This window comes from Acomys minous (assembly GCF_964271855.1).
Source record: "Acomys minous genome assembly, chromosome: 2".
Lineage (NCBI taxonomy): Eukaryota > Metazoa > Chordata > Mammalia > Rodentia > Muridae > Acomys > Acomys minous.
In genome coordinates, this window is record NC_140484.1 from 85498212 (window position 1) to 85611160 (window position 112949).

At 52.8% G+C, this 112949-nt stretch overlaps 6 protein-coding genes and 2 long non-coding RNA genes across 16 annotated transcripts in view; 3 read left to right on the forward strand and 5 right to left on the reverse strand.

Annotated features, from left to right (window-relative positions):
• The window catches only part of LOC311584480 (uncharacterized protein), a 7318-nt gene extending 6613 nt beyond the window's left edge, over positions 1-705 (reverse strand). The window contains exon 1 of the mRNA XM_084758832.1: positions 1-705. This exon is cut by the window's left edge and continues 258 nt beyond it. Within this exon, the coding sequence (XP_084614958.1) occupies positions 1-622 (622 nt within the window). The 5' untranslated portion in view covers positions 623-705.
• A 12290-nt stretch (positions 706-12995) lies between these two features.
• Positions 12996-44192, reverse strand: TRPM4 (transient receptor potential cation channel subfamily M member 4). Of its 5 annotated transcripts, XM_084758775.1 has the most exons (25): positions 44036-44192; positions 43722-43792; positions 36582-36759; positions 36149-36329; positions 35851-36014; positions 35486-35669; positions 33579-33640; positions 33298-33489; positions 33113-33212; positions 30942-31054; positions 29773-30108; positions 29474-29608; positions 28482-28611; positions 27722-27867; positions 25941-26053; positions 25563-25640; positions 19773-20189; positions 18200-18332; positions 17667-17841; positions 17401-17578; positions 14808-15019; positions 14511-14643; positions 14358-14430; positions 14162-14267; positions 12996-13331 (listed from the first exon to the last, which is right to left on the reverse strand). In XM_084758775.1, the coding sequence occupies exons 1-25, from the start codon at positions 44057-44059 to the stop codon at positions 13327-13329; spliced, it is 3639 nt and encodes a 1212-aa protein (XP_084614901.1). In that variant the 5' UTR covers positions 44060-44192; the 3' UTR covers positions 12996-13326. The 5 variants fall into 5 exon arrangements, 3 of the variants coding, with proteins under 3 accessions (XP_084614901.1, XP_084614902.1, XP_084614903.1); XR_014774873.1 differs by lacking the exon at positions 12996-13331 and having other exon boundaries at positions 14214-14267; positions 14792-15019; XR_014774874.1 differs by lacking the exons at positions 12996-13331; positions 14162-14267 and having other exon boundaries at positions 14743-15019.
• LOC311584883 lies at positions 20217-21322 on the forward strand. Its single transcript, XR_014775027.1, has 2 exons — positions 20217-20422; positions 21160-21322. It is a non-coding gene; the product is annotated as an uncharacterized lncRNA (long non-coding RNA).
• Positions 44193-45131: 939 nt separating the features above from the next.
• HRC (histidine rich calcium binding protein) lies at positions 45132-49169 on the forward strand. Its single transcript, XM_084758827.1, has 6 exons — positions 45132-47641; positions 47721-47791; positions 48204-48272; positions 48410-48464; positions 48846-48882; positions 49077-49169. Exons 1-6 carry the CDS (start codon positions 45304-45306, stop codon positions 49111-49113), a joined length of 2607 nt encoding a protein of 868 aa, XP_084614953.1. The 5' UTR covers positions 45132-45303; the 3' UTR covers positions 49114-49169.
• An 877-nt stretch (positions 49170-50046) lies between these two features.
• Positions 50047-78984, reverse strand: PPFIA3 (PTPRF interacting protein alpha 3). Of its 4 annotated transcripts, none has more exons than XM_084758801.1 (30): positions 78698-78984; positions 73159-73413; positions 72157-72258; positions 71663-71827; positions 70897-70971; positions 70457-70531; positions 69486-69707; positions 67629-67775; positions 67405-67539; positions 67233-67316; positions 66441-66572; positions 66180-66242; positions 66008-66087; positions 64921-65065; positions 63234-63427; positions 61480-61702; positions 59953-60116; positions 59717-59844; positions 58072-58165; positions 57755-57836; positions 57042-57242; positions 53772-53834; positions 53585-53611; positions 52509-52684; positions 51863-51960; positions 51251-51426; positions 51100-51168; positions 50754-50925; positions 50373-50444; positions 50047-50200 (listed from the first exon to the last, which is right to left on the reverse strand). In XM_084758801.1, the coding sequence occupies exons 2-29, from the start codon at positions 73396-73398 to the stop codon at positions 50386-50388; spliced, it is 3591 nt and encodes a 1196-aa protein (XP_084614927.1). In that variant the 5' UTR covers positions 73399-73413; positions 78698-78984; the 3' UTR covers positions 50047-50200; positions 50373-50385. The 4 variants fall into 4 exon arrangements, with proteins under 4 accessions (XP_084614927.1, XP_084614926.1, XP_084614928.1 ...); XM_084758800.1 differs by having other exon boundaries at positions 70448-70531; XM_084758802.1 differs by having other exon boundaries at positions 63234-63421; positions 78698-78983.
• A 988-nt stretch (positions 78985-79972) lies between these two features.
• On the reverse strand, positions 79973-83254 carry LIN7B (lin-7 homolog B, crumbs cell polarity complex component). The gene is made up of 6 exons (XM_084759448.1): positions 82721-83254; positions 82341-82459; positions 82129-82200; positions 81347-81556; positions 80336-80499; positions 79973-80080 (listed from the first exon to the last, which is right to left on the reverse strand). The coding sequence occupies exons 1-6, from the start codon at positions 82755-82757 to the stop codon at positions 80059-80061; spliced, it is 624 nt and encodes a 207-aa protein (XP_084615574.1). The 5' UTR covers positions 82758-83254; the 3' UTR covers positions 79973-80058.
• A 3564-nt stretch (positions 83255-86818) lies between these two features.
• On the reverse strand, positions 86819-105653 carry SNRNP70 (small nuclear ribonucleoprotein U1 subunit 70). Of its 2 annotated transcripts, none has more exons than XM_084759156.1 (10): positions 105423-105653; positions 104550-104706; positions 100872-100934; positions 100246-100300; positions 97530-97594; positions 97359-97421; positions 93453-93534; positions 90385-90486; positions 87716-87803; positions 86819-87638 (listed from the first exon to the last, which is right to left on the reverse strand). In XM_084759156.1, the coding sequence occupies exons 2-10, from the start codon at positions 104694-104696 to the stop codon at positions 86966-86968; spliced, it is 1338 nt and encodes a 445-aa protein (XP_084615282.1). In that variant the 5' UTR covers positions 104697-104706; positions 105423-105653; the 3' UTR covers positions 86819-86965. The 2 variants fall into 2 exon arrangements, with proteins under 2 accessions (XP_084615282.1, XP_084615283.1); XM_084759157.1 differs by lacking the exon at positions 105423-105653 and adding an exon at positions 104980-105121.
• On the forward strand, positions 97607-99842 carry LOC311584885. The gene is made up of 2 exons (XR_014775028.1): positions 97607-99221; positions 99638-99842. It is a non-coding gene; the product is annotated as an uncharacterized lncRNA (long non-coding RNA).
• Positions 105654-112949: the final 7296 nt, after the last annotated feature.

The window sequence follows — 112949 nt, forward strand, 5'->3', positions numbered from 1 at the left end:
TTTTCCAATTATAAAGATCTGAGGCGGAAAACGGCCAATATTGCATCTGGCCACCCGTGCCAGCCCGAAGAGGGAAGGCCTGAGAGGTCTGAGGTGGAACTTCGCGCCGGCTACGGAGTCGGCCGGCCATCGGTGAGGCCTCGGGCGCTGCGGTGGGAGCAAAATCTTCAGGGCGGGGCGTGATATCCCCAGGTGTCCCCGGCGGGGGAGGAGCCGAGGGAGTCGGAGGTCCGGCCGATGAGGCTGGACCTGGAACCACTAGGGCCCGGTAGGGGGGTGGTTCTTCAGTCAGGAGATCCAGGAGGGGCCCCTCATCTGGTGGCAAGACCTTCTGGGCTGGACGGACAATGGCGGGATAGAGACCTGTCCCAGCGGGGGGCGGAGCGGAGTGAAGCCCGGTCCCAGCTGAATCTGCCATGGCAGGGGACACTGGCTGGGGCGGAGCGAGGGGAAGCCCGGTCCCAGCTGAACCCGCCAGAGCAGAAACTACAGGCAGGGGCATTGCGGGAGGGAGCCCGGTCCCAGCGGAACCCGCCAGAGCAGAAACTACAGGCAGGGGCATTGCGGGAGGGAGCCCGGTCCCAGCGGAACCCGCCAGAGCAGAAACTACAGGCAGGGGCATTGCGGGAGGGAGCCCGGTCCCAGCGGAACCCGCCAGAGCAGAAGGCGCCGGCTGGGGTGTTGCGGAGTGGGGCCCCGTCCCGGCGGAACCCGCCAGAGCAGAAGGCGCCGGCTGGGGTGTTGCGGGATGGAGCCCCGTCCCGGCGGGAGTCGCGGGAGCCTTCAAAGTGGGAGCCGGCGGTTGTTCTAAGGCGGGCGTAGTAAGAGAGGTGGGGATAGGAGACGGCTGAATGAGGAAAGGTCTGACCCATGGAGGAGGGTCACGAACGAGAGATTCCCAAGTCATTATGTAGGGGACCTGGTCCGGATGACCGTGTGGTCCAGGGTCTATAATTTTGGACTTGATCTGTAGAATGAGAGAAAGGTTAAAAGTGCCATCTTGTGGCCACCCGGTATAAAGCGTAGGCCATTCAGCGGAACAAAGAGTTTCCCATCTGCCCTTGCGAACTTCTACTGACAAATTGTGCGCTATGGCACGGACCTCTTTGAAATGCTGCAAAGTAAGGGTTAGCGGGGTGACAAGAGTCTGACCCATGGTACCAAAAATATAGAACGAAACACAACAGAGAAACACTAGACACAGAAGACCAGACACAGCCTGCGCGGGACGCTTGCGCCAAAGCGAAAATAAAGCGGCGGTTGCAGGCGGCGGCTCGGCCGCCGCAGGGGATCCGTACCCCCCGCCTTCCAGATGAGGCGAATAGCCTCTCAGATGGGCCGGAGCCCCAAATAACCCTGGAGGAGACAGGGTTCTAGTACAGAATTCCACTGGGACGTCTCCCAGGGCCGCAAGGGGGGAGTACAAGCCCGTCAGCTTCCCCCGCCCTTGCCAGATTCAGAGAGTCTGCGCAAACACCGAGACACGTAACGTAACAATTAACAAAGAGACGAAAGGACAATAACGACTAAGCCGGCCGTCACGAAGGCTTACCTCCCGAGTTTGGGTCGGTGGTCCCTGGGCGGGGGTCCCGATCTCGGTGGGACCTCCAAATGTAAGACCCCCGACACGGCGGTCTTAACGTGGAGACCCCCACCAAGAACCAACGAGACCAAGGCTTCGGCTGCAACAAGCAAGAGGCTTTATTATTAAGGGGACGGGTACCCGGGCGTTTCAGTCTCTGGAGAGGCTGGCGCGCCCAGCGAGTTTTTAGGGGGTCCTTTATAGGGAGTTTGGCGGGAAGCTCGGTTACAGAAGCGAAAAAGCATAGTTACAGGGCTCTGATTGGTAAATTTAAATGAGGCGAGGTTATAGTCCGGTCATTAGGTGGGCTCTGGGAACAGGGGAGTTTGCCCACTCCCTGGGCCAGATGGCCGACCATAAATATCTTGTTTGACAAGGACAAGCAGCTTTCATCTGAGCCCCAGGCCTTATCTTACCCCGGGAACCTATTATTCTAGTCTTGCCTTGCAAGATAGCGTTACTGCTGCTATGCTTGCTATGTCGGGTGCACAGGGGAGGGGGTCTTACACATGGTTGCTTCATTGATCTAGGCGGGGAGACATACGCTGTCTCCTTAACCTAGGCAACTCGGTTCCCTGTACGTTGCTTCCTCAACCCAGACCGAGCATTCGCGTACCAGATTCAGACTGAGTAATAGTGAAGGTAACAGAACAGAACCACACAGACACAAATAAGACAAGACAAGTACCTGATATTTCTTCCTTGGCCGGAGTCAGGGCCTCAACGGGCTTCAGATATTGGTGGGCCCTCCAAATGCTAGACTCCGATCGTCAGAGTCTATTCCTGAAAGCCCATTGAGAGTCAGAGTCCAGAGTCAATGCCAAAGCAAAGGAGTTTTATTAAACCGACCCGCTGGGGTCCGCCAAGCTCCGAGGGGATGGAAGACCTCATTCTGTAAACGCGGAGGGTTTAAATACCCTTTACAGAAGCAGAATTCAGTAACTGTGGTTAGTTAACAAGTGATAGGCTAACAATAGGTGACCTTTTAGGTGAATGGGGGGGGGGTGCTCTGAGGTAGTAAATTCCAAGGAGGGTGGGATGGGGCCAGTAAACTCTGAGGGCAGGGTGAAGATGGAGCCTAGGGGAACAACGCTATTGTTATGATAGCCAGCCAAGCTACCTGGAACCTCACAGATCCACAGGCAGCAGGAACGGAGTCTGGCCTGGCTTGAACATCTGAGACCTCAACGCCTACCTACCCTGTTGCCTCTGTTTCTTAACAATTAGACGTCATTGTACAGCTATGCTGTACAGGAAGGAAAAGAGGTTAAGGGAAACAAGAATAAACCTTCCTGGAATCAGTTCCACAGGACGGACCCCTAGGTGTCTCCAGGCCTGCACACTGATGCTCTCTCAGATGGAAGCAGTCCGCACCCTTGTGGTCCGAAGCTGCAGCCTCCTCTCTCGCCTCTCTGCCTGCTTCTCTCTCTAGGAGCACAATCCCTGGTCTCCCCCAGTTCCCTCCTCCCATCAATGTTCAATTAGAAACGCAATAGCCCCGCTGGAGTCCCCAGTCTTGTTTCCTGAATTCCGGACCCAGGGTGGCTGCTCCTCAGTCTACCACAATGTCAGTCTCAGTGGGGTATCCGTGGTGTTTCCAAGGGGCAAAGCCTGCCATCCTTCCACACTACCCCACCCCAGACACACTTCCTCCAACAAGGCCACACCTCCTAATAATGCAACTCCCTGTGGGCAGATGGAGGCCGTTTTCTTTCGAACCGCCACAGAGGGTATGAGGAAGCCCAAACCTGGCACAGTTTCCTCGAGAGAGATTTGAGTGCCTTCCAGGTCAGAGGCAGAAGTGACATGAATGTTGGAACTGAGTATCAAAGATGTTAGAGCTGTGCTGAACTTGCCACTGAGGGATGCCAGCTCCTTGACAGACTGACAGGGGTGTGTCAGGAGCTCCCATCCCCACCTCACAGAAAAGAACAAGAAACGCCCGAGACGCTGAGAACAACCAATACATCTGACAACCACCTAACTGGGACTACAGAAGCAGCCTCACCCTCAATGGAGGTGGTTCGGTTGGCAGTGTGCTTGGAAGCAATGAAGACCCAGCGTAGTAGAGTGACCTTGTAATCCCAGGGCTGGGGACGCAGGAGCAACTAGTTCCCTGAGGCTATTGACTAGCCAGCCTAGTGAGGCCAGCGGGGGAGACCCTGTCTCAACACACAAGGACCACTGAGCTGGAGAGATGGCTCAGAGGGTGAGAGCCTGTCAGACACCAGTGCCTCTGGCCTACTGAGAGCTGTGGCTTTGTTGGGGATGTATCCCTCGAAGTCTTAGAAGTTTAAGCCAGTTCACCTCATGCCTTCCAAGATGTAGCCTGCACGTGGCACGCTGTGCTTCTCGCCATGACAGTGAGGCACTAAATCTCTGAGACTCTGAGCCAGCACCCCTCCCCCCCCCCATCCCCCATGAAATGGTCTCCTTATAGGAGTTGCTCTTGTCATGACATCTCTTCATAGAAACAGCAACCCGAGCCGGGCGTGGTGACGCACGCCTTTAATCCCAGCAGCTGGGAGGCAGGGGCCATATGGAACTCTGTGAGTTTGAGGTCAGCCTGGTCTACAAAGTGAGTTACAGCACAGCCAAGGCTACACAGAGAGACCCTTCTAGAAGAAAGAAAGAAAGAAAGAAAGAAAGAAAGAAAGAAAGGAGGGAAGGAAGGAAAGAAATAGCAACTTTAACTAAGACAGAGGGTACAGCCAAAAATAATAGTTATAAGGACAATGACTAACTTGGCACGAGAACTCGGAGAGTTTAGGGTGGGGAAGGAGGTGAGATAAATTGTGTAACAGGCACGCGTGATGCTGAGGGAGCCTGGAGGCCAGCATGCACTCTGAAGTGTGTAACAGGCACGCGTGGCACTGAGGGGCCCTGGAGGCCAGCATGCACTCTGAAGTGTGTAACAGGCATGTGTGACGCTGAGGGGACCTGGAGGCCAGCACGCAGTTGGTGTGCCAAGAGGCGCCATGTCCCTTCTGCAGGAGGCGAGGACCCCTCATCACAAGTTCCTGAGGAATGCTGCTTTTATCTCACCTCTAGAAATCCTCCTAGGGTCCAGGCCTGAGCCCCAAGTTCCTGGCTATCTGCCTTTGGGGTTTGAAGGAGCTGGGGTTTCCTGTCAACTTAACAAGGAGGTTAACGCAGGAGAATCACCTGGGGCTTGAGGACGGCAGCCGGGGTTATAAAATAAATTCCAGGCACGGTGTGCACGCCTGCAATCCCAGCACTTGGGAGGCAGAGGCAGGCAGATCTCTGCGAGTTCGAGGCCAGCCTAGTCTACAGAGTGAGTCCAGGACAGACAATGTCACACCTTAAGCTTTGTTGTGCGCCTGGAAACTCTTTCCCAAATCATACTGTGTTCTAAGTATGCTGCCAAAAATTACCTGAAGTCTTTTTTTTTTAAGATTTATTTATTGATTATGTATACAGTGCTCTGCCTGTGTGAGCCCTTGTCTTCAGGCAGAGGAGCTGTTCCCTTCTAGTAAGCTTCCTGCTTGGACACAGGTGAGCAGATCCCCTGCTGATAACAACCCACCAGCCCCAAATGTGTTAAAAAGATAGATAGTTCCTTGCAGACCCTACCCTACACAAAAAGTGTGAAACGCTGGCTCTTTGAAGAAAAACATACCAAAGGTGCCCTGGAGACAAGCCCCAGGAGGTGTCCTGAGAGTGTCTCCTGCTAATAAAGTAAGCTTAGTTTAAAAACTAACTGGAAGGTTTGGGGGCGCACTCCCCATTTTCCCTCAGAGCTCTCTGACTTTCTCTTTTTTTTTTAATCATTAAGCTTAGTGAATTAAAATCTAGTTCTTTGACTCTTGACTGTCTTTATTTTAATCAAGTGCAGTCTGGCCTTTTACAAAACAGAGACTCCCTTCTCCCTCTGGGAGGGATGCAGATTTCTATGTCTCAGTCCAGGCTGAGCAGCTGCCCTGCACTCCCTCCCTGCCCGGAAGGCCTTCTTCATGACCAGTTCTCAGGACGGAGCCTTCTTCAGCTAGCCACCAGAAGGCTGAAGAAACTCTGTGACCAGATTCTTAGCCCAGCCTCCCGGAGAAAGGAACCAACAGTTGGCGCCCAATGTGGGGCCACACTGACATCTACTGCTAAAAATTAAAAATACCGGTAATGACATAGGAAGGTGAGTTTTCCCATACCTAAAAAGGCCTTTTCTTCCTATGTTTCTCTTTCTTGCGCGGATCCAGATAGGGTTTGTGGAAAAACTGACGCCTTTTGGTCAGGGCAACTCTCTGATACTGGCCAAAGACTTCCTAATCTGACCTCTGAACCGTGACTGCCCAACCAAGTGTGGGCGATGACCTTATAACCTCTCTGAACAAAAACTGGTTACACAGCAACCAAGTAAAAGCCATCTAGGGCGGTGGCCAGTTCTGAAACTGCAGCTAGGCTTGTGTTTGGTGAAGCGGTGAATCCCCCTAACAAGAAATTGTTTAGAGAGCGTTGACTGTCCTCAGCAGCACTTCGTATCTTTTTCTATCACCATGGGAAACAGTTCATCACGCAAGAAGGATCTTCAGGTTAGGGCCATACTCAACCTCTTAAAATACGGGACATAAAAATGGACAAAAACCAGATATCTTCATTTTGGGAGGAAGTGATCCAATAAGCACCCTTCAGGTCTACAGTGTCTATATATGATCCTCAAGCATGGGCCCAAGTTAGGTCTCTTAGTCAAGGATTATTAACCTCTCCTAAATTCCCGTTCACCTTAAATATAATCTATATGTGTTTACCAGACCCTATAAAAAATACTTTGCTCCTGCAAGCAGACTCCCCTTTCCCCTTCCTACCTCCCACCAACACAAAACAACAACAACAACAACAATCTTTGCTTCCCAGGCTTCTAAACAAAACCACCCCCCTCCAAAGCCAACAAAAAATAAAAACAAAAAAACAAGAGCCAAGTAACTTCATGGCCTCTGATCTCCCACCCTATACCACAGAACAGCCTTATAATCTCCTTGATTCTGTGACAACATCAAAAACCCAGGTTAAATTCCTGGCAGACTCTGACACTTCTGCTCATGACTCCTATCGGGGACCAAAATATCAAAAATTCCCAGAGTCCCCAGTCAGGAAAAATCAAGACTCAGATTACACTCCGTGGGGATTCCTTAAGCTTCTTAGCCAACAATTGTTCTTCATAGAGTTACAGGGGATATTTTATTGTTCAGATTGTCTCTGTAAAATCCAAAATAAAAATAAAACAATCCCTTCCCCTGACAACAACTATTTAAAACCTTGTCAACAAGTCAACCCTAGTGTAAACAAACCCACCTCACTCCCCAACCACAAAACTAAGCGGCTACTGACTTGTCCTCCCAGACGAAACCAGGCCAAGAAAGCTCCAATATCCCTTAGTTTCAGGGCTCCAAATGTGCCCCCGCTAAAGGCCTCTACAACCAAATTACTTGGGTAAGGAAAAATCCTGTTTGTCAGGAGTAAAATCCACAGGAGTCTTTGCCATTTTCAGTACAGATGCCACACTAAGACCCGACCCCGCCCACAACTTTTCCAATCTGGCTTCAGGCTACAAACGTTAAGCTCAGGGGTGTCAGGTCTAGTGAATTGCTACAGACTTTTCCTGGGGCTGTGCTCACCCAAACTAAGTCCTTCAGCTAAAATGTCTACCCTGGCCACGGCCCAACACTGGAAAAACTCCAGAGCCTGGAGGTGTCTGGTTCTCTCTCTGGCTTCCCTCCCTCTATTCCCGCCACTCAAGCACCCAAAACAAAAAAGACAGAGGTACAAAAGACAAACATAAAAATAAAATGGACAAGGGCCCGCATGGCTGCATGTACACCTGCAGGCCAGAAGAGGGCATAAGATTCCAGAAGAGATGGTTGTGAGCCACCATGTGGTTGCTGGGAATTGAACTCAGGACCTCTTGAAGAACGAATAAGTGCTCTTAACCGCTGAGCCACCCTTTCCAGCCCCCTACCTGAATTCTTGATCCAGCTTAATGAAGTCAATCTGCAACTGAGTTTTCATTCTCACCATTTTGAAATCCATCTCTCTGCCTGACACCTGCAAAGACCCCCACACCCACCCCCATGCCCACCCCGACCCCCACCCCCAGCCCCACCCTGCTGGCCTCGGCGCAGGGGAACATCTTAACCAAGGGCTTTCATACCCTGAGTGTTGGTGACATCATCTTACAGGCTGGTGTCCAGGACTGAGTGAAAAAGAAAGCAAGCTACTTTCTAGCCTTCTCTACTCTCTGCTCCCTGTGGACACAGAGGTGACCAGCTGCCTGCGCCTGACACCATGATTTCCCAAGCAAAATGAACTGTGTACCCAGAAAACTGTGAACATCCTGGCCGGGCGTGGTGGCACACACCTTTAATCCCAGCACTCGGGAGACAGAGGCAGGTGGATTGCTGTGAGTTTGAGGTCAGCCTGGTCTACAAAGCATGTCCAGGACAGTCAAGGCTACACAGAGAAACCCTGTCTCGAAAAACAAAGAAACAAAACAAAACAAAACAAACAACATATGTCTGTGTGCCATGTGCCTGAAGAGGCCAGTGAGGCCATCATATGCGAGGGAAATGGAGTCACAGACAATTGTGAAGTGCTTTGTGGGTGCTGGGAATCGAACCAGGGTCCTCTGAAAGAGCATCCAGGGCTTTTAACTTCTGAGTCATCTCTTCAGCCCCTGAAGAGCAGCATTTCATGAGTGCTGCTCTGGACAGGGATCCCGACAGCTGGGTGAGGCTGACCCAAGCGTTGAGCTCAACTGTGTCCCCAAAGGACCACGATTCAGACCAATGCAGTGACTCTGGAAGTGGTAGCTCTGGTCCAAGCGGCTCCATCACCTGTGACCTTTGTGCACACCTTTGATGTCCCTGCCCACTACACACACACACACACACACACACACACACACACACACACACCTGTCTGCATACACATACAACATAACCACTCCACTCTTGCTGTTGGAGGCTGGGACCCCACGTTTATCAGGCCGTGAGCACCCTCGGCAAGCAGTGTTGCCTAGGACAGGAGTTGCTATCTTTCCTCCTGAAAAAGGTCAGATAATATTTTGAGTTTTGCAGGACATATGGCCTCTACTGCATGCTCACATTAGGCATGTATAGGGCTCTTTTAAAAATATAAATACATTTTAGCTTGTGGGCCAGAGAAAACCAGGGCAGCGGCCAAATTTATCCCTGTCAGTCATTTGCTGATCTAGAGCCTTGGGAGTCTAAGGAAGACTCTGATTAGACCAGAGTTAAATCGAGTGTGTGCGTGTGTGTGCGTGTGTGTGTGTGTGTGTGTGTGTGTGTGTGTGTGTGTGGTTGAGCCACCCTTAGCCCTTCACTGAGGGGACTCTAGGCAGGATCTCCCCTGAGCCACACCCAGCCCCATTTGTTTTGTTGTTATTTTGAGACAGTTGCCCAGACCAGCCTTGCGAAGCCTCAGCCCCTGAGGCCTGAGACACCACAGTAGGCTGTTCGGCTGGGGGGGGGGGGTGGTGGTGGATGGGGAGGTGGGAGGAGTGGGGGGTGAGGTGGGGGGGGATGAGGATGGGGGTGGGGGTGGGGAAGCTAGGCAGCGGGACCTTAAGTTTTCCAAACAGTCTGTGTATTCCTCGTCTACTTTGGTCTCACTCAGTTCCCGTGCAGGACACAACTAAGGAGAAATGAAGTTTCCTGGGGGCAGCCGTACACACAGACCAAATTGCCTAGGCTTCGGGCGCCCCAGAGTCGCGAGGCAGGTGGGGCTGGTGGGCCTTGTCAGTTTTCACCAGTCTGTTGCTGGGGGTGTTCAGTCCAGAGAAACCTTTCATAGAGACTGTGGTGGCTGCTGCCACCTAGTGGACACATCAGCCCTTACACAGTCCCACCCAGCCTGTCATTCAAGGGGGTAAGGGGTGTGGGTTGAGGGACCAGCCACATTTACTTCTAGCAATGGGGGGGGGGGGGGGACACGGGGACGCTAAGGTTTTATTCAAAGCGGCAACGGGACAGTTGCTACTTTTTCCTGCAAAACCAGGATGGCCTAACTGTGGAAGCGGTGATGGTGTATGGCCATAATCTCAGCTCTTGGGAGGCAGAAGGACCTTGAGTTACAGCCTGGGCTACATGGCAAGACTTTGTCTCATAAATAAATGAAAACAAACAAACGCCCTGAAATAGTCTGAAGACCAGACAGGGTGAGTTCTTGAACAAAGAATTTACATTTAGCTGTTCCCTGCCTTTTACTAGTCAGTTTTCCACTGTGAGGCCGGAATCAGAGTCTCTGGGCTGCAGCCTGTCCTTGCACGGATCCCTTGAGAGGATTGGGGAGAAGCCCTTCTCCAATCGCATGTGCTTGCGACTGCGTCCGGCAGGTGGCGCGGTGGTAACGGACCGTGGCATCTGAGGCTCTCTGAAGGCAGTGCCACCGAAGCCGTCCCCTTCCTCCTTGTGGGGTTTCAGATTCTCCCCCCCACCCCCGCCCGTAGCCTAGGGCCTACGAGCAGCTCCTGATCAAAAGGATTCCCTGGCACCCAGGAAATAGACGCCTCTGCGACAGTTGCTCACGCCACGCTTCCACGGCAATGAAAAGGCCAGAGGTTCTGTCTGCCTGCGTTCCTTTGCCACTGTGAGCCTCAGCGGTTGGATTGGGGTGTTTTCCTTGCTTGGGAAATGCAGACCTATGGTCAGTAACTATAGCTACCAACCTGAAGCATGGGTGGGTACTGGCATGCCAGGACAGCGAAGAGCGTGCGGAACTTCTTTCTTTGGGCATCAGTCAGGATGCCAAGGGAGCTCGCCAGGACCCGCCAGCACTAAGGAGGAGGAGGATCTCTGCCCTCGGGTCCCGGGTCTTACCACAGGCCCCGCCCACCACAGGCCCCGCCCACCACAGGCCCCGCCCCTGTAACCAGCTTGGCGAGGGAGGTGCGGCGAGCACTCTAAGCCTGCCATTCTGTCCTGAGCGCCTCGCGTTTGGGTGTGAAATGTGTTCACGTGCTCGAACGCTTGTTGTCCAGAGGGTGGCGCTGTTTGGGGGAGATTTGAGGAACTTTTTGGTGAAGACCTGACTACAGGAAGTAGGTTGTTTGGAGATGAGACTTAGAGGCTAGCCCTGTCTCCAGTGTTTCTCTTCTTCCCAGGAAGGCATGATGCGCACAGGCTAACAACACCTCAGATGCGCTGTAACCGTGTCACTCCCACCATGGCGGGCTATACCCGCTGAAATCTTGAGCCTAAGTAAACCCCTCCTCTGTGGCTTCTGTGTACTTTTGTCTCCTGGTCACCTCCTCACCGGGCTTTCTGTTAGATCCTGGGCAGGCTCCGCCCATCCTTCCTATCCCAGAGCGCCACTCTTTACTAAACTTACATGCTCTTCACCCACACCGCCAGGTCTGGGGTTTGCTCACAAGTTGGTCCAGAGTCAGAGAGAGGGGGGCCTCTCTTAGTCGCAGCTCAGGAGGTGACACAACACTATTAACACTGGTTTCCTCGCACGCCAAAGTTCCAAGAGGTATAGATGAAACCGAGGCTCCATGGCGTACGGAAACAATGAAACTCCGGGGCTGAGCTTGGTTTAAAGGATTCCTGCAAAAGGAACTCCCTGACCGGGCTGTGGTGGCGCCTTTAATCCCAGCACTCGGGAGGCAGAGGCAGGCGGATCGCTGTGCGTTCGAGGCCAGCCTGGTCTACAAAGTGAGTCCAGGACAGTCAAGGCTACACAGAGACACCTGTCTCGAAAAACCAAAACAAAAAAAAACAAAACAAAAAAAAAAAACTCCCTGACAAATTTCACCATCTGGAGTGAAACTTCTGCTGGTGGGGCATGCTGGTTCCTAGATCAAAAAAGGCTCAAGGAAGCCGGGCATGATGGCGCACGCCTGTAGTCCTAGCACTCTGGGAGGCAAAGGCAGGCTGGTGGCTGTGAGTTCGGGGCCAACCTGGTCTACAAAGTGAGTCCAGGACAGCCAAGGCTACACAGAGAAACCCTGTCTCAAAAACAGAGACCAACCAACCAACCAAGGCTCAGGGAGCTCTGGAGAACATAGGTAGAGCAAGTTCCTAGAGTCCAGAGAGAGACGAGGGGAGCAGCTCAGTGGTTAGAGAGCTCCTGTGTAGAGTCCCCCAGTGAGGGAGTGAGGGACTGGGCGGGCATTCCTCAGTGCTGGAAGATGCTTGTGTAGCCTGAGTTTGCTCTCTGGGAGCACACGGTGGGAGGGAAAAACTACTCCCCCAAGTGCTTGCTCAATCTTCATCCCTGCATTGTGGCTTGCATGTGTGCCACATACACGGGGATACACACAACACACACACACACACACACACACACACAAACTAAAAAGTGGAATTTTAAAAAATCCTAAGTCCTAGCACCAAAGAAAAGTGGGCCTGCCCTCACTGGGGATCAGGAAGTGTTGGTATCCATGAACTGGGCACACAGGGCCAGGCGCACAGAAAGTGATGAGTGTTGCTAGTGCTGGCACCTGTGGTGGCGGCTTCTTCTTCTTCTTCTTCTTCTTCCTCCTCCTCCTCCTCCTCCTCCTCCAAATATTTTATTTAATTTTAATTTATGTGTATTGGTGTGAGGGTGTCAGATCTTAGAGTCACAGACATGTGAGCAACCATGTGGGTGCTGGGAATTGATCCCAGGTCCTTTGGAAGGGCAGGCAGTACTCTTAACCACTGAGCCATCTCTCCAGCCCCACCGGCCCCTTCTTACTGCTACCATCTACTGTTTGGTTGGTGGAATGGACCCAGCATTCCCCGGGAGAGTCTGGATGTCGCACGCTTGGCCGCGTTCCAACATGACTCTGCACCCAGAGAGGCAGATAGCTGGAGCCCCTCCAATTTGGAGGATGTTTTGGTTTTGATTTTTGGATGTGTCGGCTGTTGGTGGCTTTCTCCCTATTTAGCTAATAATTGCTGTCAGTTCAGCCTTGTCATTACCGGCTTAGTTTGTTATGGGTTATTTAGTTAAATTGCAATGTGTAATGATGTGGATTTGCCTCAGCCCCTGTGTAAGTGTGGCCTGCAATTTTCCACTAATTAGGCTTTTTAAAGACACATATGCATTTATCTACTCAAATCTGCATCATCTGTTTGCATGTTGCCAGAGCAGATGGAGTAGCGCCCACCCTCCCAGGACAGACTCTCTTATTAACACCCTGTTATGTTCCCACGGGAAAGGAGCGGAAGATCAGACGGTCCCTGTCCCCTGCCCTGCGTGAGAGCCACCTAAACAGGTCTGTACAGGAAGTGCTGGATCTAAGTTAGCAGGTGTAGGTTTGGAAGAGGGACAGACACCCCACACCCAAACAATTAAAACAGAGGGGAAAAAAGCATCAAGGACCCCAAGTCCCCAGCCTACCTCAGCCACTGACCCCAAAGTCTCGGCCCACCTGTTCCATACAAGGCATGGAACATCCTGTCACATGGCTTTATTTCCCCATTGTGGAGACATCTGTGAAGAGGGTTTGTGGTCCCTGCAGTCCCCGGGACCCTCCGGCCTCCTCTGCTTGTGGCTGGGCCCAGACAGGGCCAACGACGCCAGCTCAGAGCTTGAGTCACCCAAGGTAAGGCTGCTTCTGGGAGTGCCCAGGCCTGCTGGGATTCCTATGGTGACGCGCTCTAAGTTCCATGGGGCCCATGGCGAGCATAAGGCCGCCGCCGGTTGTGTAGGTTGAGGCAGGCCGGGTTGATTCTAAGGCAGGAGCCCTCTGTGGCTGCAAACACCGAGGAAGCCACCAGGGACGCTCAGTCTGGAAGAGACAGGGAGAACAGCAGGCAGTGAGTGGGGCGGGGTGGGGAGTGGGGAGTAGGGGTGTTAGAGCAGCAGCGCAGAGTCAGTGCGGGGACACGGTCGGTTGGCAAAGTGCCCGACAGCGCTGTCACGTGAGGCGGCCCAGAGTCACTTGAGAGGAAGAGCGGCAGCTGCTAAGATCAAATTGCCCTGTGGCGTGTCTGTGGGGGAGGGGAGGAAAGGAAGGGGGAGGGGCCTTGACAATTGGCGTGGGAAGACCCCGCCCACTGTGGACAACAGTTTCCTAGGGTGGGGAGTCCTGAACTCCAGCTAGGTGAAATCCTGTGAGATCCAGAGAGCGCGTTGCTCTGTGGTTTCAGAAGCATTTCTTTGGCTGTGAGCTCCCTGGCTTAGAGGTGAGGATGCAACCGTCAGAACCTTCGCGTTCTTGCCCTGTCTCCCTCAGTGATGGACGGTGACCCTGAAGTGCAAGCTTAGTAAATCCTTCCTCCCCTGAAGCAGGTGTGGAAGCACCCTATGAGCACGGCACCCATGACAAAAGCTAGGGGAGTCGGGCAGATAATAGATGGATTTCTCAGGGTTCACTGGCCTAGCCAACTGCACAACCCTGGGCCAAGGGACAGATCCTGTTTCAAAGAGTAAGGTAGAAGCCATCAGCCATCATCAGTCCAGGCCTCGGCAGGCGTGCGCACTCACACCGGCTACATACAACCACACACATCCACGCACAAGCACAGTCAACAGAGCCTTCAGAAGGCCAAGCGAGGAAGTCAGGGACAAGAGGAAGACACACAGGGAAGTCTTGCAGAACCCCAGGATCACACTGACCTTTGGCCCCAGGGGGGCTTGGAGGGGGTGTCCCCCCCGGAGGCAGCAAGGCGGAGCGGCTAAGGGACTCCGCTACCCAACTCAGGACGCGAGTACAGTGCTGGACCTGGGAAGACAGGGGTCAGGGGGTCAAACAGCGGCGTGTGTGTGGGGGGGAACAGGTGGTCCCATCCCTGCCAGCGCCCCCGGTCCTCACCTCTTTCTCCAGCCCCCTCAGTCTCCGCTCATACTCTCTGATCTGTCCCAGCTGCTTTAGGGCAGTGTCCACTCTAGAAAGAGAGAGCATCCTCCCAGCTGAAGCCACATCATCCCACCCGCGGATCCTGCCCGGTCCAGGCCCCCGCCTCACTTCTGAGACGTGCGTTTCAGACGCTCCGAGTCACTGTCTCGCTTGTCACGAGCTTGTTTCAACAGCAAGTTCTCTTTGTGCACAGACTCCCAGGTCAGCAGCTTCCGCTCTGCTTCCTTGGAGAGAAGGACAACTGCGGGGGGGGGGGGGGAAGTCCGCGCGAGTAAACGGCGGGGCCACTGGGGTCTCACCCCCGCCCCCAAAGCCACCAAGTTATTCAGACCCCGCCCACCTGTCTCTCCTCCCTTTCCCGGCACCCCCAGTGCTGCCCCCTTGCAGACCAAGCTCCATCCTCACGGAAGTGCTCGTAGTGCTCGAAGTCTGGGGAAGGTGGCAAGTCAGCCCGGCGACACCTGCACCTGCGCAGGCGCCTGATGAGGAGGCGCGCGTGGGAGATGACGATAAGGGGCGGGGCCAGCGCAGGCCGCGAGTGGAATTCCCGGATGAGGCTGTAGCGCTGGGCCTTCCAGTAGAGGTCGCTGTTGCCTTGCACTTTGCTGAAGGTGTAGCTGTGGAGGCCAGAGATCAAGGGTCATTGGAGGCCAATAAAGGACCTCCGATCACAGAGTTGGATTAGAAGTCAAGATGAAGTAGCCAGGGTTTGCAGATCAGAGCACTTGGTTCCTGCAGAGGAGCCTACGTTTCGTTCCCAGCACTCACATGGTCGCTCACAGTTGGCTCTAACTCCCATTCTAAAAGATCGCGCGCCCTCTCCTGGTCCCCGCCAGCACTACACTTATGTGGTGTACATGCCTACATGCTGGCAAACAATAAAAGATTTTTGTGCGCAAGTGCCCGTGAAGACCGGAAGAGGATGTAAGAGCCCTTGGAACTGGAGCTCCAGTCCCTTGTGAGTCGTGCTACGTGGGTGCTGGGGTCTCTGGTCCTCATAACAGTGCTCTTCACTGCTGAGCCATCTCTCCAGCACAAGTCTCCGTTTGTATAATGCACGTGTGTGAACATGTTTGTGTATGCACAGGTGCACATGTGTGTGTCCATGTGGAGCCAGAAGGATAGCCTTGGTGTCCTCCTCAGGAAGTTGTCCCTCTGTGAAGCAGGGTCCTTCACTGGCTGAAGCCCAGCGATTGGACTGTCTGGCCAGTAATCCTCAGAGAGCCTCCTGTCCCTGTCTTCCCGGTACTGGGACTACACTACTCTGGCAATGGTTGGAAACTTTGCGTAGATTCCAGGGATCGAACTCGGGTCCTTGTGCTTGCAAGCCAAGCGCTTTACTGACAGAGCTCTGCCCATGCCCAACCCACCTCCACCCGGACATCCTGGATCTATTGTTTTCAAAACTATACAATGGCTACTTGATAGATTTTGTTTTTCTTTGGGGCGGGGTTTCTCTATGTAGGCCTGACTGTCCTGGAACTTGTTCTGTAGACCAGGCTCTGGCCTCAAACTCAGAGATCTGACTGCCTCTGCCTCCTGAGTGCTGGGATAAAGGCGTGCGCCACCACTGCCCGGCTTTTTGTTGTTGTTGTTGTTGTTAACGTTTATTTACTTTTATGTGTTTAGGTGTTTTGCCAGCATGTATGTCTGTGCATGGTGCCCACAGAAGCCAGAAGAGGATGTCAAGTCCCCTGGAATTGGAATAAGAGGCAGTTGTGAGCTGCCATGCGAGCGCTGGTAATCAAACAAGAGCATCCAGCGATCTTACTTAACCACTGAGTCATCTTTGCATCTCTGCGGCTCTTGTTTGATGTTCGACATAGGATTTCTTTTTGTTTTGTTTTGTTTTTGTTTTTCGAGGCAGGGTTTCTCTGTGTAGCCTTGGCTGTCCTGGACTCACTTTGTAGACCAGGCTGGCCTCGAACTCACAGAGATCCGCCTGCCTCTGCCTCCCGAGTGCTGGGATTAAAGGCATGCGCCACCACGCCCGGCTCGACATAGGATTTCATGTAGCCCAGGCTCTCAGTCCTCCTTTCTCACTGTTCTAAGTGCTGGGACAACAAGCTCGATTCCCCACACCCCGCTGGGCTCCGCTGGTTTTTAATAAGGATCTGGGTTTGTTTGGTTTGGTTTGTTTTTTCAAGACAGGGTCTCTCTGTGTAGCCTTGGCTGTCCTGGACTCGCTTTGTAAACCAGGCTGGCCTTGAACTCATAGCGATCCACCTGCCTCTGCCTCCCAAGTGCTGGGCTTAAAGGCGTGCGCCACCACCACCACCCAGTTTAACAAGGATCTTAAGCCCAGTGATTTAATGAACTCTCCTGACTGGACAGAAAGACTGTGAAGTAGGGCCTGTCCTCACACTGAGAATAAAATTAACTCCAAATGGGCCAATGAGCTGCAAATAAGAGCTAAAACCCCAAACAGACTCTTAAAAGAAAGCGTGGAAGTAATGTACAGACTCCAGACTTTCAACAGACCCTCATATGGGACAGCAAGAGTATAGGGGAGAGACGGCTCGGCTAAGGGTAAGAACACTGGCTGTTCATGCAAAGGAGCCAGATTCGGTTCCCAACATCTACATGGTAACTCACAGTTGCCAGTAACAGCAGTTCCAGAGGTCAGCCTTCCTCTGACCTCTGCTGGCACTGCATACACGTGGTGCATACACATGGTGCACACACATGCATGCAGGCACATACATATAAATAAAATATACAAGCAACAAAAGTCAATAAAGTGGATTTCATCCAAAGTAAAAAGCATTTAGCGCCATGGTGGCCCATATGTATGTCACCTCAACACTCCGGAGGCAGAGGCGAGGTTACCCTGAATTCCAAGCTCAGCCTGGGCTATAGAGTGAGACCCTGCCTCGGCCATGCCCAAAACAGCAGCAGCAACGGTGTCAACGTGCACGAAAGGCATGGGGTCTGCTCAGCACTGGGTGAAAAAGAAAAAAAAAAGTGGCACATATTGAACAGGCTGAGGCTGGCGCACCTGAACATGGCGATCAGCAGATTGATCAGCAGGATGTTGGCCACCAGCAGGAAGACAACGAGGAGCACCACCACCAGCCAGTTTGCATACTGGGACACACAGGAGCCTGAGACGTTCCCCTCGGGGACTGCCCAGGAGCCCGGCTCTGCAGAGCAGTTCTGTGGATCCATGAGGGCCACTGCAGGGGGCACAGGAGTGTGAGGCAAGGGAGGCAAGGATGGGAAGGGAGAAGGAGACGGAGACGCAGCTGGACAGCCCTCTCCTACCGTCCATTTCCCCCTGGGGGATTTGTCCAAAGATCTGCAGATACGGCCGGTAAAAGACCCTACGCAGGATACTTGGCAGGTTGCTGTCCTTGGGCCTCAGGATCCCCTCGGTGGCCACCCCATAAGCCACTAGCCACACGCCGAGGAAGAAAAGGAAGAAGAACACATCCTTCATCTGGAAGCAGAGGAGGATGCAGCTGAGTGGGACCCTGTCCTTTCCTGCCTGGCTCCACCCTTCCCCAGGCCGACCCCCTACACCATCCCTGGCTACCCTCCTTGCCTCAGGCGCTCGACATCCTTAAAGCCCTGTCCCTTCCTGCCCTGCCCACCTGAGAAGCCCTACTCTATCCTCGGATCCCTGTCCAGCCATTTAAAGACAAAGCCCTCCCTTTCGCTGTCCATCCTCCCCCAGCCCCCACCTCCCCGTCAGTCAGTCCGCGCTCTAGGTTCTGAGCCCTTTAATTCCGGCTCCACCCCTTCACTCTGGGCCGGGTTCTCTCACGCCTCGCCCTGCCCCTCCTCCTCAGCCTCACCATCTTGCTCACGATGACAATCTTGGGCCCCAGCTGCTTGTTCACCGTGAAGATGTGCAACAGTCGCAGTGTGAAAATCATGAAGTCGAGGCAGAGGACTGTGCGTCCCAAATCATACAGCCCATGGGTCAGCCTAGGAAGTGCAGCATAGCTGGGGTCAGGGGTGTCTCCTCAGACATGAAAGCTGAGACCTCACAGGGCAGAAGCAGGGACCCTCTGACTGGCCCCCGCCCCCGCCTGGCTTTCTCTGGCTTCAACAGAACGATGAATGGCGTCCTAAGAATCCTGTTAGGTAAGAGTTGGCAGTGCCACTTGCCCGTCATCCCAGCACTGGGGAGGCTGAGGCCAGAAGGATCTCGGGAATTCCAGACAGACCTGCCTGGTCGGTTTAGGGAGTTCCACATCAGCCTGGGCTACGGAGTGAGACTCTGACTCATTAAAAAAATAAATGGGGGCGGGGGGGGGGGTAGGGCGGGGAGAGGGGGAACTAAAACACAGCTGTCAGAGGGGCATAAATGAAAACATTTGCGGGTTTAGGACTGACAAAGGTTGTAAACCTGATTTGATTGACAGCTTCAGGTTGCACAGTATCAAGTATTGCCTAGCATAGACGCAGGGGGGTGCGGGTGGGGGTGGGGCCCTCCAGGCTCCTGGTGGCAGGCTGGCAGGAAATGGGTCAACCTATCTGGACAGAAATCTATGCATGTAACGGATCCCTGTGTCCTTTGACCTATTCGCTTTATACCAGGGATATAACTTTTTTTTTTTTTGCAACAATTAAAATTACAAATAGAAATAACCTGGGTGTCTATCTTAGAGGGCACTGGCTTAAAGGATGATTCACCAATTAGACTAAAGGTGACAGTCTCCCTCCCAAGATACAATGACTTTTCAGCCCTGGGAAATGGGTGCTTGCCCAGCGGTGGTGGCACAGGCCTTTAATCCGAGCACTTGGGAGGCAGAGGCAGGGGGATCGCTGTGAGTTCGAGGCCAGCCTGGTCTACAAAGCGAGTCCAGGACAGCCACAACTACACAGAGAAACCTTGTTTTGAAAAAACAAAAAACAAAAAACAAACAAAAAAACAAAAAAAGAAATGGGTGCTTAATAAAATGTATCAGTTATACCCTGACTTTGGCCTTCCTGCACTCAGCTGGGCCTTGGCCCTGTGTTCTCAGATGATAACATTACACAGAATAAAGCCTGGAACAAACAGAAATATTAGTTTGCTAAACTCACTTATCTCCCTCTCTGTTTGAATGCATTATTCATGCCAGGTTACTGTTTCATTCTCACGTGGCCTGGAGAAAACCTACCTCTCGTTATGCCAGGCGAGGGACGGACGCTTCTGTAAAGGGGGAGGTGGCTGTGCATCGCCCAGGGGGATAAACCACGGACCTTGCAAATGTTAGGTAGGCACTCCACTACTGAGCTACGCCCCAGCCCCTCACTGGGGGATTCTAGGCAAGGGCTCTACCACTCAGCCATGCCTCCAGCCCCTCACTGGGGAATTCTAGGCAGGGGCTCTACCACGCCTGTCAGTCCCCTGCTCACCGGCAGGGGCTGCTCACTCACCTGCAGCCAACGCCTAGCAGGAAGCAGGTGAGGGCCAGCAGATCACATTGGTTCCAGGTGTCTGAGAGGTAGAGGTGAAGGCGGTGGCGCAAGGGAGCTTTGCCTGGCCCAGGTCCCCCGCTGGCCAAGCTACCCCAGCCGCCGCTCAGGCCCTGGCGCAGCTCCTCACACAGCAGCGTAAAGGCCCAGAAGTACAGCAGCAGCTCGAAGGCACCCGGTGCTGCCGGATGGAAATCCACCAGCAACACGTGCGCAAACAGCAGCAGGAATAGCAGGTAACTGACCACGTTGCCCAGGAAGGCGGTCACTGGGGCGCCCCAGAAGTGCGACCATCTCTCGGAGTAGCTGCCACAGCAGCGGGTACGTCCTGGCCGCCTTCGCCTCTCGAGGGCCACCTTTGCTGAGGGCTCCGCAGGCCTGCAAGAGAGGGAACCTCAGGGCCCACTGAGCCTGGACTTGCATTCTAACCTCCACATTGTACCATTTGGACTCTGGGGACCCGAGCAGTCGACCCCAGCACATGCGAGACTGAGGCAGGAGGATTGCCCAAGTGATGCTAACCTGAGCTTTGTGAAGGAGAAAAGCGAACATCAAAAAACAAAAACAGCATAAGCCGGGCATGGCATTGACGAATTTTGATCCCAGGGGAGGTAGGTGACTTTGAGTTTGAGGCTAGTGTTGTCTACCTAGGTCAGCCCCAAGCCATCCATGGCTATAAAGAGAAACGCTGTGTCAAAACCAAACAAAACAAAGCAAAAAATAAAAATAATAAAAATAAAAAAATAAAAACCTGAACACAACATCTTTCTTTTCTTCCCTTTTTCTTTTCTTTTTCTTTCCTTTTTGTTTTGTTTTTTGGGGGGAGGGAGTTGTTTTGTTTTTGTTTTTTTGAGACAGGGTTTCTCTGTATAGCCCTGACTATCCTGGAACTCACTCTGTAGATCAGGCTGGCCTCAAACTCAGAGATCCACATGCCTCTGCCTCTGGAGTGCTGGGATTAAAGGCGAGCGCCACATCCGTCTTTACAAACTGAGCAGAATGAGGACTAGAGAGATGGCTCCGTGGTTAAGAGCACTGACTGCTCTTCCAAAGGACCTGGGTTTAATTCCCAGCAACCACATGGCCCCTCACAACTGTCTGTAACTCCCTCACACAGACATACATTCAGGCAAAATATCAATGTACATAAAATAAAAATAAACAAATTTTTTTAAAAACTCAGGCATGGCACACCTTTAATCCCAGCACTCAGGAGGCAGAGGCAGGTGGATCCCTGTGAGTTCGAGGCCAGCCTAGTTTACAAAGCGAGTCCAGGACAGCCAAGGCTACACAGAGAAACCCTGTCTTGAAAAACAAAACAACAACAAATCATCTCTCTACACTGCAGGTGTCAACACAGTGATCCTTAAAGAGGATGCGGATGAAAACCCGACCAAGAGCTGGACCTGACCTCGGGGAGTCTGATGCCCAGCATTTGTCAGCACACTTAAAAGAACACAGTACAATTTGCGAAAGAGTTTCCAGGCGCACAATAAAGCTTGAATACATGTGACCATGAGGGAGGGCTCTGTAACTGAAAGGTCGTCTGGATTCTTGTGTGGTCTCTGACCAACAGCATGGAGGTCAGCAGGCCAGAAAGCACATGTGACATCTTCCCTAAGGAGAGGTGGGCTGTGGACTGGAGAGGGAGAGTCTGGCATAAGCAGACTGAGATGTGCGCCACAGACAGCAAAAAGCCCAGGTTGTCAACAAAAGCCACTCCCAGCCATCTCCTCTGGTGAGCGGAGGCCCCTGTGTGTTTAACATCCCCAGTTTCTCTAGTGATCTGTGGGCACAAGGACTCTTGTACCCCAACTACTCAATACATCACATATGAGCCCTCCTGGGAATTATCCAGGACCAACGAACAGACCCAGCCAATACAACGACGCTTCCATTGGTCCCCAAGGCGGAAGGCAGAGAGCCTGTGTCTGCAAGAGGTCCTATGGACCACATCCTTGCTGTGGCATGCAACCCCCTAAAAAATGCACGAATAACAAAATGAGATGTGATTTAGAAAAAACAATTAAGGAGCTGAAGAACTGGTTCAGCAGAGCGGGGCCCTGCTCTTCGGAAGGACTGCATTTGAAACTAGGTTTCCTGGAATGGAGCCGTATGCTGAGGCCAGTGGGCTGATAAGGACTTCACAGAGTATGCGGAAGCCTGGATGTTATCGGGTAGTCTAATTTCTTTCGGGTTATCTTTATCTTTATTTTTATTTTTACAAGACAGGATTTCTCTGCGTAGCCTTGGCTGTCCTAGACTAACTTTGTAGACCAGGCTGGCCTCGAACTCACAGCGATCCACCTGCCTCTGCCTCCAGAGCGCTGGGATTAAAGGCGTGTGCGCTACCACGCCCACCGGCTTCTTTTGGGCTGTCTTTAAGCCCTCGCCTGCCTCGGCATCAGATCTAACATCCTGATGAACAGAAGCCAATCCTGCAATGTATTAATTTCATAAAACCCTACCCTCTGACAACAGACAGCTAAGAATGCCATTAGACAGTGCCCCGACTGGAAGCTGCAACTCTCCTGCCCTCCCTGTCTGCTCACTTAATGTTCCTACCTGTGTGTTTCTAAACGGCCTCGATGCCTGACAGTCTTTGTTCTGTTTCTGTAAAAACCCCTTGAAACTGTTGCCATGTTGGAGCACAGAACTGACTTAGCTCCCTGTTCCCGGGCTTGGGGGCATAGGTCAATCACATGTATCTCTAGAAAAAGCTGTCTCTTCTTACTTCATTTGAGGGGACAGCTGTGAGAGTCAGTTTGGTGTGTGTGTGTGTGTGTGTGTGTGTGTGTGTGTGTGTGTGTGTGTTGACAATTCCAAATACCTACATGGCAGCTCAGAACCTTGAGCTAGGACTCAGACCCAGGACAAATAGCTGAGGTGCCCATTTAACATAGCAAAACAGAGATGGCCTCCCGGTTCTCCCAGCATCCCTCAGTCCCCTTCCTGAACTTTCCAGCCCAGGGGCTGGGCTTCCCCTCCGCCAGGGGCTCCTCATTATATAATCCAGATAGTCTTGACAGTGGCCTGGTCCTTGGGACTGGTGAACCTGCCTGAGAGTTGCTCCCAATACACCTGCCTTTCTCCTGTAATTTGGCTTGAATTGGCTCATTTTGTCAGCTGAGAAAACCTATCGCGTGGTGTATAACTCCAGCTCTGGCCTCAGAGGGCAACTGCCTGCACATACAAACCCCACACATATATACATAATTAAAAATAAAATATGTTAACATGTTTAAAGCAAGCGTTAATTCAGCACGGCCTGGTGGTCACTTGTCTTGGCGTCTTCCCCTGCCCCAGGGAGTCTGAGCCACTTGATGGAGTGAAATGATTGATTATCTCCTACAGGGTACAATATGATGCAACTCACTTTGGCTTCCTAGAAGCCCTCCCTGGAGGCAGCACCCTTAATCCTGCACATGCTACCTGCCAGATTTTCTGACTCAGAAGAACATAACTTTTCCTTTTCTATGTCTTTTGTTTGTTTGTTTTGGATACTGCCCAAAGCTGTCACGACCCCTCCAGTGGAGTCTGTGTGACAAATGATGCCGCACTACCCGAGGTGACAACCCCGGCCCAGGGAGAGCCTCCGGGAATGAGCCTGATGTTCCTGCCAGGAGGAACTGATTGCAGTCTTTCTTTCTTTCTTTCTTTCTTTTTTTTCCTCATTTGTTTTGGAATATTCTGCCTCTGTTTTTACTTTCTTATCAGAACTTTTCAAATGAAACCGTGTTGCTAGGAGACGCCCTAACTTGGGACTGCAGCCCAGGGCCTTTCAGGTTCCGCTCCACTTATTAAAACAAACACAGCTAAGAATTAATCACCAGTTAATAGTTTATATTATGACTTACAAATAAAGTGTTTAAGAAAGCTCCAGATAGTGACAAGCAGAGCTAAGAAAAAACTGTCTAGACTCACAGATATTTGGCATAATGAGAGAACATTGACCTTTGATAAAGAGGGCACATGCACACTGATACCAAGCTAGTGACTCAAGATTGATGACAACATTATTACTTTGCATCCTGTATTTTGAATTGTATATAAAAAAATGTAACCACACACAAAAAAAAACCACTCCCCATTCCAAAAAAAAAAATGTGTATAAGAACCTAGCTTGCTTGCCTACAAAATACACTCAGACTTAAACTCTCCCTTGGGTTAATCTGTCACTTCGTCTATCTTTGCCCACCGAGGCTTCGAGAACTCTCGGTCCCAAGGACCTATACCCAACTGAGACGGTCCGAGGCACAAAGCCTGGGCATGCTTTCCTTGGTGCTCTGGGCCTTCTCGCTCATTTTGTGACACGCCATCCCTGGCCTCTTCCCACAATGCCACTGAATGCCAACTTCCGTGGCAGAAGGGCGGCGGCTTCTTCTCTTCCTCTTCACAGGCAGCTTGCCGTCACCTGCTCAGTTGTCTCTCAACCTCTAATAAAATGGTTCCAAGCTTCTGAGTCCATTCTAAATTGTATTGACTAGACTAAAAACCATGGACAGGAGGAGACAGTTCAAGGGTCATTGTTTGGTATCTTGCTCAGTTGCTCTCCATCTTATTTGAACACAGGTCTTGCTGATTTCAGCTACACAGACTGGCTGGCAGGGCCCCGGGCATCCATTGTCTCTGCCTCTCCCTGCCATGCCCAGGTTTCATTTCAGGTGCTGGGAATCTGAGCTCAGTTCCTCACGCTTATGTGGCCGCCCTTTACTGGCTGTCTCCTCGTTGTATTGTTTTGTGGGGTTTTTTTTGTTTGTTTGGTTGGTTGGTTGTTGGTTGGTTGGTTGGGTTTTTTGTTTTGTTTTGTTTGGTTTGGTTTTTTGAGACAGGGTTTCTCTGTGTAGCCTTCACTGTCCTGGACTCGCTTTATAGACCAGGATGGCCTCGAACTCACATTGATCTGCCTGCCTCTGCCTCCCAAGTGCTGGGATTACAGGCGTGCGCCACCACCGCCTGGCTGTTTTGTTTTGTTTTGTGTTGTTTGTTTGGCCTGAAATGGGACCCAGAGCCTTGAGCAGAACAGGCTAGACAAGTCCTCAGGCACAAGACTGCACATACTGAGCCTGCTTCTTCATGGGGACTGCAATATAGTGACAGCAAGAAATGTCAGAAACAAATCCAGGTCTTCAGGAGGGGGGTGGGTCAAAGGAAAAGAAGAGGAGGAGGAGGAGGAGGAGACATTCCAGGCTGGGCACCACTGGTGGCCCACACCTATTAATCCCAACTAGCACTTGGGAGGCAGATGCAGGTGGATGGATCTCTGAGTTTGAGGCCAGCCTGGTCTACAGAGTTGATTTCCAGAACAGCCAGGGCTACACAGAGAAACTCTGTCTCAAAAAAAAACAAACAAGAAAAAAAAAAAGAAAAAAAAAAAGAAAGAAAAAAGAAAAAAAAAGGAAAAAGAAAAAAGAAAGAAGGAAAGAAAGAAAAATGAATGTTCCCTTAATGACCTAACAGTAGGAGATGCACGCAGACTGGTTTCTTATGATAACCACATCCTTGTAGGCAGAGACAACTTTTTACCGACAGAGCCATCTCACTGACCCTGAGGGTCAAATTTCAAGTCAGCCCTTTGAGTGTGACCTTCTAGAAACTACCTCAGTGCCCTCAGTGGCTCAGTAAAGTGTCAACTGCAAAAAGCCCAAGTCTCCATCCAGCCACGCACCAGTGCCTCATGGGAAGTGGGAGATGACACAATCCTGATCCAGCCCATGGTGACACCTCCCCCAGTGCTGGGGTGTCACTTACCCAGCAGGACCTGCACCATTGACGCTGCTGTCCAGGTCAAAGTCAGCCTCCTTCTGTATCGGCTCTTCCTCTGACTTCCTGCCATGGGGGGTGGGGGTGGGGGGTGGGGACACAGGGTGAGAAACACAGGAGGGTTCCTGAGAAAGACCCGAACTTATTTTACCACAGAGACAAATGAGTTGCCCAGTTCCACAGCCACGGCCTTAAAAGTGGAGAAGATGGGTAGAGAGACACCGCCAAGGCACTGCAACAACCCTCGCCTTCCAGAACATTCCCTCCAGAGAAGGGAAAGAACCCCCTTTCCAGGGAAGAGGCACAGTAAGAGGGCAGAGAGAGGACAGGGAAGGAGGGGCTGAGCCGGGACCCCAGGGCACTGACCTGAAGGCGATGAGGTTGGTATAGATGAGGGGAGGGCAGAAGAAAGCGAGGACCAGGGCCCAGATGGGCGTTGTGCTGTCCATCTCTCCCCACCACTTCTGGGTCAGCAGAGACTGTGGGATGTGGGAACATCAGAGCTTGACTCTCCCCAGGGCACCCAAAGAGAGCCTGACGCGGGCTGGGCCACATCACCAGGGCACAGAGAGCAAGCTCGCACGTGGGGGCTCAGCTGTTAGAGCGTGGGGTTCAGGAGTCGGAAGCAACCTCCTCAGCTTTAGCCGGCAGAACGCGACAGCCTACTTTCCCCTTTAATGTGTGTGGGTGCTTTGCCCGCGTGCATGTCTGTGGGGCGTAAATTTATGTTGTAACTTCAAGTTCCTGTGTGTAAGAGATCTGCAAAGCAGAAACGCTGCGAATTCAGGTCAGAATCCGTGGTAGTGGCCTTGTTCTTGCCCAGGGGATTAACACCATGGCATACGCGGTGTCCATATAGGCAAGAAGGTGGCACCATATCCCATAGACTTGGAGTTACAAATGGTTGTGAGTTCCCATATAGGTGGCAGGAATCAAACCGGGGTCCTCTGCAAGGGCAGCCTTAACCCAGTGCCCCATGTCTGCAGGCCCAGAACCCAAGCTTTACTGACACTATAGGGCAACGCTCTGCCAAGAACTTTGCGTGGACCAGATCACATAACCCCAGAGGGTTGAGTTCTAGGATTTTCTCCTTTTCACACATAAGATTGGCTAAAAACAAACAACAGAGACCTGCAAAGCTGGGATCTATGAGCCTCACCGCTGCGGAAAGCAGGGGACTCTGGGTAAATGGTTTGAAATGCCAGCTAAAATCATCTCAGTGGGCAAGGCAGCGGGACCTGCTGCAGTTGGAACAAACCAGACTTCCTGCTAGGGTAAACAGGACTTCCTGTTGTGTGGACTGAACGTCACTGAGGGTGGGAATTTCTGAGCTCCGGTCAGATTCCAGTTCATGATACCTGACCGTTCTCAAAATGTGTCAGGATCAGAGAGGCTGTGGGGAGTGAACAGGGCTCCCCTCAGGGGAGGATTTGTCTCTCTCTAAAACACTAGAGAGCGTCCCCAGACATCATCTCACTGTGGAGAAGCAGAGCTCTACAAACAGCTTAAAGAAGTGGGAAGAGCTTCCCGTTGAGGAAGTGGTACTTCCTTTAGGAGGAGTGGGATGGCCTGTGGGAATAAGAGGGACTTCCTGTGTGAGAAACGGTACTTCCTGTTAGCAACAACACTGCCTGGGGGCGAAAAATTATAGATGGTGTGTTCCTGCTGTGGCGGCAGGTGTAGGGCCTTCTTGTGGAAAAACAGAGCGAAGGGACAATTTCTGAGGCGGTGGTTCTCAACCTTCCTGATGCTGGGCCCCTTTAATGCAGATCCCCATGTTGTGGTGACCCCAGCCATAAAATTATTTTCATTGCTACTTTACAACTGTAAATTTGCTATTGTTAAGACTGATTGATTGATTGATTGATTTTTTTTTTTTTTAAACAAGGTTTCTCTATGTAGCCCTGGCTGTCCTGGAACTCACTCTGTATTTAGGCTGGCCTCGAACTCAGTGGTTCCCCTGCCTCTGCCTCCCAAGTACTGGGATTAAAGGCACGCCCAGTTTACTGTTATGAATCTTAATGCAAATACATGATATCCGACCCCTGTGAAAGGATTGTTCAAGTCCCCAAAGGTTGGGAACCATTGTTCTAGGAACAAGTGGACTCCAGGGGTGTGGTTCATGGTTGTCTGAGTCCTGCGCTCACCTGCACCCCATCCTGTGCAAAGAATGCGCGGGCATCGGCCTGCATGGCAAGTTGGAGGCAGGTAGCCTCTCCCCAGAGGGGACAGCGACGCAGAAGCAGGCGGGCTGCTCTTTCCTCACTGTTGTGGTAACACTCTCCAAAAAGGTCTGGGGACAAGGGTACGGGTGAGGACCGAGGGGGTAGGACGGTGTCTACTCACACCCACAACAGCCTGCCCCACTCACACCCACAACAGCCTGCCCCACGCACCCACAACAGCCTGCCCCACGCACCCACAACAGCCTGCCCCACACACACCCACAACAGCCTGCCCCACTCACACCCACAACAGCCTGCCCCGCACACCCACAACAACCTGCCCCGAGCACCCACAACAGCCTGCCCAGAGCACCCACAACAGCCTGCCCAGAGCACCCACAACAGCCTGCCCCACTCACACCCACAACAGCCTGCCCCACTCACACCCACAACAGCCTGCCCCACTCACACCCACAACAGCCTGCCCCACACACACCCACAACAGCCTGCCCCACTCACACCCACAACAGCCTGCCCCACTCACACCCACAACAGCCTGCCCCACACACACCCACAACAGCCTGCCCCACTCACACCCACAACAGCCTGCCCCACTCACACCCACAACAGCCTGCCCCACTCACACCCACAACAGCCTGCCCCACTCACACCCACAACAGCCTGCCCCGCACACCCACAACAGCCTGCCCCACTCACACCCACAACAGCCTGCCCCACGCACCCACACTCATGCTCTCAAACTTGGCCGCCAGGTCCTTCCGGCGCAAGGCCTCCTCGGCCTCCCACTCTTGGCGAGCCATCACTCGAAGCAGGAGACAGGCGCCAAGAGCAGAGGCCACTGAGTTGGAGCCCTGGGAAGAGAGAGAAAATGGACACCGTGAGGTCAGAGTTCGGGGTGGGAGATCAGAGGTTAGTAGGGTCATTGAGGTCAAGGGTTCACCCAAACAAATTGCCATTAGACAGACAGGGTCACTAGCATCACACTCAAAGACGTAGCAGTACTGGAGGGGGGGGCTATTTTTCATTTTTCTTTTTGGTTCTTCGAGACAGGGTTTCTCTGTGTAGCCTTGGCTGTCCTGGACTCCCTTTGTAGACCAGGCTGGCCTCGAACTCACAGAGATCCACCTGCCTCTGCCTCCCGAGTGCTAGGATTAAAGGTGTGCGCCACCACCTCCCAGCCGGGGGCTATTTTCATGGGTACTGAGTTCAGACTCGGAAGACAAGTTCTAGAAGGAAGAAATGGTTTATTCAATGTCATTAAAGTTCTTTTAAAATTTCAGAGAGAATGCATGTGGCGGGGTGGGGTGGGGTGTCATGTGCCACATTCATGAGGTTGGGGCAGGAGAGTCACAGGGTCTTGGCCAGCCTGAGTTACACAGGAAGACCATGCTTCCACAAAAAACAAAAAACAAAACAAAAAAAAAAAACCAAAAAACAAAAAAAGCAAAAACCTAGGGGTGGAGATGGCAGTACCCATTGGGCAGAGAGCTTGCCTAGCATGTACAGAGCCTTGGGCTTGATAGTGGCATATGTTCAAGGTCATCCTGGGCTAATATCAAGTTCAAGGGCAGCCTGGGCTACATGTGACCCTGCCTCAGAACAACAAAAGAGAAAAAAAAGAGTACAGGTTGGGTGAGGTCAGAGGTCAGAGCAGCCTCAGGGGGGCCCCCAAGGTGAGACCTACAGGGTCCCGGAATGAAGGCTGGCGTTTACCTTCTCCCAGAAATAAATGGCCATCTGTGCTCGGTTCAACAACAGAGCCCAAATAAGCAGGTCACTCCAGGGGGCTTGTTCAAAGCTGGGGTTCGTCGATGGCTGCGCAGTGGCCCAGTCCATAAGCAGAGAAGCCTGAGAGCAAAAATAGGCCTAACAAGACGGAGCCCCACCCCTGGCCTCCCCCTTCGCCTGTCTCAAACACAGCTCTCCCCCATTTTAGTGCACCCTCTTTCCAAAGCCCTGTCCCTGTCCCAGATGCAGCCCCGCCATGCACGCTCAGCCTCCACGGTCCTTACGTTCTCTCTGCAGTCCTGGACCAGCTGGGACTCTCGGGCACTGCCGGCAGGGTACCTCGGTGCACATGTCTCTCCCAACAGCGTCCTCAGAACTTGCCCCACGTTAGGAGGCTGCAGCTCTGCGGCTCCGGGTGGGGGTTTACCGCCGCCACCGTGGGATGCCTGGTCCAGAAGACTGCGGATGAGTGAGTTAGGGGACACCGCCCCGTAGAGCTGGGCCAGGCGCATCGGTGTCAGGAAGTGTCCCAGGCTAAGGCCATGGGAGATGAGCAAGCGCACGAACTCAGGCCTGTCGTTCAGCAGGGCGTCCATGAGAGAGGCCTCCAGGTGGAAGGACTGTGCGAGGGGAAGGGACGGGCCGGCGATGAGGTGATGCAGGCGTGACGGGTGGACTCAGAGAGAGCAAGAGGACAAGAGATGGAGGCACAGGGCCGCGGGGAAGCATGATGGGAGGGGAGTGAAGGGGCTGACGAATGGGTGGACAGATTGACAGACAGATGGATGGACACGTAGGTGAGCGTGCGGATGGGGTGGCGGATGGAGATACGGAGCAGGCTGGTGGGCGAGAGGACGGAGGGAGTGGGTGAGTAGATGAAGTTATTGCTGAGTGCATGGCAGAGAGATGGACGGTGGGGTAGATGGACAGACGGTTATGAGTGCATGATAGAGAGGGGAGTAGAGCTGGACACGGCGGCCCACTCGGGGAGGCAGAGGCAGGCGGAACTCTGTGAGTTCGAGGCCAGCCTGGTTTACATAGTGAGTCCAGGACAGCCAAGGCTACACAGAGAGACCCTGTCTTGAAAAACAAGAAAAAGAAAAAGAAAAAAAAAAAAGGATAGATGGGTAGAAAGGGAGAGAAGGAACAAGTCAGGGACAGAGGAACAACCAGAGATGAGTGGGCAGTTAAGAGAAGGAAAGTGGGGCTAGACAGATGGCGCAGAGGTTAAGAGCACTGGCTGCTCTTCCGAAGGTCCTGAGTTCAATTCCCAGCAACCACATGGTGGCTCACAACCATCTATAATGTGATCTGGTGCCCTCTACATGTAGGCAGAACGGTGTATACATAATAAATCTTGAGAGAGAGAGAGAGAGAGAGAGGGAGAGAGAGAGAGAGAGAGAGAGGACCCTGCTGCTGCAGGGTCTGCAGGCCCCACCTCCTGACTCCTCACCCGCCATTGGATGTCCCCTCGGAAAAGTTCACTTTGAGCAATGTCCACGCGGTTCCAAGCCACAGCCAAACGCAATTCATCCAGGTAAGCTGAGGCCTCAGAGCTCCCGCAGGCTGAAAGGATGAGAGGGAGAGGTGGAGGCTCAGGGGATGGGTGGGGACATCAAGCTGGTGTCCACTTCAGTCTTTCTTCATCTATAAAACTGGAGTGACAGTGACCTTCTTGACAGCAATGCTATCAATGGCAAGAAGTAGTCCATTTTTCCTTTTTTTCCTTTTTTTTTTTTGGTTTTCTAAGATCGCTTTGTAGACCAGGCTGGCCTTGAACTCACAGCGATCCACCTGCCTCTGCCTCTCGAGTGCTAGGATTAAATAAGTGTGTGCGCCACCATGCCCGGCTTGACAAGAAGTAGTTCTAAGTAGTGGCCATCTTGAGCTTGTCCAGAATTCCCTAAGTTTGACGGCTGGGCCAACAGAGGTCCAGAGAGGGGTAGTGGACATGCCCAGGACCACACAGTTTCCCATTTCATTCGAAAAACAACAATATACCGAGAGTGAGACGCATTACCACTCTGTACTTTCCTTGTACTTTTCCCAAAGCATCAAGAGAAAGAAAGCGAATGAGTTGATGAGATTTTGCTTATCCACGGACGGGTGGGTGAGGGGACAGAAAGATGGTGGCGGGTAGGTGGGGTGGATGAAGAGTTTGGTGGGTCAGTCCCCTCGAGGCTTCCGTGGGTCTTACCTTGGCATCATTTATCCCAAGAGCCTCCTGTGTTAACCTTCCTGCTCACTTGTCCCACATCCTCCTTCCCTGAGATCAACTTGCTCCGCAAGGCAAAACCCCCAGCATCCAGCCCCATGCCAGCCCCTGAGCCACTGTGCTGCTGTGCCTCCCATCCAGTCCCCGTGGCCATAGCACCCCTCAAGCGTCATAGCCACACTCCACGTCACCGTGTCTCCTCCTTTGCTCATGACCTCATCTCTGCTCCACGGGGTCCTCTCTAACATGGACCGGTCTTGGTACCCTCATCTCTGCTTCTCAGGGGAAAGTCCTGGCCTCTAACACCTCAGCTGGTAGGGCCTGCATCCCTTGATGCTCCTGACCCCAGCACCCTCTGCCACGTACAAGCTACCAGACAGACCTCTTTGGTCTCCTCAGAAAGACACCGCATCACACAGACGTAAGTCCTCAGCCACGGAAAGCCGCTAGCTAAGGAGGGGGGGGGGGACTCCTGCGAGTTACTTCCCTCCCTCTGAGCCTCAGGGGGCTTGCAGTGGTCATATCAGCCTCTTTGGGCAAGCTTACAATCCACACCCACCGGCCCATGGCACAGAGTGGTGAGATTTTTTTAGATCAGGCTGGCCTCGAACTCATAGCGATCCGCCTGTCTCTGCCTCCCGAGTGCTGGGATTAAAGGCGTGCGCCACCACCGCCCAGCACAGAGATTTAAGATGAATGGAAAGACAGATGAGCGGGGGAAGTGTTGATGTATGGTTAAAGAATTGGTGGGTGGGGCTGGGGAGATGGCTCAGAGGTTAAGAGCGACGCCTGCTCTTCCAAAGGTCCTGAGTTCAATTCCCAACAACCACATGGTGGCTCATAACCATCTATAATGAGATCTGATGACCTCTTCTAGTGTGCAGGTGTACATGGAGGCAGAACACTGTATAATCATAGTAAATAAATAAATCTTAAATAAAAAAAAAAGAATTGGTGGGTGGTGAATAATTAAAGGTGGATGCATGGGTAGGCGGTTGTATGGTTTAATATAATAGATAGACAAGTGGATGGACAGAGGGAAGGATGCACGGATGCCTGGCTGGGTAGGGGCTGGGTAGGAAGATGGATGGTTGGATAGGTGGGTGGGAAATGGGGGGGGGGCTGGCTGAAAAGATGCTGGGCAAAGGGGAACTGAGGGAAAGCTGAAGGACGAGTGGGATGGTGGCCAAATGAAGAACAGAAGAGACCTGTGGACATACGGATGCGTGCTTCCAACAGGGGAGTGATGGCTGAGCATCTAGGGGAAACTGCCCTACAGCATCAAGCAGAAACCTAGGAAACGGTTTCTAGGTTGGGGTGGCCTTGGGCGTGGGGATGGGGATGGAAGGTGGAGAGAGAGCCAGCCAATCATCTAAGGCTGAAGAGTGTGGAAAGCCCGCCCATCCTACCGTTCACAAGAGCCCTCAGAACGATAGTCTCAAACTCATCCGAACCATCTTCCGAGGAACAGACAGTCAGCAGCTCCTTCCGGGTCATGATCCTCTCTACCTGCAGACCGCAGAACTCTAGTCTCCCGCCCAGACCTGGGGTTCCACCTACCCTCCCACTCTGGTTCCACAAGTGCCGTCCTTACCTGAGCCTGCAGGACCTCAGGGTCTCCCTTAGGGAAATAACGCTTAATGCGATCCCGGGCTTCGCCTCGCCTGAGCCCCCCACTCCCTGGGGCCAGAGTATCTTCCAGGGTCTCCACCAGGCAGTCTGCAGCTCCGCCAGAGCCCGCCACCAAGAGGCAGGGAAGCTGAGCCTGGGTGGCGTCCTCTATCCGCTGCAGGCGCAAGGAGAGAGCAAGTCAGGGTTCAGCCCTCCCGCCCCGCGTCCCGTAGCTCTCCTCCCTCCTCAGACACAGGCACATACCTTCAACATCTTCTCGTCACCGTCGATGAGAAGAAGGAGCACGGGGATGTCGATTCCAGTCCCTGAGAGAAAGCGGGAAGGATGGATGGGGAAAGGGAAACTTGGTCGCATTTGTACCCACCTTTGCTGGAAATAGAAAAGAACTACATTTCCCAGGAGTCCGTGTGGGGGTGGGGGGCAGACATTGACCTTATCCCAACCTGTGGCCAAGACTCATGAGAACTGTCACTCTTCTTTTAAAATTTTGTTATTATATTTATTTATATAGTGTGGGTGCTCACAAATGTGTGGAGGTCAGAAGACAATTTGTGGGAGTCTGTTCTCTCTCCTTCGGCTTTGTTGGCTCTGCCCAGGGATGGAACACAGGTCATCAGGCCTTGGCAGCAAGTGCCTTTACTTGTTGAGCCACCTCGTGAGCCTGGGACACTGTCAGTCATTGTGAACTCTGGGACGGGGGAAGACTTCATGGGTTTCATCATCAATGCGTGCGTGCATGTGTGCGTGTGTGCGTGTGAGCCTGTGTGAGGTCATGTGTGGGAGTACAGCTGGCATGTGCCATATGTGGGTGTGGAGGTCAGAGGACAAGCTCAGGTGTGTTTTGAGGTGGAGTCTCTTATTATGCACCACTGCATACACCAAGCTAAGCTGTCTCTGTCCCCCATCTCACCGTAGGAGAGCCTAAGACTACAGACGTGAGGTGCTGCAGACAACTTGACATGAATTCTAAGGCCCTCACCCTCACGCAGCAAAGTCCCGTGCGTCCCAGTCTGGCCTCAAACTCATCAGGGAGCAGAGGGCGGCCCTGAACCTCTGAACCTTTTACAGACCATGCCGGAAGTCCAGGGTGGCCACCTAACTTCAGAAGGGAGCAGAGCTGGGACCTGTACTCTCGGCTCCTGAGTCAGCCGCATGACTGGCTAAGCACTCCAGTAAGGTGAGAGTTCAAGTGGAAAAGGAAGGCAATAAACCAGACGGGCAATCTTAGCACCATAAAAATACCAACAAAGTCCAAATAGTAAAATCATATAAGGGAATAATAAAATGTTGATTCTATCCCCCAGTGACATAAGGAAATAGACTGCCCAGGGCTGGCCGGCCAACCCTTCACTCCACCCGTCCTGGAGTTCTGGGCTGAAGAAATAACACTAGAGGAATTTGAATGTGTGTTTTTGTTGTTGCTACTGTTGCTGGTTTGGGTGTTAGGGGACAGGGCCTCACTCTATAGCCCAGCCTGCCTTGATCTGATGGTCCTTCCTGTTCCAGACCCCCAGGATGCTCTGCATCCAGGTAAAACTATTCTCTCTCTCTCTCTCTCTCTCTCGTTTTGTTTTGTTTCAAGACAGGGTGTAGCCTTGGCTGTCCTGGACTTGCTTTGTAGACCAGGCTGGCCTCGAACTCACAGAAATCAGCCTGCCTCTGCCTCCCGAGTGCTGGGATTATGGGTTTGTGCCACCACACCTGGCCCTGAGCCATCTCGTTGTTGTTGTTGTTGTTTTGTTTTTAGTAATTTATCCATTTATATTTTATGTGCATTATATGTCTGTGGGTGTCGGATTTTGGAGTTACAGACAGTTGTGAACTGCCATGTGGGTGCTGGGAATTGAACCCGGGTCCTTTGGAAGAGCAGGCAATGCTCTTAACCACTGAGCCATCTCTCCAGCCCTTGTTTTGTTTTTTGAGACAAGGTTTTTCTGTGTAGCCTTGGCTATGCTGGACTCACTTTGTAGACCAGGCTGGCCTCAAACTCACAGTGATCAGCTTGCCTCTGCCTCCCAGTGCTGGGATTAAAGATCTGTCCCAGCATGCCCAGCGTGGGCAAGACTCTAAGAAAGGAAAGCTGCCCAGTACTGACCACACCTGGCCGGTGGGGTCCTGTGTGCTGGCGTCTGAACACTCATCCCACTCACCTCCCACTCCAGCCTTCTGCTGAGCTACGTAGGACTCAAACCGAAGGCGGAAGCGGTTCTCACCACCCAGACGGCCATGTGTGCCGTCATCCACCAAGAAGAAAGCCGAGTAGTTATAGTCCAGGGGGAACTCAACTCCATCCTCGGGGTCACCTCGCCACCGGTACCTTGCAGGGAATGAGCCCTGGGGACAATGTCAAAGAAGTCTTTGAGAAGGGACAAGATGGTCCACCACAGACCCAAGGACCAGTGCCTGGTTCCTCCTCTTCCCCATCCCTCCTCCCTCAGACCCTGGAATTCTTCCCAGCCTCCTCCCTCAGACCAGCACTTCAGGCCAGGGCCTCATCTCTGAACCCCATTCCCACCTTGGGGTTGATCAGCATGTCTCTGTTCCGGACCACGCCCCAAGGAGCCACACCCATGGCTATCACTTTGCTGCCCCCAGTGCTGGCCGTCTGGTGGTCCCTCACAGCCACACCCACATGCCGGCCTATGCCTGTGTGCAGCCCCCCTGTGACGATCCAGGCCCCTGCGGAGGACAAAGGGAGGGACAGAGCGGGAAACACTGAACCAAAACACGGAAGGGAGAGCAATGCCCTCCAACCAGGGTAATGGGCAGGGGGACGAGGCCCAGGAGACACAGTGCCCAACCCCTGTGGTCACCTGTGCTTTGGGCGGCTCTCACCAGCCCACGACGCAGAAAGTCCTGCAGCCAGGTCTGGAGGACGGGGCCCCCCGAGCCCCCCAGCACTGACACCACCAAGTTTGGGGCACGAAAGCCCCAAGAGCGCGTGACGAGACTGTACACAGTGGCCGGATCCGTGCGGTCAGACAGTCGGAGGAACTGTGGACACAGGAGGAAAAGACACGTGGGGGACAGACGGACAGAGACAGCAGGGGACAGACCCAGAGAGAAGCGGACGGAGGCCTAGAGAGAGAGGACAGACAGACCGACCGGGAAGCGGGAAGCGGACCTAGAGAGAGAGAGGGACAGACACTTAGACAGAGGTACCCAAAGACAGAGTGGGCAGTGGGGAGATGCTTCAGCCTTATCCACGCCCCACCCAGCCTGGCAGCCCGGACATGCGGGCCTCACGTTGCTGTGTTTTCGGCCGGTGTACAGGAAGTCCAGGTCGCCATAGGCATCTGTGGGTTTCTCCGTGGTGTGTTCATCACTGTTCCACTCCGTAACCACGGCTGCCCCGAAGGCATCCTCCACAGCCACAGACGGGTGCGCATTCCGAGGTCGCCCACACTGGCACAAGTTGGTTCCTCTGGGGGGCATGAGGGTAGAGATGAACTCAGGGTGTCCCCACCGACTCCATCCTGTACCAAGGGCCATATCCTGCCCACATGGGCCCTGCGTCCCCAGAACTGGCTTTGAGTGCCTGGAGAAGAGACTGAGGTAGGGACCCCATAGCCAAGCACCATCCTAAATAAGCCAGGACGGGGAGACTGGCTTGCAGGGCCATTGGCAGGGCCTTTGCTGCCTGAAGCCCCACAAGATGGCATACATCATGAGAAAGAAAATTTAAAGAATGATTCAAGCGGAAAAAAGCTGGGTGTGGCGGCACACGCCTTTAATCCTGGTCTGAGGCTTTGAGGCCAGCCCCGTCTGGGGAGGGAGTTCCTGGGCTCCAGAAAAACCCTGTCTCAAACAGCAAAAATTAAAAAAAAAAAAAAAAAAGTCTGGGTACCGGAGGCTGAGGCCTGTGTGCAATCTGAGGCAAGCATCTTCTCTTCACGGAGACTAAATTTCCTCCAATACAAAAATAGTAACAGCTCCTCGGAACTCAGAGGAGCCGGGAAAATCCTGAAGTGAGGATAGCACCCGGCCCCAGCTGTGTGAACTCCAAACAGAACTGTAAATAACTGAGAAGTACAGAGTAGAAAAGTCCAGCCTTTTTCAGAGTTCCCTGACTGCGAGGAGGGTGCTCTGCCCAGGGCTGGCCTGTCCCCAGGCTTGCTACCAGTAAGGCAGGAAGGAGCGAGCAGCTGGGCCCAGGCGTGAGCCAGAAGGTAAAATCGCTTGCTTCTCTGTTCACTGTTTCCCATTGCAATCCCCTCTCTGCTCGCTACTTTCTCATTCTGAGAACTGGACAACAGTTGACGGTTTCCATTTCTGGTCTCCATAGATAGAATGTTTTCCTCTCGAAATAAGGACACAGTGGGCTGGAGAGAGGCCTCAGTAGTCAAGAGTGCATTCAGAGGGCCCGAGTGACTTCCCAGCACCCACTGGGTGGCTCACAACCATCTGTAACTCCAGTCCCAGGGACCTAATACTCTCTCCCGACCTTCTCAGGCACTACACACACACACACACACACACACACACACACACACACACACACACACACACGCAAAATGTCCATCAGAAAATAGCAAAAATTGTATGTTTTTAAAAAAATAATAAGTAAGCTGGGCGTGGTGGCGCACGCCTTTAATCCCAGCACTCAGGAGGCAGAGGCAGGTGGATCGCTGTGAGCTTGAGGCCAGCCTGGTCTACAAAGTGAATACAGGACAGCCAAGGCTATATAGAGAAACCCTGTCTCAAAAAAAAAACAAAACAAAACAAAACAAAAATCATAAGTATACAATTGTTCCTTTGCTTCTCAGGTGACTGTCACCTTAGTTTCCAAGAGTGAGGTGCAGGGACTTGGGGGGAACGTAGCTAATTCTCCCTGACTCTGACTCTAGAATAGCGGGGAGACTCACAGAAGCTAAGTGAACCACTGGTCTAGGAATGCAGGGGGTGCGGGGTGGGTAACAAAGGCTCTTAGTAGCCCAGGCTAGCCTCAAGCTTATTATAGCCAAAGCTAGTCACAGATTCTTTCTTTTTCTTTTTCTGCCTGACATCTCTGATCCTCCTGCCTCAGCCTCGAGAGCGGTGGGATTACGTGTGCACTGCCATTCCTGGCTTATTTTATCGCTGCGCTCGAGCCCAGGGTTGAGCACATAGCAGGCAAGTAGTCTAGTATCTCAGCCACGTTCTCCAGGCCCTCAGGGGTTTTTATCCCCCTTAAATATTTTAATATTTTATGTGTGATACTTGCCTTCGTGCGCATCATATACCACGTGCACACATGTCACCCATGGAGGCTGGAAGAGGGTTTGAATCCCTCAGAACTGGAGTTACAGACGGTTTTCAGGTGCTGGGAATTGAACTCAGGCCCTCTGCAAGAGCAGCCAGTGCTCCAAGCCCCTGAGCCATCACTGCAGCCCTCCACCCCCTGGGGTTTTGTTTTCAGAGCGCAAGCTGGTCTAAAACTAGCTTTGGCTGACCCTGAGCTCCAGCCCCGCCTCTGCCTCCTGAGTGCTAGGACAAGCTCGCACAAGGTACGAGGTACGTAAGGACCAGGTGATGTGATGGAGGCCCTGCTACCGCTTGTGCCCAGGATATGCACCAGGTCCACACCTACGGCCTGCTGTCTTCCCAGACACAACCACCTCCTTCTCTAACGTCAGCCTCAACCCTGCCTCAACCCCCCGCCCCTCGCCAATCCTCTTACCCATCTGAACCTCATTCGTGGACTCCCTGGGCTCCCTCTCTTCCTTTAGTCAAATGTTCTGCAGCACCAGGCCCCAGGGGCCTATTATCCACACACTATTTAATCCCAGCACTCGGGAGGCAGAGGCAGCCGAGTCTCTGTGAGTTCGAGGCCAGCCTGGTCTGCAAAGTGAGTCCAGGACAGCCAGGGCTCCACAGAGAAACCTTGTCTCAAAAAAAATGAACCTAAACTAAAAAAAACCCACACAGGAGAAAGAGCTTGCCTCGAGAGCACAAGGTCCGGAGTCCGTCCCTCGGACCCACAAACACGGCATAATGCAGCAAAGCTCTAGTCCCGGCGCTGGGGAGGAAGACACAGGAGTTTCTGTGGGGCTAGTCAGGCCACCCAGGCTAGTGCAAGGCATGACCCTGCCTTAAAGCCCAAGGTACACCGTGGACCTGTCCTCTGTCCTCTGACTGTGAGGCCTCTGTCCTCGGGCCTCTATATGCACAAATGCACACGTCTGCAGCTGCACTCGGGAGCACACACAAAACTAAATCGAGCCAGGCGATGGTGGCGCACGCCTTCAATCCCAGCACGTGGGAGGCAGAGGCAGGTGGATCATTGTGAGTTCGAGGCCAGCCTGGTCTACAAAGCGAGTCTAGGACAGCCAAGGCTACACAGAGAAACCCTGTCTCAAAAAACAAAAACAAAAATAACAACAACAACAAAAAAACCTAAATCGAAAGAAAATTCAATTTCTCGTCGCACAGTCCATATCTTGGGGTCCCATTACCCCTAGTAGCTCACCATCACCATACGCAGTCTGGTCAGTGAGCATCGCCTTCCCAGGAGAAAGCAAGCTCTGGTCACATGATGCTGGCAGTGGTCCCTGTGCCTGCCTACCTCCTGCTGTGTTTGTTCTATGGGGGATGGGGGGTGGCAGGGAGGGGGACGCTGATGGGACGAGACAATGGCTCCATTCAAGTGTCATCTCACCGTCAGAAGGTGCCTGGCCACTGTGGAATGCACTGATTCTGGAAACCCTGGCCTGGTCCTCCCTCTCCACCAAGCTGTAAGCCAACCCCCACGGTGGCTTTCTTTTCCCTTTGCTGCACTCTGAGAACCTCGCTAGCCTCCTGGCTGCCCTTCATGACACTCTAGCCTCAGGGCCCCCCTCTCCCCTCCCCCCCCACCTCCCCCCCCCCAGGCTGGGGCTGAGGGAGACAGTTAAGAAGCTTCTGGAGAAAGTAGACAGTATCAGCTAGCATTTGTCTGTCTTAAAGGCCTTCAGAGACGTGAGAGGCCTTTGTTGGGTTGGGGGTTTTGCTTTTTTATTTTGGGAGCATTTGCCTGCGTGTCTGTCTGTGTACCACGTATGCCCAGTGCCTGTAGAGGGCAGGAGAGGGCATCAGATCCCCTGGAATTGGAGTTACAGTGGTTATCTGTGGGTGCTGAGCATTTGCCCTCTGCAAAAGCAGCCCCTGCCCTTTTTTTTTTTTTTTAATGGTTTTTCCATACAGGGTTTCTCTGTGTATCCTTGGCTGTCCTAGACTCGCTTTTGTAGACCAGGTTGGCCTCAAACTCACAGTGATCCACATGCCTTTGCCTCCTGAGTGCTGGGATTAAAGGCGGTCGCCACCAAGCCTGCGTACAGCCAGCCAGTGTTCTTAACCACTGGGCCATTTCTCCAGCCCCTGGCTGCCTTCGGGTTTTTTTTGGGGGGGGTTGGTTTGGTTTGGTTTTGGGTTTTCCAGACAGGGTTTCTCTGTGTATCCTTGACTGTCCTGGACTCACTTTGCAGATCAGGCTGGCCTTGAACTCACAGAGACTCGGCTGCCTCTATCTCCCGAGTGCTGGGATTAAAGGGCATGGTGGCTCACACCTTTAATCCCAGCTCCCTGGCTGCTTTTGGTTGCTCTTATTTTGGACGAGATAAGGTGAGCTTCTGTAGCCCAGGCTGGTCTCAGAACTGCAGTGACTCCCCTGCCTCGGGCTTCTGAATGTTAGAACTGATGGCATGGGCGTACCTGTACCACCACACCTAGCAGGCTTGGGTTTGGGTTTTGGTCCTGGGAATGGAACAGCAACACATGTTAAGTACATGTGCTACCACTGAACTGCAGCCTAATCCCAGAGGTGTAATGGGGCGGGTGGGGGGAGGGGCAGGAAAGGGAGGGAGGTCTTTGCGTTTTCCTCATCTGCTTCCATTGGTTAGTCCCACCTGTCGCTGAGATCTCTCAGACCCCAGTGTGAGCCTCAACCCTCTGCTAAGTACCAGTGGGGTCCGAACCCTCCCCAGGTCCCTCCCCTAGACCTCTCATGTACACAGAAGGGCAGCACCATCTTGGTGATGCAGCCTTCTTATGCCCTAGTCTCCAGAAGGCATGCTAGGAGCCACCCTACCTAGGAGCCACCCTACCTTGGAGCCCTGGTCCCTGATCTCCTCTCAGCTTCCCGAACTCCTACTCACCCTAACTAACACAGCTCACACACACAGAGCCTACCTCACTAACACAGCTCACACACACAGCCTACCTCACTAACACAGCTCACACACACACAGCCTACCTCACTGACACAGCTCACACACACAGAGCCTACCTCACTAACACAGCTCACACACACAGAGCCTACCTCATTAACACAGCTCACACACACACAGCCTACCTCACTAACACAGCTCACACACACACAGCCTACCTCACTAACACAGCTCACACACACAGAGCCTACCTCACTAACACAGCTCACACACACACAGCCTACCTCACTAACACAGCTCACACACACAGAGCCTACCTCACTAACACAGCTCACACACACACAGCCTACCTCACTAACACAGCTCACACACACACAGCCTACCTCACTAACACAGCTCACACACACACAGCCTACCTCACTAACACAGCTCACACACACAGAGCCTACCTCACTAACACAGCTCACACACACACAGCCTACCTCACTAACACAGCTCACACACACAGAGCCTACCTCATTAACACAGCTCACACACACAGAGCCTATCTCACTAACACAGCTCACACACACACAGCCTACCTCACTAACACAGCTCACACACACACAGCCTACCTCACTAACACAGCTCACACACACACAGCCTACCTCACTAACACAGCTCACACACACAGAGCCTACCTCACTGACACAGCTCACACACACAGAGCCTACCTCACTGACACAGCTCACACACACACAGCCTACCTCACTAACACAGCTCACACACACAGAGCCTACCTCACTAACACAGCTCACACACACACAGCCTACCTCACTAACACAGCTCACACACACAGAGCCTACCTCACTAACAGAGCCTACCTCATTAACACAGCTCACACACACAGAGCCTATCTCACTAACACAGCTCACACACACAGAGCCTATCTCACTAACACAGCTCACACACACACAGCCTACCTCACTAACACAGCTCACACACACACAGCCTACCTCATTAACACAGCTCACACACACAGAGCCTATCTCACTAACACAGCTCACACACACAGAGCCTACCTCACTGACACAGCTCACACACACAGCCTACCTCACTGACACAGCTTACACACACAGAGCCTACCCAGCCCTGGAAAACCACACGCAGAGTGCCCTGGAGGTCTGGCACCAGGTTTCTCGCTCTTAACAATATTCTTTGCACCCTGAACTCTGCTCTGCTTTCGGGCCACTCCGGGCTGTCACTAGGAAGCACTTAGAACACGCAGCTCCAAGGCCCAAGCATGCACCTGCCACATCTTTCCAGGGACACCCGCATCCCGTTTCTCTCACGCACTTCAGCCACCCTGTCTGTGGCCCTCTGCCACAGTAAACCAGTATCTGTGTTTATTTACACAGTATTTTCCTGTGCCACAGCAGTGGGACAACAGGCTCCCGATAAAGACGCACTGAGGAAAGCAGATAACGCTGCCCTCCCCCTCCCTCTCCCCCCCGGCCAAAAGACCACCTTGAGAACTGATTTAAAGCTGAACCCAGCTAGGGAGACTAAGCACACAGCTTAGGTGTCCCCTGCCACCCACAGCACAGCACGAAGTGGTAATTGCCTCTTCTCACGGGAGCTGTAGACATTTCCGCGTGTTTATTAGGTGGTGGGCAGAGTTCCAGAAACGTCCCAAAGTGACCTTGTTTAGTTTGTACAGCAATCCTCAGAAGGGAGGAGCCGTTCTGTGCGCGGGTGGCAAAAGTGGCCCAAGAAGGGAATTACTATCCCAACTCTGCAGCGCTCTGTATGCCTGGCGGGGTTATGGGGCCTGCACTCCGTTGAGCCAGGAGACACAGACCACCCAAAGCCGACAGAGACAAAGTAACACAAAGAGACAGAGATACATAGATGAGACACAAAGACACAGGATGGATCCCTGAAGCGTTTACAAGCCTCCCCAAGCCCCGCTAGGGGGAAATGCAGAATCTGGGGTGTGCCCTCTGCAGGGTGGCCCAAAACAAGGGCAGGGGCACAGGTCTTTCTGAGGTAAGGGTTAGAATGTCCTTATGGGCGGGACCTGTGTTCTGGGCGGGGCCTTCTGTGGTGGGTGGGGTCTGTCTGTGCACCAGGGCCTTCTTGCGGTGGGCAGTGAAGGGTCTGTCTGTGGTGGACAGCCTTGTCCCTATTGAGTAGGGCGAGTCCAGTCTAAGGGGGCGGAGCATTCTGCAGTGGGCAGGGCCCACGAACCTACGCTGCCAGGTCAGCAGCCCGAAGTGCTCACCCCGCATCATTGCAGAGGTCCACTATGAACGTCGTGCACACCTTCTTCCTGAAGATCTTAGGGATCCAGCTCTGAGAACCGGAACAAGAAAGGCAGGGCGGGACCCGGGTCAGAACCACAGGATTCGAAGAGAGCCCGGCGCGCCCCCCCGGGACACCTTGGGAAGTCCAGTGTCCTCCCGCAGGCTCAGCCAGGACCCCAAGCCCCTCGGTCTGGGAACCCCTGGCCCAGCGCCCGCTACATCTGACCGGGATTGGCTGGGTTGGCGCCGCCTCTGGACCCCCGCTCAATCCCGATCCCGCCCTATGCTGTACCTGCTCCTTCTCCTGCCCCACCATGCTGCCGCCGCAGCGCCTCGGGCTCAGTGGATTCTCTTCAGCAGCCGACCCGCCCGACCAAACCGGATCCGCAACTTCGCAGCCCAGCCCGGGGCGGGGAGTCCCGGGGACACGTCACGGAAGGCGGGGAGAGGGCGGCTGCGGAGGAGGGACAGACTCTGCTACCGAGCCGGGGATGGGGTCGGGTCGAGGGACACGACCAACCGAGACTCGGAGGGCAGAATGGGCGGCGGGAAGGAAAGAGACAGAGTGGGACACACAAGGGACAAATCATTCAGAGACAGAGACTGAGAGAAAATCCAAAGAGAGACACAGAGAGGCGGACCAGGAGAGAGCAGGAAAGACACAGTAAGAGTTGGGAGTGGGCGATAGACTCCTGAGAAGGACAGGGTCCCGGAGCCAGTGACCATAATAGCAGGACAGGCTTCCCTCATAAAGGACAAAAACCCAAAGAACACAAGGGGTGTGGTGGCAAGTAGTGGTTGGGTGATACTGGCCAGGGTGACACCTGTCTCTTGCCAAGTCCCTCTGGTGGGGACAGCTGGGGCTAGTAACCTGAGCCCCCAGCACCCTCCCCCCTGCTGTATTTATAGACTTGGCCAGGTCTTCTGCCCCCAGATTTGAGTTCCAGGGACAGGAGGTCATGGCGTGTTGGGGACAGGACTCCTTCACTCTCTTCCTCAGACTCTGCATGGCACCTTCTCTCCCCAAATGTCCCATTCCAGCTGCACATTCGTCACAATGCTTGCATTGCTGGGGTCCCTTTGCTCCTGTACATGCGCCTCATCTCCCTGTGCCCCAAGGCATTTTCCAGCCCAGCACTCTAAAAGCCTAGCTGTTGCTTTAAAGATGCCAAACTTGAGCTTGTCAGGTCCCTGCCCCCCTCCTGGCCACGCAGACCCCTCCACCACCCAGTCCTGAGCCCAGGAGCAGGAGGGGAGGGCCAGGCAGGGAGTGAGACCAGAATAACCTAGGCTGAGGATAAATTTAGCCCGAAGGAGGGGAGGGGACAGACCCCATTGGCCTAGCAGTGGGAAGGGAGGTCCTGGAGCCAGGGTCACAGCTCCAAAGGGGACATCCTCAGAGGGGCACCCAAGACCTGAGGAAGATAGACAAGCAAAGAGTAGGAGCAACACTACAAAAGAGAGACAATCTAAGAGGCAAAGAAAAAAAAAAAAGACATAAGGACCCATCAGAGGCAGCCGAAGCCAGACCTGGTAGAAGCTCAGCGGCTAAACGTCCCCATGGGCTACCAGGGGCCATGGTTTCATACTTGTCTCTTTTGGGCCACAGTGACCAGCCTATTGGTCCCTCCAGTGGTGACCCAGGAGCTGAGAGAGGCCGGGCTGGGCCTCGGCAACTGGAACAACAGTGCAGGCCTCCCTGGGTCCTCAGAGGACATTTCAAGTGAGTTTGGCCACCACATCCACAGCCATGGGGGCCATCAAGGCCAGAAGGACAAAGATCCCAGAGAAGAGGATGAAGGTTTCTCCAGGGAGCATGACCACCAGCTCCAAGACCACAGGTACCCTGGCCACGAGGCTGGAGAGGAGAACGTTTCTGAAGAGGTCTTCAGAGAGCATGTTAGGCCGGTCCATGGGCACAGAGGCCGCGACAATGAAGATCTGGGAGACTCCGCAGCGCCTGGGAAACCCTTCCCCAGACAAAGGAGCAACATCCAAGAAGATGAGGAGGAGGAGGATGGCATTGTCTCCAGTGAGTACCACCGCCATGTCCACCACGTCCGCCACATCCATGAAGGGGAAGATGATGATGGAGAAGAGGAAGAGAAGATGGAAGTAAAGGAAGATGCAGATAGTAAGCACCAGGCCTGCCATCACCAGAGCCGCTCAAAGGAAGAAGATGAGGAGGAGTCAGACGAACTGCATCATGCCCACAGCCGCAGGCATGGAGGCCACGAAGATGAAACTGAAGAAGATGAAGATGGTGACTCCACTGAGTATGGACACCAAGCTCACAGACATCAGCACCAAGAGGAGGAAGATGATGGTGACTCAGATGAAGACAACCATGGCCCCGGCCACAGGCTTCAAGGCCAAGAGGATGAAGATGAAGATGGTGACTCCAGTGAGCATGGACACCAGGCCCAGGCCCACCAAGGCCATAAAGAAGAATATGATGATGATGATGATGATGATGATGATGACGACGACGACGATGATGACGATGACGAAGATGACTCCACTCAACCTGGGCACCAGGCCCAAGGCCACAGGAAGGAAGAAGATGAGGATGAGTCAGATGAAGATCATTATCATGTCTCCAGGCATGGACGCCGCGGCCATGAAGAAGAAGAAGAAGAAGAAGATGATGATGATGATGATGATGATGGTGACTCCACTGAGCATGGACATCAAGCCCACAGACACAGAGGCCATGAAGATGATGGTGATGATGAAGAAGAAGATGAAGATGAGGATGATGGTGACTCCTCTGAGCATGGGCACCAAGGCCACAGACACAGAGGCCATGAAGATGATGGTGATGAAGAAGAAGATGAAGATGAGGATGATGGTGACTCCTCTGAGCATGGGCACCAAGTCCACAGACACAGAGGCCATGAAGATGATGGTGATGAAGAAGATGAAGAAGAGGATGATGGTGACTCCACTGAGCATGGGCACCAAGTCCACAGACACAGAGGCCGTGAAGATGATGGTGAAGAAGAAGACGACAAAGATGATGGTGACTCCACTGAGCACGAGCACCAAGCCCACAGACACAGAGACCATCAGAAGGAAGAAGATGAGGATGACTCAGATGAGGACCACCATCATGTCCCCAGCCATGGCCACCAAAGCCACCAAGATGAGGAAGAGGAAGAGGATGCTGTATCCACTGAACATTGGCACCAGTCTCCCAGACGAGCTCACCATGGTCTTGGACGTGAGAATCAGGAAGAGGAGATAAGAGGCCAGTTCAGCCACCATGCTGTAAGCCACCAACCCCAAGGCCACAATTCTGACAAGGAGGAGTTCCTCGATGAATATATGACAGAAGTCCCTGGCCATCACCACCACAGAGTCTCCAGAGATGCAGATGAGGACATTTCTGCTGAGGTTGGCCACAAGGCCCCCAGGCACAGGTTACAAGGTAAAGATGAATGGACCAGGCAGAGTCACAGAGAATCTGTCCAAGGTGAGATTGTTCATCAGTCCTCGCAGCCCACGGGGGCTGGTTCTGGCGGATCAAGAAAGGAAGATGACCACAGCTCTCAGGAGGAAGATGAAGACTTAGAACAGAGAGAAGCACACGGTGAGGAGGAGGCGGAGGAGGAGGAGGGTCACGGCCTCTCTGTGAGCCAGGAAGATGAGGAAGAGGAAGAAAAAGATGAGAAAAAGAGCAAGAAATATAGGGCTGAGGTTTTGGCTTCGCTGAGGCGTCGCAAGAAGCAGCAGCAGAAGGAGGAGGAGGAGAAGGAGGAGGAGGAGGAGGAGGAGGAGGAGGAGGAGGAGATCCTGGAAGAAAACCTGCTACCTTTCACCATCATCCCAAACCCATTGGCTGGGAGGGAGGTGGCCAGAGAAGGTTCCAGTGAGGAGGAGAGCCATGAGGTCACAGGTAAGTGACCTGGCTCTGTGGGGGTGGGGAAGGCAGAGTTAGTCACCTGGAATCACTGTTGTCCTCCTGTCCCCCACAGGTCAGCAGGACGCCCAGGAGTACGAGAACTACCAGCCGGGGTCCTTGTGTGGCTACTGTTCTTTCTGCAATGTAGGTCCCCAGCCCAGGTGTGCCCAGCACGCCCTGGGGTGCCATGGGAGGCCCTAAACCTCGGAGTGGGAGGGGAAGGCAAAACAAACAAACAAAACAAAACAAAAAAACAACCAAATGCTTCTAGAACAAGCTGGAGACCGGAAGCTGTGGGTGGGGACACCGGGCCAGTGAGAAGTTAAGGTCTCCAGATGAGGGTCAGTCAGCCACCAGGGTCTGTGACAGGCAGGCAGGTATCTAAGTGAGCACTCACAGGTCCCGCCCTCCAGTGAGGTTGTCTAGGGACAGGAAACCAGGGACAGTGGTGTCCCCAGAGAAGAGGGGGACTCTGAGTCCAGACGTGGAAGAAATGATCGTTTCCTGAAGGATTTTGGGCTAGGGGTTGCTCTGACCACACTTTTCCTGTTCCCAGCGATGTACTGAATGTGAAAGCTGTCACTGTGACGAGGAGAACATGGGGGAACACTGTGACCAATGTCAGGTGAGACCCTCTCAGAGAAAAGATGGCTGGGACCCCTGGAGCACCCAAGCCAGGATCCGTGCCTCCATCCTGGGGTGGTCCTTCCTCATCCTTGTCCCTAACACCGCTCCCTGACCAGGCTCTCTCCCTGTCCCCAGCACTGCCAGTTCTGCTACCTCTGCCCGCTGGTCTGCGAAACCCTCTGCACGCCAGGTGAGCACAGAGGGGGAAGAGCAGACCCCCCACGGAGGGGGCAGGGGCCCAGCAAAGCTACCGCCAGTGGGGTTTGGAGCCAACCTGAGCTGTAAACCGAGGCTGTGGGGTGTGGTTAAAGGGGCGGGGCGGGGTGTGCGTGACCATGGCAAAGGTCAGGTGGGCTAATGTCGAAGGGCGGTCCTCGGAATGGGTGGGACCCAAGTAAACAGACACTGAGGGGAAAGGGAGGGCCGAAAGCAAGAAGAAAGGGGTGTGACTCAATTTGAGACAGGAATGAGAAGGGGGCTCAGCGCCACCTTTCGGCACCTGCCCTCAGTGTTCCCCCTACCGTGCCCTTCCTGGAGTCCCCTCAAGCCTGCTCTCTCTGCTCCCTCACAGGAAGCTACATCGACTATTTCTCCTCCTCCCTGTATCAGTAAGTGTGTGGGGCTGGGCTGGGCCATGAAGCCCGGGCAAGGGACCTGTTTAGAGGGGGGTTGGTCCACTGTGAGTTACAGAGCCGGCCTGGGGACTCCGTCCTCTGCGCTATGAAGTGGACAGTGGGCGGGGTTACGATGGCTAAGTGTCCTCTGGGCACTGGCTAGCTAACCTTTGTGCTCTCCTGTCCAGAGCCCTGGCTGACATGCTGGAGACTGCAGAGCCCTGACCTGGCCACCTGACAAGAGCTGACTCTATTTCTCTGAATAAATGAGCTCCTGGTAACAGCAGTGTCCAGCGTTGGGTGTGTCCTGGGAAGACAGAGGGTAGGGCGAGGCAGAGGTCCTGAGACTGGGCAGCCTCCGTGCATTGGTTCTAGAGTTGGTTGGTTTGGGTTCTTAACATCTTGAAAACAAAAGCTGGGAGTGGTGGCACACACCTTTAATCTCAGTGCAGAGGCAGAGGCAGGCGGATCTCTGTGAGTTCGAGGCCAGCCTAGTCTACATTGTGAGTTCCAGGCCAGCCAAGACTACAAAGTGAGACCCTGTCTCAAAAAAAGGCTGGTCAACACCAGAGCTTTTGAAACAGTAGGTTTTTACCCGTGATCACTGAGTAACGCCTGGAGCCGGGAGGCCGACCGAGGATGGGGTGGTGGCTCCCCGCTGTCCGTCCTCTCCCCAGGCCACATCGCCCAGCGGCATAGCTGACAGAGGGATTTTCCCATGCAAACCCCGGAGCCGGAGGGGAAATGGGGACGCTGTGTTGCGTCCCTGACCCTTGGGCACAGACACCGCCATAGCACGGGGGCGGGGAGGCCCCGGGGGACACGAGACACGGGAGGAGGGACAGGGGACCCCGCTTGCAGATGACCCCGAGGACTGGCGACAAGACGCAGCGGGGCAGGGCTGAGTGGCACAGGGGGGGCGAGGCTTGTAGCAGCGAGTCTCCCCTCCCCTCCTAGCGGACGACGAAGGAAGACTTGGGCCCCGCGACTGGGCAATAGAAAGGGGAGGGGTGGCCTCTCCCCGCATGCGGCCCCAGAGGGAAGCCCCGCCCCCTGTCCGCAGGTGCAGGGCGCCTGGCTCCCATTCGAAACGGATCAATAAATTACAAAGTAGAGAAAAGGGAGGCGGAAGTTTAGGGTGGGATTTCTTCCTGTCCTCTTCTTCCGCTGCCCCCTTCTCAGTCCATTTCCTGCGGTTTGGTCCAGGCCCAGTCCATGTGGGAGGCGGGAACACGCACACCCGGCTAGTGTGTCTAGACGGTGCAGTCCGCAGTGCGAGCTCCCTCCCGGCGGTCTCCGGCTAGACCACGCTCTGGAAAGGAGGGAAAACGGCCCAGCCTTCGGAAGGGTCTTCATCCGAGTCAGAGTGAGGTCAGCTTGCATTGAGGCCAGACAGGTCACCGAATGGGAACCATTTGGTACGCCGTCCCGCGTCCCCGCTGCACCACCCTGAACCCTAAAAATCACCTGGCAGAGTCCCTCACCTGGAGGTGCGCACTAGCAGGAGTAAGTCCGGACCGAGACACCATCTGCTCTTGAACTCCCAGAAGTCTGGCCTGGAGAGAGCAGCAGCGGTTCAACCTGGAAGCACCCTAGTTTTCCCCAGGGAATCCCCCGCTCCTCGGTACTGAAGCTTGAAGGGCCCCTACATTGCTAGTCAAATGCCCTCCCCCGAGCCACACCCCCAGCTCCTCACTGGGGCACTCTTTCGTATTCCTCCCGCAATGAGCTATGTCTTCAGCCCTCTTTTTACTTTTTGAGACAGTGTCACTACGCTGCCCTGGCTGTCTTGAACTCACTCTTCTGTAGCCCAGGATAGACCAGATAGAATAGAGTCTGGGCTGTCACATTCGAGAGACCTCTACCTTCCGGCTGCAGTTTGCGGAGTGGGAGCCCCGGTGAGCCTAGGGCTCCTGCGGCAGCTGAGCGAAAGTTGGGGGGTAACATCTCGGCCGAATCGGGGGTTACACCCCGGAGGTCCTTCTCCCGGAACATCTTCCTCCAGGAAGGGGAGCGGCTGAAAGACTTGGCACTGTCCTAATTGTACGATAGAAATCCAAGGTGAAGGAGGAGAACGCCAGCGCCGACCCTGAATTCACCACGCCCCTCATTTGGATCAGCCTCCAACTGCAATTGGTTGGCAACAACAAGCCCCACCCCTTCACCGATTTTTAAGTGCTACTGGGGACAAGACCTGCTGCCCACGCCCACCTCATCCAGCCGTCTGTCTGTGCCTAGAGAGATGAGGTTACTGAATTCTTTTTCCAGCAGTTGCCGGGCCTGTGGAGGAGGAAGGAGAGAGGTTAGTGAAGCGAGGTGGGAGCACGCGGGCGGGAGTGCTCCCTGAGCAGCCGAGGCTCACCTGTGCATTCTGGGTCGGTATCTGGAGAAGCAAGGCCAGGTCGGAGTAGTCGAAGGTCTCATCTAGAGCCAGCAGTGCCCCGTGCACCCCACTCTCGGTGAGATTCGTAGCAAATTCCTTCAGGCCAAGACCAGACACCCAACCCATGACCCGTTCGTTGGACCACACCATCACGTCTGGGGATGAAAGGGACTCTTAACTGTGCACCTCCCAGCCCTGCCCAAGTCGCCTAACCTCACCCTCATTTCCTTTCCTAGCCATCCCTGCGCTCCATCCCTCACATAAGGAACTGGCTCGCTAGGCCTGTGACTCCCACTTCCCTCCCTAGCCAAGCAGCCAGGGCTGGTTCCACCCATTATTTATGCGGACAGCGCCTCCTAGTGAGCAGGTTCTTATTCTCTCTTCGCAAAGCCCCCTATTCAGGCTCCGCCCCTTGCATGACAGCGCACCCGGGTGGCCAGGCCCAGCCAGTCTCGCACAGGATTCCACGCCCATTTTATTCTCTGGCCACGCCCCCATGGTGACTCCACCCTGTTTCCAGTCGTTCTTGGTTTCTCTGGCTCTCTCCTCCCCCGCCCTGCCTCTCCCCACCTGCCCCCCACAGGATCTCACCTCTGATCTGGGTCTGGCTCTCTTCCCTCCTCCGCTCCAGGTCTTTCCGGTCATAGTTGAGCCGTTTCAGGCACATGATGCCATAGTGCAGACTAACCCTGAGCGGTGGGGGGAAACTGAGTCACCTAGGAGCCTTCCCATGGCACTGTTATTGCTCTTACCAAATTCTCTCTCTCTCTCTCTCTCTCTCTCTCTCTCTCTCTCTCTCTCTCTCTCTCTCTCTCTCTCTCTCTCGTGTGTGTGTGTGTGTGTGTGTGCGTGCGTGTGTGTGTGTAAAGAGCACAAATCCCCATTGCACAAGTGGTTACTTGCATATTCTCTCTCTCTCTCTCTCTCTCTCTCTCTCTCTCTCTCTCTCTCTCTCTCTCTCTCTCTCTCTCTCCTTTCAGAACTTTGTTTTTACTTCTAAATTTCCTGGCCCGGCCTTGAACTCACTCTGTAATCCAGGCTAACCTCAATTTAGCAATCTTCTGGCACCCAAGTAGCAAGTCACCAGGACCACAAGAGATTTCAATTTTCCTACGGAGCACCTTCTTGGTTGCGGGAGCACCAAGTGAACATTTCACGGAACTTCCCACTGGCCAAAGCCTCTCTAGGGGCGTGGCTTCCTCCCCTGGGCTGTTCCCATTGGCCGGGCAGCCCCCACCTGTGGAAGCTGTCCACCATCTTGAGTTGGCCTCGCAGTTCCTTCTTGTTCAGATGGTCCAGCATCCGAGCGTCCACTAGCGACTCCATGAAGTAGCTTCGGTACTGGGGCAGCCCGAGGCTGGGCAGCCAGTCGTTCCCCACCCACTCGTGGTTCATGTCGCCATATGCCAGGATCTGGGACCATGGGCAGGTGAGGGAGGGGGTCAGGCCCTCTGTACCTTCCCGTATGTACAGGGGAAAGGACAAAACCCAGACCCCACCCCAAGTTAGTTCCCTCCCCACCACAGAACTGTATGCCTGGGGACAACGGCCCAGCTCAGGGTCTAGTGTAGCCCAGGCTAGCCCCAAACTTGCAGTGAAGCTGAGGACGACCTTGAACTGTACATCCGCCTGCCTCCGCCCTCTTGAGTGCTGGCGTTACAGGTGTGTACCCCCACACCAGGCTGGTGCTGGAACCTAACCCTCTATTCTAGGCAAGGGCTGCACCAACTGACCCCCAGCCCTGCCGATCTGCGTGCACTCAGCCTAAACAAGACTACACCTGAAAGGTCAGGAGCCACCCAGAGACCGTCACTCCTACAACACTGAGAAAATACTAGTCCAGGCAGTCCAGGTCTGGACAAGGCTATGAGACAGGCCCAAAGTCTTTTGCACGTTTAGGGCCAGGTAACAGCCCAACCTGGATTGCCTGGCGCACCTTGCTGCCACCACAACTAGCTCAGCTAACCCTGGAGTCACCAAACTGCGCAGCCAGCCCTATTCCCCAACCCTAATGGAAACCCTGGCACCTCGGCACTCCAGGCAGTTCCCTCCGGTTCCAGCAATCCCACAATCCCCAGCTCCCAAGCAATCCACAACCATGGAATGGCCCGTGCACCAGGCTGGAGACCAACACGGAAGGCTTCCACTTTGTCTCCCACCAAGCCACTATGAACCAGTCCACAGCTGATCTCCATGCTGCGGACTTCCCCTCCGGGGCAGGGTCGTGGGATGTTCTGACAAGGGGTGGGGCGCAGAGAAAGACCATGCAGCGTGCACAACCTGTTCATGCGTCCACCCGCCCTGCGCCCCTACCTGCTCCCAGCTGATCTCCTTGGTCTCCTGACCCGTTAGTGGGAAGAGGGGGAGAGAAGGGTGGGTTAAGGGGACAGGCAGAGGAGAGCAGAAGGGACAGACGATGCACGGACAGACAGACACCGCCCGGTCCCCGCACCCAGTAGGAAGAGCGCCACCCCCGGGGCCACCAGCAGGAAGCACTCACGGGTTTTGTAGCTGCTGTCAGAGACTCCATTTCCTCATGCGTCATCCACACGTTTCCTGTGGGCTGAGGGCGCCAGGAGTTATGGGTTGGGAGACGGCACAGAGTACAGATGGTTTCCTTTCACCCCACCTGACTCATTTGTTATGTTCATTCTGTTTGGGGTTTCTTTCTTTCTTTCTTTCTTTCTTTCTTTCTTTCTTTCTTTCTTTCTTTCTTTCTTTGGTTTTTCCAGATTGGGTTTCTCTGTGTAGCCTTCGCTGTCCTGGACTCGCTTTGTAGATCAGGCTGACCTCGAACTCACAGAGATCCACCTGCCTCTGCCTCCTGAGCTTGCGCCACCACCACCTGGCTTCTGTTTGGGGTTTCAAAGGCCAGATGACAACAAAGAGATGAACCTGTCTTGGGCATCTTCCTTTCTGAGGCATAAGAGCTGGCAAGCTCCAGTAAGAGGGCTCGGCAGGGAAAGGTGCTTGCCACCACACCTGATGACCCAAGCGCCATCCCACACGTGCTCTGTGCTGGTCATAAAATTTTAATTTACAAAATGTGGGAGCCGGGTGGTAGTGGCGCACGCCTTTAATCCCAGCACTCGGGAGGCAGAGGCAGGCGGGTCTCTATGAGTTCGAGGCCAGCCTGGTCTACAAAGAGAGTCCAGGACAGCCAAGGCTACACAGAGAAACCCTGTCTTGAAAAAACAAAAACAAAAGCTGTCTGTTGCACTAGGGCTACTCCCACTCGCCTTTAATCCCGGCATTTGGGAGGCAGAAGCAGGACAGCCTGGTGTACAGAGTGAGTTCCAGGGCTACACAGAGAAATCTCTTTCAGAAAAAAGGAAAAAAGAACATGTGCTCATGTGTTCTTGCAGAGGATTCTGGTTTGGTTGCTGCACACACATAGCAGCCCGTAGTCATCTGAAACTCCATTGCCAGGAGATCTGATGGCCTCTTCTGACCTCCAAGGGCACCAGGCATTCATACATATATTCATGCAGGTAAAATACTCATACGTGTAAAATACTCATACATGTAAAATACATTTAAAAAAAAGTTAGAGCTTCTGTATGAGCAAGTGCATGTGGCCTTGTGCCCTTGATGTCACCACTCTGGACACAGTGAGGTCCAAAAAGGGGATAACAGACAGCAAAGGGACGGGTGTTTGCCGTTCTGTGAGGCCACTGCTGCTAACACCTCTGCCCTACGAGCCATCAATGCCTATGTAGACTCAGAGCCCTCGGCTCCTGATGAGGACCATGACGGAGCACACGGTGAACATGTGTACCTCCGTGAGCCCAGCATGGTGGGACAGACCTGTGACCCCAGCACTCAGGGGGCAGGGGCAGGACTGCAAGAACAAGACAAGCCGAGCCACCCAGGGAGCCGCTGTCTTACAGGAGGATGGCTACAGATTTGTTCAGCACAGGGAGCCGCTGTCTTACAGGAGGATGGTTATGGATTTGCTCAGCACTGGAGCTGCAAGCCATTCTCCAGAGCTAGCTAGGGGTGGTATGCATTCGCAAGGCCTTGTGGAATCTCTAGGACACACACACACTCAAATAAAAATAATGGCAATGGCAATGTGCCCCCCCCCCCATTCTTGTGGTCTGCGGCCACAGCATCACAATGGGTGGTCCCAAGCCAGCCCGAGTGAGGCCCAAAGTGAGTCCTTATTTCAAAAACAACTTGAGGAGTTTGTTAAGGTTGTGAAGGCCCAAAGGAGGAAAAGATGTCTATTGATGGCAATTTTAGAGGATAACTTTTTTGTCTTGCCCTTAAACTATACCCAAGAGGGGCTGAAGAGATGGCTCAGAGGTTAAGAGCACAGGCTACTCTTGAAAAGGCCCTGAGTTCAAGTCCCGGCAACCACATGGTGGCTCAAAACCATCTATAATGAGATCTGGTGCCCTCTTCTAGCAGGAAGGCATACATGGCAGGCAAAACACTGTATACTTAATAAATAAATAAATCTTTAAAAAAAATTTTACACCCAAGAACCCAAGAGAAGCTGGGTATTGGTGGTGTACACCTTTCCCAATAGTTGGGAGGCAGAGGCCAGTGGTCAGCCTGGTCTACAGAGCAAGTTCCATTTACAGTGAAATTAGACACAGCTATGTGTAATTCTCTTTCCCTTTTCTTCAGTGCTCAAGTCACTACGGAACCTCCAACCCTGAGCTTGCTACGCAAGGCCAGCACTGAGCTCTTTTTCACTTAAAAAATGTTTAAAATGAGCCCAGCTTGGTGGTGCACACCCTTAATCTCAGCAGAGGCAGGTGGGTCTCGGTGAGTTTGAGGCCAGCCTGGTCTACAGATCGAGTTCTAAAACAGCCAGGGCTACATAGAGAAACTGTCTCAAAAAAGAAAAAAACTGGCTGGGCGTGGTGGCGCCCGCCTTTAATCCCAGCACTCAGGAGGCAGAGGCAGGTGGATCTCTGAGTTCAAGGCCAGCCTGGTCTACAAAGCGAGTCCAGGGCAGCAGAGACTACACAGAAAAACTCTGTCTCGAAAAAACAACAACAACAAAAAACAAAAAACAAAAAAAAAAACACCTTAAAAATAACGTCCAGTGTGTGTGTGTGTGTGTGTGTGTGTGTGTGTGATGAAGGTCAGAGGACAATTATTCAAGTTGCTCTTCTTCCCAGGTGGGCTCCAGGGATTGACCTCACGTGGTCAGGCTTGGTGTCCGCACCTTTACCCACTGAGCCGTTTCTTTTTACTATGAGGCAATGTCTCACCAAATAGCCCAGGCTGACCTTGAACTTATTCAGTAGCCCAGGCTGGCCTCAGATGCAGGTACTGATAATTGTCTGCCCATTTGAGACTTCTTAGGAAAAAGCTGTGTAGGCACTGTGGGGCCGGCTCAGGAGGTAAAGGAAGGTAGATCTCTGTAAGTTCGAGCCCAGCCTGGTCAACATAGTGAAGTCCAGGCCAGCTGGCCCTACCTAAGTGAGATCTTGTCTCAAAACAATAAAAAGAAAGAAAGAAAGAAAGAAAGAAAGAAAGAAAGAAAGAAAGGAAGGAAGAAAGAAAGAAAAAGAAAACTGTGGATCTGCACAGTCTCTTGGAAGTGGTGAAATCCCCAGGAAGAAAGTCTTGGGGGCTAACAGGCCACAGAGTCCCTGAAAGAGATGTCCTCTGTAACCACCCATGACACATGGAGGCAGGGCCCGTGGGAAATGCAGCCAGTGGGCCCAGGATTGGCGGTCGGCTGGCGCCGGTGGCACTGGGCAGGAGCGCGCATGCGTGTGTGCGTGCGCGTTGGTTGGCAGGCACTCACAGTGCGGGAGGAGGCAGGAGCCGAGGGCGACGTGAGGGACACCATCTCCTGAATGGCGAGGCGCAGCTTGAGCCTGTGCAGTGGATTGCTGATGCCGATTTCCCGCTGGATCTCGGTGTCTGACAGGTTAGCCATGATGGCGCCGCTCTTGACATTGGCCCGGCAGGCGGCCACGTACCACGCTGGCATGCCCACCCAGAGCTGAGGCCACGGGGAGGCGAGAATGTGGAGGAGTCAGGGGAGAGAGAGACACAGATGGGGAAAGTTCGCAGGCAAAGGAACAGACGCGGGAAGACAGAGACACGTGGGAGAAGACCGAGGAATGAATAGGGACGGGACAGATGGAAAGACAGATACAAATTGGCAGATACAGGGAGAGGCCAGAAGAGGCAGATAGAGTGAGCAGGGGTGGGAGGAAGAGGAAGTGGTTTCCCTTAGAGCCTCGGGTCCTGGCCTCCCACCCACCCCACTTCTGGGCTTGTGTTGGGTAGAGCCAACCAGCTCTGGATTGGAGCAGCTGTCAGAGCTGAGGGTAAAGGCCTGGCACGGTGGCTCAGGTTTGTAATCCCAGCATTCAAGAGGCTGAGGCAGGAGGATTGCTATGAGTTTGAGGTTAGCCTGAGCTACAGAGTGAGACAAAACTAAAGTGGAGGAGGGGCGTTCGGGGGTTGGATTAGTAACTCTACACTAAGGTCATTGCAATGTCAGAATACCTCCAGCCAGGAGACCACGGTGGGGCCATCCCAGGCAGCAAAAGGCAGGCCCTGGCGACAGGCTTCTTCCAGAAGCTCATGCCTACAAGAGAAGGTAGACGAGAGAGGCTGTGAACCCTTCCCGTGGACCTCTCACGCAGGTGCACACAATCAAAGCCCCTTCAAGAAGTGCAGTAAGGTATGATGCCCTGAAAACCCGCCTTCCCCACCCAGACAGCAAAGCCATAAAGAAAGGTGTTCCCAGATGCCCTGGAAAGGGAAGGGTCACAGGTCACGACCTCACCAGTATCTACCCCCATCCCAGACCCTTCACTCACTTCCTCTTGTTCCTCCGGTCCTTATCTCCTGGGCCAGTCAGTTTGGCTAGCCCCAGAGGGTCAGTGGCCAGTGTTTCATCAGAGGGTGTCCCAGCTAGAGGCAAGGAAGCATCAAAATTAGTGAAGTCTTGGGTCAGGGAATGTGGTGGCTCATGGGAGACATCCCCAAGCCCCGGAAAGGCAGCAAGAACACCACCAGCTCTGAGCACACCCCTTTAATTGCAGCACTCGGGAGGCAGAGGCAGGAGGATCTCTGTGAGTTCGAGGCCAGCCTGGTCTACAAAATGAGCCCAGGACAGTCAAGGCTACACAGAGAAACCCTGTCTCAAAACAAAACAAAACAAAACAAAACAAAACAAAACAAAGGGCTGGGGAGATGGCTCAGCAGTTAAAGAGCACTGTCTGCTCTTCCAGAGGTCCTGAGTTCAATTCCCAGAAACCACATGGTGGCTCACAGCCATCTAGAATGAGATCTGGTGCCCTCTTCTGGCGTGCAGGGGAACAGGCAGGTAAAAACACTGTATACATAATGAACAAATAAATCTTTTTTTTTAATTTTTATTATGTATACAATGCATATGTGCCTGCACGCCAGAAGAGGGCACCAGCTCTCATTATAGATGGTTGTGAGCCACCATGTGGTCGCTGGGACTTGAACTCAGGACCTTTGGAAGAGCAGGCAGTGTTCTTAACCTCTGAGCCACCTCTCCAGCCCGAACAAATAAATCTTAAAAAACAAAAAAGAATGCCTCGAGCTCAAGGCCCTTCTATGCTACAAAGCAAATACCAGGCTGGCCAGAGTTACATAGCAAAACGAGCAAACAAACAAAACAGGGCCCGGCACCCTGCTGCACACCTTTGATCTCCACTCCTGGGAGGCAGAGGGAGGAGGATCTCATTGGGCTCGGGGCTAGCCTGGTCTACAAAGATAATCCCAGAACAGCTGGGGCTACATAAGGAAAGTGGAAGGAGAGATCCAACTTCACAAAGTTGTCCTCTGACCTCAGTATACGTGCATCAAGAACACACAGAATTGGGGCTGGAGAGATGGCTCAGTGGTTAAGTGCGCCACCTGCCAGCAACCACATGGTGGCTCACAACCATCTATCCTGAGACCTGATGCCCTCTTCTGGCTTGCAAATGTTCATGCAGACAGAATACTATATACATAATAATAAATAAAATCTTAAAAAAAAAAAAAAAGAACACATAAAATTATAATGCAATTTTTTTTTGGAGACAGGGTTTCTCTGTATAATAGTCCTGGTTGTCTGGGACTCTTTGTACATCAAGCTGGCCTCAAAATCACAGCGATCCCCCTGCCTCTGCCTCCTGAGGCAGTGCTGGGATTAAAGGCGTGTGCCACCACCGCCCGACTCTATAATGCAAGTTTTTAACTAAAAGAAAAAAAAAAGCAGGGCCTGGAAATACAGCTTAGTGGTAGCGTGCTCACAGAGCATGCATTAGACCCTAGGTTCAATTCCCAGCACCGCAATAGAGAGAGAAAAAAAGTATTACCTAATGAAAGTAGAAATTAATTTCTAGCAAAGGGGAAGGTTGGGAGAGAGGGAGGGGGAAGGAGGGAAGGAGGAAGAAAGGGAGGGAGGGAGGGAGGCGGGGAGGGGGTTGGCGTTACCGAACTGACCCAGAGAAGAACTTTCCCGGCCTGGGGGTCCCATCCGGCCCTTTTCTTTCTTGCCGAAGAGCCGACCTATGGATGACTTGATGCTCTTCTTCTTAGGGGCTTTGTGGAGGGAATCTGGGGTGCCCTCACTAGAGAGACAGGGAAGAGCCTGGGATGGTCACTGTCCTCCCCTGCCCCCCCCCACAGACACACATGTCTTTGCCCCTTCCCCATTGTCAACCCACATCCCCACTAACCTTCCCCGGGGAGGTGCCCCATCTTCCAGGGACCCCGCCTGCAGTGCCAAAGCCTGGGTCATCCTTTCAAGACGGGCCGACCGAGGAGTGGGTGGCGGGGTGTCTCCTGGAATGGCTGGGCCCTCCCCTCGTGGCACACCAGCTTCCTCCTTGGGGACATGGTTCTGGGGATGGCGACAGATGCAGACTTAGCTTGAGGATCATAGTGGGGGTGTTAATTGTGGGGTGCGGGAGGCTGTCTGAGCTGTCCCTCGCTTGGGCACTAACTTGAAAGAAGGGTAGTCTAGATCAGATGGGGGCACAACAGCAGTGGCTGTGGTCCCCCGGAACTGGAGAAGCCGGTACAGGAAGTAGCTCTTCAAGAAATGACAGAAGTGTGGCCTCAAAGAATGCTAACAGTGGTCAGGAAGCACGACACACAGAAGTAAAACAATGAAACAGAATCGCACGTGATCTGCCTCCTTCAAGGTTAATTTTCTCCTCCCAGCTCTCTCTCTCCTCTTCCTCTTCTTTCTCCTCCACCTCCTCCTTTCAAAATAGGGTTTCACTGTGTGTCGAAGTTGGCCTCAGACTCACAGCAATCCCCTTGCCTGAGCCACACAAGCACTGGGGTGACAGGTGTTGAGTCACCATACTCAAGTTCTCAAAGGTCATTTAAAGATTATAGATCTCAGCCAGACGTGGTGGCGCACGCCTTTAATCTCAGCACTCAGGAGGCAGAGACAGGAGGATTGCTGTGAGTTTGAGGCCAGCCTGGTCTACAAAGCGAGTCCAGGACAGCCACGGCTACACAGAGAAACCCTGTCTCGAAAAACAAAAAACCAAAACCAAACCAAAGCAAAAACAAAAAAAAAAGAAAGAAAGAAAATAAGAAAGCACGGACACAGCCAGGCAGTGGTGGCGCACACCTTTAATCCCAGCACTTGCGAGGCAGAGCAGGCAGATCGCTGTGAGTTCGAGGCCAGCCTGATCTACAAGGAGAGTCCAGGACAGCCAAGGCTACACAGACAAACCCTGTCTTGAAAAACCAAAAAAAGAAAGAAAGAAAAAGAATAGAAAGAAAACACATCAAAGTAGGGTTGCTGGGATAAGCACAGTGGGTAAACAACTTGCTACAAGCTTGGTAACTTGAGTTCCTGTCACCACGTTCCACATGCTAGGAGAGAACCAAAGGCTAGAAATGCCCTCACACCTCCACAAGGAGTGCTATGGCATGCTCATGAATCACACACACACACACTCACACACACTCACATACACACACACACAGTCACTCACATACAGACACACATTCTCACACACACACACACACACACACACACACACACACACACACACAGTATAACAAGTCCAAGTAGACCACAGCCAACTACTTAAGTCTCCAGAAAGCAGCTTTCCCGTGGCCCTTGGAAGTTTTGAGAGGGCCAAGGATGCTTCTGGAAGCCACTGTGGCAGTTATTGGCAGTAAGCTCTGTTCCTGAGCTCTCCCACCTCCACTGGGCTGGGGTAACAGATTCTAATACTCACGGTCTTATCGGTGGCCTCCCGGGCAGGACTGGGGGGTGCCAGGCGAGGGGTGGAATGGCCAGAGCTGGGAGGTGAGGGGCTGGCGAGGGTGGAGGTGGTGAGCGAGGGTGGCAGTGAACAGCTGCTGCGGTACCGTCCCAGCGAGTCGAGGCCGGAACTGGACACCCGGCTCTCCAGCTCTTCTGCCCGCTGCTCTGTCGTCTCCTTCTCTTCTTGGATTAGCCTGGGAAGGGAGAAAGAAAACTAGAGGTGGAGGATGGAGGGGATGGGCAGCCACAGAAAGGCCAGGGAGGGGAGGAGGGCGTGGCTCAGGACAACGAAGGGACTTAAGAATGCTTCTGTGGACTCCTTGTCCATAGCCTCCGGGCTCAAAGGAGGCCAGAACCCCTGAGAGTCTCAAGAAATCACTGAAGGATTTGGGCTGAGTAGCTGTGGTTTCTATCAGAAGAGGTTAACAAAAGCCCTTTAATCCCAGCACTCGGGAGGCAGAGGCAGGCGGATCTCTGAGTTCAAGGCCAACCTGGTCTACAGAGGGAGTTCCAGGACAGCCAGAGCTACACAGAGAAACCCTGCCTCAAAAAACAAATACAAAAAACTGCAAGAACAAAATGCTACGATCAGGTGGTCTCAAAGTTGATCAAAGTAGGGTGTAGAAGGTCATGAATTTATCCAGTAAGGGAGAGTGGATGAATGTAGTTTGAGTTAGAATGTGGCTGTGTTAGCCTTACTTCCTGGGGGCCCATAAAGACTGACCACAGAATGGCCAAATCAGACCATTTCTGGAGACTCTGTGGGCTTCCTGAAAAACTATGCTACCAGCCAGGAACTCCTCGTGGGTACAGTTAAGGTTCAATTTTTCTTTCCTTTCTCCCTTCACTCGTGTGTGTGTGTGTGTGTGTGTGTGTGTGTGTGTGTGTGATGCCTGTGTGTACGCATGGTTTTGCGTGTGTGTGGGCAGCGTGTGGGTGTAAATGCCTGACGTTGACGTCCACAGCATCATCGGCCGTTCTTCTCCTAAGCCACTGAGCCGGCCGGCGTCTTCCAGCCAGGCACAGAACTTGCTGACATGGCTGGTCCTGGTAGGCAGCTTCCTGGAGCAGCCCATCCTGCCTTCAGAGGCTGTAGTGTCAGGTGAGCCACCCGGTCCACCTGCCATCCCTGTGGGCTCCGGACGCCAGTTCTCTAGTGAGCATGACATTTCTTTAAGCACTGCGCTATCTCTGAAACCCCTTCCTTCCCTGTTACTTTTTTCTTTCATTCTTTCACTTTATTTCCTAGCTTTCCCCCCTTTCTTCCTTCCCTTCCCTTCCTTCTTTTCTTTTCCATGCTACAGATGGAACCCAGGGCCTCACAGACTTAGCTAAGTAAATGCTCTACCAAGTAAATACATTCCCAGCCCAAGCTGAGGTTCTTGATTTCCTTGTGAGGGAAACATTTGTGCGTGGTTGTTGTGAGACTCTTGCAGGATCAGGAGGCTCTAGGATACGGTTACGTGGAGCCACGGTTTTCTTGAAGGTTCCTTCTGCAGAGTTGAGGCTTGGGACTGTGGACCCCACTCTTGGGAATGAGTGCCACCCCAGGGACGCTGATGCAGACAGCAGTGGTGGTCCGCGCTGTGGAGTGTTGTCTGGGAGGATTGCGTGGCCGCAATGGGAAAGTAGGCTTAGAGCCGTGGGGTGAGGACTGACTGTCCGGAAAGGAGCTTCCGGGGCTGCGGGGACAGCTCGGGCACGGCGCCGCAGGCTGGGGCTCACTTGATTTCCTTGTTGATTGCTTCCAGCTGCTCCTGCAGCATGATGGCCAGCGTCTGCACATCAGCTTGCCCGCTGGGGGACAGCAACTCAGCCCCGAACATCCCCTCGGCCTCCTCCTCATCCGAGCCATCCAGCTCTCCAGGGAACGGGGGCGGGATGGACCCAGCAGGGGCAGACCGATCCCAATCCTGTCCCTGTGGGTGAGGGCAGAGGTTGGTACATGGTTTTGCCCACACTCCCGACCCCACCCGCATCCCATGATGCTCTTCTGGTTTAGATCCTTCCTTTTCTTATTTTTCTATTTCTTTATTTTTATTTTTTATTTTTTTTTGCACTATGGTGATGGAGCCATGGTGTCACCTATGGCTAGCTTTGGGTGAGCTATATCGCTAGCTACGCTCTTAGCAGGCCTCCCCTTTGACCTAAGAGAGAACTGAATGTGTGAAATCCTTGTTGTACAAGCCTGGTGACCTCGTTAAATCCTCCAACACCTGCGGTGTTCTGTGCCGTGCGCATCCCGATACGTCCTGAAAGTCTCTTCTTTTCTTTTTACAACGTGTTTATTCATTTTATTATGTGTGTGTAAGCGGCTTGCTGCCTGCGTGTATGTGTGTGCACTGTGAGCGTTTCTGGTTCCCACGGAAGCCAGACATGGATGCTGGACACTGGACGCAGGGCATTCTTAACCACTGAGCCGTATCTCCCCCACATCTTTTTTTTTTAAAGGTGTGCCTACGTAGAAGCCGTAGCTCCGTGTCCTCACTCACTGTTCATATGATTCTTTTGTTTTTGTTTTTGTTTTGTTTTTCAAAACAGGGTTTCTCTGGATAATAACCCTGGCTGTCCTGAACTCACTTTGTAGACCAGGCTGGCTTCGAACTCACAAAGATTCACTCACTGCCTCTGTCTCCTGAGTTGTGCTGGGATTAAAGGTGTGCGCTAAGCTGCAAATGCCTTGACTCACAGACGCGGCTCGCTGGTCCTATTTTTATTTTAATTTTATTTTTTCCCTGTTGTTTGTTTGTTTGTTTCAAACAGGGTCTCACTGTGTTGACCTTGCTGGCCTGGAACTCACAGAGACCCAGCTAGCTGCCCAGGACTCCTGGGTGCTGTGATGAAGGCGTTTGCCAACAGGCCCAGCCCCCCTTATATTTTGAGACATCGTCTCTCACTGGACCCCGCGTTCTCTCTCCAAACTGGCCAACCGCAAGCTTCAGAGATCCTGCCGCCTGCCCCTCCCCAGAGCTGAGACAGGAAGCATCCAGCACGCATCTTACACGTGTGCTGGGAATCTGAAAACTCCTTTGCTGGCGCTTACCCAGCAGGCACTTTACTAAATGTGCTCCCTCCGCAGCACAGTCTCTTCCTTACTGGCTCCTAACTGTCCCTAAGCCATGCTCACACGCACCCACGACTCCTCCCTCCCCACCAGCTTCTCTCCACCTGGCCCCGCCCACTCGGGGAATCTCCACTCTTCCTCCTCTCCAACACTCACCATGTAAATCAGAGGAGGAAGATGAGACGCGCAGGCAGGAGGATGGTGGTGTTGGAGGCCGGGAGAGAAGCCAGTGAGTCAGAGAGATAGGACCTTCCATCCCAGAATCCTCCCTGAGCCACACAAACCCAGCTGCCCTCCCCACCACCGCCCTCCGTCTGCCCCCCTCCCCCCCAGGAGGCGGCTGCTGACCTTGGAAGACTCATCCTTGGCCCCCGACCAGCGGCCCCTCTTGCCTGCCCGGCCACTGCCAGGCCCATAAGGATCCAGAGGTGCACCCGAGGGTAAGGTTGGTGCCTGGGAGTAACGCAGCTCCAGGGCACTGCCGGGGAGCGACCTGTGAGCGGCACAGAGAGGATTGTCAAGGGCCCAGGGGCCAGGAAAAGAGAGATCAGAAGACAGGGGGGACAGGGCTGCCTGGGCTGGGGTGGCAAAAATAAATAAATAAATTGGGAATGAAATGTTTTGTGGGAGAGTTGGCACTGGATATGATCAAGATACATATATAAATCTGCCGAAGGACAAATTTGTAAAATTTTATTAGTTTTTGTTTGTTTGCTTTTGTTTTTGTTTTGTTTTGTTGAGACAGGATTTTTTCTATGTAAGCCCTGGCTGTCCTAGAACTCACTCTATAGACTAGGCTGGCCTCGAACTCAGAGACCCACCTGCCTCTGTCTCTAAAGTGCTGCAATTAAAGGTGTGCACACCACTGCCTGACTAAAATATTCTTAAATAAACAAAATGGATAAACCTGGACCTGGTGGTGTAAACGTATAGTCTCAGCTACTTGTGAGGCTATGGCAGAGGAATTACAGGTTCAAAGCTAGCCTGGGCAACTTAGTGAGATCCTGTATTGTAAAGAAAAGCCAAAGTGAGTCCAGGACAGCCCAGGATACACAGAGAAACCCTGTCTCAAAAAACAAACAAACAAACAAACAAACAAACAAACAAAAACCCAACAACAACAATGGGGAAAAAAAAGCACAAGAAAAGCAAAAAGGCGGGATATGTACAGAAGTAGAAATCAGAATTTCCCAGTGAGGAGGTGGGGGTGTAGCTCAGAGGTTGGGCTCCTGCCTAGAGTCACCCAATGAGAGGCTGGGAAGTGTGGCTTGGTGGGTGACAGCATGCTTGGAGCCCTGAGATTTGATCCCAAGTACTATAAAAATTAAAAAAAAAAGGGGGGGGACAAGCAGTTGAAGATGAGGAGTGGACATGAAGGGACGGGCTGACCGTTTGGGCTCCCTGGGCAGAGGAAGGACGGGAAGGCTTTTGTCACCTGGAGTAGGAGGAGGGTGGCCTCCCCCGGAGCTGGTCGATCTCCATCTGCATCCGGTCCATCTCAGCCAAGAGCTGCTCCTGTGGGGAGGAGGCAGAGGTATCAGGTGGGACGCTGCTGCTGTGAGGAGCAGGCCGCTCCGTGACTTCCCCTCCGAGGTCCAGGCCCTCACCTTGTTCAGCAGAAGCTCATCCTGAAGCTTCTTCATGTTAGCGATCTCCTCACTCAGGGAGTTCTGTGGGGACAGGGGTGGAGTGAAAGGGCCAGGCCAGGCTGAGAGGTGGTGGCCTAGGACAGGTCTGCTCTTGGGATGGTCAGCCACAGAACAGTTCCTGAGTAGGGAGGTCTCAGCTCTGAGGGAGACATATGGTCCCTAGGATGGCAGCTAGAGGCAACCCTAGTTGTCAAAGGCCTAGAGAGGGGGCGGGTGTACCTTCTCCTCCAGTGCCCCCATGCGTTCCTTGAGGTGAAGCTGTAACCGTTCGTTGGACTCGCTCAGCAACTTGTCCACTGTCTCTGACAGCCGTTTGTTGTGGTCATCGTTCATCTTCTCCCTCTGCCGGGCCTGAGCGAAGGGAAACAGGGCGCACACACTGCCAAGAGGGCCCTTCCCGCATCATTGCCCTGCACCTGGGCCCTACTTCGCCCATCTTGGTTCCCACCTACCCTACCCCTCATCTAAGCTCCGCCCCCTCGCTTTAGCCCCTCCCCAGAGGTATTCGCACCACGCCCCCCCATGTATATCCCACTGGCCCTGGTATTCCGCTAAGGCCCTGTCCTTATTCTCAGGCCCTCTCTCTCTCTCTCTTTCTAGGCCAGCTCCACCAGAGCTATCCCCTCAGCTTAGTCCCACCCAGTCCCACTCCTCATTTACGCCTCAGACATCCTACCCAGCCCTTTCAGGTAAGCTCCAGAAGCTACCTCACCCACTCCACTAAGCGTTGTCCCAGGCTGGCTCCTCATCTAAGCTCTATCACACACACACGCACACACACACACACACACACACACACACACACACACACACAAATATACACACACACAAAGACACGCACATACACATACACACACAAAGGCACGCACACACACGCACAGACACACACGCACACACTCACAAACTCGCGCGCTTCCAAGCCCTGCCCCTCATACTGGTATAAACCTTGCCCATCATCTAAGCTAAGCCCCGCCCACCTCGCAGTTCCTTTGGCTCCCTCGCCCCGCTCACCCGCTGCAGCTCCTGGTTCTTCTCCTCCAGCTGTGCTTCCAGCTGCCGAAGCCGCTCCTCAAAATTCCCGTGGCGTTCCTCAGCCTAGTGGACAGGACCCGTGGGGTATGACTTGACTCCACCAAGATCCCCGCCCCTGCACCTCTGGCCTCGCCCCTTGCCTGGCTGTCACCTTGTTCAGAGCAGCCACGCGCTGCGCCAGCTGAGCCTCTATCTCGGGCAAGGTCTCGGCCTTCTGCAGGGTCTGTTGCAGCTTCTGCTTGGCGTCGTCCAGCCACTCGGCCAGCTGACGGCTCTTCTCTTCACTCTGGGAAAGGAAGGAGCAGAAGAGCCGAGGGCCTCAGTCACGCAGCCACAGCATCCTCCCATTGGTCCCCTGGCCGGGTGGGCTCCCACCTGTCGGTACAGCGACTCTTTGCTGGCCAACTCGTTTTCCAGTTTGTCGTTGGCATCATGGAGAGACGTGGCCTCGCGCTGGGCACTCAGGTAGCGCTTCTCCAGGGTGGTGATGCGTTCTTCCATATCCTCCCGCTGAGCCAGGGCCTGCAGAGGTTATAATGGGATGTGAGGACTACAACTCCCACATAGCCTTGTGGCTACAGAGGCCGAAACACCAGGCAAGGCACTCTAGGGTTTATGGAAAATAAGCTCCTCGTCCCATTCTGTGTCATAGCTTTTAAAGCAGTTTTGCTTAGGTGGGGCCTCCCATAAAGATGATGGAAGGCTCAGGGTATGGTAGTGTCACGTTCCCATAATTCTAACAAGTAGGAGGCTAAAAGCAAGAGAACTTTGAGTTGGAGGGCAGCCAAGTTCAAGGCCCTCCGGGATACATAGGAAGACCCTACCTGATAAACAAGCGAAAGATCAAAGACTGCCTCTCATACCAACGCCTCCCCTGATACACCTTCCGTCTAAGCCACACCCGCAGCTAAGCCCCGCCTCCACTTCGCAGTTCCATTGACAGTTTCCACTCAAGCCACACTTCCGCCATAACACTGCCTTTGAACCAGAGTGCTGGCTCTGGTGTCTCTCTGGAAGGTTCACGCCCTTTCTCAAAGAGCCACCAGGCTAGCCCGTGCTTAGAAGCCCAGAAAAGATATGCCAGAGTCAGATGGGGAGATAGGTCTGCCTGGGGCTGTTGAATGAGGGGAAAAAAGGTGGTTTTTTTTTTCTTTTAAAGGTTTTTCAAGACAGGGTTTCTCTAAGTAACAGTCTTGGCTATCCTGGATTCACTTTTCTAGACCAGGCTGGCCTCAAACTCACAGCGATTCGCCTGCCTCTGCCTCCCGAGTGCTGGGATTAAAGGTGTGTGCCACCATGCCCACCAAAAGTTCATTTTCTTTTTTTTTTTTAAGATTTATTTATTTATTATTATGTATACAGTGCTCTGCTTGCATATACACCTGCAGGCCAGAAGAGGGCACCATATCACATTACAGATGGTTATGAGCCACCATGTGGTTGCTGGGAATTGAACTCAGGACCTTTGGAAGAGCAGGCGGCGCTCTTAACCACTGAGCCATCTCTCCAGCCCCAAAAGCTCATTTTCTTATGCACTGTCTTCAAGTATCCAGGTCAGCAGGACTTAGTACTCAAGAGGCTAAGGCAGGGAGGCCATGATTCCACAGCCAAACTTGGAAAGTTACCCTGTTTCAAAAAAAAATTTTTTTTTTTTGGTTTTTTGAGACAGGGTCTCTCTGTGTAGCCTTGGCTGTCCTGGACTAACTTTGTAGACCAGGCTGGCCTGGAACTCACAGCGATCTGCCTGCCTCTGCCTCCCGAGGGCTGGGATTAAAGGCGTGCGCCACCACCGCCCAGCCCCCTGTTTCAAAATTTAAGAAAAATAAAATAAAATAAAGCAAAGCAGCTAAAGGGCTGATTCTCAGTGGTAGAGCCACTGCCTAGAAGCGCCCAGTGAGGGGCTGGGGTGGGGGCAGGGCGGCTCAGAAGTCACATGCCTGCCAGTGAGAAACTGGAGCCCTGGCTCAGAGGTAAATAGACCATGGGCCAAGGGTAGGTGAAGTCCTAGGTTCTATCACCATGGTAATACAGGGACCAGGTGTTAAGAGCCACTCTGCCACACATAAACACACAGATCAGACCCATTGTCCAGGTGGGGAAACTGAGGAGAAGGTCCACAGAACTTGGGGACTGAGTCCAGGTCCTGTCATTCTTGAACCCAGTTACTCTTGAGGGGTTGGGAAGAGGCTGGGGTGGGGGTGGGGGCGGGGACAGAGAGGGGCTCCGCCTCACCTCCTTGAGGTCACGTTGCAGCTTGGAGTTAGCTTCCTCGGCCTTACCCAGCTCGCGGTGAGCGGTGCCCAGCTCCTCCTCCAGCTGGCTCATCTGACGGCACAGCACCGCCAGGCGCTCCCGCAGCTGGCACACCTCTGCCCGCTGCCGCTCCAGGGCTTCCTCCAGCTCCGCTGTGCGCCGGCTGGACTCTCCAACAGGACCCAGGCCGTTGGCAAGGGTCTGGAGAGAGAGAGAGAGAGAGAGAGAGAGAGAGAGAGAGAGAGAGAGAGAGAGAGAGAGAGGGAGAGAAGAAAGAATAGGACCCAAAGTGAGGGCAAGGGTATGGTGAGGGGGAACCAAAGTCCAAAGGGGTCACAGAAGGTAGCTGGGTGACCAGTAGGGATCTTAGGGGATCAGATACCACTGGGCCAGGGAGAGTCATGACACACATTAAAGTGACCATCAGGGGCCGATGAAATGGCTCAGCCACCAAGCCTGATGACCTGAGTTCAGTCTCCAGGACCCACATTAGGAAAGGAGAGAGCTCCCCCAAGCTGACCAGTGACCTCTGCATGCACATAAGCAGCACCTTCCGCGTTATCTATGCACAGATAAATGTAACAAAAGTTGTTTTTTTTTTAAACATAGTAAAATGTTCATTACAGGAGTTCTTGGGCTCAGGGGTGTAACCCTGTACTGTCTGTCAGTGACTTGGGAGGATCTTGAGTTAGAGATCAACATGAGCTACAGAGTGAGACCCAGACTCACAAAAAAGGATGTATGTGTCTCTGAAGTAAGACACCAGCCTAGAATCCCCTAGGGATGGGCTGGAAGTGTTGCTCGGTGGTGGAGCCCCTACATAGAAGCCCGCAGAAGGGGTGTGCTCAGTGGTACTGGGAAGGACATAAGAGGCCCTCAACTCCATCCCCAGCACAATCAATCAGTCCTCGTAGAGCGGAGGTCGCAGGGAGGGGACTTACACCTCTCACCTGTCCGTCCCCATCCTTGCCTGGCTCCTCTAGCCCCGACCGCCTTCTAGATAGCTGGTCACGAAGGTTCAAAGTCTAGAAGAATCAAAACACCAAAGCACTCTGAGCTCTCCCTAGGCCTTGTGGAATTCTTTCTGTGGCCCAACTCCATTGGCTGGTTTCCTTTAGGCACACAACCAATCAGTTCCTTTCTTCTTCTTCTTCTTTTTTTTTTTTTTTTTTTGGCTTTTTGAGACAGGCTTTCTCTCAGTAGCCTTGGCTGTCCTGGACTCACTTTGTAGACCAGGCTGGCCTCGAATTCACAGCGATCTGCCTGCCTCTGCCTCCCAGGGCTAGGATTAAAGGCCTGAGCCACGACGCCCATCCTCCAATCAGTTTCTTAATCCTCTGCCAAGGCCCGCCCCTTCTCGGCCACACCCCCTCCCGGCCACACCCCCTACCTCCTGATTGCTCAGCTCCAGCTCCTCCTCCAGCACCGCTACTCTCTCCAGTGCCATCCTCAATCTTTCCCGGACCTGGGAGGGGCGTGAGATAAGATCGGACTTTGTAAAGTCTCATGCTGTAGGTCCACCGAACTACTCCAGAGGCTGAGGCAGAAGGACCCCGAACTCAAGGTCGGCCTACACTACAGAAGTAAGACCCAGTCTAGTTTAGGCGATCCTGTACCAGAATACCCCGGGTCAAGTTCCAGCCAGGCATCAGGCAGACGATCCCCTATTATCCACTACTGTATTTTTATTTTTTAAGATTTATTTATTATGTATACAGCACTCTGCCTGTGTGTACACCTGCATGCCAGAAGAGGGCACCAGATCTCGTTATAGATGGTTGTGAGCCACTATGTACTTGCTGGGAATTGAACTCAGGACCTTTGGAAGAGCAGCCAGTGCTCTTAACCTCTGAGCCATCTCTCCAGGCCCGTATTTTTATTTATTTAGACAAGGTCTCTCAACATAGTCTTGTATGGCCTGGAGCTCTGCGTAGACCACACAAGCCTCAAACTAATAGAGATCTACTTGCCTCTGCCTCCTGAGTTGCTGGCATTAAATAGTTCGTATTTCCAATACGTCATGTTCCAATACGTCATGGTAACGTTTTCTCTCTTGTAAAATATCTCCAGTCAATCATAGCCCGCTTTTCTCTTTCCCACTTAGTTCAGCTCAGGTCAGCCACATGTTTTCTCTTCTTATCCTCTGAGTCTCCTACCTTCTCATCCAGGGCCTTGTGGTGCTCAAAAAGGGATTTTAGAGCCTTGAGCACCTCCACCTCAGAGGAGACGCCTCCAGGGGATTGGGCTTGGCGTTTCACCACCGTCATTCTCAGGGAACGCTCGTGCCTGGACACCAGGCACTCAAGGTGTTCCAGAAGGAGCTGGAAGGATAGGACACCAGGTCAAGGAAAAGAAGCAAGAGGAGAAGGCAGGATCAAGGAAAGGAGTGACACGTTGGGAATACACATGGAAGACGGGAGAGGACCAAGCAGAGGTGAGGAAAAAAGGAGGAACAAGTAGAGATACAGCTGAAGACGGAAGGACGCAAAGACGCAGAGAGACAAGAGAAAAGGGGAAGGGAAGGAACGTCACAGGAGACTGGGAGGAAAGAAGAAGAGACGATGGAAAGCTAGATGTTGGAAAAAGATATGTTGGCCGGCACCCCTCCCCCCCCCAGCCCCATCCAGCTTAGGGCCCCGTTGGTCCTCACCCGGGTGTTGTTACGCTCCGCCTTCAGCTCTGCAATCTCTTCTTCCCTCTCCAGAAGCTGTTCCCGACATAAGTTAAGCTCCTTGGTCAAAGCCGCAAACTCCTGTCCAGGCGTGGGTAGTATCAGATGGCTGACTCAATTATTTCCTTATTTCTCTCTTTTTGAGAATTTAAAAGCTCTCACCCTCCTTTCTAGGCCTCGCCTCCTCCAGCCAGTCAAGACTGACCCTTAACTAAATCCTGCTAGTCTAGCAGCTCAAAGCTTGCCCTCTTGGCGAACTCCGAACGCTTTTTTTGCTCTGGAACTATGGGTCTTAATTAGGCCACACCTCCTCTTGCTACTCAGACCCCGCCCTCCCATCTAAGCCATGCCCATCTCGACCATAAAGCCAATAGTATGCCAATTCCCTGCACTTTCCGGCCAGGCGTCTGGCACCACCCCTCCTAAGCACCCTCTTTTTCCGAACTAAACCTTTTACAGGACCCGCCCTACTAGTAAACCCTATCTTTTTGCTGTTGCTGTGTCGAGACAGAGTTTCTCTGTGGAGCCCTAGCTATCCTGAAACTCTGTAGACCAGCCTAGCTTCGAACTTAGAGATCTGCCTGCCTCTGCCTCGTGAGTTAAAGGCCCGTGCCACTCCCGGTTTACTTCCCAGGCCCTGTCTCCTGCCACCTTTCTGGCTGCCCAGGCCCCTCCTTCTCAGCAAGCTCAGAGTCTCCAGCCTCTCAGGCCCCGCCCTTTTAAAAACTGCCCCGGCCTTTCCAAAGCTGCCTTCTCCAGGCCACGCCCCTCTCCAGCCCCGCCCCCGCCAAGCCCTACCCCGCTTGCCACTCAGGCCCCGCCTCCTCAAAGTCCTACTTCTCCCTCTCCATATAAGCCCTGCCCATCTCGAGGCTAAGACCCACCTACCAACAGCAAGCCAACCCCATACTCTCTTCCGCCTGGCCCCGCCCATCTAGGACAGCCCTCGCCTTCAGGCCCCGCCCCCAGGCCCCGCCCAACCTGAGGCAGAGCGATGCTGAGCTGCCGCTGCAGCGAGTCCTTCTCGTGGCCGAGCTCGCGCAGTCGTAGCTGCGCTGTGGCCAAGCCGTCCTGTGCCTCGCGCAGCGTCTCCAGCAGGCGCTCGCGCTCCGTGAGCATCGTGACCATGAGGCGCTCCAGCTCGCCGCCCGCCTCGTCCGGGCCCAGCGCCGAGCCCCGCCGGCCATCCTCGCTGATGGTAGGCATCACCTCGCACATCATGGCGGCGGTGCAGGCCTGCTGGTACGGCAGAGGGGGCTAACTAGCCTTGTCAGGGCTCAGGCAGAGAAGTGAGGAGCGGCTAATGTGAAAATCCCTGGGGCCCCAATCCAGTCATTGCACAGGGTGCAACTGAGGTCAGCCAAGCTGATCATGACATGGGGAAACTGAGGCACAGCGGGGGGAGGGGCACGAAGTGCTGGCCACCCAGAGCGGGAAAACTGGCACCTGTCCTCTGTCCTTTGTAATCATGGTACAGATAAACTGGACATCATTGCTCTTAGGTAAACAGTGGAGTCTTCTTAGGTAAAAAGCATTTTGGGACACTGGGGCTTGGCTTGTCAGACACTAGCAGCAAACCAAAGCCTGGCCACTCAGGACTGAAAAAAGCTGGGGGCACCAGTCACTGGCTGAGTGGGTTAGAACTAGCCTTTATCTATTGTGGCTCGGCTTTGAATCCTCAACCCATTCCATAAGTGAGGAAACTGAGCCCCAAGCCAGAACCACACCTTGAAAAGTCATGGGGCCTCTGATACTGAATTAGGTCACTAGGCTGTGACTTGCCCATCATGCTCTGTGATCTAAAGACCCATAGTCCACTTGAAAGAAGAAGAGTAAAAAGCATAGCAGGAGGGCTGGAGTTGAAGCTCAGTGGTGCAGCACATGCATGGCACAAAATGAAGCTCTGGGCTGGATCTCCGTACCAATAAAATAAAATATGCATTTATTAAACCAGGCAAGGTGGTTCATGCCTGTAATCCCAGCGCTTGGGAAGTGGAGACAAAGGATCAGGAGTTCAAGGTCAACCACCGTTATTTTAGAGAATTATGAGTCACCCTGGGTTACTTTAGACCCTTTCTCAAAAACAGAAAAACCGCATAGCAGGCAGTGGGGCTCAGTGGTCTGCTCAGGTCACACGAGTCTAGGCTCCCACAGCATGGGGAGCCACTAAGGGCCTGAGCCTCCAGCAGCCCCTTCCGGACCCCTCTTTTAGTTCCAGTGCCTCTAGACCTCCTGCCCAACCCACAAATCTAAACCTGGGACCCTTCTCCTGGCACACTCCGGATCTAGTCCTCCAGGGGAACTTTCAGCCCCACCTTCATGAGGTGTGGGAGGAGGAAGGGGCGGGCTTTATAAGGCAAGAAGGCGGGACTTGAGTTCCAGGGGCGGGGCGGAGATGTAGGGAGGCCCAGTGAGCGTCTCCCTGGAACTCTTCAGGTCCAACAGGTCCATCAGGCCCGGCCGAAAGCGGGAGGGTCTGACTACCCCTCCTGTCCTCTCCTCCCCCCCCCCCCCAATCCATGCAGCGGCCTAACCGGTTTGAGATTGGATACTTCCCAACTCCACCCAAATGAGAACTGTGACCAAAGCCACTGTGAGACAAGAAAGGTTGCAATATAGGATAGGGCACAACTGGGTCCCTAAATCCCCTTTGTCTTTAAACACCCCCCAAAAAACAGGCTCGGGGGGAAAAAGTTTAGGAGAGAGAAGTCCAGCTTTAGGTTAGACCCCCAACATGAATGCTCAAACCCACAGCCAGTCAGAACATACAGCCTAGGGTGACTTAGATTGCTGTAGACCATCAGATTCCCTGAGAAAGAGCACGGACAGCCTGTGTCACCAGGATGCTACAGAACACAGAAAAGACGAAAGCTTCCATGCTGAGCGCAGTCCTGTGGACAAGAGCGGCCCTATTCTGGAAGATAAAAGCAGCCCAACGCCACTGGGTAAACACACCCCCTAATGCAGCACATAGTGTGTCTGCCGCAGAACTCAGAGCTTGTTTAGCATGACGCATGATGCATGGACACAAGACATAAGCAGAGCCCACAGCTGACCCCAGGTGAGGCAGGAGGACTGCAAGTTCAAAACTAGCCGGATGAAGTCCTGTTCCAAACACACGCACACACACATACACGCTGACACGCACACAGACACATACATACAAACAGACACACATGTGAGCATGTGTGCACAGACTCGCACACACACATGTGCACACATACAGACATACACGCTGAGACACACACAGACACACAAATGTGCGCACGAGTGCACAGACACACGTGTGCACACACATCGTGCACACATACAGACACATACACACACGCTGACACAAATGCACACAGACACGTGTACATACACATGTGCACACATGCAGAAAAAAGACTGTTTCTGTAAGGTTTTTTGTTTGTCTGTTTGGTTTTGGTTTTTCAAGACAGGGTTTCTCTGTGTAGCCTTGGCTGCCCAGGAACTCACTCTGTAGACCAGGATGGCCTTGAACTCACAGAGATCCACCTGCCTCTGCCTCCCGAGTGCTAGGATTAAAGGCGTGCGCCACCACGCCTGAGGAAACAAGACAATTTTGAGGCTGAGGACTCTAGAAAAGGCCAGAGTCTAGAACAGGCTTGGAATGCCAAGGCAGCAGATGGAGACGGAAGCCTGTGATCCACCAGGGAGGAGGTCTGGCTCCAAAGCTAAGGCCATAGAACGGAAAAAAAAAAAGCTGGAGAGAGGGACCTAGAACTGAGGCTTGAAAAAATAAGCAGAACAAGATTGTGCAAACTCAGCCGGGCATGGTGGCGCAGCCTTTAATCCCAGCACTCGGGAGGCAGAGGCAGGCGGATCGCTATGAGTTCGAGGCCAACCTAGTCTAAAAACCAAGTCCAGGATAGCCTGGACTATAAGAGAAACCCTGTCTCAAAACACCAAAAAAAATAAAATAAAATAAGACCCTGCCAGCTATGGGGGTTGGAGATGGCTCAGTGGTTAAGAGCACTACTTTGCCAGAGGACTCAAGTTCAATTCCCATCACCCACATGGAAGCTCTCAATTAATTGTCTGTAACTCCAGTTCCAGGGGATCTGGCACCTTCACACAGAAATACATGCACGAAAAATATTAATGCACATAAAATAAAAAGAAATAGATCACTTAAAAAAGGGGGGGTGTGGTGGTGCACGCCTTTAATCCCAGCACTTGATCACTGTGAGTTCGAGGCCAGCCTGGTCTATAAAGTGAGTCTAGGACAACCAAGGCTGTGCAAAGAAACCCTGTCTCGAAAAAAAAAATTAATAATAAATAAATAAATAAATAAATAAATAAATAAAAACCATGCAAGCCAGGCTCCACGGCATGTGCCTGTAATCTCAGCAGAGGCAGGTGGATCTCTGTGAGTTCCGGGCCAACCTGGCCTACAAAGTGAGTCCATCCAGGACAGCCAAGGCTACACAGAGAAAAACAAAACAAAACAAAACAAGACAAGACAAAACAAAAACCACGTAAGGTAAAGTTCCAAGGAGTGCTAGACTATTTAACTGAAAACCGCATACTCTGCAAGTTAGGACAGCCATGGGAAGAAGGAAATCTAGAACAGCGGCAGACGTGGCCAGAACATAAAATGCATCGAAAATGAAGACTCTCTCAAGGATGGGGGTGGGGTGAGAACTTGTTATTGGTCTAGTGCTAGGAATTGAACCCTGGACTTGTGTGTGTGAGGCAGGTGGTCTACCATGAAACTACAACCCCAGCTGCAATAGCCGGAATGTCTGAGGGTTGAGAGCAGAGGTTGGAGTCGGGATGTTACCTCGGATATTTGAAAAGATCAGAGATGGAGGAGGAAAAGAAAATGTGCACAGCGTGGTGAGTTCTAATCCAGCCTAGGTTACGTGGCAACCCTGATGTTGGGGATGGGGAGGATGCAAGTGGAAGAAGAAGACATGCCTAGAGTTTAGCTCTCGGTACAGAACGTGGCTCACGACGCCTTGGTGAGGATGGAACAGATGCAGCCTCTGAAAATGCTCTGGAACTTAAGAGTCTTGAGCATAAACACAAGGAAAGGGTTCCTTATAAGCACAAGTGCAGGAAGGTGGCTAGCAGGCTCCGGTCACACAACACACCTGGAGGAAGGAAACAGCTCTGTGGCCCTTGGAGTATGAGACATCAGAGATCACCAGATGGGTCTCTAGAGGCAACGCGATGCCAGAAATATCCAGCTTTCAGGGAGAGGAGAGTCTGGAATTCTAGCACCTGAGACGATAGGGCAGAGGAGGGCTTGCCAAGGCCCTGAAGACGGGAGTGGAGCGCAGAGCCAGGTCTTTGAATCCATGAGGAGGTGAAAAAAACTTAAAGAGTCTGAATGTTTGATGGTAGTGTGGGGCCTGGCAGGTGGTCTGATGGACAGGACAGTGGCCACAGTCTGAGGTTCTGGGTCCCAGAGATGTGTGTTTGTGGGGGTGGTGGGGGGGGAGTTTACAAGATGGGGGCGAGACACCTAGATCTCCAAGGGGGAAGGAGGGCAGAAGCCGAGGAATTGCATTCCAGATCTCTGAAAAGAAGGCATGGCGCCTGAGTCCCTGAGGCAGCAAGCAGGTGCTGGTGAGCCAGGAGGCTAAGCATATTTGTCTGACGGGGGTGGGGTGGGGTAGGGTGGGGTGGGGGGCTGTTAAACTAGGTGCTAAGTGGAGGGGGGTGGGCAAAGGCTGGGAAACTGGATTCCCTGGGTGCTGAATAGGGTGACAGCGATTAGTCAGAGCCAGTAGATATATTGGGCACTAACAGCTTTTCAGAACCAGGTGGGAGCTCCATGCCAAGGTCTCTGAAGTGGCCTAGGTAGGGACATTCAAAAAGCTCTATTGGGTGAAGCAGCTACAGTCCCGGAAAACTAGGGTGCCTAAACATGCGCCTGAGAATCCTGCGGCCCGGCTGGGAGGGGGGCGCTGGGGATCCCCAGGTCAAAGGCGCGGCGCGGGGAGGGATCCCCACGCCGCCTGCACCCCCCACTCCCTGGCGGCCGTGGCAGGAGATGGGGGAGGCGAGGCTACCGAGAGAGCTGACCATGGACAGCTCCGGCACGGGCCTGTGTCCAGGGCGAGCCGGCCTAGACCGAGGGAACGTCGCCGGCTGTTCCAGTCAGAAGGTGGGGGGCGCAAATTGGGGAACGATTTGGGCGCAACTGAGGGAGCCCCACAGCGGTAGCCAGTGTCTGGAGCTCGCAAGACTGGGCCCAGAGGAGGGATCTAGACTGAGGGGTCCTCTGGGCTGAGCTGAGGGATCCAGGCGTCTGGGCCCTGGAGGAGGCACAAGGAGGCAGCCCGCCTGAGATTCTAGGGTTCGGCTGGGGACTCTGGGCTCCGGGAAGGGATACGCCTGGGTCTCTTGGGTTGGCTTGTGAAACCTGGACTCTGGGTTCCCTCGGGATGAAGGTGGGAATGCAGGATTTTGGGTAAGGGAGTGGGGAAGGCTCGCCGAGGGGTCCCCGGGGTGGGCGCTGCCAGGCAAGCTGGGCCGGGCTCTTACCTACCTGGTCCGCGGCGACTGCGGGAGGAGCTGGGCTGCAGGAGGGACGCGGGGTGGGGTAGGGGCACCGGGCGGGGCCCCTGGCGGCGGCCGGGGCCCGGATCTGGAGCTCTGGAGCCCTGTCTACGCCGCTAGCGCGGGCTCAGCGTCTCTTGCTCCGGCCCCAGCGCTGGGGACCCCCCCTCCCCCTCACGGTCTCACAGCCTTCTTACTCCCTAAAATAGCCCCCTGCCCTTGTCACTGTACAGCCTCCCCCCGCGAGGCCGCAGTCGCCAGATTCAGGGGTGCCCACCAGCGTCCCCCCAAATCCCACCTTCTCCCCCCCCCAAAAATCTCCTCCCTCCCCCTCCCCCCCACGGATCCCGGGCTGTTGTGGCCCCTTTAACAGAAGACTGACGGACGGTGCTGAGTGGCCAATGAGAATTGGCATCCGTGCCGGCCGGCGACAAGGCCCCGCCTCCGTACCGGGAGGGAGGGGCCGCGCGGGCGGAGAGCTGAGGGCGGGACTCATGGTGCAGCGACCAATAGGCATGCAGCGTGCGGCGGCCTGGGAGGGAGGCGGAGCCCGGCAGAAGATGATGTCACCTGAATCTAGTAGCGCGCGGCGTGGAGCGCGAGTCGCGACCCCGGCCGGGTTCCCGCGGTGGCGCGCGTCTCACGGGACAGGAGGGCTGGGCGGAGGGATGGGAATTCAACATTTAAGGTGGGATTTTTCTTTCTTTCTTTCTTTCTTTCTTTCTTTCTTTCTTTCTTTTTTCTTTCTTTTTTTTTTTTTTAAGGCAAGGGCGGCTCCCGGAAGGATGTGCTCGGTTGGAAGGTGAGGCGAGTGGTCGATGGGTGGCGAGTGCGTGGTACTCCGCACCCCTGCGCCCGCCTGGGGAACTGCATGCGCCCGGCCACCCCCGACTCCCACGCAGACGGTGGCACGGCCCGCAGGGCTCCCCCAACGGATGGTTTGCTCCGCCCCGCCTCCAGGGGCAGCGGCTAGGCTCCTGCTGCGTTTCAGAACTCCGGCAACCGACGACCCTGCCAGGCCCCTGCCTTCCGAACCTCTTAAAGGTTGGGGACAGTAGTAGTCTTCAGTGCTGCGCCCTGACACTCACTTAGACGGAGCCTTGGGCAGGGCTAGTCTCTGTGAAGCCCCTTAGCCTCCGCCTTCAGAGCTGCGTTATCAAGCTACCCACACTGGAAGGAGCTCGTTGTTAAACCTCAGCTTCACCCTCCTCCCTCCCCCACAGACACTATTCCAGGATGCGCGACAGACACACAAGACACTCGGTGAGGGTTAAAGATCTTTAAATAAGGAGTCAGCGACAATAAATACTACTGTACAGGGGAGAAGGAGGAGGGTCCTGCTCTGTGATTTCAGCCTCGAGACTCCAAGGACCTGTGAGGATGTGGAGAGGGGAGTTTTAGGTACAGGGGAGGCTTAGTAGGGCACGAAATGGTTAAAGACGGGGTTCAGGAAAACAAGCACAGGGATTCTGGGATTGGGGAGCCAGAGGGTCCCAAGGCCTTGGCTGCCATGGCAGGAGTCTCTGCTGAAGAGCCAGGGATAAAGGCTGAAGGCAGCGGGGATCCCTGGCTTGGGAGTCTGAGGTCGGGGAAGGCAGCAGGGGGAGGGTGGTTGCTGGAGGCTCACGAGTAGCTGTGGTGCTGCTGGCGCCGCCGTGCGGATCGCATCTTCTCGAAGCGGGCTTCCATCTCCTCCAGCACCCGAGGGGTGTAGCGCACCACCAGTTTCACTGAGCCCTGGGCGGCCTTCAGGAGTTCCACAGCCTTTTCGTGGTGTTCGCCTTCCACACTCTGCAGGGCAGGCCTCGCACAGACTGCTGGCCCAAACCGCTGCCCTTTAACCACCCTACCCAGGACATGGGACCAGTGGATAGTGAGATGGCTGCGAGGGTCAAGTGTCCAAGGCCTCATATCCCCCTGATGGACCACCGACTTTAGACACAGCACTCACACCCTAAAAACAGCCATGCGTATACAGCTTAGAGTCCCTAGTCAACGAACCAGGCCACTGAGCCGGTCCTTGTCCTCCCAGAGTCCCAAAGAAGTCTGTCTACACCCCACCCCACCCCACCCCCCGCACACACCCTAAGTCTATTTCTTTCCTGCCCTCACACCCCAGGAGGACAAGCCCAGCTTTTCTTTTCTTTCTTTCTTTTCTTTTCTTTTTTTTTAAAGACAGGGTTTCTCTATGTAGCATTGGCTGTCCTGGACTTGTTTTGTAGACCAGGCTGGCCTCGAACTCAGAACAATCTGCCTGCCTCTGCCTCCCAAGTGCTGGCATTAAAGGTATGCGCCACCGTGCCCCGCAAGCACAGCTTTTCTGGTCAAACTACCTCCTTGGTGGCGCTTCTTCAGATTCTAACCAGGACCCTGAGTGGCCCAGGCCTTTGTCCCCATCTCAGGGACCCTATCTGCTGTCAGCCAACACCACCTCCTAGTCTGGAGAATTACCCATCCTTCAGCACCCGACCCAAATGTTCCTCCTGCAAGAACGTCCAATCTTCTGCACTAGCCGGGTATCCTAGCTAAGCTCTCCAGCAGTGCACCCCACTGGGCTGTCTACAAAGGCGGGGCTCCCTGTGTGGAAGGAATGCCACCATCCAGTGCTTCCCTACGGACACTACTCGGCCCCACTCACCACACCGTTCACAGACAGCAGCTGGTCTCCCCTCTTGAGGCCGCCATGGCGGTCAGCCACGCCTCCGGGGATGACCCGAGAGATATAGATGGGTGAGTTCTGCTCTTTGCCGCCCATGATGTTGAAGCCCAAACCCTCATCAGTCTTCGGTAGTTCCACGACCCTGGGATGTGCATGGCCCTCACTGGCTGTGAAGGCAGCCACTGTGGCCTGGAAGAGAAAAGTGCCTTGATGTGAGAGACCCTCGTTGAAGGAAGGGCACTCCAGCCAGGTCAGGCAGGAGAATCTTGTCAGAGCTCAACAGAAAGCCACCCTGTAGTGACTGGGACCTGGGAGAAGTCTCCACCGGGGTACATCCTTAGTCCTTAGCCCCTGCCAATCTTGTTTTCAGACAAATGAACACCAGTCGCCCCCCCACCCTAGGGGGCAAGGGGGTAGGAAGGATGAGGTGGGGTCAGGACTGAGTCTGAAGGCAGTAACAAGAAGAGTAAATGAACCCCTGCACTTTGGAAAGGTGTCCCTGGTCACGACATATCCAACCAGATCGCCTTTTAGGGTCATGTTCCCGGCAGGCAAGTGAGACCAGTTTCTAAGCCTGTTGCTAGAGAGAACCTCATGTGCATTCAAGTTAAAAATGTGCAGTTATTTAAAGGGCATTATAAATAAATCCTCATAGGATGGAACAGAGATGTGCAAATCTGATGGGGTGCGCAGGAACAGCCAGCCTTAGGAGGGCACTGTTTCTCTCGTGGTCACCCAGAGCTGCGGGGGCGGGCGCCTACCTTGGCTGTGGCGTGAGCCCGCACCTCGGCGCTGCCAGTGATGTCCAGCGTGTCATAGAGCTGCTCGTACACCTGGGGGTTGGGGGACACGGCAACGTCAGGGAGCTGCCAGTCCACAGCCCTGGCCACGCGTGTCCTCCTCCGCTCACCCGTCGCCGCCCCCGCCACGGAGCGCAAGAAAACTACAACTCACACAGCACTAAGGCGCTCACCTCGCGGATGGCGGAACAGAAGCGGCTCTGCAGGACCCGCTGCAGGGCCTGCAGCTTCTGCGGGGGCAGCTCTCCGCTGCGCTGCAGCCGCTCCAGTAGCTCCACAGCCCGGGACACGTCTGCAGAACGCGGCAGGGACCGCGAGAGCACGCGCGGGCAGCAGGAAGGGCGACCGAGGTCAGGCTGGAAGCGATCGACGCGCCCCGCTGGTCCCTTGGACCCCAACCCCGAGCTGGATGTTCGTGGGGCGCTATGCCCAGGACCCTCCCACGCCCCCAGACCGCGCCCCGCCCACCCTGTCTACGCCCGCCCCCCGCATTTGCCAGGCCTGTCGCGGCCAGGCAGAGCCTAGAGGACGGACTGGACCCTCGAGCGCTTACCCCGTTCCAGCCCCAGCGGCTCCACCAGCGCAGCCATATCGCGGCTGATGCGAGCCACCCGCCCAGGCGCCCGGGAGGAGGAGGTGCAACGCGTGGCCCCGCCCACCAGGTGCCTGCGAGGAGGCGGTGCCCTATGAGGCCCCGCCCCACGGCGAACAACAGTTTCGGAGGCCCCGCCCTCAACACTGACAGAGAGACGGAGCTGCGCTGGGTCCCGCCCACTCCAGAACTCTTAAGAGACCTTCGTCCTCTGCGCGCCGGGTTCCCGGTGACTCGACATCACTACCAGCTGCCCAGCATAGGTCTGTTCTGGTAGCGATCTTCCTGTTACACCGTTGGTGTGTCTGCCTTGCTCCTTATAACGTGTCTGTGCCCTTCCAGTACTTTCTCCTATTTCCACATTCACAAATCCAGAGGCGCGTGGTTTCTCAGGACTCCAGGGGCAAAGGAAAGAGGGTCCAGGTCGCTGTGACTGGGAAGCCTGCGTAAGTACCAAGAGCCTGTCTCAAGAAACCAGAAAAAATAAAATCTGAAGCTGAAGATGTAACTCAGTCGGTAGAGTGCTTACGTAGCATGCGCGAAATTCTGGGTCCCATTCCTGCCGCGCATAAATCACGGGTGGTGGTGCAAGCCTGTAATCCCAGCACTCAGAAGTGGAGAAAGATCAGAATCATGTTCAAGGTCACCCTCGGCTACATTACGATCCCGTGACCATCCTGGACTACTTGAGACTTTGCTGCAACGCGCGCGCGCACGGGCACACACACACACACACACACCTTTAATCCCTGAGTCAAAGTCAGACAGATCTAAATGAGTTTGAGGCCAGCCTGGTCTACACATCTAGTTCCAGGCTAGCAGGGATACATGAGAACCTGTCTGCACACACACACACACACACACACACACACACACACACACACACACGGGGGGGGGACAGAGACAGATAGAAGAGCGCAGATGCCTGAGCACGGACCTGGACAGTTCAGAGATGCTTGGGAGATGAGGTAAACAAGGCCTAGATCACCTCAGCAGCTACTCAGAGAGTGACCAAGAGGCTGGGAAGTCATGGTGGCAGAAAGTTGGCCTTGTCTTGTCGTTTGCACTTGTGTTTGTGTCTCCATATAAATCCCTACGAGCGACAGGATGCTCAAATGTGTATCTGAAGATCTCTGGATTGCAGCAAGCTGAGGCCTGGGGGACTGATGTGGAGCATGCCTGTTTGTGGTGAGAGGTGGAACAGGGGGCATTGAGGTGTTCTGACCGTGGCCGTGTGGGGAATGCTCGCAGAGATCCTCAATTTAAGAAACCTGTGTTTGGACCAGGGATTAGCAAGCAGAAGGCCCTGGGTTCTATCTGCACATCGCATAACCCCAGGGTGATGGTGCACATCTGGAATCCCACACTGCGGAGGCAAGAGGATCATCAGTTGGTGGCCGGCTTAGGCTGTAGGAGATGCTTTACAGGGTGGGGGTGGGGAGAGATGACCCAAACATTTGAGCCTGTAGTGTGTGAAAGTCCTGGGAACTAGAGGTCAGAAGCTGCTGCTGGCTGTTGGCATTTTGGATAGCCAGGAGCAAGGAAACTGAAGAACAGGACAAGCTGGGAGGAACGCTGCTAGGTGGGGAGCGGGCTGTTCTAGGGGGTGGTCAGCGATACAGGGTGTTGGTGGTGGTTGCTGGGTCACAGGCCTCTGGTTTAGCTGGATGGAATGTGGGGTCAGAAAAGGGCATGTTCAAGAGTAGAGTGAGAGCAAGCTTCACAATTCTCTCAAGGGTCCAAGGTATCAGTGATTTAAAAAAAGGTCACTGCCTTTCCTAATTATCCATTTCATCAGCTAGCCCAAGATGCCCTTGACCTTGGAGTGATCCTCCTACCACAGCCTTCCAAGGACTGAGTCACCAGGCCTGGCTTCTAAAGCCACTGGAGCCCCCAGGTACTTGCTCCTGCAGCTTTTGCTAGAGTGGCTCCTTGCTTGGGTCCACAAGGAGGGAAGCTTAGCTTCTGCCTTCCCGATGGCTGAGGTACAGAGACTGTTGTTGGCCACCTAGAGTCCGAGGAAGAGCAAACCTTGATGTACAGGCACCCTCGGATGGGGATATGATCCCTGATGGCAGATTCCACTCTCAACAAAGGACAAAGGGCACAGTAAGGGCTTATCAGGATACACTGGCGGTCAGACTGAGGCCACGAGATGATGGGGGTACTGTGGGCTGGACCACACCTTGGCCACTACTTCATCATGCACCTCTTACCCTGTAACCATAAGCCTTATGTTAGTGCCCCAGAAGACAGACACGGAGTCACTGGACCCCTTACCCAGTGGGCTATGAAAACTCCCTCCGCTCTTCACGAGGTGAGCCTAGCCTGTGGGGGGGCTGGTAGTGTTGAAGCTTTTGCCCTAAAATCTCCAGTAGCAGGGACTGGAGGGAAGATTCAGAGCACTGCTCTTGCTGAGGACCCTCGCTGAGATCCTGCGTTAGGTGACTCAATCTCCTCTAACTCCAGCTCCAGGTATCTGACATCTCTGCTCTCCCAGGGTACCTACCTGTGCTCAGACATGATGAATGCACATACTTTAGAAAATGTTTAATTCTGTGCAATGGAGCTGGGGGTGTAGCTCAGTTAGTAGAGAGCCTGCCAAGAATGCAAAGCCCTGAATTCCATCCCAAGCACCACATAAACTGGGTCTATAATCTCAGCACTAACGAGGTAGCAGCCAACTTGGCTTATATTAAGTTCAAAGCCAAGTCTCAAAAATGGGGTGGGGTGAGATGGGGGTGGAAACAGCACCACAGCCCTTTGGCCCCTCAGGAAGTATGCCCAGATACTGCAAGTTTGCCCAGTATTAAACATCGTATCTGTTTGTTGGCCTAGATACTGGCATTCTATGTACATTTGCTCACCACCCTCCCTCTTGGGACTTCCTAGATGCTAACAGTTCTTGGTTTAACCCATGGGATGCCTGAAACTTTGTGTGTGTGTGTGGGGGGGGGTTCTTTTTTGAGACAGGGTTTCTCTGTGTAGCCCTGGCTGTCCTAGACTTGCTTTGTAGACCAGGCTGGCCTCGAACTTACAGCAATTTGCCTGCCTCTGCCTCCCAAGGGCTGGGGATTAAAGGTGTGTGCCACCACAGCCAGCTTTAATGTCATTTTTATAATTCCTGAAGTTGGAAATTTCAGTCCTTTCTAATCTGGACCAGATTCTCTAGAAACTGCCATCCTGGGGTGCCCCTCTACTTTACTTATTGAACTTTCTGTTGGTTTTCCCCCCTCTGAGATGAGAGTTTCTCTGTCTAGTCCTGGAACTCACAGAAACCCACCTGCCTCTGCCTCCCAAATGCTGGAATTAAAGATGTGCACTGTCACCACCCAGCTTGAACTGGTTTTTTGTTTTGCTTTGTTTTTCAAGAGGGTCTGTGTGTAGCCTGGATTCGATTTGTAGACCAGGCTAGCCTCAAGCTCACAGCAATCCTCCTGCCTCTGCCTCCCGAGTGCTGGCTGGGATTAAAAGTGTGCACCACCATCCCCAGCTGAACTGGTTTTCTTGAATCCTTCAATTCCAAAGCCAAGAGCTTTGATTATATGCAAACCTTCTCAACTCCTTAGGAAAGCTGCCCATGCTTTCACTAGTCACTCTGCAATGCTTTTCACAAGTTTTCCTTGTCCCAAGCTTTCTGCAATAGAACATTCTTAGCACCACCACCAGCCTACCTGCACCCTGTGGAAACCCACAGGATGCAATGCTGCTCAGCTCTTTCTATATGTAAGACTTCAGCACAGGCCAGTGTTGTCAGCCATATCTAAACGGGATTGTGCCAGGCTAGTCACCGCTCCCGTGGGGCTCACAGTCAAAACTCTCCCAGCATTGCCTTACACACAGGCGCTTCCCAAGCAGAAGTCTGTCTGGCAATGCTGTGTGTTCTCAGGGCCTGGATTCCCCTATGGCACCTGTCAAGCAGCTCTGCTGGCTGGGAGAGCAGCCTCATTTCAGGTTGTAACGTTCACTAGAAACAGTGCACCAAGTGGGGCTGGATAGTGTGAAGTGACCACCTTTAGGGAAGACAGCAAGTGCAGTTAAGATACCAGGTGCCCACTATCAACAGGAAATTAATTTTATTTTTAAACCCAAGGGACCAGAACAAACAAAAAAACCAACCCTCTACTCTCAAGAGGGTAAGCCAAGGTGGAAGGCTAGGAAGGCAGACAGCAAGGAAGGAGCATGTCCACAGCACAGGAGGCCTCTTCACTCGGGCGCTGCCTCCATCAGATACCCATTCTCTGGAGCCATGTACCCATCACCACCCTCTGCCTCCATGTACATGTCTCGACCATCATTACCTAGCCCTTCCAGCCCATTGTCCTGACCACCCCCACCCCCACCCCGGGCCTCATCCCTGCCCCTCTCACTGCCCCGCTCCCCCCGTTTGTGCTCTCGATCCCGATCCCGGTCTCGGTCCCGACGCCGTTCCCTCTCGCTCCGGTGACTCCGCCGTCGCTCCCGGTCTCGATCCCGGCCCTTCTCTTCTGGGCCATCAGGGCCATCAGGACCAAGCTCTCCAGGAGGCCCATCATCAGGAGCGGCATCACCAGCTTCAGAGGGTTCAGCCATGTCGCCGCCGCCGCCACCACCCCCTCCTCCACCACCACCACCTCGGAGCTCCTCTTTTCGCTCCCGCTCCCGGCGCGCTCTCTCCCGGCTCCGACTGCTTCGTCGCTTTCGGTCTCTGTCCTTGTCCTTGCTCCGCTCTCTGGACCGGCGCCGCTCATCCTTGTCTCGACTCCGGGAGCGTCTCCTCCGGTCCCGAGAGCGGGAGCGTCTCCGTTCTCTCTCCTTGTCTCGCTCTCGGCTTCTTTCTCTGCGCTCCCGCTCGCGGTCCCGGTCCCGGTCTCTGTGTGGAAGTGGGGAGGGCCCCGGCCTAGAGGAGGGTAGCACTGTGTGTCAGGGCACCCCTTGTGGCTGCCCCACCCCAAGAAACCAGGTGCCCAATCTTACCTCTCATCATATCGGGATGTGTCATCCCGGCCTGAATGCCTGATATTCACGTCTGCCCCACCTCTTCTGGTACCACCAAGGCCACCTCCTATGGGCCAAGCAAAGAACACAGTCAAGCACTTCTATTGGTTGCCATGAGGCACAATCTCACACCATGTTCCCCTTGTCACAGGACAGCCATGTTTGTCACACAAGGCTTTAACAAATTGCTAAAGCTGGGAAATATCCTAAGAATCTTCTTGCCTCCTAAGCCAGTCAACCTCACCTGAGGCCAGAGACTCTAGGCTAGTGGTGCACCTGCAATTTGTACTTTGAGCACGAGGTCCAAAGTGTGAACCTATAGAAAAGCTGAAAGAAGGTATGTGTGGTGCTGTACCCCTTTAATCCCATACTTGGGGAGACAGAGGCAGGTAGATCTTATGAGTGTCCGCCAGCTGCTCTACACAGGGAGACCAAAAAAAAACAAAAAAACAAACAAAACAAAAGGCAAAGCTGGAAGACTTGCCACACCGAGCTTCCCAGGGCAGCCTCCCCAGGGGCCCTCTAGCTCCCCACCATGGCCTTGGAGCAGGCCTGCGCTCCTGTCTCGGGACATTCTACTTCCCTGTCAGTCTTGAAGCGCCAACTCAGCGACCCTGCCCGGCTTGCCACACTGTCCCACACTCTGCTAAATCACAGCCGCCTGCACCTCACCAACTGCTCACAGAAACCACTGCTAGACCCTCCAGACCCTGACGTGCCACAAAGAGGGGCTTTGCTGAACTTGTACAAGGTGGTGTGCACCTGAGGAGCAGGTAGTATTCTTATATTTCAGATGGGGACCCATTAATGAGCCACTTGCCCCCCCCCCCCCGGTGTCTTGGCAAGGAAGGGTTATGGCTGGGAATCCTACGTGCCTATGGGTCCCTGACCACATGCCAGAAGGTCTAGTGATGCAGGGTTGCATTTCACATAGGCGCACATGCAGAGGAAGTCAGCCACATGCCAGGCTGTTAAACTAGGCATAGGCAGCAGGTTGGAGTACTACAAAGCAGGACTCAGCTTGTAGCTGCTAGATCACAACTTAAGAATGGGCAAGGACATCAATTACAAGATGTCAACAGCGTCTTTCAAAAGAAATACACTCATAGCTCATAGCTGGAGAGATGGCTCAGCGGTTAAGAGCGCCCCTGGGGAGGCTGCTCTTCCAGAGGTCCTGAGTTCAACTCCCAGCAACCACACGATGGCTCACAACCATCTATAATGTGATCTAATGTGCACTGTATACATAATAAATCAATCTTTAAAAAAAAAAAGAAAGAAATACACTCGCTCCCTGCACACGAGGCGAGCTCCTTTCCATCACCACTCTCTATATCTGACTTGCACAAGTCCAAAAGGCAATAGAGCTGGTTAAATCACAGTCTGAAATTTCAGAAAATGAGTTAAAACACACACCTCGTCCTTTAGGGGCTGAGGCAGAAGGATCACCATGAGCTGGAGGCCACCAGGGACTTCACAGCTGAAGACTGCCTCAGAACCACACACAAACAACTACTACTGTGCAGCACTGCATGTAGAAGGTACTGTACAGAGCTTCACAGGCTACATGTCTGCCCATGTGAGTGAAGAAGGCTCATACTATCACACTGTCAACAAGTCTGTACACCCAGACAACTGGTTTGTTTCTGTGACTTCAGGAATCTCCCAATCTCCCAGCATAGCAGAAAGCCTCAAGAACCAGCCCTTTTTCTCAGAACTGGAGGCCCCTGGGGGTTACGGTGCTAGTTCAACTCAGCATGCTGCAAAGGTAAGAGCAAAGCCAGGTAATGCTGCCCAAGGCAGAGTGGTTATCTGGCACACAAGACTTGAACCCAGTGGGGCCTAATGCTGAGCTATCGGTGAGCATAAAGCAGACTGACACCTGTCCACACAGGGTGCAGCACATTCAAAGTCCAGCTTCAAGGTCTTGTTGATAAGTATCCATTGACATCACAAGAGCCCTGCATCAGTAATCAGTAGGCCCCTCCTTTCAGTATGCCTCAGGACTTGCCACGATAACAACACCGATGGAGACAGCCAGCAGCAACCAGAAAGGCAGTGAGCGGGCAGATGCAGTCAGAGCACAGATAGGCTGCCGCTTTTATTTTTTTAAATACTTGTTATTATGTATACAGTGCTCTGCCTGCATGTACACCTGCAGGCCAGAAGAGGGCACCAGATCTCATTATAGAGCCACCATGTGGTTCCTGGGAATTGAACTCAGGACCTCTGGAGGAGGAGGCAGTGCTCTTAACCCCTGGGCCATCTCTTGCTCCAGATATGAAACCAGGAACTGGGCTGGTGACTCAGCAAGGGACTGAATGAAGAAGCCATTCTGTGAGAGCAAGAGCAAAGCTAGAGCCAGTGACTTTCTCAAACCATGCTTGTGACTCCAAGGACACTGGGCATAAGATGGCTGAGCCCAGTGCTGAAGTTTACCCACTGCACAACAGCTGCTACCGGTCACTCGCTCATCCAGGAAAAGACCGAAGTGTGCTTGAGTGCCCCTGTGTAGGTGTCCATGTGTGCACCAGTGACTAAAGCCACGAAGATGACAAGCAGACAAGCTAGAAATGGAGGAACAATGTGGCACATGGGCTGAGGAGACAAACACAGGCGCAGGCACCCAGAGAGCAGAATGTACTCACCTAGCCGCCGGGGCCTCCAGCCCTTCACAGTCCGGCCCCTCTCCACATCCACGAGGACCCTCCTGCCATCTATCTTCTTGCCGTCTGCGTGCTTGTAAGCGGCTGCAACAGATGTGGGGGAGGGGGAAATTCCCCAGAAGGTCCTCTAGTCAGACAAGGCTCCACGCAACAGCATCCCTGCCCCTCAAACCCCACCTACACACATACACTCACACTCCACCAGTCAGCCAGGCAACCAACAGCCAGACAGCCCTCTCCCCACCCTGAAGGGCCTGCTCCATCGGTGCTTGATTCCTTTCTGGCACCCCCAAGTGCTATTGGGGGGCAAAACACCCACATTTGCTACCCCCATCTCCCACATGATGGAGCAGCCCCCTCCTGCCAGGGTGGCCAAAGTTGCTGCAAAGAAACTGGAGGTTAGCTGAATGCTGGCCTCTGCTGTGGGGAGGGCTCCTCCACACCCAGGCATGCACCCTAGACACCATGCTGGGCAGGAGGCCTGCTAGGCCCCTCCACACCCAGGCATGCACCCTAGACACCATGCTGAGGCAGGAGGCCCACCGGGCCCCTCCACACCCAGACCACACCAGTTTTCTTTTTCTGTGTTTTCATAGGGGAGGTCAGTGTGAGGAAACAGACATCAGAACAGAAATGCACAGGAGTGGAAAGACCTTCAGGAACTAAGAGGGATAGAGGTGGGTTCTGAGCTCCCCAGGGGCCTCCAAGGACCCTGGCTAGACCCAGAGGGACACGTGCTGTGCTACTCAAAATCCCTGCCTTACCTGAGCCGACTGACCCTGCCACCACTTAGCCTGGCCAGCTCTGTCCTCCAAGCCGAGCTGAATGACAAGCAGGGCATGCAGCCCAGCCTGAGCCCTCAAGGAAGTTGAGGAGCATAGGACATAATGGGGAGGCCCAGAGTTCAGGCCTGTGCTCAGGCAGGGCTGTTAAGGTCAAAAAGTCCCTGTCCAGGTCCCAGCCCTGGCTAAGGGTCTGTGATCACCAACCACGACACCCTGCCCCACCCCTGCCCGCTCCCCCCCAATAACAACCAGAGGAAGAGAAAAAGGTGCCATTTACCGATGCCGGCCTTGCGGGTGTCCAAACCGAGCGGGATGGGGGGGGCCGGCAACTCCTGGGGGCCTGGCGAGGAGGCGGGCTTCCCGGGGGTGGGGTGGGGGTGGGACAAGGGACTGCTTACCTGGAGACCCCAAGCTTACCTGAACACTCACACAGACCCCACACCCACCACCATTGGGGCAGCTAAAGCTACAGGAAGCCCTGAGAAGTATAGAGACTACATTTCCCACATCACCTAGAGACAAGTGGGTGAAGGAAGGGGGCCTCAGAGCCTCACACGGGAGTGACTTGAGCCTGGGCTGAGAGCCCTAGGTCTGTCTATCCTGCTTGACCTTGAACAGCAGGCCTCAAGGCCTCAACGCACCTGCTGCCTCACAACTGCCTTAAACAGTCACACTCCACTAGGCACAGGTCCTCAGTACTGGGCCAGGCTCTCCACCTCCAAACTCATACACCTCCCACTAATGGCAGCAGCTGAGGCTGGTACACAGGGGACACCTGGGATCCAGGAAAGAGAATATTTCCCATGCTCCAGAAGGGGCCACTTGGCCCCTAACCCCAGAACAAAGCGAGGGGGAGGGAACTTGAGGACTGAGGTCAGTCAACTACAGGAACCCTGCTCAGGTTCCCCATCCCAAACCCCAGGAGAGGTCCAACCCAGAGAACAGCAAGAAGACCATGTAAGTGTGTCAGTCTAGGCTTCTCTCTCTTTCCCTCTCTTCCGCCTCTGAATAGGTTTAGTAAAAGCTATCACACTTTCAGTTGTTTGAAGCCTGCTCCAGCCCCCCCCCCATACCCTGAATCCCAATCCATGCACTTTGGGGAGCTCAGGCACTGAACATCACAGTTGCCTTCTGAGGAGGCTCCCACCACATCAAGACAGGAGGGACACAGTACCCCAAGTTAGCAGCCAGAGACTCTCCAGACCACTATGGTGACAACTCCACAGAAGTCATAGGTCAGGGAGGGTCGGGCTGAAGGGCTCCACATAGAGCCCTGGTCCCAGGACACCCTAGCTTTAGGACTGCCAACACGACCCAGGTGTCAGGAGCTGGGTGGAGCCCGACTATGGATGGAGGCCAGTGCCTCTCCCACCGAGGTCCACCCTTCCCCTTGGGATCAGTGAAACTACCAGAGAGCATGTGGATGGGGGAAAGAGGGGTGAAGGGCACCCAAATGAGGAAAGGGCTGTGGGTAAGGGGAGCCTGAAGGGTGCCTGGGGTGGGAGGGGAAGCCTCACTGTTCCTAAGCTGCCTGGCTAAGCTGGGCTGGTGTGCGGTGCTGTGATCTTACCCATGATACAAACCCTTATACCAACCATACACTGAGGTGTTGTAAGGGGAGCGTAAGCATCAGCTGCAAGCCAGCTGCGTGGTGGCTGCAGTGACAATAAGAACAGTCAATTAATACGGCGGCCCCTGGACACGCCGCAGCCCTGCCCACCCCCACCCACCCAGCCCTACCCGAGTGGACGCCGCATAGCCTCAATGGGGCTTTGTAGCTGTGGGTGCTAAGCATGCCCACCAGATCACTACTTAATGAGAACTGGGTGGGGGTTGCGGTGGGGAGGTGGAGGGTTGGGTGGCCAGCCCAGTTCTACTGGAGAGAAGTGAGCGCTGGATCAAAGGCCAGCTCAGTCCAACCTGGCGGCCCCCAACTCCAGTGGGGGCCTAACGGGGAGAAGTATCCCCAAAATCCGGCCCCTTCCCCCACCTCCAGCTGGCCCCATTCCTCACCCAGTGCCCTCCTGGCCCTTGAGGTTCAACGTGTGACACTTACCTCCCTGGGCTCACACACACGTTGTGGGGGATTTGGTTTTTGATTTTTAAAAAACATGTATATATATATATAAAAAAAGATATATCAGAAACAGAGGGAGAAGAGACAATGCTAAAGTCAGGTATGGCAGGGGAGGGAATAGACGACGGGGAGAGGCCGGGCAGCAAAGGTGAGAGGGTCAGAAGGAAGGGCAGAGGCTCAGCACTCACAGTGCATGTCTCGTTCATGCTCATACTCGATGAAGGCGTAACCACGGGGTTTTCCAGAGCGCTTACTGTATACCATGTGAATCTGCAGGGAAGCAGATGGCAGTCAGCCCCACACGTTACAGGGCTGCCCCACCCACCCGCAACACAACTTGTAACACAGGCCTTGGGCTGGGGACACACCAATAACAGATTTGTCCTTCAAGAGACCCAAGAGACTCTCAATCTGAAAGCCAGAGTGGAGTGGAAACCAGAGCAGCACAGAGGCAGAGGGTCTTCAAGGAGCGGGCTGGAGTAGGCTGTGGTATGGCTCTATGGAAAATGAACACTCTGATGGTGGGGATCTTCAGATGAGGCCAAAGGCAGACAGGCAAGTGCTCCCAAAGCCAGCCAAGTATGAGGAATGAACACTGCTGAGCATAAAGGGCCAGTGTGGACAGTCCACGTACAAGTAGGGAAACAGGGGTCTGCCTGCAACTGTGGCAAGAAGGCATGTGCAGACAAGACCCAGCACATGGGAAGGCCAGGAGACTAGAGGGCCCAGAGCAGGACAGGCAGGGATGAGGGAGCGTGTGGTCACACTGTAAGGCCATGTGAGGTCAGGCTGAAGCTTCTGGAGCCTGTCTCCATATGCCAGGGACACAGGAGGCTTGAGCACAGACAACCAGGATTCAGACAGGAATGCTGGGACACAGGAGGTAAGGCATAACAGTAAGCCTTCTGGGAGGTAACAGTATTCGATTGTGTTCCCAAGGAGTGACTGGCTTTCTACGTACATGGGTGCACACGGTCCTAAGCTTGCTCAGGAATCCTAGGATTTTTAACTCTACAATCTGCATTCTTCAAAAGCAACTGAGATTTCAAGCTGATATGCCAGAGCCAGGTTCCATCAGGCCATGGGGGAACCCTAGTTTCTGAGACCTAAGAATCAGGACAGGCTAGAGGGCTCATCCAATGCCTTGCCCTGGGCTAAGCAGCTTGTGTCTGTCATGAGCACCAGGTCTTACTTTGTCTCCCAGCAGAGGAAAATAAAACAGAACAGTTAACGTGTATGTCAAAGCTTTATGGAGCATCTCTTTCTTGCATTTTAGTACAGACCTCAACCTTATGAAAACCTTACTGCCTCAGTTTCTCTAGGGTTTGGATTACAGTTAGGAGCCACCACACTAAAAGCTCCCAATATATTCTATTTAAATAATCTCTTGAGATTATAGTAATTTCATTTCTTCCTTCCAAACCCTCCCATACTCTTTTCAAAGTTTTTAAACTTTGTAAAAAATTTATTAAACTTTTAATTATTGGTGCATATATGTATGTTTAAACATCTCTAAATACGACCTGCTCAGTCCATATATGCCAGCATCTTGATGTTTTCAAGGCTGACAATTTGGATAATTAGTGTGCTTTTGCCTAATTCCCTTCTAACTATCTCTCCACCTGCCTCTACCTCCTGAGTGCTGGGATTAAAGGTGTGCTCCACCACTTCTGGAGCATGTTTCTGCCAAAGGGTCAGACAGCAGAGACCTCAGACTGAGGGCCACATAACACACCCTGTTTTAGGTACTGCCTTGTAGCAGTAACATCTGCAGATAGTATGGAAATTAACAGGTCTTCCTTAGCTAAACAGCAAATTCAAAGGCAGTTTGCACAACTTAGCAAGACATTTCAAAGTAAAACAGAGGGGGGGAAGGGGCTGGAGAGATGGTTCAGTGGTTAAGAGCACTGGCTGCTCTTCCAGAGGTCCTGAGTTCAGTTCCCAGCACCCACATGGTGGCTCACAGCCATCAATAGGATCCAATGCTCTCTGTACTCAAATACATAAAATAAATAAATCTTTAAAAAAGCAAAATAAAACAAAACAGGGGGAAGGGGTTGGATAAGTGGCCCCTGGAGGTTAAGAGCACGGGCTGCTTTTACTAAAAACCTGAGTTCCATTCCCAGCACCCACAGTACAGCTAACAACAGTCTGTAACTCCAGTTCAAGATCAAGGGCACTGCTGTATACACTTGGCACACATTCATGGAGGCAAAATACACATTTTTTTTTTTTTGAGACAGGGTTTCTTTGTGTAGCCCTGGCTGGCCTGTACTCCCTTGTAGACCAGGCTGACCTCAAACTTACAATGACCCACCTGTCCCTGCCTCTTGAGTGCTGGGATTAAAGGTGTGTGCCACCACAACAGGCTCTAGAACCTGTCTTAACAAATAAATGACTATAAACATCTGTGAATGGGCTGAGCTGTGGCTGAGCTGGCAGGTGGATCCCTAGCATGCATGAAGCCCTGTGGTGGTACACACCTATAAGCCACAACTCCAGCACTCTGGAGGCAGACAGGAGCATCCTCTACATAATGACCTTAAGGCCAGTCTGAACTGTGGGACAATCTTAGAAGATAAGAGCCAGTGAGGTATCTGATCTCTAGAGCTGGCACTGTGGAAGAAAAGCCACCTTACATGTTCTTTTATCTCTAATCATGCCAACCCAACCCTCCTTCCCCAAGATAATAAAGTAATGTGACCCAGGGACTCCAGTGTCCTTCATCTGGCCTCCCAGGACACTACACTCACGTGAATATGCATCCATATGGGCAACTAAAATAAACCTTTAAGAAATCTAAGAGAGGGAGCTGGAGAGATGGCTCAGAGGTTAAAAGAACTGCCTCCTCTTCCAAAGGTCCCTAGTTCAATTCCCAGCAACCACATGGTAGCTCATAACCATTTCTAATGAGAATCTGTTACCCTCTTCTTGCGTGAAGGTATATGTGCAAACATAACACTATATACATAATAACTTAAAAATTAAAAAGGAAAAGAAAGAAATCTAAGAAATGCTGGTGGTGTGGCGCACCCCTTTAATCCCAGCACTCAGGAGGCAGAGGCAGGCAGATCGCTGTGAGTTTGAGGCCAGCCTGGTCTACAAAGCAAGTCTAGGACAGCCAGAAAAACCCTGTCTTGAAAAAAACAAACAAAAAAAGTTTAAAATAAACTTAATGCCTCAGTAGTTAAGAGCACTTAACGCTCTTGCAGAGGACCTGCAAAACCCTGTATAACCCCTGTTCTAGGGGACCTAGTAACTTCTTCTGGCCTACCTGGGCACCAGGCACCAATGCAGCACACTTACATACAAGCATCCAAAAGGACACTCAAATACATAAAAGTTTGGGTTTGGTTTTGTTTTTTAAAAAGAGATGAGGCTTCTCTGTGTAACCATGGCTGTCTTGGATTTGCTTTGTAGACCAGGCTATCCTTAAACTCAGAGATCCGCCGGCCTGAGTCCCTGAGTGCTGGGATTAAAGGAAAGCACCACCACACCCAACTAAAATAAAGATCTTTAAAGTAAAGCTGCAATAATGCAAGGGCTGTATATAATTTCGGGTACAGTGTTTGCTCAGCATATATACTGCTGTCATGGGCTTAAAGCCCTAGTCCTGAGGATAGAGAAAGAAATAACTAATGAAAGAGGTCCTGGGCAGTGAAGACAGGAGGACTGGTAGTTCAAGACCATCCAAAGCTTTGCAGCCAGTCTTAGATGCACGAGACTCTGCCCAAAAGCAAATTGTAACAAACAAACCACCTAAACCCAACCTGCCTTCACTGGGCCTGCCTGACTGCATATATGCTTGAAGTACACAAGGAATCATCACTTCCAACGTTACTTCTGATATTAAAGCTACACTAGTTGGGTGGTAATGGTGCACAACTTGCCAGTCTGGTCTACAAAGTGAATCCAGGACAGCCAAGGCTACACAGAGAAACCCTGTCTCAAAAAACTACACTAAAGGAAATAAACCCAGGCCTGGAAAAGATATGAACCATGCCTGGGCTGGAAGCTCAGCATCTCTTCTCTCTTCAGGCTACTGCTCCCTCCTTCAAGTACCCCAACTAAACCCTTCAACCCAACCCACTTACTCTTTTGATGGGTCCATACACCTCAAACTCTCTCCGAAGCTTAGATTCTGTTGTGTCATAGTTCTAAAGGAGACAAAGCTAAGTTAAATAATAGTACATTGTTCCAAAGCCCTTGCGCCACCCAGGAACAGACCCAAGTCCTCAGCAGCCTAGAGTTCCCAGGGCACTTACCACTCTAGCCACGAACAGAGTCTTGAAGGCATCGCCCTGAGCATTGGGATCATTGTGAGGGTCCCCTATACAAGGAGGAGAAAACATTTTTTTTCTTTAAAAAGATTTACTATTTGTATAGTCTTCTGCGCACATGTGTGCCTGTACTCCAGAAGAGGGCATCAGATCTCATTATAGATGGTTGTGAGCCACCATGTGGTTTCTAGGAATTGAACTCAGGACCTCTGGAAGAGCAGACAGTGCTCTTAACCTCTGAGCCATCTCTAGGCCCCGAGGAGAAAACTTTTTTGTATGTTTTTTGTTTGTTTTTCAAGATAGGGCTTCTCTGTGTACCCACAGTCTTGAGTAGAAGAGTGATGGGCAGAAGCTGAGGACATGAAGATGGAACCTAGGCAGGTCCCCTTTTAGAAGAAAAGCTCACGGTTAGTTGGCAAGCTTGAGCATACATGTTTCAGGTCTGGTTTCACTAAAGCTTAATGGCCTTTTCTTTTTGTTTCCAAGACAGGGTCTCTCTGTGTAGCCCTGGCCGTCCTGGACTCGCTTTGTAAACCAAGCTGGCCTAGAACTGACAGAGATCTGCCTGCCTCTAGCTCCCTGAATGGTGGGATTAAAGATGTGGGTACCACACCCGTCTGGTGATGGTCCTTTGGATCACAAGGACATACCAGTTAATATGGGGACAGGGCTCCTCTTTACACTAAGACTTTCAACTACACCTCCACTCAAGAGATGCCTCTCAATGTTGCCAACCTCATCCCAGGAGCTGTCCTGCTACCTGGCCCTAACCAGAGTGCGTTTCTAGGGTGCTGAGAATAGAGAAAAGAAAAATGAATCAATGAATAGCTACTGTGTCCCTTTTTCGTATCTCTTTAAATAAATGCCACTCTTTGAGGCAAAAAGAACCAAGAAACACAACTTTACTAAGGGGCCAGGTATGTAGCTCAGAAGAGGAGCGTTAGAGAGGAGTCCATGTACAAAGCCTTGGGTTCTGTGGGTGCATCTGCTGGACAAGGAATATCTAGCTTGCGACATTTAGCAAGTAACAGGGACAGGTCTTTGTGACAAGCTAGGGAAGTTATACACGGTGCTATGATGGCTAATCTTAGTTATCAACCTGGGCACACCCTTAAGGATTTCTGGATTTATCATTTGGGGTAAAAAGACCCAATTTATACATGTTGGCAGCCAACATAAAGCGATGAAGGAAGAGTTTGCCTGGCTGCCCTGACTCTCCTGCCAGGGTCATCGATCCTGCTGCTGAGGCATTCTTTCACTGGTTAGAACCTACTTAGTCATGATTCCAGCTGACAGATTCTTAGCCTTTCTGCTGAGAAACACCCGTTGTTTGACTAGGCATCCCACAGCCTGTAAGCTACTCTAATGTCTCTTACACACCCACCCACCAACACACACACCCTCCCCCTGTATCGGTTCTGTTCCTTTAGAAAACCCTAACACACCACGCGTGGCACGCATCTGTAATCTCAGCACTCAGGAGGCAGAGGCAGGTGGACCTCTGTGAGTTCAAGGACAGCCTGGTCTACAAAGCACATCCAGGACAGCCAGGGCTACACAGAGAATCAGTCTCAAAAAACAAATCAACAAAAAACCCTAACACAGGTGTTAAAGACAAAGTGAGGAATAGCATGTAGGAAACAACTTGCACATCTGGAAAGCCATGTCTCAGGGAAGGCAAAATCCCATAGCAACTGGGAGTACAGAGGTGCTTCTGTGGCTTGAACATGAAGTATGAGGTGTCTAAGAAAATAAACACTGCCAGGCAGAGCACACAGAGCTCCACGCACCGTCTGTTACTCATAGGCACTAAGTACTCTTGTTCTAAACTATGGTTTAGAAAGAACTGATTCGCCAGGCCTGCAGACAATAGATGAAGACACACCTCATCCTGTGATGACTCTCTACCTACTCAACACTGAGACCTGACCCTTTTGTGAGTCTGGTTACCAAGCATTACTCAAATCCTCTGTATCCAGAGGGCGAAGCATCTCCAATTCCAGATCAGGGAGCTAGGGATAGTGCCAGGACCATTGAGCAGACCACCCATGCCTTCCCTGAAGACACAGTGGAATGTGTTCCTTTACAGGAAGGGCAAGTGACTGGGGTCTCACTACCTGTTAAAATCCTAAACTAAAGTCAGCCAAGCGTGGTGGCGCACACCTTTAATCCCAGCACTTAAGAGCAGAGGCAGGTGGATCACTGTGAGTTCAAGGCCAGTCTGGTCTACAAAGTGAGTCCAGGACAGCCAGGGCTACACAGAGAAACCCTGTCTCGAAAAAACAAAAACAAAAATAACCCACCAAACCAAACAAAAAGTCTAAACCAAGCAGAGATGGAGGAACGGCTCAGCAGTTAGGAGCACTGGTTGTTCTTCCAGAAGGCTGGGATTTGATTCCCAGCAGCCACACAGCAGCTCATAACTGTCCAACTCAAGTTCCACTTAATCTTATGCCTTCTTCTGGTCTCCTACATGCAAAATACCCATACCAAATAAATAAATAAATAAATAAATAAATAAATAAATAAAATACAAGAATGTAAAAAAGGAAGCCTACTCCAAGTGCTGTTGTTGACAACTGGTTGCTAGGAAAAGTGAAAAGCTCTGCCTTTTAAGCTCCCAGAAGAACAGTGTCCCACATGTGGCCTGGGAAGAGAACAAACTGAGACTGGAGAGGATTGCTAGGAGGGAGAAGCTTACACATTTTCAGCTCCGTCTCCACTTCCTGCTGTCGCCGTTCAATCTTTTCCCGTCTCTGCAGTAGAAAGAAAGAGAGTGAGTGCACGCAGAAGTACCTTAATAGCATGGACCACTTGAAAAAAAGTAGCTAAGGGCTGGAGAGATGGCTCAGAGGTTAGGTCCTGAGTTCAATTCCCAGCAACCACATGATGGCTCACGGCCATCTATAAAGAGATGTGGTGCCGTCTTCTGGCCTACAGGCACACATGCAGGCAGAATACTGTATACAAAGAAGCCAGGCAGTGATGGCGCACGCCTTTAATCCCAGCATTCGGGGAGGCAGAGGCAGGCGGATCACTGAGTTCGAGGCCAGCCTGGTCTACAAAGTGAATCCAGGACAGCCAAGGCTACACAGAGAAACCCTGTCTTGAAAAACCAAAACAAAAAAAAATAAAAATAAAAAGACTAAGAGGTGCTATGAGTAATGGTGTTTGCCTTTAATTCCAACACTTGGGCAGTAGAGGCAGAATAAGATCTGAGTGTGAATACAGAGTAAGTTCCAGATAGCAAGGGCAATACAAAGAAACCAAGCCTTGAAAAACAAAACAGAACAACCCCCCTAAAAGACTAAGAGGTTATAAACATACCTTTCTCTCCATGCGCTCCTCCCTGGTTTCTGCCCTAGTTGGAGGAGGGGCATCTCGAGGGTCCTAGGAACAACAAGAGAGGTGACAGGGAAAGAACATCGATGGAAAAGCAAGGCACGCATGCCAGCAAGGAACAGACTCTCTACTCCCTCTCATGCAAAAATGCCAATAATTCCCTCTGCACTGACTGGAGATGGGTGAAGAGTGGTCCACATGAGGTGTGCTCCACGGACCAGTGCCAGCCAGACTGCTGCAGGTCAGTGAAAAGGTCAATATAGAAACCTCCAGTGTTCAGAAACTTTTACTTAGCTCAAGTAACTTTATGTCTACAAGGCATAATAATAAAAACAAGTCTCAATTTTGAAGGTCCTTTAAAAAAACAAAACAAGCCGGGCATGGTGGCGCACGTCTTTAATCCCAGCACTTGGGAGGCAGAGGCAGGTGGATCACTGTGAGTTCAAGGCCAGCCTGGTCTACAAAGCAGGTCCAGGACAGCCAAGGCTACACAAGAAACCCTGTCTTGAAAAACCAAAAAACCAAAGCCAAAACAAAACAAAACCAGTAATTTTTTATATTATCAAAAGCATCCATCACTGAGCAGTGGTAACACAGGCTTTTAATCGTAACACTTGAGAGGCTGATCTCCAAGTCAAGGCCAGCCTGGTCTACAGAGCCAGTTCCAGGACAGCCCTGGCCCTCACCCAAACGTTCAATCTATATGACTGTAGATATTTGTTGATCAGATTATGACATAGGCGACATAGCTGTAAAATACAATATCAAAGCTTTATGGCTTTCATTGCCAGGAATCCTGCCACTTTCCACGATTCCAAATACCATTTAGAAAGCCAAATGCTAGCAATAGAAGCCTGTCTGCAAACCAGCCAGGCGTGGTGGCGCACGCCTTTAATCCCAGCACTCGGGAGGCAGAGGCAGGCGGATCGCTGTGAGTTTGAGGCCAACCTGGTCTACAAAGTGGCCAAGACTACACAGAGAAACTCTGTCTCAAAAAACAAAACAAAACAAACAAACAAACAAAAAAAGAAGCCTGTCTGCAACAGCTGGGTGCAGAGGCCCATGCCTATGATCCCAGCACTCAGGGAAGGCAGAGGCAGGCTGTGAGTTTGAGGCTAGCCTCGTCTACAGAGTGAGTCTAGGACTACCACGGCTACACAGAGAAACCCTATCTTGAAAAACAAAACAAGATAGGGGAAGAAGAAAGAAATATATCTGAAACAGTGGACAGGCAGACCTCCAAAGCAAGGCAATCTGTAATGCCATAGCAGCTCTTAAAATCTTAACCAGGCTTTCATTAAATACTAACAGGCACATGACCTGCATAAAGGACACCACTGAGCTGTACTCATTAGACTACGCTTATTGGATAGTAACATTTGTCAAGAGGTTCACCAAAGCAGGCAGGCAAATATTACTAAAGAATCACGGTGGGAGCGCACGCCTTTAATCCCAGCACTCAGGAGGCAGAGGCAGGTGGATCCCCCTGACTTCGAGGCCAGCCTGGTCTACAAAGCATGTCCAGGACAGCCAAGGTTACACAGAGAAACCTTGTCTGGAAGGGTGGGGGAATCACCTTCTCATATCTAGTCAGCTCTGCCTTTCCTACTCAATGTCAGAATGTTTCTCTAAAACTTCTGGTTATATGGCAGCGTGTCTCAGGTGTGCTCTGAGGGTGGGCATGACAAACTTTCTAGATGAGAGAATTGATTGCCAGGAGCTCAAGTGGTTCAGATTTAGTCACACATATACACAAAGCACAGAGCCAAACCCCAAGACCCCAGCCTTAAGCACTGTAGACACACTGCTCAGTCCTAGTAAACAGGATACTCTAAAAATCCTTTTCCTTCTGGGCGTGGTGGCGCATGACTTTAAATCCCAGCACTTGGGAGGCAGAGGCAGGCGGAACGCTGTGAGTTGGAGGCCAGCCTCGGCTACAAAGCAAGTCCAGGACAGCCAGGGCCACACAGAGAAATCCTGTCTCAAAAAACAAAACAAACAAAACCCCAAAAATCCTTTTCCTTTCACATTTACTTATTTTGATGAGGATGTAGGCAGGATGTTTCACAGGGTGCATGTAGAAGTCAAGTGGACAAAATGCTCGAATGGACCCTCTCCTTCCACAGTGTGGTCTCAAGGAAGAGAACTCAGCTCATGAAGGTAAACACCTTCAATGGCCTGCTAAGCCGTATCTGCTACCAACACTGTCCTCTTCATGACATAAAAAACAGTAACTGCAGTGACAAACGTTGACATTCACTGACTGCCTTACACCAAATCCTTTAACATAAATTCTGGGACTCAGCTCTCCACTGGTTTCATCTTACTGCCATTCTCTGCTAACCAATGCAATCAAAATATGCTTTCTGGGTTGGTGGTGTAATCCTGGCACTTTGAGAAGAGGAAGCAGGAGGATCATAGGTTCAAGGCCAGCCTTAGTGGCAAAGGGAAATCAAGACCAACCAGGGCTCCAAAAAAAGCCCGTCATTTCCCACCACCACCACCACCACCACCAAAAAGCAACAAAACCCCCAAAGAAACCAAAACCCTACAAACAAAACAAATTCAAAAGTGGTGGCTCACACCTTTAATCTCAGCACTGGGGAACTAGGGAAGCAAAGGCAGGTAGATCTCCAAGTTTGAGGCCAGGACTGGTCTACAGACAAGACAGTCAGGGCTACACAGAGAAACCCTGTCTCAAAAAACCTAAGACAGACACACTTCCCAATGGAAGAAATCTGACCAAGCTGGGTGCAGTGGTGCATGTCTGTAATCCTAGCACCCGGGGAGGCAGAGGCAAGAGAATCTTTGTGAGTTAATAGGCCAGCCAACCTGGTCTAGAGTCAGTACAGCCAAGGATACAAAGAAATCCTATCCAAATAAATAAATAAATAAATATGAAAGAAATCTGATCAATCGTATAGGCTAAGGACCATTAGACTCCTTCAAAAGACATTCTTAGCCCTACAAAGAAACTAACATGGAATTACTCACTCAGGGAGACACATACCCCATATTTCAGCATTTGGGAGGCTGGGAAAGGAGGACTGGCACCAAGATCAAAGCCACCCTGGGTTACATAGCAAAATCCTGTCTCAAAACTCAACAAAAAATGGGTTAGCATGATGGTTCTCAGGCTAAGGCACTTGTCAGCAAGGCTGATGACTTGGGCTGGGTCTTCTGGACCCACACAGTGGGAAGAGAATGGACTCGTGCACGTTGTCCATGACCTTCAAGGTCTCACACACACATCCACGTACATAAAAGTGTAATCCCAGCACTCGGGAGGCAGACGCAGGCAAAGCGCTGTGACTTTGAGGCCAGCCTGGTCTACACAGCAAGTTCCAGGACAGCCAGGGCTACACAGAGAAACACTGTCTAAACAAAACAAAACAAAACAAAACAACGCATACAAAAACCACAAGACCAGGAAAAGTCAAAGCCACGTCTGTGAACCACACAACTAAAAACATTTAGAAGCTGAACTCTTATCCCAGCACTTGAGAAGCAGAGGCAGACAGATCTGAGTTCAAGGACAGCCAAGGCTACACAGAGAAACCCTGTCTCGCACCCCCACCACCACCACCAAAAAGAAGTTTAACTCTTCAGTGCAGCCTGCTCCCACCCAGACCCAAAGACTCCTAGTGCGCTCCGTATGCTCACCTCAAACTCTCGGATGTATGGTGCAATGCCACAGTAAGGTTGGTTGTGGTGTTTTTCATGTGGCAGCTTTTCCAGGGGTGGCAGGTATGGGATGGGGTCTCGGGGTGCAAAGAGGGCCAGAAGGTTGGGAGGCAGAAACTGTGTCATCTTGCCAAACCTAAGATCAGAAACCTCAGCGTTAGAGTTCTTCAGCACAGGTGATTTCCTTCAGGTCCCCTTCACTCAAAAAAACAAAACCAAACAACGCGAGAGGCTGCGAGAAGGATGCTGCCATCTCGGGCATGCCGCTATCTGCTTGAAAAAGGAAGGTTTTGGCACAAGCTAAGAATCGAAAGATTAGTAACACAGAAAACAAAGAGGAAAGGGAGTTAGGAGTTGTGGAACCCGGAGATCCTGAGGCACTGAGCTCTGGGGGTTGCTGGCTTCATACCTTAAAGATTATGAGGTAGGAGTCGCAAGGTAAGCCATACAGATGATATCAAACTAGCCAGTGGCCTCGGCGTAAAATATCTAGGATCCCATAAGCGAAAGGAATTGTGGGTAGAGGTCCAGGGTGCGACCAAAAAAAAAGAAAAAGAAAAAGAAAAAAGGCAAGGAGAAAAGGCAACACACAAACCGCAAAGGCCTGTGGGTAGGGGACCGCAGGACGTAGGGGGAGGGGAGGCCAAGGGAAAGAGGGCTGGAGTGCCCGGAGAAGTCTGGGAAAAGAATGAGGGAATGAGGGGGTACCAAAAAAAAAAAGAAAAAAAAAAAAAGGCTGAGGCGCTGACCCGGGAAGTGGGCCACAGGCGCGGGGAAAGGGCTCGGGGGCCCCGCAAGGGCTTCTGGGTAGCGGCCCCGCACCCCGTTAGGGCCACTCATTCACTCACTCACCGCGCGGCGCTGTCCTCGGCCTGACGTTAGTCTCGGGCCTCGCGGCCGCCGTTCACGGACTAAACCACCCGCTCGGGCTTCCACTTCGGCGGCGCCCGCGTCAGCTGTCCTCAGGGGCCCGCGCCGCGCGCGCAAAGCAGGCCGCTCCTCGCAGCCCGCGCGGCCTCAGCTCACGACCAGAACCGGGAGCGGGTCTCGACGCGAATCCCTCCGCCGCCCTCACTGCGCATGCGCCGCACGACTCAAAGGAAGCCCGCACGGAGAGCCCGGCCCCCCACCGCGGGCACTGCGCACGCGCGAGGGCGAGTCCCCCGCGAACAGACTCCTTAATGCCTGCGGGTCTGCGGCCCCGGCGGCCGTACTGCGCATGCGCGCTCGGCCCTAGGTCGGCCTCCAGCTCGCGCCCTATCTAACCGCCTATGACCGCGAGACACTCATGGCTGGCCCGCTCCTTTTTCCTTACACTTCCCGGATCCTGTACGCATGCGTCTAGGGCAATTTATAGCCACCATATCCTTCCGCAGGCCGTCAAAGAGTGCCCACCTGAACGGGGTCTTCGAATTTATATTCCATTTAAGGGATAACTGTTTCCCAAGTTTCCTGTATGTGCTCGCCACCGTTTGGACTCTAGGGACACAGCACGTGACAAAATAGTCCTCTCGTTCTTGGAGCTCACATTGTTTGGAGAGAAGATACATTTGTTTGGTGGGTTATTACTTTTTGTAAGTTCTGTCGGTTTGTTTGGTTTTTTTTTAGACAATGTTTCACTATATAGCCCAAGATGACTTTGCATTTTACACACACACAAACACACAAAAGGTGTATATATTTTTGGGTTTTTTTTTTTTTTGTTTTCGAGACAGGGTTTCTCTGTGTAGCCCTGGCTTTCCTGGAACTCTGTGTAGATCATCTGCCTGCCTCTGCCTCCTGAGCGGTGGGATCAAAGGTGTGCAACACAACGTCCAATTTTTTGTTATTCTTCCTCCTCCCTCTCCTTCCCCTTCTTTTTCTTCTTCCTCTTCCTTTTCTTTCTTTTTTAAGACAGTGGAGGAGTTGGAGAGACGACTCAGCACTTAAGAGCACTGACTGTTAATCCAGAGGTCCTGAGTTCAACTCCCAGCAACCGCATGGTGGGAGATCTGGTGCCCTCTTCTGTCGTGTAAGCATACATGCAAATAGAGTGCTCGTGTGCATAAATAAACCTTTAAAACAAGAGCGACAGTGCCCCACAACAGCTCAGGCTAACCCTCTTGCCTTCACCCCCATCTTGCTGGGATCACAGACTCCCAGATTATTTGGTTCTTGGAATTGAACCCAGGACTTTTTGGCCTGGTAGGGTGCTCTACAACAAATCCTCTCCACCCTGACCTTCAACTCTTGGCAATCCCTAACTCAGTTTTCTGTGTGTGCTGGGATTACAGAGTTTAGTCACTACCCAGGGTTCGGAGTGGAACACACCCAGTCTGTGTTATAGTGAGGCCTGTCTCAAAAAAAAAAAAAAAAGGAGCCGGGGAGATGGCTCCTGTAGGCACTTCCTGCACACCCATGCGGAACGAGAGCCTGAGTTCCACAGCCCCCACCGCCCGCCCTGGCACCCACCATAAAGCCTCAGCGTTTATATCTGCTTATCTCAGAACTAGAGATGGAGAGAGGAAGGTCCCTGGGGCTCAGCCTATTCCAGGTGGGGTAAAAGGTGGAGAGTGACTGAGGAAAACCAAAACACTGGTGGGGCGTTGACCTCTGGCCTTGATCCCCACGTGCAGTGCCCGGCTGTTCACAGCTTCATGGCAGCCCTTCAGAGGAAGAGACAGGAGGACGTCTGGGAGCCTGAGGCCAGTCTGAGTTCCAGGATAGCCAGGGCTACATAATTGACCCTATCTTTTTAAAAGTTTTTTTAGCTGGGCGTGGTGGCGCACGCCTTTAATCCCAGCACTCGGGAGGCAGAGGCAGGCGGATCGCTGTGAGTTCGAGGCCAGCCTGGTCTACAAAGCGAGTCCAGGACAGCCAAGGCTACACAGAGAGACTGTCTCGGGAAAAAAAAAAAGTTTTTTTAGCCAGGCGTGGTGGCACACGCCTGTAATCCTAGCACTCGGGAGGCAGAGGCAGGTGGGTGGATGTGAGTTCGAGGCCAGCATGGCCTACAAAGCGAGTCCAGGACAGCCAGAGCTACACAGAGAAACCCTGTCTCGAGAAACAAAAAGTTTTTTGCTTTTGTTTGTTTGTTTTTGGTGGGGTTTTTGTTTCAGTTTTTGCTTTTGTTTTTGAAGACAAGGTAACCCAGTAACCCAGGCTGGCACTGAACACCCTAGGAAGTGAAGGAAGTCTTGAATTTCTGGCCCTCCTGCTTCCATCTTCCCCAAGTGCTGAGACTCCAGGCGTGCTCTGCCATTCCCAGTTCATAGAAGTGCTGCGGATTAAATTCAGGACCTTTGTTTATTTGTTGTTGTTTTTGTTTTGCTTTTGACATGGGCTCTCTCCTGGCTCACTGTGTAGACCAGGCTGGCCTCGAACTCACAAAGATTCTCTTGCCTCTCTCTATGGAGAGCTGAGATTAAAGGTGTCTGCCACCACGCCTGTCCATTTTTGGTTTTGGTTTTAATCTTTTGTGCATATGTGTGTCTGTCTGTCTGTGGGTGGGTGGGGGCTGTGCACATGCGCACAGGTACCCACAGACGCTAGAAGAAGATGACCTCTTTTGGAGCTGGAGTTACAAGTGGTTGCTGGCATCTGAGGTCAGGGCCTCTGGGGGAGTGTCTCATGTTCTAAATCCCTGAGCCATCTCTCCAGCCTGGACTCAAGGATTCTTAGCTTTTTTATTTTTTTATTTTTTAGATTTATTTATTTATCATGTATACCGTGTTCTGCCTGCATGTGCGCCTACACACCAGAGAGGACAGATCTCATTATGGATGGTTGTGAGCCACCATGCGGTTGGTGGGGAGTTGAACTCAGGACCTCTGAGCCATCTCTCCAGCCCCGACCTTCCAGACCCAGGGTAGCTCCCTGGAGCCTGTCTCTCTGAACAGGGGTGAGGAGTGGGGGTGGGGCTCTTGTTAATTCAGAGACTGCTTTTTGCCTGTCACGCTGGAAGCCCTGGGTTCCATCCCCACTGCATGGTCTTAAAAAGCTGTTAACCTGGGCCCAGTGTTCCATACATATAATACTAGTAATGGGGCCACAAAAAAACAAAAACCCCTCTAAACACAGAACAAGTAGCTGGAGAGATGGTTCAGTGGTTAAGAGCACTAGCTGTTCTTTTTATATATTTTTAAAGTTTTTCGAAACAGAGTTTCTCTGTTTAGCCTTGGCTGTCCTGGACTCGCTTTGTAGACCAGGCTGGCCTCGAACTCACAGAGATCCACCTGCCTCTGCCTCCCAAGTGCTGGGATTAAAGGGTGCGCCACCACGCCCGGCACACACAGAGGGCCTTACAACCATCTGTAGCTACAGTTCCAGGGGCTCCCCACGCCCGCCTCTGGCACCCGCGGGCAGCAGGCATGCACATTGGGCACAGACATTTCATGCAAGCAAAACACCAACACACACGAAATAGTAAAAATAAAATTTAATTTAAGAACTATTCCAAAATAAGTTTAATATTGTAAAATGCAACTCCCCTGCCCTCTGCAATAAACTTAGCTCCTACTTTTGTACCCGGAGCCACTGGGTGACTGACAGAGCCCCTGATACGGCGGAGAGCTTGGAGAAAGGAGGGAGGCATCGGAAGGAGTTCTAGATTTCAACCTGTTAAACTGGCTGTGCCATGCGCACTTGTAATCCTAGAGCTAAGATGCAGGTGGGAGGGCTAAAAGTCTGTTAACAGCTTCAGCCAAGACGACCACATGAGCCTTTGCTCCAGGGCACAAAATGGCTCAGAGTTTAAAGCATCCACACCAAGCAAATATCAGGAACCGGGTTCTGATCCCTGGCAACCGCACAAAATGCTGGAGGTAGCAGAACTTGTCTGTGATCCTAATGCTGGGGGGACAGGGGGAAGGGACAGGCTAATCCCTGGACTCAACCAGCAGCGTGGAAAAGCTACACAACAGGTTGTATTAATGCCAGGCTTTTGTTTGTTTTAATTTTGTTTTTTGTTTTGGTTTGGTTTGGTTTTTCGAGACAGGGTTTCTCTATGTTATCTTGGCTGTCCTGGACTCTCTTTGGAGACCAGGCTGGCCTTGAACTCACAGAGATCCACCTGCCTCTGCCTCCCGAGAGCTGGGATTAAAGGCGTGCGCCACCACGGCTGGCTTTTATTTAAGCACAGCACAATGAAGCCCACAAGAAGTGGAAAAAAAAATAACAACCTTTAAAAAAAAAAAAAAAGAAGTGGGCTTTTGGTTTTTCAGATTTACTTTAAAGTAATTGTGTGTGTGTGTGTGTGTGTGTGTGTGTAGCTGGGCGGTGGTAGCACGCACACACCTTTAATCCCAAGGCTGGGAGGTAGAGGCAGGTGGAACTCAGTGAGTTCGAGGCCAGCCTGGTCTACAAGGGATTCCAGGGCAGCCAAGACTACACACAGAAGCCGTGTCTCAGGACCCAACCCCCCAAAAAGAGGTGTGTGTGTGTGTGTGTGTGTGTGTGTGTGTGTGTGTGTAAGTATGAGATGGCCAAAGGAGGGTGTTGAATCCCCTGGGGTCACAGATGTTGTGAATCACCCAAGCTGAGTGCTGGGAACCCTTAAGATGAGGATGAAGTGTGCCTGACTTCAGCCATCCCTCCAGTCCTAGGTCAGCCTTTGGAAACAGGACCTCTCTGTACAACCCGGGCTGACCTCAACCCTTCAATACTTCTGCCTTCTTCCTGAGAGAGATTATTGGTATGCACACCACCTGGCTCATAAAACAATTTTCTTTTGGTGTGGGAAGTTGAAACAGGGTTTCTCTGTGAAGTCTTGGCTGTCCTGGAACTCACTTTGGGTTTTTTTGTTGTTTTTTGGGTTTTTTTTTTTTTGGTTTTTTTTTTTTTTTTGGTTTTTCGAGACAGGGTCTCTCTGTGTAGCCTTGGCTGTCCTGGACTTGCTTTGTAGACCAGGCTGGCCTCGAACTCATAGCAATCCGCCTGCCTCTGCCTCCCGAGTGCTGGGATTAAAGGCGTGCGCCACCACGCCCGGCTCTGGAACTCACTTTGTAATCCAGGCTGTCCTGGAACTCACCTTGTAGACCAGGCTGACCTGGAACTCACCTTGTAGTCCAGGCTGACCTGGAACTCACCTTGTAGACCAGGCTGGCCTGGAACTCACCTTGTAGACCAGGCTGGCCTCGAACTCACAGAGATTCACCGATCTTTGTCTCCAGAGTGTTGGGATTAAAGGAATGAACACCATGCCCTGCTACAATTTTGTTTTTGTTTTTTTGTTTTTGTCTTTGTGTTTTTGAGACAGGGTTTCTCTGTGTACCCTTGGCTGTCCTGGACTGATCTGTAGACCACAGCGGTCAAACTCCCGCACTGCCCCTAGTTTGGCTGCAATTTTTAATTTTACTTATTTTGAGTATTGGAGATGAGACCACGCCTTTAATCCCAGCACTCGGGAGGCAGAGGCAGGTGGGTCTCTGTGAGTTCGAGGCCAGCCTGATCTACAAAGCGAGTCCAGGACAGCCACGGCTACACAGAGAAACCCTGTCTCAGAAGAAAGACAGACAGACAGACAAAAAGAGAGATGGGACCTCAGGCCTTACCAATGCTGAGTGGCACCATAAGTCCTGGTGCCACCAGCCTGCACTGGGGACTCCAGTCTGCTGCTGCCTGTACAGCCACCTCCGCATCCAGCTCTCTGCTGCTCTCTTATAAACATCATTAAGTCTCCAGATGGCCAGGAACAACATCCCCCAACTCAAAAGCCTTCCCTTAAGCCTTCCGTCGCCTGTCACATGCAGCTCCAGCCTAAGGTCCCCATGACTAGGACATGGTCACCTTTTGCTCCCATACCATGGAAAGAACTAGAGCAAGGGTCCCTCTGTCTAAGTCAGTGTTCCATTAGTCTCAAGAGACTCCGCGACCATGGCAACTCTTTTTTTTTTTTAAAGATTTATTTATTTATTATTACTATACAGTGTTCTGCCTCCATGTACACCTGCACACTAGAAGAGGTCATCAGGTCTCATTATAGATGGTTGTGAGCCACCATGTGGTTGCTGGGAATTGAACTCAAGACCTTTGGAAGAGCAGGCGGAGCTCCTAACCTCTGAGCCATCTCTCCAGCTCCATGGCAACTCCTTTTTTTTTTTTTTTTTTTTTTTGGTTTTTTGAGACAGGGTTTCTCTGTGTTAGCCTTGGCTGTCCTGGACTCGCTCTGTAGACCAGGCTGGCCTCGAACTCACAGCGATCCGCCTGCCTCTGCCTCCCGAGTACTGGGATTAAAGGCGTGCGCCACCATACCCGGCTTCCATGGCAACTCTTAGAAGGGCAACATCTCATTGCGTCTGGCTTACCGTTTCGGGGATTTAGTGAATTATCTTCACTGCAGGAAGCATGGCAATGTGCTGGCAGGCGTGGTGCTGGAGATGGACTCAAGAGTTCTACATCCGGATCCACAGGCAGCAGGAAGACACTGTGAGCCACTAGACCTGGCTTGAGCTTCTGAGACCCCAAAGCCCACCTCCCAGTGACACACTTCCTCCAGCAAGGCCACGCCTCCAACAATGCCCCCACCGATGAGTCTATGGGGGCCATTTTTCTTCAGACCAACAAACCAGCCGTGCATGAGTCAAAGGAAGGTGGCCGGGAGCGCGCCGGACAGAACCATGACCCTAGTCTGCGCAGGACAAGATCTAACTTTTTTTTTTAAGACAGGGTTTCTCTGTGTAGCCTTGGCTGTCCTGGATTTGCTTTGTAGACTAGGCTGGCCACGAACTCACAGCGATCCGCCCGCCTCTGCCTCCCGAGTACTGGGATCAAAGGCGTGCGCCACCACAGCCCGGCTTAAGATCTTTTGAGAGGCGCATCAGGGAGAATGGTACCACGGCTTCAGGCTGATGAAGCGTCGTTATGTCATCTTAGCTCCCCCTCCCCCACCCCTGCAAAGTATAGAGACAGCAAGAGAACCCACTAGGGCTGGGTTTCACAGACAGCACCTTCAAATGGTAGGAAGTAAAGAGCTAAAGACGCACTGGGGCAGGAGGCAGCTGGAGAGATGGCTCAGTGGTTAAGAGCACCGGCTGCTTCTCCACAGGGCCTGGGGTTCGATTCCCAGCACCTACATGACAGCTCACACCTATCTGTAACTCCAGTTCCAGGGGATGTGACAAGCTCAACAGACATACATGTAGGGGAAACACCACTGATGCTCCTAAAATAAGGATTTGAGGGCCTGAAGAGCTGGCTCAGTGGTTAAGAGCACTAACTGCTCTACCAAAGGACCCAGGTTCAACTCTCAGCACCCACATGGCAGCTCACAACTGTCTATAGCTCCAAGAACTGACACCCTCTCAAAGACATACATGGGGGCAAAACACCAATGTACATAAAATAAAAAATAAATTATTTTTAAAGTATTTAAAATTATATAAAATTGTGTATATGTGTGTG

Excerpts from the sequence above, each read along its gene's own strand:
- TRPM4 (XM_084758775.1), bottom strand. The coding sequence starts at position 44,059 with ATGGTGGGGCAGGAGAAGGAGCAG. Across the intron at positions 28,612-29,473 it reads CCATTTATTTCTGGGAGAAG|GGCTCCAACTCAGTGGCCTC; the intron begins GTAAACGCCAGC and ends CTCTCTTCCCAG. Across the intron at positions 25,641-25,940 it reads ACCAACCTCATCGCCTTCAG|GAAGTCAGAGGAAGAGCCGA; the intron begins GTCAGTGCCCTG and ends CCCCCATGGCAG.
- HRC (XM_084758827.1), top strand. The coding sequence starts at position 45,304 with ATGGGCTACCAGGGGCCATGGTTTCATACTTGTCTCTTTTGGGCCACA. Across the intron at positions 47,642-47,720 it reads GGAGAGCCATGAGGTCACAG|GTCAGCAGGACGCCCAGGAG; the intron begins GTAAGTGACCTG and ends TGTCCCCCACAG. Across the intron at positions 48,883-49,076 it reads TTCTCCTCCTCCCTGTATCA|AGCCCTGGCTGACATGCTGG; the intron begins GTAAGTGTGTGG and ends TCTCCTGTCCAG.
- PPFIA3 (XM_084758800.1), bottom strand. The coding sequence starts at position 73,398 with ATGATGTGCGAGGTGATGCCTACCATCAGCGAGGATGGCCGGCGGGGC. Across the intron at positions 72,259-73,158 it reads TCAGCATCGCTCTGCCTCAG|GAGTTTGCGGCTTTGACCAA; the intron begins GTTGGGCGGGGC and ends ACGCCTGGACAG. Across the intron at positions 71,828-72,156 it reads CGGAGCGTAACAACACCCGG|CTCCTTCTGGAACACCTTGA; the intron begins GTGAGGACCAAC and ends CTATCCTTCCAG.
- LIN7B (XM_084759448.1), bottom strand. The coding sequence starts at position 82,757 with ATGGCTGCGCTGGTGGAGCCGCTGGGGCTGGAACGGG. Across the intron at positions 80,500-81,346 it reads TGCTGTCTGTGAACGGTGTG|AGTGTGGAAGGCGAACACCA; the intron begins GTGAGTGGGGCC and ends CCTGCCCTGCAG. Across the intron at positions 80,081-80,335 it reads CAGCAGCACCACAGCTACTC|GTCCTTGGAGTCTCGAGGCT; the intron begins GTGAGCCTCCAG and ends ACATCCTCACAG.
- SNRNP70 (XM_084759156.1), bottom strand. The coding sequence starts at position 104,696 with ATGACACAGTTTCTGCCTCCCAACCTTCTGGCCCTCTTTGCACCCCGA. Across the intron at positions 100,935-104,549 it reads CATACATCCGAGAGTTTGAG|GACCCTCGAGATGCCCCTCC; the intron begins GTGAGCATACGG and ends TGTTGTTCCTAG. Across the intron at positions 97,422-97,529 it reads CTCTGTTCGTGGCTAGAGTG|AACTATGACACAACAGAATC; the intron begins GTAAGTGCCCTG and ends TGTCTCCTTTAG.